The 144,179-nt window shown below is 34.1% G+C and overlaps 3 protein-coding genes across 5 annotated transcripts; 2 read left to right on the top strand and 1 right to left on the bottom strand.

Moving 5' to 3' along the window:
* Window positions 1-11,082: 11,082 nt before the first annotated feature.
* Window positions 11,083-19,507, top strand: LOC123545717 (E3 ubiquitin-protein ligase TRIM33-like). Of its 2 annotated transcripts, none has more exons than XM_053536531.1 (2): window positions 11,083-11,592; window positions 15,353-19,507. In XM_053536531.1, the coding sequence occupies exon 2, from the start codon at window positions 15,617-15,619 to the stop codon at window positions 16,367-16,369; it is 753 nt and encodes a 250-aa protein (XP_053392506.1). In that variant the 5' UTR covers window positions 11,083-11,592; window positions 15,353-15,616; the 3' UTR covers window positions 16,370-19,507. Both variants share the same exon structure in this region, with proteins under 2 accessions (XP_053392506.1, XP_045187962.2).
* A 60,504-nt stretch (window positions 19,508-80,011) lies between these two features.
* Window positions 80,012-137,348, top strand: LOC123543598 (uncharacterized). The gene is made up of 5 exons (XM_053542513.1): window positions 80,012-80,244; window positions 81,847-87,315; window positions 134,475-134,728; window positions 134,968-135,092; window positions 135,696-137,348. Exons 1-2 carry the CDS (start codon window positions 80,242-80,244, stop codon window positions 83,143-83,145), a joined length of 1,302 nt encoding a protein of 433 aa, XP_053398488.1. The 5' UTR covers window positions 80,012-80,241; the 3' UTR covers window positions 83,146-87,315; window positions 134,475-134,728; window positions 134,968-135,092; window positions 135,696-137,348.
* Window positions 99,693-133,433, bottom strand: LOC123543609 (serine/threonine/tyrosine-interacting protein-like). Of its 2 annotated transcripts, none has more exons than XM_045329682.2 (10): window positions 133,275-133,433; window positions 124,229-124,261; window positions 121,067-121,120; window positions 119,847-119,944; window positions 118,733-118,793; window positions 117,431-117,507; window positions 115,240-115,290; window positions 107,811-107,883; window positions 105,016-105,079; window positions 99,693-100,115 (listed from the first exon to the last, which is right to left on the bottom strand). In XM_045329682.2, the coding sequence occupies exons 1-10, from the start codon at window positions 133,329-133,331 to the stop codon at window positions 100,045-100,047; spliced, it is 639 nt and encodes a 212-aa protein (XP_045185617.2). In that variant the 5' UTR covers window positions 133,332-133,433; the 3' UTR covers window positions 99,693-100,044. The 2 variants fall into 2 exon arrangements, with proteins under 2 accessions (XP_045185617.2, XP_045185621.2); XM_045329686.2 differs by lacking the exon at window positions 133,275-133,433 and adding an exon at window positions 124,582-125,646.
* Window positions 137,349-144,179: the final 6,831 nt, after the last annotated feature.

Below are 144,179 nucleotides of genomic sequence, written 5' to 3'. Positions count from 1 at the left end.
TATGTTGAAGTTCCCGTAAGACGATGTATTTTAATCAACAACATACGAGTCCTTTCGCATAGATGCTCAGCCAATATACTTAATATGGATAACCCATTTCTTGCTCAATTTATGGATACTATTTATCCCCAGGAGCTGCAGTTAGAACTCGGATACTACTGCTTCATTTCTAGATTTACATCTCTCTTTACGACAGTTTTATACATACCAAAATTTATGAAAAGAGGGATGATTTTAATTTTAGTATTGTAAATTTTCCCCATTTGGTTGAGGACGTACCAACATCTTATGGGATATATATTTCTCAGTTAATTCGGTTTGCAAGAGCGTGTAGTCATGTTGAGGATTTCAATGAACGTAATCAATATATTACAAATAAGTTTCTTCAACAGGGCTACTGTTATTATAAAGTACGTAAATACGTCGCTACATTTTACTATCGTAATTCAGATTTCGTTTTAAAATACAGCAGTAATTTAAAGACACTTCTGCGAGAAGATATTTCAAACTCCGTTTTTATGGAGATGTGGTTTACAAGATTTTGGGTCATGGCAATTTTCCAATTGTATTTAGAAAAGTGATAAAACGTTTTATTAAAAGAGGTTATGACCAAAATGTTTTGAGACACACCGCATGTTTGGTGTTCAGCCTTTTTACAGTTGGACGCTACGCTTTTCTCATTCTTAAATCCGACCGGGACTGAGCTGTTTTGATTTATGTCTTCTGGACCGTTGTTTCCCATGTTGCTCTGTCTTCTGCAAAGGCATTGAGTACATGCGTTTTAGGTTCATAAGAATCGCTTTTCATATTGCTTTTTATATAAATACTAGTATACAAAAATATTTTTGTTCTGTTTTTTGCCGGTCCTAGGGGACGTGAGAGGTGTTGCATATTTCATTGGCTCAGTCAAACCGAGTCTGCTATTATTTTGCTTGGTTGCATTCTTTGCTTTCAAAGGATCGTTTTACAGAAAAAATTACATAACATGTATTCTGATGGCATTGCGTATGTTAGGGTAATTATAGGATAAATATAATAGAAATCTAGAAATAACAGACATGAGTTTTTTCGACATATATACTGTGACGTTATGACGCAATGCATGTGACGTTACACGGTTAAACTGGAAATAATTGGTTAAAAGAAAAGGCAAGGGTTGTTTTCCTTGAAGCACAGACCACCCCAAACAGCCATTGAGCAATGCATCGCAAAGTAAACCCATAACAAAAAGAAGCTGTTACTGAAAAATATTGTAGACGGGTCGGTTCAAAAATCCATCATGTACATTTTACTTATATGCAAAATACAGTAACAATAAAGGAGGGGGTCGAGTAGGGGTATGGAGTAGATGAAAGGATCGGGGGTAAAGTGGAAAAACGAATAAATATTCAACACATGGAACCTTCAATGATGCACAGAGTGCAATTCCATGAAAAGCGGCTTTGCCCTGTACGAGAAAACAGTGGGCAGAACTTAATGAACTGGAATTTAGAGGAGCTATGTGGTTATGGAGCCTGTATATCACAGAAACTGCCAAAAGACAAAATTAAAAAGCAGGCACCATATCCAAGGGGTGGTTAAACAATAGCAAAATAGCTGTTACATGTGTTAAAGCGGCAGTACTGGAACCACCAAAGCCGAAATGTTCAAGCTGAAAAATTAAAACAGTGCACAACATAAATGTCGTGCTGAACGATCTGAAGAGATTAAAATATAACAGCTCTGTAAACCTCATCAGCGCAGACATGCACACATGTGTTGGGGTGGGGGTAGGCGGTGTGGTAAGAATTGGGGAAATGATGTGATATGACAATATCAAATATGAAATGCTTTTGTTAAGTTTCCACTACATACATAAGGGGTAAAGTGACCACACCTCCAAGTGGCAATGCTTTTTGATGAAACAGAATAATTTCTATAGACTTCGTAAACGGTCACCCGAGAAATATTTGTGCTTATTTTTTTTTTTAAATTTTGACCTGCTATTTCTGACAAGAATAATGTATACGTTTCAAATATATACATATAGAGAAAAAATTCAAAAAATGGACACAGCACCTGGCGGCCATGTTTTTGACGAATGAAAATAATTTGAACAATCTTGATAGCGGGTCACACAAGGACCATTTGTGTGAAATTATTTCAAAACCGGGAAAGCAGTTTCTTACAAGATTTTTAAAGTTTCTACCATATACATATAGGGAAACATGACAACACCCCCTGGTGGCCATGTTTTTTGAGAAATCAGAATAGTTTGAACAATCTTGGTAGATGACCATGGAATTTCCATTTGTGTGAATTTATTTCAAAATCGGACCAGCAGTTTCATACAAGAAGATTTTTAAATTTTCCACTATATACATGTAGTGATCAAACCCCCTGGCGGCCATGTTTTTTGACGAATCGGAATAATCTTTAAAACTTGGTAGAAGATCACACAAGGACCATTTCTGTGAAATAATTTCAAAATCGGACCGGCGTTTTAAGAGGAAATGTCGTTGAAAGATTTTTCTATTTTTAGCCCTGGCGGCCCCTTAACATGTGCAACCAAGCGGAACCATTGAATAATTTTGGAAGAGGACCACCCAAGGAACATCTAGGCCAAGTGTCTTCAACTTCCACCAATTGGTTTCAGAGGAGATGTTGTTTAAAGGAAAGTGTGGATGGATGGACAGACGGACGGATTTTCTTACATATGGGTATTTATGTGGCTACTCCTTTGTTCTCTCTATTGTTCTTTTAGCCACATAAAAGAAAAATAGCCACATAAAAGCCTTACGGAATGAATGACATCAAAAAAAGTACAGTTACCTATTGTTCCTATCGCCACCTAAGAATGCAAATGTAAGCTCGGACGGACGGACGCAGGACGGTGAGCGATCATAATAGCTCACCCTCGAGCACGTTGTGCTCAGGTGACTAAAAATTTTACAAGTAGCTTCCTCGCTTGGCGCTCAGCATTAAGAAGATAGTTCTAGGACTGATCAGCCTGTAGTCAGTATAATGTGACTGGATGGGGTATAATATCACATGTCTACAGTGTGATATTGCAGACAGCACAATTGTTTTTGCATTTTACACGCTGCTACAGGTAGACACTGTCGTTTATATGACAGTAAGATTGTTGAAATGACCCCAAACCCAAACACATATCAACGCATTAAGATCAGGTAGTTTTCTTTTATTTACCTAGTGACCTCGTTTTTGACTAAAGATGGCCCAGTATCAAATACTGAGGCAAACAATCTTACTAAGTTCCATTGAGCGAAAGTAGTGTCTTGAAAGGAATAGATGACCGACAAAAGTGATTGAATTTTATTATTTAATAATAGCTCACTTTCAGCATTTTTAGCTCAAAAGAGCTTTAATGATACCTAATGACTCACCACAACCTTGTGACCCACTTTTTTCTCTCACATTAATTTCGCGAAAATCACGAGTGATAGACCTTTTCGGCGTAAATGTACTTGTGAAATATATATTTAAACCATTCTATCAAGCTGAAGCTCATTTTGCAAATATTTCTTTACTTCAAGTTTGTAAATACATGTATACATAAACTTGATATTAATATTTATAGTGAGCATAATCTTAAAGTCTCGTGCATTTAATAATACATGTATATAGAATCACATGTTTTGACATTGAGGGAGTGAAATAAAGCCATTACATAATTTTGCATTGCACTAGTGTAATAAAGCTTTAACGTCATTTTAAGTATAGGATACGTTGGTCTGTAATAAGTAAAGAAAGTAGAAATGTTGATGATTCCACAGGAAAAAGCTTAGAAATACATGATAAAAAATTTACATTTGTGTCATTCCAAACATAATTTATTAAACTCGACAGAGCATTTTATTCAACTCGTTTAATAAATTCAATATTATAGAGAAGCTTATGTTATATCCTCTATATGTAAAGAATAATGATTTGTCCCAGTGTATACCTTGGCATGTTAACAATCATAAAGCATGTCCTTGAAATTTATATTTATGAAAGTTATTGTCTTTAATATCGATCAAACATTCTGAAATCAGTTAGGATATACCAGGACAACTATAACAAAGATCATTTTACACAAACTAAAGTCTAACTCTCTATTAAACGTTTTTCATAGAAAAGGAAGTGAAACTGATAGTATGAAAATATGTATAACAGTTTTTGAGAAACAAGAATTTTAAACTGACGTAAAGTTGATAACTGAATACTGCCAATTTCAGAAAAGCTCGCCGAATGGGCGTTTACATCAAACGCATGTAGTAAATGACGTAGCTGTCACTATAGTTATCAGTGAGAGGATCATGCGTGTAGTTTGCTCCGCCCAAAAGTGTATTTCTATCGATCGCAGTGGTTTAAAATGTACAACAAAAACGATGTAAAGGGTTAGGTACAAAAGTAAAATATTGCGGGAATTTATTTCAAGATAATCCTGCATAATGCGTACATACATGTGCATGACACGTCCGCAGCATATACACATAAAATTATTTAGATTAAAGATTTGAACTGTCTGAGGATTGACACTGATGAACTCTAAACGAAATACAACAAAACTTATTATTTCTTAGTTCGATTCTTTCAAACCAAATCATTCGGAGGAGTAACAACAAACACTGTGATGTATTGAGTAGGTACAGTCTCGTATTGTGTATTATACTTTAACAATATTTCTTTACAATTATACCTGTAGCAGTGTCACTATATCGTTAAAAAACAAAGTTTTGTGTAAAAAGTTTTCAGTCTGTTAAAAACTATATCTATGTGTCTTTCAATCTAATCATGTGTCAACATTTTCAATGTTCATTCCAAATGTATTACATAATGATAAGCACATTTCAAGTATCGAAATTGTAGAATGACAACTCTCCTTATATAGTCCAACATAAACAATTCATCATTTGTTTTCCTAGTTCTTGTAAAGGATCACTTCAATCATTTGTAAAAATGACTATAAATAAACTTTGATAATGTAGCAGTTGACCTCTTTATAATCGACACCGTTTACTTTCAAATACAGGTTGCAATATAGCCCTAAGGTAATTTTATGACTGATATCTTTCAACACACCTGGACTTATCAAGAATACATACAATACTCCAACACCACTCAATGAGTACACTCAAATAAATTGCCTAACGGTCACGTCTTTACTCAGGAAAGATTCCATTTGTATTCATAAAGGAGAGTGACAGTCGAGCCAACTCGCAAGAGTGAGTGACTGTTGAGGGAGGTCCTGGGGACCCTTGAGTGTTTCTCAAGGTCTCATAATGTTAGTTTAGATGATAAATTTTCAATATCTAATTAATTTGAACGTAAGATAACAGTGTCATGTTAAAGCGGAAGTTCATATCTGTGCAAGGTATTTTGGAAAAATATAATATGTTCTTTTTTAATACATGTTGTTGAGAACGATGAAAACACAAAAAGGCCCAGCAAATCAAAAGACTGTTTGAATATACAATTACGAAACCTAGCCTAACGGGGCTCATCAGTCGCTCCCAGAAACACACGACGTAGTAATAAATATTTACATTTCACTAGCTTAGACATCCGTTAATTTATATTGAAATATATACAATCCGTCAAATTAAATGTCATGAAGAACCTATCATTATTAAATCTCATTGTTAAAAATGACAACGGAAACATTTACTTATACAAAAAAAATATGAGCCGCGACATGAGAAAACCAACACAGTGCGTCTGTAGTCTGGTCAGGATCTATGCTGTTCGCTTTCAACGCCAATTGCAATTAGAGTAACTATTAGCGAACAGTAAGAATCATGAGCAGAGTGCACCGATGCGCAGGTTGATCTGGATTCATGCTGGTCGCAAACGCACTATTTTGGTTTTCTCATGGTGCGGCTCAATTATGTTTTTAACTAATACGTATTTCCTTTCCTACATGGTAAAAAGCTACATATGATGAGATGTAATCCGAATGTCGGTAAAATACAATGTGATGAGGTCACTACTAGTATAATTATGCGTCTATCTGGGTCTGGTGTCTAAATGCTACATGTATGTCGGTTTTTCAAAGTTCGACGCCAAGAATTGTCGAAGTTGGACAAGATATGATAGGAAAACTATAGTTATGATTTTAAACTTTCAAAAGCACATGTGACTCTGATTAACTGCATATTGTCAAATGGTACGGTCGTTAAATTCTGGTATTTGTGACAGGCAATTTAACGGTGAATAAAGTCTATGCAAGATCGCCTTTTACAATTCAAATTCTACTATCACAATTTTAAATGAAATTAAAGATAGAATACTTTTACCGATATTTTTTCTCAAACGAGTCCACTTTTGAGACACTGAAGTTCTGTATATATACGCGTGATGTGTAAAATATTAAAACAAAGGATTGTCATCGATTGAAATTTCGTTGGAAAAGTCTTCCATATCAAAAATTATACAGTTTTCATAGAAATCCGTCAAATTATTACTGCATACAGAAACCATGTAGTATGTGATGTCATGAACATTTTAGTCAAACGGAAAAAATAGATGTAAAAATAAGCTGTTAGTCTAACTCGTCGCCCTAAGTCAATGCTGACTTCTGCTTTATTGCAATAATGTGCCCGTGTGATTTCTAAACTAGGAATTGAAGTATCCATCCATCATGTGACTATCCCCGTAGTCAAGTGGTTAGTCGCTAACTTGAAATCATTGTAATCTCCGATTTGGTCAATTGGGTGGGTGGGGAGGGCATGGGTTCGAGCCTTGCTACCGATCATATCTCTTTATCTGAGAAATTTGGACGTTTCTTTGTAGCGTACACAAACACAACACGACACGAGTCTATACATTTTGATGTTTATTTGCACAGTAGAATATTTCGTACATAACTTTCATTATTCATTTTGTAACTTCTTAAGTCTTAACAATTGTCATATCTAAAGCCTAACTTAATATCCGCTAGACCCATTCCTAGGTCTCAAGCACCTGGTCTCTTCTAGACCCTTCTCCAAGACCCTTCTCCAACGAGATATCTAAAAACATCATTATATATAGTATATTTCTAACCATCATACATATGTACTGTCTGACAATTTGACGTATAAAACGTGTGGGTTTGATATAATAAACAATTACAAACATGCATCATATATCAACTTGACAGGTGTGTAGCTAGTGTACTGTCTAACCCAACTGATTATTTTACACTCGTTACCCACCGAAAGAAAAAAAAATTGAATTGCAAATTTAAATTTTTCAGACTTGAAGTACTATCTCTTTCCTTACAATATGACATGTAGAATGATAATTTAATATGATCAAGAACATTAGAATACAATCTGAAGAATGATATTAAAGAACAGTGTTAAAGAAAAAATCTTAAGTCATTTATGCAATTAATGTAAACAAGAACAAAGGAGAATAGAATTTTAAATTAAACAATTTTCACAATTCATAGAAAGTCTTTTTTTTATATTTTATATCGGCCTTTGTAGTGGCACTTCTCCTTTCTTCCTCCAAGACTTTTTCTTTAACCCGTGTAACATTCATATTTCACAAAACCAACATCTGTAAAATAAAGCAAAACACAGGTGAGTATCTTTTTAGAATATATGCTCTATAAGAGTTAGGAAAAAGATGACAATTTCGTTTAATAACATTGATAAATTGTCTGTAATTATAGTCGCGTGTATAGAAATTTATCATTATATTTAAATTTCACTTATTTATACAAAGATTTTATTCAGCATATTTATCTTACTTTCGAAATATTTTGATATTTGACTACAGATCTTAAATAAATAGTAAAATCGATATGTAATGACCAAAGTGTATGAATTATGTATTGATAAGTAGAAAGAGAGAGAGTTTTTTTAGTGTTCTGTAATTTCCCAACTGGACCATTTTCTTTGCCAAACTTCACAGGCTCACAGCTTGCAGTCCACTTTCGCCATTGTCGCTTGGTTTCGCCATCTTTCTACACATTTGTCCTTTGGTTCCGACATTCTTATACAGCGTAACGCATCACCATCAGTCTCAGTAGCAAAAAATCTCCCGTCATAGGCCGTAACGTTGTTTATGATGTTCATCCATCTAATTTCATTTGCTAACTTCTGAAATTATCTAGAGTTCTCCAAGTTATAATATTATTGTTTCATTAACGTAATGTTCAATATTTCAGATGCATTTTCTAGAGTTCTCCAAGTTATAATATTACTGTTTTATTAACGTCATGTCCAATATTCCGATGACCTCCGAAAATACTTTGGTTATTCATTGTTTCCCATTTGTCATAAATGACAGTTTATGACAGATAGAATCATGTCTGCATGTTTACAAATTGTCATAATACACAAATGTAAATTGTCATCATTTTGCTTTGACAGTACTTCTCGATATGTAACCGTTAGGTATAATAGTTTCCTTTGGCTATTACAAAATGACAGTCCACAATACGACAAGACTTATAATGTTGACTTGGAATACTCTTTTTCCCATGTTAATTTGACAGTTTGTTGGTATTTTATTTCGGACAGTTCGTAATTTATTCAAGGCAGTTCGTTCGTACTTTCTTTTCATAAGTGGTATATGTACTTCGAATAAACCGTTATGTTACCGAAAACCTTACTTCTTTGTACTTTGTTTTGCAAGCTATGTCCTACGTTTTTCATAATTCGAAAAATAAAGATATCAGCCAAAATATGTTCTTAACAAAAAGCAAAACATGTTCTCAAAATAAAAATATACTTTTTTTAAAAAGAATAAGAAAGCTATAAAAATTCTACAAAATAAAGCATTTAGTCATTTCAAAATACAAACAGACATACATACAAAACCAACACCAATATATAACAGAATAACTGGTCATGATTTCTTCCATGATTATATTTACACAATGTAACCTTTCTAGATGATTCAACAGAAATATTATGTCGTCCGCGAGAAAAATAAATTTTCCGACAAAATTCTCTGCATGAAATCATGAAGGGTAACATGAAAAAGTAACAGCACGTTCGACTGTTTTTGCAACTCTTTGACAAAAAATACTACATCAGGTCTCATAAAACAAAAGCTATTGCGCTTAAAATATCCGGTACACACATGTACCTCATAATGCAATATATGCATCGATTTCACGCTATGATAGTAAGACTCCGATTTAAGATTTCGGAAGACAGTATCTGTGTCTGTATAATAGTATACATCTTACAAACAACTGGGATTACAACTTCCAGTCTCACAAAGACAGAATCAAGTAACTCTAAGTATCTCACAATATATATAAATTCAACCTTACTGGAATCCACATGTTCCAGCGACAATATCAAGTCATTTTTGCATAATAAACATATTCTTGTGCCATATCAGGCTTCAAATATTCCAGCGCAACAGACCAGACCAACCTTTTATTTACTGAGACCTGAAGTAACCATATGGTTAGAAAGATAACCATGTACAAATTTATTCAGCAATGACAATTTAACCCAGCAACGCATTCTTATGCATAAAACATCTTAAACACGAATCCCACGTATTTAACTAGTTTTCAGCCGTTCCTTGTATTTTCACATATATTCGTGATGAAATATTACCCATAACCTCAACAGAAACTTTTTACAACTCATTTGGCGCATATCTATGACTATACACAAGTTTCATAAGACAATCCATCTTCCTTCATTTAAACAATTTGTCAATGCAGGAATGCTCAAACTGTTTAAATGTGGGCCCTAAGGGAACAAATATCATATGGAACAAGTAAAATAAACATAATATGACAAGTAAAATTTTCGAAAAACAAATATTTTCACATTTGCATTTCTTAATTCAGTCTCTTGAGTATTTTCCTCAGTGCATTGTTTCTTATTGTTTTACGTTTTTTTTCTATTTATTTTACTCTTTTTTTAAGAATTTTGTATATTATGAGTTAGGTTTTATCATTTTATAAATTTGAATTTCTTTTCATGTCTAACAATTGATCAAAATAAATTTACCTTGAAATTTTGTTCAAAAATAGAAACAAAAATTTAATAAAAGAAAAGACTAGCTTGCAAAATTATACAAGAAGATAGGTAAGATGGTAACTTACAGTTTCTCTTCATTCGTCTTGGCAGCGTGTCGTCGTTGGCAGTAGTACTTCGCTTGGTAATGTCGCAACAACCCATCTTGAAATTCGACATCCTGGTCACGGCACCAAAAATTGAATAAAGGTTGTGTAGCGTACACAAACACAACACGACACGAGTCTATACATTTTGATGTTTATTTGCACAGTACAATATTTCGTACATAACTTTCATTATTCATTTTGTAACTTCTTAAGTCTTAACAATTGTCATATCTAAAGCCTAACTTAATATCCGCTAGACCCATTCCTAGGTCTCAAGCACCTGGTCTCTTCTAGACCCTTCTCCAAGACCCTTCTCCAACGAGATATCTAAAAACATCATTATATATAGTATATTTCTAACCATCATACATATGTACTGTCTGACAATTTGACGTATAAAACGTGTGGGTTTGATATAATAAACAATTACAAACATGCATCATATATCAACTTGACAGGTGTGTAGCTAGTGTACTGTCTAACCCAACTGATTATTTTACATCTTGCAGAGGTTCTTCCCATGTACCACGGCTATATTTCAGTTAATTCAAGCCAATATTTGGTAGAATCTCAAACTCACAGAACTGTTTATTGCCTTTATAGCTTGAGTAACGTACTTAAACAGGGAGTTTATGTTTAAATTAAATATTTTACTTTTTTGACATGAAAAGTGATGCCAATCGGGCTATGATTTACTATTGTAAATTTAGATCTCTGACCAAGTGGTAAAAACACATGTGTAATTTTACATGTATAAACTTTATGCGCTGACCTAATTTGCATTTTGTAGTGAGGCTATAATGGATTAATGATTGTTATCATCGGTGACAGAAAAATTAAGTACTTTTAGATAATGCGACACTAATCGGGACAGTTTTACGTAATTGTAATCAGTCACAGATAGTAAAAAATGTTTGATTTGAAACTGATTCTGAGATACGGCTTAAACTGTAATATCATCAAGTTTTAAAAAACATAAATACATTATATGACTGACAATTTATGTGTTGTTAAGACAAATTAATGGGAAAACCCACATAACTTGACTCGCGACTTGGGCGGAGTTAATGTAAATGACGGTTACAAAATTAGCCACTCACGATAAGAAAATCGATATCAGTCAGTGACTACATGTGTATGATGCAAACACTGAAACGGCAAGCTATTCTGAAATTGGCAGTAAAAATGGCAGCTAAGGATAGTGACAATGCCTCAGATGAAATAATAGACACGAAATGTTGTGTATGTGCGGGGAAAAATATTATTCGACAAGCTGAAAAATACTGTGTAGAATGTCAGGACTATTACTGTATACCATGTACAGACATGCACAAAACTTTTCCGTTACTGGGAGGACACAAATTGCTGGATAAAGCTGAATTCAGTACACATGGTTTACAGACATCTTTACCGTCTTTCCCAACAGAGAGGTGCCAGATTCATAAAGCGAAACTTTTGGACATGTTTTGTAAGAACCATGATGAGGTTGTCTGCGCTACTTGTGTAGCTATAAATCACAGGTAATTACTTTTAGATTTAGCTATAACCCACGGGTAAATATTTCTAAATTTAGCTATAAATCACAGTTAAATATTTTTAGATTTAGCTACAAATCACAGATAAATACTTTTAGATTTAGCTAGCTACCTTTGGAGGCAGCGTACTGCAAGATCGGAGTTATAACAAAAAGATAAATATTTGGATGTAATCTGGAAAGAAACAAATGTTTGCCTAATATGAACCTTTTAAAAAATAAATATGGTGTAATTTGCAAAACATGTATGAAGACACATGGATAGACAAAAGGTTGATACAACATTTTAATCAACACAACAAAACATCAACCTGATTTATAAGTATCAGAAGACAATTGATGGAAATACTGTCGTCTAACTTTCCTAGTCTGATGATTATCCAACAGCATTAATATTACATAAACTTGAAAATTTTCCGTGACAAAAATAAATTATCTTAAGAAAAAAGAACACTTAGAAACAAATATGTAAAAAATACTGTTCAAAATTTTGAGGAGAGGTTTTTGTCAGTTTGCTGAAATTAATTATAATTATGGCAATCCTAACAAGAGTGCCGAACACTCAAAAAATAATCATGCCTATCAAAGCAAATTAATTTTGAGTTTTAAAGTACTGTCTTTATTGAGCAGACTAGTTGTCAGTTCTCTCAAGACAAGTTCAATGGACATGACTCCGGAGTGACAAAGTCTATCCAACTGTTTATCAAACCTGGCCAAGATATTTTTCCCATTATCATTCTGACTAAATTCTGTCAACTTTGCAATTTCAAATAACATGACTCTAACGTGACAGGGATTATCTGGCTGTTTATCGAACTTATCCAAGATATAATAACCATGTTTGGTGAAGGAACTTATACTAGATATATATTGATTCTACGTTAACTTGTCACCTTACTTTTTGGCCTGTCCTAAGCTTATATATTGAAAGGTAAGTCATTGGTATTAGTGCTTATATATTTATAATGTAGAACAATAATGAGGCGACACCAGGACACCACGTTTTGCGCGATATGTTTAGTCATCCATTAACAGCAGCTCCATATATAACCCAGTTTTGACCATTTTTGCCTGTCCCTAGCATTGGTGTGTATAATGCAAGCTATTTTGGAAAGTCAGTGCGTACTGTACACTTGCGCACGAAGCCTGAACTAAAAGAACTAGGGTAAGTGTGGATTTTAAAACACAAAATCTTACTGTATTGAGTGATATCTTTTTGCATTTTCCAATAGTCCTTTGTCCCGATTTTCAAGTAAGATACGTTAGGCGAATTTAACTGACAAAATAACAAATGATTTAAGTTTTATGGAACCTCATATTAGTTTTAAATAGAACACACAGCATAGCTGTATACATTTTGCAAGTTATTTCATAGTAGAATAAATACGTTTTAGACCAAAGCAAGTTGATCAACCGCGACTGGAATTCTTAAGTAAAATCATAAGATACGTTATACAGATTTTGCAAGAAAATGAAAATATCTCTTGGAAAGGGTGGCCACAAACCGTATTATTATTAAGTCAGCTATGCCTACTTTATGTATATGAAGGAATTGTAGTAAAAAAGATGACCATTTTTATGTGGGGTTTGATTTCATAAAATGCAAGTAAGATACGTTAAAATAAGATATGTTATGCTGATAAAACAATTGATTAATTCACAACGACTAATCACGTAAATCGATGTATGTGCAATTAGATACTTTAACAACATATGGTGGAAGCAAAATACATCGTGAACATGTCTGTTTACTCATAATGCGTACTTAGTGGGAGTGTTAGAAAAATGAATGAAGTATAGCCTAGAAAAAGTGAGTAGTTATTAAATATGTATTGTACTGGGACATGATATTTGTCAATATTATTACAGGATATACATTTAGGTTTGATGTGGAATTAACTTTGACGGTTTATTTAGCCAAAGGTGGTCAGTTAGGAAGCTGAAAATATTCGTCAGATATGTAACGTATCTTATGCATTATAACGTATATTATGAAAGAATAACACATTATTTATGCATGTAAGTTAAATTTCAAATTAAGAAAATGTAGGTCTAGTGTAGATCTAGACAAAACATAAGCTAATAAGACGTGTTTCCCTCTGTTGAGTATGCTGAACAAGGCCAGTTATGTAGATTATCCTCTCATAGATTGGCTGTTGAAACGGGCAGGTGGAGAAAGCCAGTAAGCATCCCTTTTTAGGAACGTAAATATACATCTTGCAACGTCCTGGAGGACGAATTTCATTTTGTCATCGAGTGCTCAGTTTTTTTCTCATTTACGTCGGCAATATATAAGAAAATACTATTGGCAAAGTCCGAGTAATTTTAAGTTTTTGCAATTATTAAAAAGTGAAAACGCAACAGAAATCCGAAATCTCTCAATATACATCTATAAAGTTTTTCAGTTGAGAAATAGGTAGTCGTTAGAAACAACATGGATACTTACATCTAAAAATTTTTATTAAAAACCCATGTCGTTGTCAAAATATAATCTCTTCTGTTTTTGTCATATTGTATTGTATTGTGAAAGGCAAAACATTTTCATGTTATTTTGTCTCTCCCACAAAAAGAAATTTCTGCATTTTTGAAACTAAATGATTTTGGAGTTTGTATTTACAGGGTATTAAATAGGAAATGTCTTGCCGTCTTGCTACGATTTTTGATTTTTAGATAAACTGGATCTATCTATCTATCTACCTGCAGAGTGTTTATTCTTATATTCTGGTACAAAATCTAGGGCCTGTTTGGGTCCACTGACTTCAGATGTTGACTGTTGAAACATTGTAAATAAAAACACTCAAAAACCATTTGAAGATTGGTGTTTTTCAACTATTTTTATTTCTGAATTTAACGAGTTAACGTAGAATCGATGTATAATGACCATGTCTGGTGAACACTGAATAACAACTACTCAAGTTATGGAGATGACACTGTCAATTTACACAATGTTTAATAATTCAAGGGCCATAACTCCAGAGCCACTGGGCCAATCCAGGTTATCAAACTTGGCCAAAATAATATGCCTGTAAACATTGTGACCTAGTTTGTTGAACAATGGATAATACTTCTCAAGTTAGACAGTTGAAACTTTTGTTAACACCGCCTGCCAGCTGTGATCATGTAATTCATTCCATTTTACTGACACATAAATATCAAATAAAAATACTGAGGAAATAAGAGACTAATGATTTTGACCATTCTGAATCTTCCTTGACATGGCATTTTTAAACAATCCAGACACTGTTTATGTTTGTTGATATTTTTCATTATTCTGTGGAAGTTTTTTCAATGTTTGTTCTTGTCAGCTTTGAGTCATGCCAGTCTTTTGTTAATCTGTTCGTTTTGTCATGTTCCCAAAAACATCGTTCTGTCCTCTAGAACTGTGTTAATCTTTGCAGATAAGTTCTATTTTTGCAGGAATAGTATAAATCACTGATTATTATGACCTGTTACATTTCCAAGGTGTAATTCATTTAATTGCAATTCTCATCTTGTGTTAATTTTATATCAAAACTTAAAACTTGTCGAGATTTACCATTGCTATGTTAAATGAATGATAACTTATACGCGCTGAAAAATATCTGATTATCGAACCCCTAAAGATTTCTGGATAACAAATAAGGTACAAAAAGATATAAGAAAATTATTTAAAATGTAGGTAAATATGGAACACCTGTAAAATATTGGAAATCTTTCATATAAGAATATACTTGGTAGACAGCCTGTGATACACCTCTTATTTTTAGAACCTGTCAGGATATACACTCCATTCCTGATGAAGTTGACAATCTGTACAAACAATCAGCTTCTAATCAAACCAAGAAACAACTCTTAACAGCAAAGAAAGATGCAGATGATAAGAAGAAAGCCAGACAACAACTTCTCTGTGACCTAAAGATACAAGCGCAAACAGCGACTGATTCTATCACAAACTACAGAAAAGAACTGGAGCCGAGCTCAAGACACTAGAATCTGAATCAACTGATGAAGTTAATGCACAGTATAACAGTATGGAAAGATATCTACAAAGTGAGATCAAGGAAGCAGAGCAAAATATTGATGACTTGGAACAATCTGTTTACAAGCTGCAAAAGTCTACTGGAAATAAAGCCCAAGAATTTGTATGTGTCAAAACTTCCCAGAAAATAATCGCTTCAACTAAAAGTTTTGTAAGCACCATTCAAACAAAAACAGAAGCGAAAGTAAGTTTTTCTGCCGATATGAAAATCAAAAACTACCTAAAACAGCAGAAAGTATTAGGACAAGTGTCTACAGCAAAAGCAACTTACACGCCAAGAACCACAGCATACAAAGTAAAACAGAAGAGGGATATTGATATTAAGCTTAAAGAAGACAAAACTACGTGTAATATATATGGATCCTGTTTTACTGAGGATGGTTCCTTGCTGTTAGCTGATTTGAATAATGACAAATTGAAACGTCTGGATGTTTCTACAGATACCATCATAGACCATCTAGATCTGGAGGACAGACCTATTGATGTATGTCTAACCAGAAAACAAGAAGCTGCAGTAAGTCTGAACAACAAAACCATACAGTTTGTTTCACTAGGAAACAAGATGGCAACAACAAGGAAGCTAAAGATGGATCATCACTGTTATGGTTTGGCCTTCAATGATGGAAAAGTTTTCATATCTAATGAATTCAAAACGGTTTATATTCATGATATAAGTGGAGCTATGTTACATAAAATTACCAATGACAAGTTTGGCAAGCCGGTTTTTACTTACAGTAGACATTAAGTGTGAGTACAAACAGAAACTTTGTGTATGTGGCTGATAATGAAAAAGGTGTGATAACTCTAGACATACGGGGGAATTATCTATCAACTTTTACTGATCCTGATTTAGTTAAGCCTTGCGGAGTATGTACAGATCAGAAAGGAAACATACTGGTCTGTGGGAATGGATCATTAAATATTGTCCAGATAAGTGAAGATTCAAAAACAAAATTAGGCAGCATCAAAACAGAAGAGGATCCATTATCAGCCTGTTTTGATCCTTACCAGAACAAACTAGTTGTAACTCATCATAGCAACAATACCGTTAAAGTCTATGAGCTGGAGTAAGGTACATTTACTGTTGCTGACACCACAACTAGAAACACTGAATGATCCCATACTTAATTTTGTTTTAAATCATACTGACACAATTCAGGCCAAATGACGACATTCCAGCTTTGATGATGGATGAAAATCCAAACTGGGCTCTAGGTATTATTTCAGACACAAGCATGCGCCTGGTTAGAACCACTGACCTTCCACAAGCCAGCTGAATGGCTTCCTTTTATGACACCCAAAGCAGGAAGTGAGCCCAGAGAGATGAGGGGCAAATAGTTCTAACTCAAAAACTTTAATTAGCTGATCACAAAATTATAAGCTTTGATTTACATAACAAACATTAACAAGAGCTCTTAGAACACGAAATGTTCCCCTTGATGCATTCAGTAATTGCACAAGGAACAAAAATTATATGGTCACTGTACACAAAAGTTCTACTGTTCTGGGTAAATGTGACCTTGACCTTCGACCAACTGACCTTTAAATATACAGAGGTCATGTGTTGGTCATGATCAACCTCCCTATTACTTTTCGTGATTCTAGGCCCAAGCGTTCTCAGGTTATCGTCCATAAATGGTTTAAATTTGACAGTCCCGGGTCACTGTGACATTGACTTTTAGCTTACTGACCTCAAAATCAAGAAGGGTCATCTGCTGGTCATGACCAACCTCCATATCAACTTTCATGACCATAGGCCCAAGCGTTCTTGAGTTATCATCTGGAGACCGTTTAACTGTTCCGGGTAACTGTGACCTTGACCTTTGACCTCAATATAAATAGGGGTCATCTGCTAATCATGATCAACCTCCCTATCAAGTTTCGTCATCCTAGGCCCAAGCGTTCTCAAGTTATCGTCCGGAAACCGTTTCACTGTTCCGGGTCACTGTGACCTTGACTTTTGACCTACTGATCTCAAAATCAATAGAGTCATTTGCTGGTCATGACCAACTTCCCTGTCAACTTTCACGATCCTAGGCATAAGCATTCTTGAGTTATCATCCGGAAACCGTTTAACTGTTCCGTGTCACTGTGCCCTTGATCTTTGACCTATTGATCTCAAATCTAATAGAAGTCATCTGCTGGTCATGACCAACCACCCTGTCATTTTTCATGATCCTAGGCCTAAGTGTTCTTGAGTTATCATTCGGAAACCGTTTAACTGTTCCAGGTCACTGTGACATTGACCTTTGGCCTACTGACCTCAAAATCAATAGAGGTCATCATGACCCTAGGCCCAAGCGTCCTTGAATTATCATCTGGAAACCGTTTAATTGTTCCGGGTCACTGTGACCTTGACCTTTGCCCTACTGACCTAAACATAAATAGGGGTAATCTACTGATCATGATCAACCTCCCTATTAAGTTTTGTTATCCTAGGTCCAAGCATTCTTGAGTTATCGTCCGGAAACCGTTTCTGTGTTCCAGGTCACTGTGACGTTGACCTTTGATCTACTGACCTCAAAATCAATAGGCGTCATTTGCTGGTCATGACCAACCTCCCTATCAACTTTCATGATCATAGGCCCAAGCATTCCTGATTTATCATTCAGAAACCGTTTAACTGTTCAGGGTCACTTTGACTTTGACCTACTGACCTTAAAATCAGTAGGGGTCATCTGCTGGTCATGACCAACCTCCCTGTCATCTTTCATGATCCTAGGCTAAAGCATTCTTGAGTTATCATCCGGAAACCGTTTAACTATTCTGTGTCAGTGTGCCCTTGACCTTTGACCTATTGATCTCAAAATCAATAGGAGTCATTTGCTGGTCATATCCAACCATCCTGTCATTTTTCATGATCCTAGGCCCAAGTGTTCTTGAGTTATCATCCGGAAACCGTTTAACTGTTCAAGGTCACTGTGAAATTGGACTTTGACCTACTAACCTCAAAATTAATAGAGGTCATCTGCTGATCATGATCAACCTCCATATCAACTTTCACGACACTAGGCCCAAGCGTCCTTGAGTTATTATCTGGAAACCGTTTAACTGTTCCGGGTCACTGTGACCTTGACCTTTGACCTTAGGAGTCATCTGCTGGTCATGAACAACCTTCCTGTCAACTTTCCTGATCCTAGGCCAAAGCGTTCTTTTTCAACAGGATTTTAGTTATGTAACGGCGGGCAGTTAACCTAACAAGTGTTCCTGGATTCTGTACCAGCACAAACCTGTTCTCCGCAAGTAACTACCAACTTCCTCACATGAAACAAAGGTGGAGGACGAATTATGTCAGACACAATGTCTTTTATCAAATCGAACTCATGACCCCGCGATCTGCGCTCTCCCAATTGAGCTAAGCGAACGGATAGTTTTTATGCCCCCCTTCTTTCTCCACCACCAAAGCTGGAAAGTTGTCATATGCCCTATAACCTGAAAACAATCCTGTTATGTCACTGAAAAATCATGGTATTTTACCTGATGTATAGTATTACACAGTTTATTTTGGGTTTAACGCCTTTTTTCAACAGTATTTCAGTTATGTAACTTCGGGCAGTTAACCTAACCAGTGTGCCAGTACAAATCTGTTCTCCGCACGTTACTGCCAACTTCTCCGCATGAATCAGAGGTGAGGAACACAATGTCTTTTATCAATTCGTCACGGAGAACATACGGCCCGCCCGAGGATCGAACTCACGATCCGGGCGGCTTATGAGTGAAAGATTATAATAGATGAGTGAAAGATTATAATAGATTTATAAACTGGATTTTTCTAGTGTGTTCAATTCTTATAATCAAAGTTAGATTTATGAAAAGATCCTTTGGAAACATAGAATGCAACTAAGCAGAATGATAGCAGACTCGGTTTGATCGAGTCTGTTCATGAGAGGTAATGATATGTGCAACACATCTCACGCTCCCTAAACCCGGCTTAAGCGGAACTCTATTACATATCCACGATCTCAAAGGATCAGAAAATATTTACGAGGAATCTTTCAAAATATGTGCGACACTTAATTTACCCACCATACAAAACTTTTTTAATATGATAAAACAATTAAGTAAAATAAGAATTGATTTTTAAGATCGGTCGTAGAAATATGGCGGTGTACCGTAACAATGGAAACGGCTACAGAAGCTGGTAATCGCGGAAACTCAAACAACTTTCCTGTATCGTATTTCAAAAAGTATTAGTATTAGAAACTTGATTTTTTCATACTTTTATTAAGTTATGAATACCAATTGTTTGCAGTGATTATATTCTAAATATCTTATTAAATTTCTTATTTGTCAACAGCACGTGCAGTTTTAGTAATTCGCACGTGCATTCAATTGTGAACCAACAAGTGCCTTTTTTAATCAGAAAATATTTTTTGGACTTTATTACAACTATGGCTGATTTTTGGCTTGAAAATGTTGTATAATACGCATGCAATCAAAATTCTAAAAAATTTGGTACGTCAGTCATTTCATATATTAATGCAGCGGATTGCATGCCATATAGGCTATTAATTCGCTTCCTTTCTCAATACATATGGACAATGAAGTTAATTAATAACTCGTTAAATATCAGCTTGAATATTTCGTTGATTTTACTATAACTGTCACGAAATCAAATATTTTAGATTTGATACTTCTATCACTTTAATAATTAATCATATTACCGGACTTCTCTCCATAATTCAGTGGAACCTTAATAGGAGTAAACTAGGCCTAGAGTAAAAGCTTCCGGTGTGTGTAGAGCGGTTTTACCAAAGTGATTCTAATGTTCATGTGGAATGAATGTACGATAACATTTGCGAAATAATAATAATGCTTTGCGTATTTCTTATTTTGGGGTTTGATCACTTATTGTTACTCTGTTGAAATCTCGTATTATGCAATAAACTTTCCAAAGATATCATCACCATTGGTATGTTATCAAGTACACTTCATATTTTGTATATAGCTTGGATGGAAAAATCAAAGAAAATACGTTGTTTTTGAAAGAGTACGGTATGTCTGTATTTCTTTCATGATCATAAATGTCATAAAAACTCTACATGCAGCCACAGGAAAACACTGCAGCATTTACAAGGCAGAAACTGAAGCACTCTTGAAGGTCGTCTCAATGGCTGAAGACTCGGCAGAAGAAAGCTCCTCAGTCGTCTGTCTCACAGATGCACTGTCTGTTATGGAAGTTCTGATCAAACAATAAAGCTCCGCAGCTAGCCAGAAGAATGCAGAGCCTGAGTATAACCTGCAAAGTAGCACTTTAGTGGATTCCATCCCATTGTGGACTTGCAGGCAATGAATAGGCAGACAAACTGGCTAAGCTAGAAGCTCAGGCAAAACAACCAACAAAACCTGTGAGTAACAAGGAGAAAGTCACCATCATCAAGGCACTAACGAGACCAAGGATAGAGGAAGATGCTTTTCATCTCCTTGATAGGTCTGAACAAGTGATGCTGGTCAGCTTCGCTCAGGGCACAACAAGCTCAATGCCCACATGTACAAGAAATACAGACTGGCACCATCGCCAACTTGTTCATATGATGAGGAAGATCAGACTGCGGACAGTGTGGAGCATATACTTCACAGATGTAAAAGGCATGACCATAAGCGAGCTGCGACTTGGCCGATAGATACCTCAGTATGGAGGCATTGAGGATCTGCGGCAAACCACAGGTTTCATCGAGGCTACTGGCCTGACAGTGTAGTTGCGAACGAGATGAAGAAGATAAAAAGAAATTCTTTTTGTCAAATGATAAATGGTAATTCTCAAATTATCAATCTTTATGATCTTTATCTCTTCAACTAATTAATGTAACTTTTACTCATTTGAAAAGAAAATTAAATGTTCTGCCTTTCCAGTTTAAAGCAATAACGTTGCAGATGGTACGGGGACATGGAACCGAAACAGTTTGCTGTAAAATGTTTATTATATAATAGACTAAGATATGTAACACAGGCAAAGTTATGTAACGAAGGGCAATGATTATATAACTGATATATTCTGCGTTTTATTTCGATGAAAACTTAGCAATGAGCATTTTGACATTTATTATTTTAACAAAAAAAGCATTTATCATTGACAATTGCCGTTCGAAAGCCAATATTTGAAATTAAGCAGTTCGTAAATAGCATTTTTTATTTTGCATTAACATTTTTGCAGTTACAATTGCGCATTGGCCTTCCATAGGCATATAGCATTTGGTATGTTGCATTTTATGTAAAGTACTAGTGGCATTTTGCATGAAGTAATTGGCATTTAGCATTAAGTATTTGGCGTTTAGCATTCAGTTATTGGTATTTAGCATTAAATATTTGTCATTTAACATTTGACTATGTTCATGGCGCACCGGCCTTCAATATCAAATGCCATATGCCATATCCTTTGTGCTAAATGCCTATAATTATTGCCAAGTGACAAATGCTACTCGTCAAATTCTTTAACTTTGTGAGTTAATGATCTGTATCCCTAACACTTACTGCCAATTTCAGAAAAGCTCGCCGAATGGGCGTATACATCAAACGCTGGTAGTAAATGACGTAGGTTCGCTCTAGTTATCGGTGAGAGGTTAATTTGAACACGTTTGTAGTTTGCTCCGCCCTAGAGTATGTTTCTATTGATCGTTACGGGTTAGTTACAAAAGCAAAATATCACAGGTGTTTATTTCAAGATAGCTCTGACTCTGCATAATAAATACATTCATATGCAGCATATAGACTTAAATTTATGTAGATTATAGATTTGAACATTGATGTGTATACATGTATTTATATAGCAACTCTCCACGAAATAAAACAAAACTGCTACCGCAGATTTTGTCTCGTAGGTTTCATGTATTTATTTTAAATTGAATGTACATGTATCCAGTCTTCGTAAAATGTCCACGGATGTCGGTCATGGAAAATATCGCATACTCGATGTTGTCTTTACACATTGAACTATAAGTTTGCTTTTAATTATGAGAAAACAAACTCGATAATATTCATCCATTTATTTATTTAAAACTGCATGCAGTATCTTGTCGAAATTTAACTGGAAGTTTTGTCCCTAGACTTGTGAACGGTTGGTAATACCTAGTATTAGTCAAAATAATTCGACGTTCAGATTGTTTTATATTTGTGACGGCCAATCTATGCGTCAAACTTTGAAGGACCAAAAAAAATTGGAGGACACAGTCATGTAAAGTGATTGGTCTTGTCGTTTGTGCATATTAGCGTGTCAGCACGGTAAACGTTAAATCGTGTACAATACATACATAGGTTTAAATCACCAGAAAATTCGTAATGTTGGATATTCTTTGATAATTTTTACATAAATCAATGAGGAATTGAATCCCCTTTCGATGCATGTAAGTTTTATTTAATTTATGGCCAGTTCGTGAAATAATCGGCATTTAAACAAGCGTCGGCAGCGATGAAAATTTCATCGGAAATTGTTCAATTATTTTGGTCTTTTGAGTGTTTGAAGCGAGTGGGGATATTGCCCATATGAAAAAGTTATCTCAGTATTTCCTATGATCGCTTCAGATTAGTTGGACTATATCTAGTATGTGTAGTGCCTTTCTGTTTTAAAAGGCACATAGTTCTGTTGCAGCTTGTTGCAAATAATAGAACATTTGGGTCTTGTTACATAGAGAAATGGAAACCTATGACCATGCACGGCACGATTTTGTAATAAAAAGTTTATTGCGCAGGCGCCACTCGATGCATTGCTATCTTAACTGATATTACTTTACTGAATATGCTTTCAGGTTACTATAAAATATCACTAAGTCTAGTTCAGTAAAACAGAGAAAAGTAGAAACTTCACAGTTCGCTCAACACGACAAAGTCATTTCTTCCACACTTGTGTATTGGACCACAACGCACGCTGAGTGCAAACGTGTAAATCGCGTGCAGTCTTAGCACTTTTTATTTTTAGACTGCTTCAAAAATTGCTAATTGGTGCAGATAAACACGCAGCCAATTTTCATTAAACATATACGCATTTCTTTTCCTGGGTATGAATTTACGTAACAATTGCCGGTAAAAAATACAAAGTGATGCGGTCATTATAACTATACGTCCACCTGAGTCTGATTACTACTTCCAGTCTTTCATTTTTACCGATATTTTCTCTCAAACTGTAGAATACCAAACCAAAGAATTAACTTCGATAAGAAAAGATTCAACATGAAAAGATATACATTATTTCATAGAAATCCGTCAAATAATTACTGCATACTGAAGACATTTGGTATGCGATCTCATGAAACATGATGAAACCTTTAGTCAAACAAAAAAAGTAGAGATAAAAATAAGCTGTTAGTCGAACCCATCGACATAAATCTACTTGGAAGTTCTAGGTCGACTTCAGTCTGGCATTACTGCAACAATGTACTCATGTGGTTTCTAGATTCCGAATTGTAGTAACCATCCATCGTGTGATTGCCCCTGTACTCGAGTGGTTAGTCGCTGACTTGAAATCACTGTAACCTGGGATGGGTTCGAGCCTTGCTACCGGCCATATCTCTTTATGTGAGAACGGTTGGCAGATTCTTACGGAGGACGGGAGCCTTGTACTGGTTCTTCCCAGGAGTGATGGTTAGGTAAACTGCCCACCCGACATACAGGAAGAACTGTTGAAAACGGGCGTGACAACCCAAAAAAAAAAGATTTTTACGTCGTGAGCAAGTTTCTTGACAAGGAAACTAAGTCATGAATCACGAATCAAGTTTTAATTCCCTATTATATAACGTTAAATGAAGGAGTCCAGCACTTATTTTTGTTTGGGTTTAACGTTGCATCGACACATTTATATACATTTATCGACACATATTCATAATCATGGCGACTTTCCAGCTTTGATGGTGGAGGAAGACCCTAGGAGCCCCGCCATGCATTATTTCGTCACGAGCGGACACCTGGGTAGAACCACTGACTTTCCGTCCGTAAGCCAGCTGAATGGCTTCCTCACATGAAGATATGAGACTCAAACCCACTTCGATAAGGCGGATGTGATTTGAAGTTGGCGACCTTGACCACTCGATGAGTCCAGCACTGAAGGCGTTTGATTTCATGTACAACGGCCACAGGACCGACAGTTGAATCAATGATTAGGTGTAAATACATGTTCAATGTACGAAAAGAGATGATTCCAGTTGATTCAATCGCATGCTTACTAGATTCTCAAACACATATAACTTTATTAACTTAATAACTTGCGTTACTATGTTTAAATCAACACATGTTGTTTAGGATATGTGTAATTTTACATGTATAAACACATCTTTTGATCTTAAACTTATATGCACTCGCTGACTAAATTTGCATTCTGTAGTGAGTGATTTTTTTTATCAATTCGTCACAAGGAAATTTATCCATGTTCATCGCCGTTTGAATACATCTGCGGATGTCTGTACATTGTTTTTTTTTTGTAATTTTAGCATGTTTAAATGTTGAGTTCTGCTCAACCCGGGGCTAGAGGGCGTTGACGGTAGCCTGCATTTTCACTACCGTCCATGAACAGGCTCAATTAAACCGAGCCTGCAACATTTTCGTTTTTGTCGTGTTGAGCGACCTGTGAAGTTTCCACTTTTCTCTATATTATTTTATCAATTAAAGAAAAAAAAATAACCGAAATAAATTGAGATAATACGACCTTAATCAACAGCTATCGAATGGGACAGTTTTACACACATAATGTAATCTGGCCGAGTGGTTGATGTCTATTCTGTACCGTTCTGGATAGAGATTGTAAATATGTAATGTTTGACTTAAAACTGATTCTGAGACACCGCTAAAAACTGCAATATCATCAGTTTTTAAAAACCGTAAATACATTGCATGACTGACTTTTCAGTTTATGTGTTGTTTAGACAATTCACGGGAAAACCCCACATAATATTAAATGTACATAACTTGTCTCGCGTCTTGGGCGGAGTTTATGTAAATGACTGTTACAAAATTAACCACTCATGATAAGAAAATCGATATCAGTCAGTCACTCCATGTGTATGGTGCAAACATTGAATCGGCGCACTATTCTGAAATTGGCAGTATGACTGTTACTTTTAATCACGTGGAAACATATGAAGTTCTATCAGCCTGATTTGAAGCAATAACATGTTCTAAAGGTTATGAGATGACATGATCGAAACTTTTCACTCAAAAATGTTAAGAAATATTTTTAATAGAGACAAAGTTATGTTACAAGACCAATGACTATTTACAGGATGCATTTATACACTGATGTATTCAGGGTGGTACCTCCGTGGCCGAGTGGTTAAGGTCGCTGACTTCAAATCACTTGCCCCTTATCGATGTGGGCTCGAGCCTCACTCGGGGCGTTGAATTCATCATGTGAGGAAGCCATCCAGCTGGCTTACGGAAGGGCGGTGGTTCTACTCAGGTGCCCTCTCGTGATGAAATAATGCACGGAGAGGCACCTGGGGTCTTCCTCCACCACGAAAGCTGGAACGTCGCCATATGACCCATCATGTGTCGGTGCGACGTTAAATCCAACAAAATAAAATAAATAAATTATCTGAATTATTCCAAGCCGAGATTCAACGAGTTATTCCTTAACTTCATTGTCCATGTGTACTGAAAAAGGAAGCGAGTGAATAATGTATATGGCATGTAATCCGCTGCATTAATACATGAAATGGTGTAAAACTAACGTATCAAAATTTTTAGAATTTTAATTGCATGCTTATTATATTATTAACATTTTCAAGCCAAAAATCAGCCATAGTTGTAATTAAGTCCAAAAAATATTTTCTGATTAAAAAAAGGGCACCTTGTTGATTCACAACTAAATGCACGTGCTAATTACTAAAATTGCACGTGTTGACGACAATTAAGAAATTTAATAAGATATTTAGAATATAATCACTGCAAACAATAGGTATTCATAACTTAATTAAAATATGAAAAAATCAAGTTTCTAATACCATTACTTTTTGAAATATGACTAAAGAAAAATGTTTAGTTTCCGCGATTACCAGCTTCAGAAGCCGTTTCGATGGTAACGGCACACCGCTAAATTTCTACGACCTCATTTAAAACCTTCATTTCTTGCCGTAACGTATTTTATGTAGGTGAAAAAGTTTTGTATGTTGGGTAAATTAAAATCCTTACGGAGGGCCCGTACACTAGAAAGCTTCTTCAGTTAATATAACAACACTGAATCAAGATTCAACTCACTCACTCCCCTTTCGCCAGAGAATACTGAAAGTTTAGCGCCAGAGAGTACAGATCCTTCGCCAGAGAATACTGATTCAGTGTCAGATAGTACAGATGCTCCGCCAGAGAATACTGAAAGTTCAGCGCCAGAGAGTACAGATTCTTTGAGAGAGAATACTGAAAGTTTAGCGCCAGAGAGTACAGATTCTTTGAGGAGAATACTGAAAGTTTAGCGCCAGAGAGTACAGAAGAGAAAGCTAGCGAAATTGTTAATACACCATGCATTCTTTTGTAAAATAAATTTATGTGTGTACATAATTGACATCTTGTCAGTGGAAGTATAAAATTGGGATGTTTCGCGCAGCCGGAAGTGTGCCTGATATGGCGGGAAGTGTGCCTGATATCGATATCAGACACACCAGCTCACACGAACAAAAAATATCGGCCTCACGCTGCTCATATACATTTAAATTTAGTGCAAATTTTTTACTATATTTAGTAACATATGCAATAACTTACTATAAACTGTTACAAAAAAAGCCGTTAAAAACGCACTGACGTATCCATAATGGCACATTATGCCTCACGTACCATAATCATAACGGCATAATGATATGAAATAAGGCTCCACAGAATTCGTGTATTTTTATCATTACTACAAACATTTCTTCTTTTCCAGCCATGACCCAAGAAAGGTCACGTGATCATTTTTTGTATCAGTCATCTAATCAGAACACAGATTTCATGAACTGTTTAACGATTGTCACGTGATATCAACATTTTCGAGAAATGCAGGAAATATATGAGAAATATTATTATTATCATACCAGATTTATATAGCGCCCTTTTCATGATAAACACGTTCAAAGGCGCTTTACATATAGCAAACGCAGCCACACAGGGCGCGAAATTCATCCTGTACTAGTACAGACACAGAGTGATCTGACGAGAGGGACAGAGTGAGATAAAGCCCCCAGAACAGATAGATTGAACTTTTTAGATACAGACTTGTCCGGCTAACTTAGCCTAGCTCTTTGACAGTCTGGTTCTTTAACGTGCCCGATGTATAGCACCGATACACGCGAAGCCGTCTTTCCTGGGAAGAACCAGTACAGGCCTCTAAGCTAGGTGGGAGACACTCAAGAGCATCTCAGAAATTTCCAGTGTCTGGACCGGGATTCGAACCCCGGACCTCTGGATCCCCGGTGGTCTAGTGGTAACACGATTATTTATCAGGAAATACTACCGATTATTTATCAGGAAATAATCTTGTTTATCATTTTTTTGTGTGAACTTAAAAGATCTAGCACTCCGAATTCCTTATTGAGCTTTATTTGAGTGCATTTTATTTTTATTAATATCGTGTTAGATGAAAACTGCGATATATAAATACGTTAGGTATTATTTCATTAATAGGAATTGTATATTCCTTTTTGAAAGGAACGCCTCCCTTTGCATGATAACTTAATTGTATACTTAGCCTCACGGGTAATGCATTACGTACCTGTCAATATTGTGCCTCATAGCATTTGTATTATAAAATGAAAGTAATAATTTAAAAGAATTGAACTGCATTTAATATAATCTTTTAGACTGACATCTAATATTAGGACTAAGCCATTTTCACAATGTGAGTTCGGATCGTTGAAATAACACGAGCTATAAAATAAAGTGACATTCCTCTAAGTAAATTATGAAGAATTAATGGAACACAAAAACAAGTCCTGGTAGTGTGCTACAGGAACATGCAGGAATCTTTTCGAATCATACGTTTCTCAACTCTATACAACAAACATATTCATCATGGTTAATCGAGGATATATCTGTGTCAATGAGCTGAAGCATCATTAACCCTTAGCATGCTGGACATGAGTGATTCTGCCTTTGGGACCAGTGTAGATCATGATCAGTCTGCTCATCTGTGCAGTCCGATCATGATCTGCACTGTTCGCCAGTCAGTCAGTATCTTTTTGGTTAGCACCACTTTTAACAGTTAATGGTACTGTCCAAACTGAAAGATAGACAAGTTCATTGTAGAAATTTAGCAGGGTAAGGGTTAAACTGCCAAGCACGAATCACACGTTCGCCGTATTAAAAATTCTATGTCTACGGTTTCTTAGCCGCCAAAGAAATTAAAGTTTTATTTACCTCTTAGTACAAATAAAGTGTCCCATTCATACAATTTTGCACTCACGGTCCGACATTATTGACCAATTAACCATTTCTCTCAACTGGAAAATAAAATCGATGCGTCATCAAAATTATGCACTTTACACTGCTCACTGAACATCACAGCGAATGATGAAATATCGAGACTTTTTCAAATGTTTTATTCTCTTTCTTTTTCACTGTGAACTTTACACAACACAACCATTTGCAAAGAAATAATGAAGAACTGGACCTATATCTTTTCCAGTCTAACAATATACCACCATGTGTCATACTCATAGAACACGACTTGCCACTGAAATTAGTGTCAAATGCTACTGGTATCTAAACAGTTGCTTACAATGTTCCGCTGTCCCTAAACATCTAGATTTGAAATTTAAAAATTGGCATTTATTCCGGTGCGGAATTCCAATGTTAAAGCATTTGATGGAATAATTAACTTTGGAAGAAAGTGTACATATTTACTTTATTAAATGCAACGGCTCATTGTAAAAGGCTGAAGAAATTCTTTTTGACATTAAAAAAGTGGTGAATGTATTTATTTGTTCCTACTCGATGATACAGAATGTGGCATTTTGCAAAGTAAAAAAAAACAAGAGTAAATAAAGCAGTGATCAAAAGATAGATTATGTTAAGTTTCTTTTAATGGTTTTCATACTACACATTAGCATTTAAATTCGTCATTATTGACATATAGGTGAAAATAACAAGTATACTGCTACAAATCCTGGCGGATATGATTTGTCATTATTGAACACCTAATATTTTTGAGTGCTTTATATTGAGCTCTGAAGAGGGTATTCAGTATTGAAGAAACAAGGGCAGACAAGAATTTGAACTTTTGTTCAACACGTAGTTTTAGTCACAGTATATTTATAATCTTATGGTAACAAACTGGTCAGAAAGTACCTGAAGAAAAACAACATATTCTGTTAAATGAAAACTTATTTATTCTGTACAAATTAATAACATTATCGTAATGCAGTATGCCATGATAACCAAAAAAACTTTTACAAATATAAGTATCCAAGTGTGTATTTGTGCGTGCGTGCGTGTGTGCGTGAGAGAGAGAGAGAGAGAGAGAGAGAGAGAGAGAGAGAGAGCGCTAAAAGTAAAAAATACTTTTAAAACAACTTCTTCTCATAATCCGCTCTGTGGATCTTCGTTAAACTTTGTCGGTTATAAGTATCATTACAAGGTCCTCTTTCAAAGGCCTGAGACTACGAAGACTTGAAATTGGCCAAAGAAAATTGTCATTTCTAACATTGAAGATATTTGAATAAAATCCTCATTTTTCATAAGGTCTTCGTTTGGTCTTTCATTTACTAGATATACTGACAAAATCTGTTGAGTTGTTGTACGAAAAATACGAAGCGTATTTTGGTACTGAAAGGCGAATATTTTCACTGTTTTCCCCTCCTCTCACCAAAACCTTCGAAAAGAGCTCAAGGCTTAGACCACAAAATAACAAATACCTTGAAATCAACAACTATCCGTCGTCCATACTGGTGGTAGAGGCACGTGTCCTAGGTGAAAAAAAAAACTTTTCCTTTCCCTGGCGTCATATGAAAACTGCCTGAATGTATTGGTATCTCAAGCGTTACGTAGAATATTGCCAAGTTTCACGTGAGAATCCTCTGTAAACTAAGGGGCTTACCAAAAATTAAAAAAAGATCTAACTTCTTTTAAACTTCATCTTGATAATGAAATTAAGTTTTTGCAATGTTTTCTTATTCTTTGGTAAAGTTAGTCACACTCACAGTAACATAAATTTCCAGACAATAGAATCTAATTATTTCGTGTAATTTCAGGCGAAATTTGTAACATAGCAGTTAATGAAACCTATCGTATGTTTCATTAACACGAAACGCTTAAGCTCTGAATACACACATTTTAAATTCTATATTTTCAGAATTAATAAAGATATATGGAGGATATTACACGAGTGTCTTTTCATATTGAATTTATAAAAAAAAAAAAAGTTGAATAAAATGATAGAATGCGAGGCTCTGTCGAGCATTTTATCAATTTTATTCAACGAATAAATTCAATGTGGAAAGTCACAAATGTAATATTCTTTTTATCACATGTTAACTTTTTCCTACCAAAACTTAAAAAAAAACATCTACTTTCTTTTACGATTATGAACAAGTCAGTTTGAGCAACGTCTCCTATAATGTAAACGACGTCGACGTCAAAGCTTTATTACACTTAGTGTAGTAGTAGTATCAAATTTATGTAATGGCTTTATTTCATTCCAGCGACGTCAAACATTTGATTAAAAGAGATATATAACTTAATTTTTGTAGATATCGCCGATTAAAATTTAAAACAGGGATGATTAGAAACTTTGTTTTTGAGGAGAGTCGCCTTAGTTCTATACTAATAATTACATCTTCTATGAGAATCCGTCAATAAAACTTCACGAAGAAAAGTTATCGAGTAAAGAAAAAAGTTCATTCATGAACGTCTCTCTTTCTTTGTTTTTTACTTCTAACTCACATTTACGTCTTAGATTGTCATTTGCTGCGTAATAATTTACCACGGGACTGCATTAGTCAAGAATAATGAAAGGATTTATGAGGGTGCTAGAAGACTTTTACGAGAAAGAAGGGGGAATTAATTACCATCAAATCATAATGGATGCACAGTTATGTTCTTAAATAATACAAGGCAAGTTTTCTCACGACCAGCCTTAAACCGAGGATGTTTTTATTTTGGTGGCTTCCAAAGGAGTATCTCTTGTACTAGCTTTCATTTATCTTATTAAATAACCTGACAAACTGGCAGAAAAGCTCCAGATTCTGTCGTGAGCAGATACCATTTTACAAACAATATAAGAAAGTATTGTGACTGATAATCTTCGCAGATGGCTCGGAAACAAACTATATGTCTTTTGATATAAAAAAAAGTCTTAAAAATTGGCCTTAGATATTAAAATTATTTATGAAATGGTTCAATTTTATAGCCGAAATCTAAGACTATAGAGAACTAATTAGAATTGTTTTTATTATGTATATATAGTCTGGAAAGATTTACAATTGAATACAATACGATTACCAAAATTTTACTTAAAAACGTTGAATCTTAATTCTGTCAATTTAAATCATTATTTCTTTCACCTAGTTTTATAACTCCGATGACACATGTGAAGTTTCAAATCAATATCTGGATTAGTTTTAGAGATAGAAACTTGCTCGCAAAACTTTATCCAGGATGTTCTAAGTCCAAAAGGGGGCACAATTTGCCCCAGATATATGTCTTGATCCTGTGAGGTTGGTTATTGACTTAAAAAAGTTTCAATGCTATATAGTTTTAAATAATAGCTATATGTACCAGCATATATTAAGTTAAACCAGGATTTTCTAATTCCAAAGGGGGACATAATTTGACCAATAAGCATGTCAGAGTTATGGGACTTGATGCTGTCACCTAGTTTATAACCCGAAGACACTTGTAAAGTTTTAATTCAATATCTGCGTTAGGTTTGGAGATAGTTATTTGCATGTAAAACTTATCAGTCCAAAACGGGGTATAATTTGGACAAAATACATGTCATAGTTGACACAGTGGACCTAGAAAAAGAAACAGTAAGTTTCAAAGCTATGTGCCTTTAAACGATCGCTATACGAACTTGCATTCAAAATTATAACCAAGGTGTGACGCCGACGCCAAGGTGTGTAGAATAGCTCGGACAACTGTTTAACGTGGGTAGTCGACGAAAGTCCGCACCTGGAATGGACGGAACAACTTATTTCCAGCCGAGCCCATGGCAGGGCGTCATATTTACCTCCCGAGTATCCAGTCTAGGCCGATACTGCTGAAAACAGTACCAATTTAAGTAAATCACCCAGCACTGAACACTAGTCGGGATATCAGCCACGACTGGGAATCGAACCCGGACCGCTGGCGTTGCAGTCCGACCTGCTAACCACTGCGCCACGGACTCCCTGTGGATGTATGGCCTACGTACAATACTACATTTTGTACCTAGTTTCAAACTTTACCGAAATTCATCTAGGCAAACCTTCTGATAAAATTTTATGTAGATCAGTGCTGGAGTGCACGCCAGGTTTGGTTTGACTTATTTTTCGATCCAAAATAAGTTTAAATAACCCAGATTCCAACTTGAACTAAATTTTGTGAAGGCAAACATTCTACTTTTCATGTAGATCAGACTGAAAAAGTTGGATTACCAGATAAAATAATTGTAAGAAACAACTCGTCCTGCAGGACTAGCGACTTGCAATTGTTACTCGTCCGACAACACACTTCGCTAGTCCTGCAATTTTCGAATGATCGACGACATTTATACAAACAGTGAATCGATGTACCGGTACAATATGTTTTAAATCGGCATAGGCACCTGCAAGTACCCACTCGCTTCTTGTTTCATTTTAGATGCGTCGGGAATAAACGGCCAATAATTATGACTTTGCGGCAGCGTTACACGATTTTTTCAGTCCAGATGGTCTGATCAAATAGTTCTTTCACTGAATTGCTGGTTTCTACGGGAAAATGCACTCGTCCTGAAGGACGTTATAACAGAAAATTCCGATTGCCCTCGGGCCTTTTCTACTCGTCAATACGGCCCTACGAGTGGAATTTTTGTCTTCTGACTACATTTCATCTGACCAATTATCATGTTAATCGGATAAATGTAACCTCTAGGGTGTTTGAAGATTTGACCTAGTGACCTTGTTTTTGAACAAAAATTATTTCAAATTGATTTCGTAAAAACAAGTATTCTTATCTAGTTTAATATAATTGGGTAGAAAATGTTGCCTTCAGAAAGTTAATGTTTTCTAAGATTTTGCTTAGTGACCTAGTTTTTTCCTTATATGGCCCAGTATCTTGTACTGAAGCGAAGATTTTGATTACTGCAGTAGTTTCATTTAAACTAAGCCAAAATTGTGCCATCAAAAGTGTTTACAGTAAAGGTGTGAGCGAAGGAAAATAGACGTCAAACAATCAACGCCTGTTGGTTCATCTATACTAACAGCTCATCCAGAATCACTATTTAATATGACCTAATTATGCAGATCTAGGTTGGTTTTCTATGCTGTTTGTAACTCTTTTAAAGTAGTTACTACATATAAACTCGTGCTCATCGAGATCATATGGATATAAAATATCAAAACTTTGTGACATGGTTTTGTTAAGACAAGACTTATGTTCTAAAATACCAAAACTGGGTTGGATTCAGTTTCTCTGACGGCCTTCATGAATGTGTTTATATCTTAATTACAATGCTAACATAAAAATGTGAGCGAGGATTACAGACATCTTCTTTTCTTCTGGCATCTATTTCATCTTCACATAAATACTATATTAAGTATAGATGTCAAGACTGTCATCAAATTGAATTTGTAAAGACAACCACCTGTATAAAAGACAGCAAAGAACTAATGAATCTAAACTTTATTTAATAATATTTCATTAATAAAAAATACAAAACAATCATTAACAATACAACGTTGATAGTAAAAAAACTAATTAGCATACAACTGTAAAAAAAAATTATTTTGATTGAGACGTTTCACTACTTGCAGGCTTGTGCTACTGATGAAAACTGTCATCATTTAACTGCTATGAAGGAAGTTTTATACTACTTTATTAGAAATAAGGTGGGCTGTATACAGTAATCTTTTTTCCTTGTCTGAAAATAAGTCTAACCTCTTTAAGATGATGTGATATATGGAGAAACATTTTCTACTCGTATGGTATAAGGAGAAACAGCAGACATGCAGCATAGAGTGAAACATGTTCAAATGTAATCTTCAATAATGTGGCACAGGGAAAGACATTTCCAGTGTAACCAGCAAACATGTGGTTTATTTATTTTATTTATTTGGGTTTTACAGCGCACAAATACATGTGGTATATGGAGAAACATGTTCCAGTGTAAACATCAATAATCAGTCATAGGGAAAACATGTTCTAGTGTAAGCATCAATGATAAGACATAGGGAAAATATGTTCCAGTGTAACCAGCAAACATGTACTATAGGGAGAAACATGTTCCAGTGTAACCAGCAAATATGTGGTATAGGGAGAAACATGTTCCTGTGTAACAAGCAAATATGTGACATATGGAGAAACATGTTCCCACGTAACAAGCTAACATGTACAATAGGGAGAAACATGTTCCAGTGTAACCAGCAAATATGTGGTATAGAGAGGAACATGTTCCTGTATAACAGGCAAATATGTAGTATAGGGCAAAACATGTTCCAATGTAACCAGCAAACATGTGACATACTAGTATGGAGAAACATGTTCCCGTGTAACCAGCAAATATGTTGTATAGGGAGAAACATGTTCCAGTGTAACCAGCAAATATGTGACATATGGAGAAACATGTTCCCACGTAACAACGTAACAAGCTAACATGTACAATAGGGAGAAACATGTTCCAGTGTAACCAGCAAATATGTGGTATAGGGAGAAACATGTGCCTGTATAACAGGCAAATATGTAGTATAGGGCAAAACATGTTCCAATGTAACCAGCAAACATGTGACATATGGAGAAACATGTTTCCACGTAACAAGCTAACATGTACAATAGGGAGTAACATGTTCCAGTGTAACCAGCAAATATGTGGTATAGGGAGAAACATGTTCCTGTATAACAGGCAAATATGTAGTATAGGGCAGAACATATTCCAATGTAACCAGCAAACATGTGACATATGGAGAAACATGTTCCAGTGTAACCAGCAAATATGTGACATATGGAGAAACATGTTCCAGTATAACCTGCAAATATGTGGTATAGGGAGAAACATGTTCCAGTGTAACCTGCAAATATGTGATATATGGAGAAACATGTTCCAGTGTAACCTGCAAATATGTGACATATGGAGAAACATGTTCCAGTGTAACCAGCAAATATGTGGTATAGGGAGAAACATGTTTCAGTGTAAGCAGCAAATATGTGATATATGGAGAAACATGTTCCTTTGTAACAAGCTAACATGTACTATAGGGAGAAACATGTTCCAGTGTAACCAGCAAATATATTGTATAGGGAGAAACATGTTTCTGTATAACAGGCAAATTTGTAGTATAGGGCAAAACATGTTCCAGTGTAACCAGCAAACATATGACATATGGAGAAACATGTTCCAGTGTAACCAGCAAAGATGTGACATATGGAGAAACATGTTCCAGTGTAACCTGCAAACATGTGACATATGGAGAAAGATGTTCCAGTGTAACCAGCAAAGATGTGACATATGGAGAAACGTGTTCCAGTGTAACCAGCAAACATGTGACATTCAGAGAAATATGTTCCAGTGTAACCAGCAAATATGTGACATTTGGAGAAACATGTTCCAGTGTAACCAGCAAACATGTGACATTTGGAGAAACATGTTCCAGTGTAACCAGCAAAGATGTGACATAGGGAGAAACATGTTCCCATGTAACAAGCTAACATGTACTATAGGAAGAAACATGTTCCAGTGTACCCAGCAAATATGTGGTATAGGGAGAAACATATTCCTGTATAACAGGCAAATATGTGGTATAGGGCGAAACATGTTCCATTGTAACCAGCAAACATGAGACATATGGAGAAACATGTTCAGTGTAACAAGCAAATATGTGGTATAGGGAGAAACATGTTCCAGTGTAACCAGCGAATATGTGACATTTGGAGAAACATGTTCCAGTGTAACCAGCAAACATATGATACAAATAGAAGCATGTTCCTCTGAAAAGGTTCAAGTGTATCAACCAACTATGAAGTATAAGGAGAAGCGTGTTCCACTGTAACCAACAACCATGCCGTATATGAAACTTATATCAGGACAACAATTATGTATGTGGTATATAAAAGAAACATGTGAAAGTGTTAGCATTAAACATGTAGTACAGAGGAAATACTTTACAATTTAACCATCAAATATGTGGGGGGACATGTTCCAGTGTAACAAATAAATGAAAAATGGAGAAACATGTTGTTCATGGGAGACATATATCAAATAGACCAGCACAAAATGGGATACTGGGTACATGTTACAGCATTACAGACAAACAGAATATGTTACAATGTAACCAGCAAACATGTGGTAATTAAGGAGCATGTTACAATTTAACTAGCAAATATGTAGTATATGGGGAACATGTTACAATGTAACAAACAGATATGTTGTATATGGATCATTTAACTGTTTATTATTGTACAATGCTGCTGAATATGTTTTTATATGTAGAAGTAGGCGTTTAAGTAAATAAACAAGTTTCAAGACCCTAATGGAGGACATATTACAATGTAGCCAGCTAGCATACATGTACTGAATGGGGAAAAATCTAATAATGTATCCAGCCCACATGAGACACAAGCCAGCATGTTACAATCAAACCAGCAAACATGTGGTACATCTGGGAACATAGCAGCAAGCATGTGGTACATTGTGTTATGTTACATTGTAGCCTGCAAGTACGGGGTTTCTTGGGGAACATGTTACATGTAACAATGAATTCAACAAACATGTGTTTTAAGGAAAACATGTGAAAATGCAGCAGCATACATCATAATATCAAATGGGAACAGATTACAATGTAACCTGCAACACACAGTTTATGCTGGTAACAAAATACAGTCTAAAGCACCAATGTAATCTGCCTGAAAAGCAGAGCATCAGTTGACCTTACATCACACAGATAATACCATGCCTCAAATTTAAGGACATGAAAATACTGAAATAAATTCCTTCATCTATTCACTCAAACATCAATTGTGAGACAACTGGAGTTCAATTGTGACCTTGACCTTTATACAGGGGTCTGTGTCTTCCTCATAAGAAGTATTCTTGAAGAAATATACCTAATAAAATCAAAATCCCTTGATGGATGGCAGAGATGACATGACACAAAATAGGCCTTGTGATCTTTTGACCCCCAAATGTGACTCTGACCATGGGTTATGGGTCTGGGTATTGTGTGTGGTACATCTTTCTATTATGGAGAACAAATCTGTATGAAATTAAATCAAAATCCATTGACCTTGACCTCTGACCCAGTAACCCTGAAATCAATAGGAGTCATGTACATATCAAGACCAATACACCTATGAAGTTTCAAGGTCCTAGGTGAAATACTTGACCAGACATTTATCAGAAACTATTTTCAATTTTCGGGTAGCTGTGACCTTGACTTTTGATTCAGTGACCCTGAAATCAATAGGGTTCATGTTCACATCAAGACCAACCTAGGTATGAAGTTTCAAGGTCCTATGTGAAATACTTGTCCAGATATTGAGTGAACAAAAACGTTTATCATGTTCAGACTACTGTGACCTTGGCCTTTGACCCAGTAAATCAATAGGTTTCATGTAAACATCAAAACCAACATATCTACGAAGTTTCAAGGTCCTATGTGAAAAAAGTGTCCAGATATCGTGCAGAAACCATTTTAAAATGTTCAGGTCCCTGTGATCATGATCTTTAGACCAGTGACCCTGAAATCAATAGGGGTCATGTACCCATCAAGACCAACATATAATGATGATTCAAGGTCCTAAGTGAAATACTTGTCCAGATATTGAGTGAACGAAAAGGTTAACATATTCAGGTCCCTGTGATCTTGACCTTTGACTCAGTGATTATGAAATCAATAGGGTTCATGTACACATCAAGATCAACACACCTATGACGTTTCAGAGTTCCAGGTGAAAAACTTGTCCAGATTTTGTGCAGAAACCATTTTCAAACATTCAGGTCACTGTGACCTTGACCTTTGACCAAGTGACCCTGAAATGTTCATGGTCATGTACATATCAAGCCCAATAGAGCTGTGAAATTTCAAGGTGCTATATGAAACACTTGTCCAGATATTGAAACAAAAAAGTTAACATGAGACTCATTATTCCAGTCATCCGCCTTCCTTCGAAAAAGACGGGTGACAAAAAGAAATATACAAATAGTTCTTGACACAAGTAGTGATAAATTTTTTGTGGTTAGGTGTTCCGTCGGACTGTACACTTCTAGCATGTTCCTAATATAGAATTTGAGTTGAACATGAAGAGCCTAAAAGGTGTGGGTCAGAATTTGTAATGCACTTTGTATTTCACGGGTAGCCAGTTGAGCTCTATTAGTACGGATGTTACATGACTGATAGGACGACCTAGTGTTGATGCGTGATGCGGTATGTAGTATATGGACTACTACACAACAATGCCTTTCAGAAGTCGAATCTAAGTAACCACGCAATTAGGTTTCTTTTTAGCATCACATAGTTGATTTGCTGTTTCATATCCAGTTTTGGGTCTAATACGTCTGAAAGAATCCATAGAACGTTTACTGATGTTATAACAGAAAAATCGTATTTTACCGATCCGTCAGCAATATGTCATGAAATTATTTTTAAACCAAAGTACTCTGACTCATATGAGGAAAAACCAAAACAAATCAAACCGTTTGGAGTCCGCATAAAATCTTCTATGAATGAAACTGACTTTGAATCCGGTAGTATTAAAGAAAATTCAATTCCAGATACACCACCATGGACCCTTCATACTCCAACAGTTCTTTTCGATTTGAAAACTGCCTTTAGAAAGTCTGAAACAAACCCTGAAATATTCAAGTCCAAATATCATGAAATCAAATCAACTTACAAGGACTATTTTGCAATTTACACAGACGGTTCAAAAGATGAATCAAAGGTTGGCTGTGCTGCTGTCAGCCTCCTTCATCAATCAAAATTACGTTTGCCAAATAATACAACAATATTTTCAGCCGAGGCCAAAGCTATTGATTTAGCTCTAAACTTTATATAAAAAGATAGTGAAGAAAAATTTATTATCTTTTCCGACTCGCTTTCTGTTTTACAGTCAATTCATAACCGAAATATGGAAAATCCATTCATTCAAAATATTCTTCTCAGGTTTCATGAACTATCTTTTAAAAAGTTTATTATATTTTGTTGGATACCTAGTCATGTTGGTATTCATGGAAACGAGGATGCTGATATTGCAGCAAAGAAATCCCTTTTATTATCTCAATCTAATTTGAAATTACCACATACTGATTTTAGGCCCAATATAAACAAATACATTTTATCTAAATGGCAGTCGTCATGGAACAGTGCTTCATTCAATAAACTTCATGATATCAAACCTACTCTAGGGGAATGGCACCAAGGGAACAGATCTGTTCGCAGGGAGGAAGTTGTTCTTTCTCGCTGTCGAATAGGTCATACCCGTTTGACTCATTCTTATCTTTTGAATAAAGAAGATCAACCCGAATGTGTACCATGTCAAACACCGCTAACTATTAAACATGTTTTAATCGACCGTGTGGACTTTGCTACACAACGCGGTGCATATTATGACGTTCAATCTTTGAAAGAGTTATTGAAAACGTTTCAGTCGGAAATATTTTATCGTTTTTAAAGCAGATAGGAATATATCAAAACAACTAACATTTCATATTTTTGTTTGCTTCTTGCAATATTATTATGTTTGTAGCTGATATTTTAACACACACGTATATACATTTTTACATAACCGTTTTTAGATATGCTTTACATTTTTACATGGATGTTTTTAGATATGTTTTACATTACTCTTAGTGTTCTTTACATTTTTACATGGATGTTTTTGGGTATGCTTTACATTTTTACATCAATGTTTATGCTTTACAGTTGGCGTTTGCAATATGACTTCTTCTCGGCGATATATGACCGTTTTTTGTCGATTCGCCGTAAAACCCAACTCACTCACTCATGTCTGAACTGCTCCTATTCCTGTAACAACATGACTTTTGTTTATTATATAATAATCGAAATTGAGTTTCAGGATGTTGTAAAGTTTCGATGTGCATATAACCTTACTTCTTACCACAGCTGGTATTGGCTTAAAGGACTGATATATCTGGTAGTCATCAGCGTCAATAAAATTATGTTTAAGTGGCTTGAAAGATAACACATAGGGTTTGGTAGCTGTAACTGTCTCCTAGTAGATGCTTTGTTATCTTGAGCAACCTTAACGGTCCCGACCAGTGTACATTACATTTCATATCAGTTCGAGGTTGTATAGTTTATATCTGATTTCATTCTTGATTATTAAACTGAAACTGAGTAATGTGATTAAACGCCTATTTTTATACAATGATAAATTCAATGGTGTTGTACATAATAATATTATTATATCAATATTAATAATGACAGTAATAATAATAATAACAGCCTTATTGAAACAAACAGTCATGACCGCACCCCTCCCCTTGAGGTAATTTTACCCATATTGCGAACACCAGTGCTTAAAGCATCTCATGGTATGCCCAGACGAGTTACTTAATGAGAGTCACCCCACCCCCCACCCTCCCCCCTCCCCACCACACACACTTTAATGGTGCCATCATATACTATTTGAGAAAGAAATACTACACACTACCCTACCCTACCCATAGAGCCTTACCAACAAGTTCGTTTAATTAAACAAATCTTGGAAATATAAATGTTAAAATGTAAAACCTTTTACAGAAATTTAAGAACTATCTCCTGCTGTTTTTGCATAATAAACAGTTATCAAAAAAGTTGAAACAATGCCGCAAAATCTCTGAAATACAGTGTCTTAAGATGTTTTTGAATGTGTCAAGTGATTTACTTTTGCGTAGTTCTAACGGCAGTTCGTTCCAAACATTTGGACCAATAGTACAGAAACTTCTACCATTGAATGTTTGCACTTGTTGTATGGAAAAACATAACGACATTTAGAATTTTCAGACGATCTCAAACCTTGTCTACCAGGAATATACTGTGTAAGCAATTCTGTTAAATACAGAGGTTCTCAGCCAGTGAGACAGCTATACATGAATGAAAGTATCTTGAACTCAATTCTTGCTTTCATCGGCAACTAATGTTAAGTGATACAATGCTTGTTTAGAACTGTCAAATTTCTTCCTGTTAAGGACAAGTTTTGCGCACATGTTTTGAATACGTTCAATTATTCAAGTTCGTGCGTTTCTTTAACTTTTTCACCTAAAATGCCTTACCCGTGCCAAACACTATTAAGCGAAACTCAAAATATTGAAAGCGTATATTTCAACGAAACATACGCAAGAAACTTGAAAAATCGATTAAAGGATTGCACACTCGAGATTGAAATAAAGAAAAACATATGAAAAGATTTGTAAAACCTTTGTTACGTCTAATGTATAGTATCTTAATAAGGACATTAAGCTTCTATTTTTTGCTCAAGTTCATGTAGAACGGGAGATTCGTTTACAATGTTCGACTTTCGGCAGAAAAATCATACGGGGAAGTTCTACAAGTAGAGAACAAGAGGCTGTATTAAACACGACATTCGTATATTGAAATCATGCTATTATTTCAGTGAAACATTTTCATGATAGAATTTAACTCATTGTAAGTGGACGCATCCTTAAGTTCTTAATAGTTGTCATGACCAAGCATGAAATTTAATAACATAAACACTTATCATAAAATAACCAAATAAAACATACATGTAGACAACTAAATTGCATGACATCTCATTTAAAGAATACTTAAAAGTCTCCTTCAAAGTTACTGTTTATAAAGTGCAGTGCTTTTACGCTAATTACATTTATCAGAAAAGCTGTCGAAATCTGTATGTAAAAGTTAAAAGTCTCTACAAAGAAGAGATATTGAGGATGATAATTCTTCAGCTGTGTCTCTTCCTAGCCTTTATGTTCTGTGTTCATGGAAGTTCAAGCTGTTGGCCAAATTCGGAGAAAACAGCAAAATTTTCTTGCACAGAGATTCCGTTTGACGATACCATAACTAAAGCAGAGTATTTAGTAAGGTAGGTAGAATAAACAGTACTTTTGTATTTGTATTTAAATGCACATTAACATGGTGTTTCTTACTCATTTACTGATTTATTGTCAAATGTTTGAAACCGTCCGTTCATTCTGTTATCTGGACATATAAAAGTAACGTTGGCTTAAACAAAAACAAATAAATGAATAGTCCATGCAGTTTCATTCACTTCCTGATAATACTTTTTTCACGGTAGGAAATAATACGCTTCGATAGATGTTCACTGATAATAAGGCATGTACTTTTCACCGTGTGAGCAGTGTGAAACTAAGCTTTTAAAATCCTATTTAATTTGTGCCAACATAGTAATATATGCAAATATAGCAAATATTTAGCAACTACGGACAATTGTGAAAACAATCATTGTCTTTTAATATGCTATAAACGAAAATAACGCAACTTGAATATTTGTCATGTTGCAAGCTTGGTTTGACAGGACCTGTTCTGTTCATGGAAGGTAACAGAATGTAGGCTACTGTCCACGCCTTCTAGCCCCAAGTTGAGCAGAACTCAACAGTTGACATGTTAGAAGTACCAAAAGAAAAATAAATAATTTGCAGACATCCGCAGAAACTTCAAGAGAAGTTGATATACCGCTGAAATGAATCTTTGCATATGACAACAAAAATATATCTTTCGTTCACTCGAATTCGAAAAAGTCGAACAACATCCTTTTCCAGAACTCGTCGTCAGGTCCCGGCAAGGCAATATTCCTATGTATGTTGTTCGATGGTATAAACGACCGATAACTCGAACAAATTTTGGTTGTCCCGTCCAGTTCAATCGAATGAAGAACGACTGTATACGGAAAATGCAGTGTAATGTGCAAATTATGAAAAAAAAAGCTTTGTAAGGAATGTTTTCTCCAAAGTCATTAGGTATCTGGTTAACTTGTAGGTTAAGGCAACAAGAGATAAAAGAAGCAGACGAACATAAACCATAGCAGACGAACATAAACCATAGCAGACGAACAGAACATAAACCATAGCAGACGAACATAAACCATAGCAGACGAACATAAACCATAGTAGACGAAGACTGCATTTATATCAAACAAACTTTTATTCATGAATTACATTCTGTAAATGATGCATGTCAAATGTCAACTGATTTGAATAATGCAAAAAATAATATTCACTTTCAAAGGGGTCTGTTCAAAAGACGCAAAAGAGGCGAAGGGTACAATCTCGACACGTGCTATACGTGTCATAAAAAAGAAATGGTTTTTGGTTGCTGGAGAAGGGTTAAATGCTATCCATTTAAGTGTAACAGTCCAGAGAAAACAAATCAAGCAAAATCGTGCAAGTGGCAACAACGAACCAGGAAGGTCGTGGTAGTTCTTGATTGTTAAATAAAAAATTTTGTTTGAAAACATTTAATTTTTTAAATTCACGCACAGAAAAGAAAGAAATGGTTTTTTTTCAGGCAGAGAAGGATGTTTTTCGCACGAAAAGGGCTGTAAATTTTGTTTCAAACTTTAGTTAACATTTTATCAAGTTAAATTCATTTGACAAAGATTTCTAGCAATTTAAATTAAAAAATTTTTTTAACAAAAGTGCGATTGGATATCATGTAGAAAATAATTTTTTGGCAAAGTCAATTTTACCTCTTTGCCCTTTGCCCCTTGGCCCAAACCCGCCAAATCCCGGCCATTTAAAATCCAGGTTTTAAAACCCCAATTAAAATTTTTTAAGTTAAATTTAAATACATTGATATAGTGAGTTTAAAGAAAAAAAATATATTTTTTGAAAGAAAAAAAATTTACTGATAATAAATCCTTTTTTATGTTAAAACAAAAAACGGGGAAAAATTAAAAAGCTTCCTGTTCATCTGGGGAAAGATGAAATCAAAGTTTGTTAAAAGTAAGGAGGTAATTTAGATATTAAAAAAAAGAAATTTCCCTTTTTTCCCAAAAAGGTTTAAACTTCCCGGATATAATTTTGGGGCCCGGAAAACCCCCTAGATAATGGCCCCCCTGTCAATGAATGGATGCAGTATGTTGGACCATGTTTTTTTGCTATGACGCGATGAAAAAGGGTACATGTGTAAGCAAATGTTTTAAATTTAAAATTAAAAACCAAAACCAAAAACATTAAAGAAAAGATTGAAAAACATTTTTTGTAAAACCTATAATTAAACGAAATCCCAACTTGGGGGGACAAAACAAAAGTCAAAAAAAAGGGAAAAGGGGGGTAGAGTATACCCCGGAATCCTGGAGCGTGAATTAGCAGAAGAATTACACAAACCAATTAAAGGAAAAATTTTGGAAACAAGAGTGATATTAATGATATTGATGATATTGGTCAGCTTTTTTAGTTGACATGCAAGCTTTCAAAAATTTTTAAAAGGAGTAAAACTTGTTAAACTGTTTTGATATATTTAGTAAATTGTTTGGGGTTACCCCTTTTAAAAAAAAAGGGAGTTGTTATAAACTTTTGAAAAAAAAATTTTAGAAGGACGATTCCCAGTAAATTAGGGGTAGTAAAAGGAAAAATTTTTTATAAAAAAGTTTGAATCATTTTGAAAAAAAAAAAATTAATATGTCCTACTTTTAATGAAGGAAAAGGCTGTAGTTTTTGAAAGATTTAATAGAAGTTTTAAAAAAAATATGTAATTTTTTACAGCAAAAATACTTTACTTTTTTAAATAATTTGCGGTATGGTTTGTTAAATAAAAAACAAAACATTCTGTATAAAAATAACCAAACCGAAGTAGAAAAAAATTAAAAAAAAGGTATTTTTATTTAATTTTATTGGGTTTTAAAAAGACCGAGCAAGCAAAATTTAAATTGGTGATGGGTTCGTTTAAGAAAAATTAAAGACATTTGAAAAAGGAAACCCCAAAGGACAGAGGAAATATTTATAATTTATAAATTAATAATAAAACCGAAAACATATTAAAGTTTTAAATGATAAAATATTAAAGGTTCATTTTATGAACAAAAAATTTTTACCTATCCAGAATTTTTTAAAATAGAAAAATTTATTGACGAATATAAAAAAAAACAATTTTAGTAATAAAAGGGTTTATAGTAAAAAAAATTTAATATTGGGTCCCTTTTAGCGATCTTAAACAATTTAATTTTAGAAAAAAAAAATTTTAAATTAAATTTAATGAGCAATAAAAATCAAATTTTTCTAATAATAAGGGAAATAAAAACAATAGTCATTAATTTTCCTTAATAAACTAGCTGCTGTTACAGAAAATTATAATTTTGGGGGAGAGAAATATGGATTATATATTCAGCGGGTTTTTTTGGTTTTTCAGCGCTTATATTGCCCCAGCTTTTCCTATTTTTGTAGAGTTGCTGGCGCTTTTCCATCGAAATTACCTATTTACTAAAGACTAAAACTTGACGACAAGAAATTTTTTTAAAAATACATCTATAAAATAAAACAACTTTAACAAAAACACGGTTTGGGAAAAAAGAAAATAAAGAGACCCAAATTTAAGTTATTCGGATATTTTTAAAATATATAGAAATGCAAAAAAGAAAAAAATTTTTTAACACCTCTTAAAAATGCATTAAAGGGAATTTAACTTAAGGATATAAAGAAAAAAAGAAGAAGACTGTATTAAAGTTATTAAGTTTTTTCTAAAGCATTTTATATAAATGAGAAAATTATATCATTTGAAGGCAATTTGCATCGGAAAAAGTAGTTTTAGTATTTTAAAAGAATAAACCCCAATTTTAAATAAAACCCAGAACCAATTCCAAATGGAAAAGTTATAAACCCAAGCGAAATTATAAAACCTTTTGAACTTGCTGCTCAAGACCTTAAAAATTTTTTTTCCTTTTAGCAAAACAATTTAAAACAGTCTATAAAAATGTTATCTTTGTAAACGTTTGATGGGTTTTGCCCTTAAAACGTTTTTTTTTTAACAACAGTAAGTTTTTACAAAAAAAAATCACGAAGGTGTTATAATGCCCCCGAGGGGGGGATACAATTTTGTAATGATCATTTTATAAAACCATATGGAAAAAACCCAATTGATGGTTTTTGTTTATTTTTAAACCGCCCCAGAAATTTTTTTAAAAGACTTCAAAAAAGAAAAAAAAGGGAAGAAAAAAAATTGGTTTTTGTTTATTTAAAAAAACTCCCAAAAATTACATGAGAATGGTTAAACAGAATTTTAAAGAAGGTATTAAATTTTTTAACTTTGTAAACATTTGAAAAAATGATTTTTTTTAAAATCTTTTCAAAAGATATGATAATATAAACAATTTTTCTAAAATCAAATTTTTTATTAGGTCGTTTTTAAAAGATTTTTTCAAAAAAAGATTTTATATTAGAGGGTTAAAGAAAGGTAGTAGAAGTTATGCCAAAATTATCTGCATTTTAGGGGAAATTTTGAACCCGATGAAAACATATAAAAAATTTCTTAAAAAAGAAATTTTATTAATCAAAACTGTCAAATAGTTAGCGATAATATAAAAATAGTTTTTGATAAATTACAAAATGTTATGATCCTTATCTTTTAAAAGAACTTATTTGATGGGAGGGTTTTTGTTAAAACTGAAGGAAAAGATAAAAGATTTGTGATTGCCCGACCAAATAATTATCAACAATCCAAAAAAGTTTTTTGAAAACCGACGTGATAAAATAAAGGAAAAAATATATGAAGCCTTACAAAGATTAAAAATTTGGTATTTTGGGGGTTTAATAAAAATGGTTTTTGGAAGGGGACCCCCGAGTAAAATGGGAATATAAAAAGTTTGGAAAAAGTTTTAAAAATTTAAATTTTTATTTCTTCTTAAATTTTTTTAAAAAACTTTATTTTTTTATTATTTTTTAATTTTTTTTTTTTAATTTTTTTTTAATTTTTTGCTTAAAGTTTTTTTTTTAAAATTTTAATTAATAGTGGAATCGAGAGATTACAAAAAAAATTTTTTTAGAAATTTAAAATTTAAATTACTATGACAAGTCCAAAGAATCATTATTTTTTTAAATAAAGACTCTTATGAATCTTAAATTGAATTAAATTTTAAAAAAGGTATAAAAAAAATGTTTTTTTAAAAAAAACTTTTGAAAAAATGGATAAAACTGAACAATTTTTAAATCAGCTTATTTCAATAAAAGGTTTAAAAAATTTTAAAACCAAACGAAATAAAAAAAACTTTACATAAAAGTTTTTGTGAAAAAAATTAAATAGAATTGGTAATTGGGATTTCTAAAGGAAAGTGGTGAAATGAGTTTTGTGTAAATTTTTAAAAATAGATATAAGTATAGTCATTGGCTGTTTAAAGTTTTTTGAATTACCAAAAACCTTTTACAAAATTTTCAAGAAAGGGATTAATAAAAAAAGAATGATGAAAATGAATTTTTAATGGTGTCATTGTTTAAAAATTTTCCCTGTAACAAAAATTCTGAAAGATTTTAAAAAATTAAAAAAAACATAAAAACGATCTTTTTTTAACTGGAAATTAAATTTTCCCTGTTACATTAAATCAAACAAAAATGAATTTTTTAAATGAAAATTTTTTAATATTTTTGGATATGAAAAAAATTTTTTTTTCCCTTTTGTACATATAAAAAATTTAAATACGAAAAACACTGTGACAGTTGCTAATTATAATGATAAAAAAAATGATAAAAAAATGATAAAAATAACTGATTGACTGTAAGCCCTCAAGAAGTGCCCAACATTATTTTTGGATAAAAGATTTTAATGATAATAAATACAAAAACAAAAAATAAAAACAAAAACATTTTTGTAGATCTTCCCTGCCCCTTTTACTCAGAAAGTATTAAAAAAAAACATTTTCCCAAAATTTTTTAATTAATGGTCCCCAAGGTGTAAAAATCCCCAAAAAGGGGAAGAAAGTAAAATTAAAAATTTCTAAATTTTTTCAGTCCCTTTTTGTAATTTATGCTGATTTGATCAAAAACAAAAAAAGTTTTAACTGCTTCCCATCAAGAATTTCTTACTGCCCTTCAAAACATTGTTTGGGGTTTAGGCTTAAATTTGTTTGTTGTTAGGACATAAATATACAAAAAACCCCAGATTTTAGGGACCTAATGGTTAAAAGTTATTGAAAAAAATTTGGGGAATTTTAAATTGTAAAGAAAATTTAAAGAACTTTTTTAAAAAGTTTTTGGAATGTCTAAAAAAGATGAAAGTGTTTTTAAAAAAAAAAAAAATTTTGTCAATTGGAAAAGAATTTTTAAAAGGGAAGTCCAGTAGTGATCATTGTCATAAAAAAGGAAAATTGGGGAAAGGTCACTTCAGAATGTAATATTTTTTTTAAACTAACACAAAAAATTCCGGGTTTTTCATTTTAAGAGGTTATGAGGGTCTTTTATTAGAAAAAGGGAAATTTAAAAAAAAAATTTAAATGTTTTTCCTAAAAATAGGAAAGATTTTGGCTTTTATGTTTTGATTTGGTCTTTTGATTATTCCAGTTTATGTCTCAATCATTGGTAACCTAGTAAAAAAATTTTCCCAGTTTTAAATTTTATGTCAGTTTTTGATGTGAAGCATTAATTTTTAAAAAACAAAAGGTGTTTATCCAATGTTTACATGGTTCATTTAAAAAATTAAAAGAAAAAAAAATTACCTTCAAAAGAAGGGGTTTTTTAAATTTTTTAAAATGAAAAATTTTTTGTAATGAATTGAACTTGTAAAATTTGTTTGGAATAAATTTAAAATAAAACAATGGAAAATATATTTATATTTAAAACGACGTATTTTTTTGTGATGTATTCGAAATTTTTAGAAAACTTGTTTAGAGTACTCAAATTGATCCTTGTCTTTTTTTTATTTTGTTTTTAGTTTGGGGAGCAATTTTAAAAAGACGGGAAATTAATTTAGATTTAATAAGTATTGTTATGTTTTTTTATTAAAAAAGGGATGAGGGAGGATAAGTTTATTTAAAACAGTACAGTAAAGCAAACAATAAATTAAAAGGATTATAATCAAAAGAAGAAAGCAAAAAAAATTAGTCCCCCTCGACGCCATAATTTTTGGTTTGGGCTATGTGTCAACCTTTGCCCTTGGAATTTAAATTTTACCCGAAAAAAAAATTAAAAAAAATTTTTGCAAAAAGGTAAACAATTTATTTTAAATGTGATCTTGAATATCCAAAGAATTAAAAAAAACCCACAATGTTTCCCTTAGCTCCTGAAAAATTAAAATACCGATCAGGTTTTTGTATAGTAAAAATATTAAAACAGAATTTGAAATGGGAAAAAGAAATTTAAAAAAAATTAGCCCCCAAATTTTTAATGAAAAAAAAAAATTATGTAGTTCATTAAAAAAATCTTGAACTATTACAAAAATTAGGGTTAAAAGAAAACAAAATACATAAAATTTTAATTTTTGACGAAACCCTTGGTTTAAAAAAGTTTTTGTTTTTAATACTCAAAAAAGTCAAAAGAAAAAAAATTTTTTAAAAAGGACTTTTTATTTAATAAACAACTCGTATTCGGTGGGGACGATGGGAAATTACGAAAAAGGGTAATTTTAAAAATTTAAAACTTGATAAAAATTTTTTTATTAAAATACAACCCAAAACCTTCATTTGTTAGTTAAAAATGTTTAACTCTACCTTTTTGGTTTTCATAAAAATAAAAAAAAGTTTGTTTTTAAACGACCTTTTTTATTTTGGAAAGGCTTTTAGATTTACAAAAATATTTTGTTGATTTTCATTTTAAACTTTAAAAAAAGAACGAGAGTAAGTAAATTATTATTCACGACATGTTCATTATGTTATAAAAATTAAACCAAAGATGCGTAAAAAAGACTTTTTAAGGAAAAAAGTTATTTGTAATGTCATTACGATAACAATCAAAATTTTTTTTCGAAAATAATAAAAAAGAAATTGGGAAAAATTTTAAAGGGGAAAAGTGGGCTTCCCTTGTGATTTGTGGGATTAAGGTAAATTTTTCTTTTTATTAAAAAAATGAATTAACTTTAAAAAAAATGAAAAAAAAATTAAAAAATTTTGGGTTAAGAAAACAATAGTTCATAAAAATTAAAAAGTACTTTTTAATTTAAACCCAAAACAATCAACCCCTTTAAAGTTATTCTTTCGTAAGCTAACTTTCCAGTTAGGGTTATAATAAAACCTCTTATCATTTTATGCGAAAAAAAGATTTTTTCTTGATAATGGTTTTTGATACATTGCCTCTTAAATTATAAAACCTAATTGTTACTGAATATTGTAACGTTTAAAAATTAATAAAAAAAAACATTTCCATTTTAAATTTATTTCCCAAAATTTATAGAAATAGTTTTCATTTTTTCTATTATTTTTACATGATAAGGGGAAGAAACACTTTTTTATTTTTTTTTTGAAATTTTGTTCTCTTTATCAAATTTAATTGCATAAAAAGAATAATTAAGATGCAATTTTTTTTAAATTGCCAAATTTTACCCCCTGAACTAAACCGGATGCATTTACATTTTTTCCATTGAAAAATCCACCATCAGTATTTGGTATAACGTTAAAAAATGGGGGTTTTTTATAATTCCCTTTTTCTTTTTATTTATTTTTTCATTTAATTATTGAATTTCCCTTTTATTTTAAATTTATTCCAGTTAAAATAAATGTTTTTTTTATTAAATAATTTTAATATTTTGTTTTTATCTTTGATTATGAATTTTTAGTTTTATACAAAAAATAAAACGGTACTTTATCGGGTAACTTTTAATGAAAAATAAACAATAATACCGCAAGCTACTTGTTTGTTTGATATAAACATTGTTGTATTTTAATTTGGTTTATATGAATACTTTTTTGGGGTGGAGGAAGTCCAATGGATCGAAAATATTATTTAAGAAAAAACCCAATTGTTCCGGGAAACCAATAGAGTCGTCCAAATTTAAAATTTCCCCCGTCCTTTTCTTTTAATTTTAAAAAAATTTTTCTACTAAAACACCCAAAAGTTTTTTTTTTTTAATTTTTTCCCCATTTTTAAATTTTCAAGTTAAAAATAGGTTTGTTTATAAATTTTTTTTTTTTTTACTAAGGGAAATTCGTCTGTAAGGGTCTCCTTTTGAAAATAAATTGTAGTCCTTTTCCCATTAAAACAAAGTGTAATAAGGTATTCTAGATAGCCAACATACCTAAAAGCCCGTCTTGTTTTTTTTTTTTGTGTTTTTTTAAATCACCCCAGATCTACTAGTTGCTTTCTTTGATTAGGTGTAAATATGGTGTTATCATTTTTCTCTTTCTTTGCTACTGAAATCATACCTTTTCCCAAGTTTTTTACAACACAGGGGGCTAGCCAGATAAAGCCCCAACCCTAAGGGGGGCTAATTTTTTGGGAGCTTTTTGTCCCTTTGGAAAGAATTGTTTTCCTAACAACAGCTAAAGCTCTAAAAATCCACCTTTTGCTTGAGGGACTTTTTTTTTTTAAAATTTGAAATTTCTAATCCCTTCTTTTTTAAACGCTTTTTTATTGTTAATTTGTTTTTTGTTAAAAAGAAAAGGGAAAGTTTCCATGTAATTGTTATTTTTTAATTAAAAAGTAGCGGATTCTTTATTAAAAGCTTGTGCTAATTTTTTTTTGTCCATCTGAAAGGTTAAATTTTTATTCAAAAAATTTTGATGTCATTATATAAATTTATTTTTATTTTTTTTTAAAAAAATAAAAATTTCTTTCCAATAGTTTTTATTTCAATTTTTCCCTCATTAATCAAATTTGGTAAACCGATATTAGTGTGGTGGAAAATTTAATTTAGCTGTTAAAGTAATGTTTTTAGGGTTCGGGAGTTATTCCTTTTTTTATTCAAAATTAAAATGAATAAATCCAAAATATTCATAAAAATTTGATCTATTTTAAAAGCTTATTTGTTTTTTTATTTTGTTTATATAAAAATTAATTAAAAATTTTTTATATTCTTGATAAACTTGTGTATTCTGTTTCTGGATAAAAAAACCCAATTACCCCTTAAGAGCAGGTTCAAAATGCAATTTTTTTGGCATTAACTTTAAATGTTCTAATAAATGCGGGTTATTTTTTGTGAAAAAAATTTTGTCCGGTGTTGTAAATAAAAAAAATACATGGGGGTTTGTTAACCGCTGTTTTCTAAAGGTTTATTATTTTGGTGACACTTGTTGCTTTCATTCCTAAGGGAGACCTTTTGCTTTTTTAATCTTTCGTGTAATTTTAAACAAACCCAAAATTTATTGAAAAAATTAAAGTGGAACCCATGATTAATTTTGTTCAATTACTCTACCCGCATCGTAGATTTTTCTAAAAATTAAATTCTATCATCGCAGCGCAGTTTTTATTGAATTTTACTTTGGGGGTAAAATATTTGTTTTTAAACCCTGAAAAAGAAAAATTATTAATGGAAACTTTGATTTACCTTTTTTATTTGGATTAAGTCTTTTTAATGCGAAACCATATTATATCCCGTTTTGGGATTCCCACTTTTCAGCAACGCATAGATCTAAATTAAAATATTTATTTGTTCCGTTGATTTTTTAATCCCCAGTAGTTCAACCCTCTTTCTTTATTACTTTGTAAAATTATTTCAATATAAAATTTTTTTCCCTTTGTTTTAACCCCTAACTGATCATTAAAGAAGTGCTTATTAATTAAAACAATTTGTTTTATCTCCACCGCACCCCTAAAAATTCCATTTTGCAAGTTTTTTTTATTTAAAACTTACTTCAAAAAAAGCATTAAACCAACAAATAGAATTCTTCATTATTTTTAAAATGATATCCGTTTTTTTTTTGTTTAACATTATTTTCCCCGGAAGATATTAAAGCTGTACTAATTTAATAGGGGTTAAATTTATATCTTTACAAAATTTTTTTTGTTCTAAAATGTATATTTTATATATTATTTTTTTTTTTATTAAGTTAAACTTTATTTTTTATAAATTAATCTGTTAAAAGTTTTTGTTGAGCTGAAGTTCCCGCCGGCTTTAAAATCCCCGATCTGACAATATTCTATTTTTTTCTCATATGAATATCCTCCTCATTATTTTTTTTATTATTATTTTTTCTTTTATTCTTGGCAATTAATTTTCCCAACTGGGGAAGGGGTTTTTTTAAGTTTTTCAAAAATTTTTGCTGCAGCCAAATTTTTAATTTTTTCCAACCCTTTTTTTTTCCACTTTCAAGGTGCTTTTCCTGCGTTCAAAGCTTTTTTTCCGCGGGGCTAATTTAAGAGGGCTGAATTGAAAGCAATTTTGTTAAAGTGTCAAAGATACCTGTTCCGGTTGATTTTTTCTCCTGTGTGAGCTCAAAAAATTTTTAAATTTCTTTATTTTTTTCAAAATTTTTGTACATTTATAAAACTAAAAATTTTAAATTTTTAAATTAAAAATTTTAAAACTTTTTTTTTAATATTTCTTTTAAAATTGTTAAAATTGTTTCAACCCCATTAAAATTTTTTTTTCTACCAAATAATCTGTAATATATTTCTAAATTTAATTTTTAAAAATTTTTTAATTTCAGATACCAACTCTTTTTGGGTTTTTTGAAATGGGTAAGTCTTTTAAATCTGCAGTACTTAAAGCTAGATAAATCCCCGAAATTACATCAACAGGGAATTTCAATAAAATCCCCAAAATGAAGTAAATTTTTTCCACAGAGTTTGTTTTTTTGGTTTTTTGTTCCCATTTAGTTTTGTCTAATTTTTTTTTCTCAAATCCAAACAAAGTATGAAAATTGGGGATTTCCAAAAACAAATAAAATTTTTGTAATTTAAATCAAAATCTTAAAACTCTTAATCAAATTCCAATTATTGGGCAATTTGTTTTTCAAATTCATAATCCATTATTTATTAATGTTTCCCCAATTAATTATTAATATCTGTGACTGTAAAAAACCCTTGTAAATTTTTATTCTTTCCCTTTTTTACCTTTTTTGATAAGAAATTTTTTATTGTCAATTATCAAATTTATGCCAAGAGTTGGCTAGGTTTTTTTTCTATCCAAACCAAAACAAAAGTTTTTTTTTATCTAAAATTAAAGAACGACTAAAACTGATGTAAAATACTCGGTTATTTTTATTTCTTTTAATGTTTTTTGAACTTTAAAACTATTTTTTTTTCCCTTATATAATTTTCAAAAAAAATTTTTTAATTAAATCTAAATTTAAAAAAAATAATTTTTATTAACATTTTGTTGTTTGGTTTAAAAGAGAATTTTTTTTAAAGTTATCAAATTTTTCAAAACCTTCTTTTTTTGTTCTTTATTATTTTTCCCGCATAATTTTTAAACCCCAAAAAATTTAAATCCCAAATAAACCATTTTTTTGGTTAATGGCAAACGTCATAAATTTCCCTAATTCTTTTTTTTAAATTTTATAGATTTTTATTGATAGGTAATCGCTTTCTGTTTTTCTTAAAAAAAATTTTATTAATGAATTTATGCTTTTTTTTATTTTTTTATATTTTATTTAAAAAAATCAATTAAATCTTCAACTTTAGTGTTAAAGACTTTTTTTCGTTTTTCTATCCCTTGCAAAAAATTATTTTTGGCCAAAAGTTTATTAAGTTAAAAATTAAATTCCCCATTTTCCCTTTGGTGATGAAACTTTTAGGGGGTTTTGATGTTTTACCGGGCCCCTAAAATTTAGGGCTAAATTAAAGTTTATAAAACCGTTTTTTGTACTTTTCCAGTTCGTTTTGTTTTGTTTTTTTCTTTTGTATTTCTGTTTTTAGGATCTTTTGATCTTGATTGCAGCATGACCGTTTGTTCCAATATTTGTTTTTAAATACCTATTTTTTTTGGACTGGTCTTCATTATTTTTTAGGTTTTGATTCTCCAGTAAAAAAGTCAAAAATTTCAGGGTTGGAATATCCATTTTTTTTAAAACTCGTATCCAAACCAGCATTCAAATCTTTTTCTGTTTTTTTTCCCATTTTTTAATTCCCTCAACAGGCTTTTTTCGGGGATCTGTAATTTGGGATTGGTTCTTTGGGAATAGCTGTGGTACACCCCCGGATGTTGTTGTCTTTTATTTATCCCAAAAAACGCTAATGGTTTATTCGGTAAGGGTTTTAATGACTTGATAATTTTTTTTTTGTTTTTTATTTTTCGTTTTGGTTTTTTTTCGTTTTTTCCCGTTGTGTTTTTTATTTTTTCCAAATTTTTTTTCTAATTTCTCCTTTTGCCAATAATTTTTTTTTTTCTTTTTGTTTTGGATTTTAAATATGAAGTAAGTAAAAAATTGTTTTTTGTAAAATAAAGTAAGATTTTTAAAATAATGTAATATTTTTAAATGGAAATTCCAAAAATTTTGATACAAAAAAAAGATAATCCAATAACTTTTTAAAAAATTTTTCCTTTTTGCCGTTCAGTTTTTGAATGTAAATGGGATCGTTGGATTGAAAAAAAAAAAATTAATGTTTTTCTTCGAAAACCTCTTATTTTTATGATAAATTATACTTTATGCTAAAAATAGAACAATCTAAATATAAGATTTAATTTAAAAATTAAACCAAATTGAAAAAAAAAATTTTAAATTAGATCCCAAATGAAATATTGAATATTAGCTATCCCGACCAAATTAAACCCTTTTGGAACCTTTTAATCGAAAAAAAAAAAAGTAATATTTGATGATTTTTTTAGTGAAGATAAAAAGGTTCAAAATGAAATAACAAATATTTTTCAAGGACGCCACAAAACTGTTGTTTTTTTTTTAAGTCGTTTTCTATAAAAAAACCAAAAAGGAAATTTGGATTAACTGTTTTACATTTTATTTTTTTGAAAATCGGGGGAAAAAGGAAAATAATGGATTTTTGATGAAAAAAAATTTTGATGTGTACTTTTTTAAGAAAAAAATCAAAAATATGATTTTTTATATATTGACAAAACCCCGGGGGTTTTTTAAAAAAAAACTTTTTGGAATTATAATTTAAATTTTTATTGGGTTTTTTAAAGTGTAAAAAAAATAAGTGAAACCTGAAGTATAAGAAAGTTAAATTTGAAATTTATTTAAGTGATTATGTACTTAAAAACAATAAGAAAATTGAAAGGAATGGAACTTTTCACAGAAATAAGGAACTTTATAACAAATGAACAGAGCAATTGATATTTGGGAGGAATAAAAATCAACCCGGAAAACCCGTAAATCCCCCGTGTAGTTTCAAGAGTTATGTTTAAAAAGTTCAAATGAAAGGACTTAAATTTTAAGACATCAAACTATAAAAAAGAATTAGAAGAGAAGTAAAGAATATTGAAGAATTAAAAAAAGATTTAAAAAAAAAATTCATTATTAAAAGTTTAATTTCAAGTAAAATGAAGAAGAAAAGAAAGTTGTTGTTTTTAAAGAACTTTAAAAAGAAATCGATTTTAAGTGACCATAAAGAAGTTTTTTGAGTTTAAATTTAAAATTTTATTCACCCAAATTCAAGAATTAAAGATATTGATTAAAAAATGAAGAACTAAAGACAAAATTATTTAAGCTGAGAAAAAGTTACAAAATATGTTCGTTAGAAATCAGAAAAAGAAATAAAAAACTAAAAACTGAAATGAAAAAAGCATAAGGATTTTTTGAATTTTTTTCAATAAACTTGCAGAATTAAATTGAATTGGGGAAAAAACAGCTTCAAAGAGGTGTGATAAAGACAAGCATTAGTAACCTTAAAAAAAAAAAATTTAATTCTAAAATAGTGACTTTAAAAAAAAAATTCGAAATTTTGGATTATTGTTGACAACCCCTATAAAATTAAATAGCAGACTTAAGTAAAATTACAAAAAAATTACAAGATGATATTAATGAATTTTTGCTAAAAATTGAAAGAAAATTAAAAAAAGAAAAGGGCTTTGTAGTTGAAAAAAAAAGTTAAAAAAAGGAGAGTTAAATTTTTTTGTAATATGAAGCAATTAACTTAAATTTTAAAAACGCAAAAAATTTTTGGGGGGAAAAAAAAAACTTTTAAAATGATTAAAAATGTCGTTGCCCCTCAAAATTAAAGTACGAAGGTTTAAATAACTTAAAGGGTTTTTTCAAAAAAATTAATGAATTTAAAAAATCTTTTAAAGAAAATTTAATGTAAAATTTTAAAAAATATAAATGTTTGGTCTGTAGTTGAAAAATCAGCTAAAAAAGGGAATCATCATGCTAATATCAAAATAATTTTGCAAAACTAAAGCAATAACCCCTAAGCGGAGAAATTTCCCCTAAAAACCCCAAAAAAATTACAAAAGTAAAAAAATTTTTTTAAAACAAGAAAACAATTTGCTAGAACAAAGAAAGTTGACTCTATCGTTTGAATTGCCACAACAAAACGACTTGATGGGTTTGCTGAAATAAATTTTTTCAACTTAAAAAAAAAAGAAAGGAAAATGAAGAAAGGCTAGAGGGGAAAGGGGGAAAGAAGTGTTTCTTTTAAATTCTATAAATACATTTTTGTTTTTGTAAAATGAAAAAATATTTTAACCCTGTGGGCCGGAAAATTAAAAATTTGAAAAAAATGACGGTTGAACTATTTAATGCATTTTTAAATTTAAACCCGGATTATTGAGTTTGAAAATTTTTAAAAACAAACCAAGAAAATTTAAATTTTTTTGACAAGATGGTTTTTGGGGGTGGTTTAAATTAAAAAATACGGAAGTATATAAAGATATTAAAAATTTTTTAACGGGGGCCAGGCCCCCAGGTGAACCAAAAAAACCCATTAAAAGCCAATTCCTTTAAATTTAAAGTGGAAAAGTGATATATACCATTCTTGGTTATTGAGTATTTTATAATGTAATATAAAGCTGAGGACTTTTTACATGTCAGTTAATTCTTTTATAAGAAAAAATTAAAATTTTTCTTAAAAAAAAGGGCAGTGATTGATTTATCCCCATGACGATTTGGCATTACAGGTAACTTTTCGCTTTTTGGGGTTGTTACATCAAATTTTATATATCGGATGAACCAAAAGGGGGTGATTGATAAATTTTCCTGGGGGTTTTAAATTAAAAACTACAAAATCCCCGACAAAACAAACAAATTTTTTGGTTATATTTTTTTTTCATTAAAAAGTTTCAAAAAGGTTAAAAATTATGATTTTTTGTATAAAACATGGAGAAAAAAAGTAAAAAATAATAAATAATTTAATCTGCAATTTCTATGGTATACTCAAAAGGTTGAGTAATTTTGTTGTTTGTACTTAAATCTGTAATATTTGTTTTAAAAGTTGTTAAAAAATGCAAAAAGCCGGTTCTGTACATTTATTTTAACCCGACGCCAGGTAGAATTTATTCGGCACACCGAGCCCGGGGGGAAACCTTAGTCTTTTTAGGCCTCTTTTTGTGGCTCCTATCAGCTGGTTTTTCCCAAATCAAAACCTGCCGGTTTTTCAGCCAGAACACCTTTTACCCCCTTGTTCTTGCCTCCCGAAACCCCTTTGAAACAGAGACAAGAACGAAGTAAGGCAATCGTGCTTTAAACATGACGGAAGAATTCTTTTGTGCCAACCAGTCATGTATAACGCGGGGTAAACCTTAACAGCAGGCATCCGTACACAAACCAAAATTTCAAGCTACCCTTTAAAAAGAAGGAAAAGTAGTTGACTTCCGGAACTAAGAATAACGAATGTCTCAATGATTAAAAATTTTAAACCCGGTTTTTTATAGTGTAATTTTTATTTTAAAAGGGGGGGTTTTGAAATTATTTAATTTTTTTTTTATGGTTTAATTTTTCAAAAACTTTTTTTTTTAAATAAAACAAACTCCCAAAAAATTTTTTTTTTCCAATTTATTAAAATTTTGTATGAATTTCAATTATCAAAGGGAGATTTTTTTTTTTTTTAAAAAAAGCGGATAATTTGTAAATAACGACCTTAATTTTTTTTGTTTATTTAGATTTGGGTTTCCGGGCTGTGTTATTTTTTGCGTTATATTTTAAATTTTGGTTTCCCGCGTGTTATTTTTTGTTTGAAATTTTTTTGTTTCTGGATAAATTTTAATGTTTTTTTTGGTTTTGACTTTTTTTGTTTTTTAAAGTTTAAAGTTTTTTTATTTTGTGAAAGGGTTAACAAAACAAGGAGAAAGGTTTTTTTAAACAGAAAATAAATGTGGGCTAAAATTTTCCAAAATTATTTTTTCTTCCGTATGTTATATTAGGCCAAACTTTTTTACATTTGTATCCGGTGTAGTGTTAAAGTTTTTAAGTGGAAATATTTTTTAAATAAAAACATATGTTTCTTTATTTTAAATCATCTTTAAATTAAAACATTTTTTTAACGAGGTTTTTTGGGTTTTTTAAACCGTGGATTTTTTTTGCGGGATTGGTGGTTGGGGCCAAAAAGGTCAAAGGTCAAAGGGGGTAGATGACTTCCACAAAAAATTACTTTTTTACAATTCATTTTTTTTAAACTTAAATTGCTGCAGAACGTTTTGGGAATAAGTAAAAATTAAAAGAAACTTTTTAAAATAATACCAAAATTTCTGAAGTTTTTTTGTGGAAAATACCTCTGAAAAAATTTTGTAGAGGTACTTGTTTTTGTTTTTTTTCGATACATATTTTTTATAAGTCTTCTTTTTGTAAAAAAACAATTTTAATAAAAACTTTACATTACAAAATCACTCTTTTTTTTTTAAGAATTTAAGGAATTAAATAAGTTTTTTAACTTTTCTGTAAATATGCGGTATCCAATATGTTTTCCAGTGGGTCGAGTCCAATTTTTTCTCGTAGTACATTTCAATGTTAAATTTTTATTTTAATTTAAATCTATTTTTTTAGTTTAAATCAAAAAGTTATGTTGGTTTATTTCAGACGCTAATCTAACCTGTACATAGAAAGCCCCACTTCAACCCATTTACTTTGGAACATTTTTACGCGTTTCGGGCTAATCATGTTTTCAGGGACTTTTCGAACCGTCCCAAACGGAAAATTTAAGGTTTTTGTACGCAGGCGTCCAAAAATAATATATTTTCGGTCACGTGTTGCAAATGAACGTTTAGGATTGGATATCGTTTAAAATAGTTTAGAAAAAAAATGTACTTAAATTTTTTTCGTCTACAAATACTTTTTAAAATATTTGCCCATTATTCATTTTGTGTGTTATTTTTTATTGGCTAAATATCAAATATTTAATAAAAACCCCAGCAAAAATTTAAAGCTATTCCTAAGAGTGTGTTTTCATTTAAAATTTTTAAGATGTTGAACAATTTAAAAATTATTTTGGTTTTTTTAAAGCTGGTAAGGGGTTTAAAATTTTCCCAATTTTTTTTGGGAGTCATTAAAAATTTTTTAAAAAAAAAAATTAAATTTTAAACGGCTAAATATTTCAAAGTTTTCTATGTATATGTCTCACTTGGGGAATATTTCCACGAACGCCAACGCGAGCAAAAATGTGAAAACTTTTTCACTTAAAGATGGCTAATCTTTTTGTTCCGATGATCACAACATTTTCTTTTTTAGTTTTACATTTTTTAAACTTTGAAATTTTTTTCGTATTTGTAGCTTTCTTAATCGAAAGGCGGGGGGAAACGGCCCGGTAAGTGAGCATTATTTCAGGAGCCTTGTGACGTTACAAAGAAGCACACAAAATTTAAATTTTCATTTCAGCCCTATTTTTTGCTACGAAATTGTTATAAAATTTTCGGTTACGAAAGTTTTTTAAAAATCGAAAAATATACTTGAAGAAAAAATTTGGAGATTGATTTTTTTTCCAGTTTTACGGGGAAAAAAATTAAAAATTTAAATTCGCAAAAGTATAAGTAGACCGTCGAAGGGTAGCCGCTGTTAGGATTATTTTTAAAGCCCCTTTTTCCGAAATTTTGCATTAAATAAAATTTTTTTTTAATGCATAGATTTTTAATTTGTGGGCTTTTTAAAAAATATTAAAAAATGTTTGATACATATTAAAAAACGTAATTAAAATTTTTTGAACGAAAATTTAAAAAATTTCCCTTTTGAAAAATTTTTGGGAAAACCCGTATTTTCCATATATATTGGTTAGGAAAAAACACTAGAAAGGGGACACTTCTCCCTTTCATATTTGACATTATCTTACTAAATTTGTTCCAGGGGACAAGGTAGTGTTATGGCAGAGTTTTGGGATTTAACGATTTTTTCATATGATTTGGCGACTTCACAATTAAATTTGAGGGATTTCCACAGCAAAATTTTTCCCATCAAACACCGCTCTCTGTTTCTTTTGATATACTAGCGATAAAAAGGGAAATAAATAAAAAAAATAGTAGATTTATTTCTTGAAGAACTCCCCGTGTTTTGCCTTAAAAAAATTTAGAGTCTTTTTAAAGCATATTTTTTCGTTATTTAAGCTTTATCAACTGGCAACAATATATTTTAAATATAAAAGTTTTAAAAAAGGGGCAATGTATGGGCACCCCAAAAACGGACGTCGGAAATTCATATTTTAAAAAAACGGGCGTTAAACATATGTACTCAAAAAACATATCATCTTTGAATGTTCAGATTTATATATACATGTAATTAAACAATAATTTTATTATTATTGTGCAATGTGTAAAATTGCAGATTGTGCAACGTGAAAAAATGCAGACGTTTGTATTTTAGATCAGTAATACACATTTATCTATTATTAATAAGCTGGATCAAATAATGCATAAACTCCCAAAGAGACTGTTCCAGAAAAATGATATTAAAAAAATTTGAAAAAAATAGTTTTTTATAAAATAGTTGAATATTTTGCGCCCTTTTCAGAGGAAACTTTCTGTATGGAGGGAGTGGTTTACTGTCAAATTCTGTCAAAATTTGCGTGTATCATTAAAAAAGGCTACCCCCATCTTCTATAGCCGATTTTTCCAAACTGCCCCCATGTGCTTTGGGTGGAAAGTGCGCGGGACAAATGTCGTTTTAAAGGGGGTCTTATGGCCATTTTTTGTGTCTTCCCTCATGTTTTTCATGAAGCAGAGGGGAATTAACTGAAAATTGGTGTTTGTGTTTCCGACATTGTTTTCAGGAAATTTACATTTTTTTAAACTAACTTTTGAACAGAACCCCTTACTTTCGTTTTGCTTTTAAAAGAAATTGTTTTTTACTAGTTTTTTCAAAAAAGCTGGAAACATGTTTTTTTATCAAAAAGGGAGGTAGTTTTTGGGTTTAGTATTAGATGTTTTACAAGGGGTTTAATTTTTAAAATATGGGAAACGTAAAAGTACCCATAAACTTGGATTTAAAAAAAGTTATAATAAAATAATTTATAAAAAAGAGCATTTGTGGTTAAACCCCCAATTAGATCGAACAAGTGTTTTCAGACAGTCAATAGACAATTTATCGCAACGTATTGAGGCTGATGATTGGATAATGCGTTTATAGAAAATAGATACAATTGGCTCGACGTGTTTGACAGATCTATATTTAATATAGAGCATGGGTTTGTTTTAAAAATAGTTGCGCGATGAATATCACTTTTAATGGCCCTCCATCTGCCCAATGATCGCCCAAATTTAGTTTGCGGGATTTACGAGTAAATTTAAATTTCAGTCTTTTTTCCTTTCTTTTATTATACTTACTTTGTGACATCTTTTGGGGGCACACTTTTTAGGCTTTTATAAAATTTAAATTGATAAAAAGTAGTAATAAAAAAAAATTTTTTGCATTAAATCCCTTTTTTTTCATGGAAATTTTAAAAAACGTTTAGTTTTTTTCGAAAAAAATAAAAACACAGACATTCGGGTCAGGCCCCCCCCCAAATCCTACTTCCCCCGGGCCCCTGCCAAAGGTTAGCGATATGTTTAGCTTTTTAAAACATGTTTTGAGCATAGGTTTGTTTTTTTAAAAACGCTTTTCAAACAATTTCGGGTTTTTTTAAAAATGAAATTTTTACCATAAATGCTCTTAAAAAAAGGGGGAAAACTGCAACTGTGAACGCTTGCGCTTTTTACCCCGCTTTGTAGGTGTGTAAAAAAAAAATTTAAATACGTTTAGGCTTTTATAAAACCGGATAATTTTTTTTTCCCCGGGGCAGGGGTCAGTTACGCTTTGGGCCCCCGGGTAGTTTTTTTTAAATAAAATAGATAGATGTATTTTAAAAAGGATTATTTTAAAACGGGGTTTTTTATGAGTTTATAGAACAAAGGGGATTCCTGTTTTTACGAGTGATTATTGGGGTAAAAAAATATGTGCTTGTTTTCAAATTTTGGTCTTTTTAGACGGGGGGTTTCAAAAATCTTCCCGGGAGGAAACGGAAGTCAGAGGGAAATGGAAACTGTTTTCCCCCATCGAGTTTCCCAGCTAAAATTTGGGGAAAAAGGTAAAACGGTTATGAGCCCACTTTTCTTCCCCCATTTTTTTTCGTTGGTCACAGTTTTAAAAATTACTTTGTTTTTTTGGTCAGCCCATTTGCGTAATCGGTCAGGTCGGAAAGGGGTATGCATTTGGGCCCCTTTTCTCCCTAAAAATTTTTAGTTTTAGATTTTTATTTCGTTTTTATCACAAAAACTACAGAATCGGCAGGCGGGAAAATGTCACAGAAAAAAGTGTATGCAATACATCCGTTTAACTTTTTCCCTGGAATGTCTAAAAAATTGAATTTTTTATTTTTTTTTTTTTGCATGGTATCAGCGCGGGTTTTTGGGGGGAAATTTTTTCAAATTACTTCCCTTCCCCCCATAACTACGAAAAAAAATCTACCTTGGTACCCCCCGGGCAAAGAAAGGAAAAGTGGGTATACAATTTAAAGTTTGATCGATTTATGATAGTTATTGACATTTTTTTGAAACCCGAATGTCAGTTTTTTCCCCGGGAAACCGCTGTCATTTGACGAATGGTTAAGAATCGTGGGATTTGGAAGCTGTTACACGGGATTCATAGGTATTTGTGATGGGCAAATCGGTTAGATTTCCCAAAACCGTTTTAATGGGCTTTAAATGGGAAACAAGTCAACCGATTCGTTTAAATTCGGTTTTAAATCGGATAATGGGTTTTACTCTAGCTGCATATCTGTAATTTTCACCTCCCCGTGTTGTTTTTGTCATTACTTAAGAAAAAAAACCCACACAGACATAAAATTATCCTTTTTTATTGTTCCCTTCAAAACACGAGAAATTTTAATAAATAAAAGTAAAAAATATTTGTGAAATTAGAAAAACTTAAAAATCGGTACTCGTTTTTAATTTCCCCAGGGACTTTCCGGGTGATTTGTGTTTTTAAAATTGAAATTATTTGGAGCAAAAAAAGTGTTAACGTTTTTAATTTTTTCTTAGAAAAAAACAACTGAAATTTTCAACCCCACAAAATAAAAAATAAAAAATTCCCTTGTATTTATGTTTGCCTAAAGGCTTCGGCATGCTATGCATCTGCCATAAAAATGTAAAGGGTTTTGGGTTTTGAGGGTTTTCCCCCGGGCCCTTAAATTTTGTAAAAGCCATGATATTTTCCCAAAAAATTCTGGGTGATCACAGATGATCTTTTTCTGTCGAGATTTTGGAGGAACCCCATTTTTAGTAGAGTATTTTCCCCTTTGGCGCATTTCCCCAAAGAACCGTAAATCCCGAAGAAAAGGTCAAAAAAAAACCCAAAAATTATCCGTTTAGGATCCCAAAGTAATTAATCGGTCAGGGAAAGGGGAAAGTCGGCGATCGCGCTCATTGGAAGGGAAAACCCCGGGACGTTTATTCGTTGTCGCGATTGTCGGCCCATCATTTAATAGGTAGATGCTTTTTTAAAAAGCTAATCGACTTTAGTTTTTTTAATGTAATTTACATGAACATTTTATCATGATGCAGAAAATTTTTTGGGGCATTTTTTTTTCACCCATTCTGATACAAAATTTTGAAAATATGAAAATTTTTATAATTTTAAAGTAAAAAAAAAAAAATAAAAAATTTTTCGCGAAATTTCCCAATTTTTTCGTAAAAAAACAGAAGTTGTCTTTTTAGGAAATTCTTTTGCACTATTTTGACATATAGTCTCGTTTAACCATATAAAAATTTTTTACAAAATTTTCTCAAAGGGGTTATTTGTTTTTCCCCAAAAAGTATTGGTTTTTTTTTGTCTCAAAAGTGTTTTTTGATAATCTAGACAAGCTATAGACTGGAAAATAACTATATTTCTATTTTTTTCCCCTTTTTTGAGAATTAAATTTCATAAAAGCAAAACCCGTCTTTTTTAGAGTTTTTCCCCAAGGTCTGATGTTAAAATTTTGAATTGGATATTTTAGGGTGCAGTTCACTACATTCAAAAATTTAAAAAATGAAAAAAGATTTACCCTTAGTTAGGAGCTAGTTAATGATAATCGTATGCAGAAATATTCCACCATAGAATCGAAATAATACATTTCAGTTGTTTGCTCTTGAATAAAACCATTGTTTGTGTGTCAGATGCATTTTAGGGTTTGGGTTTCCCATGCTTCGAGGGTTTCTTCTCAAGACTTCTGCCCGATTAAAAGGGGTTACGGGCTTGGCCCAAGCACATTCACGACTTTGAAACAAGGAACTGTGAACAAATCTGTACATTACAGAACAAATATCCAAAAATAAGACTTTGAATACCATACCTACCTCTATAGGACTATCTTCAGCGAACCTATGCTATGGAGGAAAGATTTTTAATGTCACATTTACTTTTAAAACGGATATGTTTTAAAATGATTACCAAAGAATATTGGGACGGAACAGGTCAACATTTTTAAAAAACAAATCCATAAAAGAAAAATTACTTTGTTTAAAAAAGGGCCCTGACGTGGGTTTGTAAATTATGCAAAATGTACAGAAATTCATTCTTCCTTAAAACAAAAAAACCCCCAATCGTTTCCCAGATTTTTTACGGAATCCTTTTGGGGGCCATTTATAAGTCGCCGTGGTTTTGTCGACACACGACAACGCGAAGTGAATGCGACTTTACGAAGTGACACCCGAAATCGCAAAGGGACGGCGAAATTTCCCAAACGACAAGGGTCGCGTATCCACTTTGAAATGTGGGCTTTAAAAAGCAGATATTTTCGCGATGTCACTTGGGCGTGGGCAAAGCGTCATATCGCATTGTCGCTATTTTACTTCGAAATGTCGCGATGTCATTTTGGGCGTTATCGTGTGGACCCTGCAAACGCGACGGCGCCCTTATAAAAACGACATGCGAAAAAATCTCAAACGACGCTCGAAAACACGAAGCGACTTTTCCCCTAATGGGGATGTATGTCGGTTTTCGGGTTTGGGTGAGGGTGGAGCCCCGAAAATTTCCAAAAACGATTACACGAAAACGCGAAGGGGCCCACTCGACAGTACGAAGCGACTTTTTTAAATAAGGGTTTTTTCGCTTGTCGCCCGTCTCCCGGTTTTAAAAAGGTAAAATTTTTCCGTACTTTTCCGTATGGAAATTGTCCGTGTTTTCATTAAATTCAAAAAAATGTAGAATGTTCCAAACACAAAATTTTTTAAAATAGAAAAACTTTTAAAAAATTAAATTAAAAATTTTCCCAAAACGGATATGTAAGTTGTTTTAATTTTACCCCGACGGTTTCGTCGGGGCCCGTCTCAAAATGTATCAGTTTTCGTAAAATATGCATACTATGTACATATTTTAAAATAGAGGGGGGGTTCCTTTTTTGAAAAAGCTTTTCTTTTAATTGATGCCCGTTTTTTAATAAAAAACACCTTGTTGCAAAGCAAAGGGCCAGTACCTAATCCCAAAAAGGGCCACGTCAGGTTCGAACCGGTCGGCTAGGGTCCCAAAGGGCATAGGTTTAAATTCCGGGTTTAAAAGGGCTCAAAAAATGGATTGTCAGAGCAGTCAAAACGGGCCCGAAAAACCCCGATACATTTCCCCTGAGTCCAGTGACACCTTTAAAACAATTCTCAAAGTCTCCCCGGGTCGTTTGGGTTTGTTTTTGGCCAGCACCCTACAGCTTTTAAAAAGTTTGATCATTTTTTTGATCCCGTCCTTTTTTTTTAATTTTTATTATTGTAATTTTTTCTGAATTTCAGTTGATAATTGGGCCTTTGTTGATTTTTTCCCTTGTTTGAGTTTACACCCAGGTACCTCCCCTTTCTTAATTTAATAACCTTTTTTTTTACTACGCATCTACACGAAAAAATATTCTGGGAAATTTTTTAAATTTGTTCAATAGCCTGAATTTGGTTTAACAATAGAAATTAAAAAAGAAAAAACAGTGCAACAACACACATGAAATTTCCGGGCACGCACCCGTTGGCATTTTAGGGGTTGTGTATGGTAAAATATTTTTCGTTTCCGGTACCAGTGTAAATTAACGGGGAATAGAAACAAAATGTTAAAAACTGTTTAAATTTTGTAATTTTCCCTTTTAAAAAGAGGGTAATAATTTAAAAAAATTGAACTGCAGTCAATAAAATTTTTAATGGCCCCCCCTTTGAATTTAAAAAGTGGGACGGGCCCGAAATTTAATGATGGGGCCAGTCCATTTTAGAAAAATTTGCAGGGGGAAAGGTTAAACTGTCAAGCACGAATCCCCAAATTTGCCCAAAATTTAAAAATTCTATGTTAAAGGCTTCTTTAAAGCCCAAAAAAAATTTTAAAATTTTATTTACCCCTTAGTACAAATAAAGTGTCCCCTTTATACAAAATTTTTCACTGTTTCCCACATTATTGATTAATTTACATCTTCACAAATGGAAAAATTTTGATCGACGCGTCATCAAAATTATGCACTTTACACTGCTCCCTGAACATCACAGCGAATGATGAAAAATCGAGACTTTTTTTTCAAATGTTTTATTCTTTTTCTTTTTCACTCTGAACTTTACACAACATAACCATTTCAAAGAAATACTGAAGAATTTGGACCTATATCTTTTCCAGTCTAACAATATACACCATGTGTTTGTACTCATGGAACACGACTTGCCACTGATATTGTGTTTAAACGCCCACTGTAAACTAAAAGTTTTTTCAAAAGTCCCCTGTCCCCCCAAAACAAAAAATCTAGATTTGAAAAATTTTAAAAATTTGGGTTTTTTCCGGTGCGGGAATTCCCTGTTTAAAAAATTTGATGGAAAAATAAAATTTGTAAGAAAAAATGTACATAATTATTTACTTTATTAAAAAACAACCCGGGTCATTGTAAAAGGCCCGAAGGGAAAAACTTTTTTAATTGAAAAAAATGGGGAATGTATTCATTTGTTCCTTCTCGAGATACAATGTGGCCTTTTTTTTTCCAAAAATAAAAAAAAAAAAAAAAAAAAACAAAAAGGTAAATTTAAAACAAATGATCAAAATAGATTATGTTAAATTTCTTTTAAAGGTTTTCATATACATATTTGGCCTTTTTAAATTTGTCTTACTGGGTTTTAGGTGAAAAATAAAAAGTTTATTTCTACAAATTCTGGGGATTTTGATTTTATTATTTTTTAAAAATATTTTTTAGTGCTTTTTATTGAGCTCTGGGAAAAGGGGGATTCATTATTGAAAAAACAAGGGGCAGGGCAAAAATTTGAAAAGTTCTTCAAAAACGTGTTTTAGTCACAGTCTATTTATAAAATTTTATGGAAAAAACGGTCCAAAAAAACCCGAAGAAAACAAAATATTTGTTAAATGAAAAAAATTTTTTAATTTTGTAAAACTAAAAAACTTATCGTTTTTGCAGTATGCCAGGAAAAACCAAAAAAAAATTTTACAAATATAAATATTCCCCAAGGGGTGTATTTTTGCGGCGTGCGTTTTGTGCTGAGAGAGAGAGAGAGAGGGGAGAGAGAGAGAGAGAGGGGGAAGGGGCGCTAAAAGTTTAAAAAATTTCTTTTAAAAAAACTTTTCTCATAATCCGCTCTGTGGATTTTTCGTTTTTTAAAATTTGTGGTTATTAAAATTTCATTACAAAGGTCCTCTTTCAAAAGGGTTTGGGGCTCGAAAAAACTTGAAATTGGCCAAAGAAAATTGTCATTTCTAAAATTGAAAATATTTGAATAAAAACCTCATTTTTTTTAAGGCCCTTTGTTTGGGCTTCTTTTAAATAGATATAGACAAAATTTTGAGGGTTTTTGTACGGGGAAAAAAAACGAAACGATTTTGGTACTGAAAGGGGGAATATTTTTAATGTTTTTCCCCCCTCTCACCAAAAAACCCTTTGAAAAGACTCAAGGGTTAGACACAAAATAACAAATACCCTTTAAAAACAACAAAAATAAACCGGGTCCATTTCTGGTGGTAGAGGCACGGGTCCCAGGTTTTAAAAAAAAAAAATTTTCCTTTTCCCCGGCGTTTTTATGAAAAATGCCCGAATGTATGGTATCTCAAGCGTTACGTAGAATATTGCCCAAATTTCACGTGAGAAACCCCTGAAATAAGGGGGTTACCCAAAAAATTAAAAAAAAAAAACTAACTTTTTTTAAAATTATTTTTGATAATGAAAATTTTAAATTTTTGCAATGTTTTTAATTTTTGGGGAAAGTTAGTCACCCCTCACAGTAACAAAATTTCCCGACATTAACCTTAAATTTTTTGTGTAAATTTTAGGCGAAATTTTTTAACATAGCGGGAAAAGAAAACCCATCGTATGTTTTATTAACACCCAAACGCTTTAAACTTGAATAACACATTTTAAAATTTTATATTTTCAGAAAATTTAAAAAGAATATGGGGATATTACACGAGGGTCTTTTATATTGAATTTTTAAAAAAAAAAAAAAAATTGGAAATTTAAAAAAATAAAATTCGAGGGGTCTGTCGAGCAGTTTATCAATTTTATTCAACCCAGTTGGGTTAAAAATTTAAGTGGAAAGTACAATGTAATATTTTTTTTATCACTTTTTAAAATTTTCCACCAAAACTTAAAAAAAAAAAAAATTTTTTTTCTTTTACCCATTATGAACAAGTCAGTTTGGCAAAAACTCCTAAATTTAAACCCCACGTCGACGTCAAAGCTTTATTACACTTAGTGTAGTAGTAGTATCAAATTTATGTAATGGCTTTATTTCACTCCAGCGACGTCAAACATGTGATAAAAATGGTATATAACTTATTTTTTGTAGATACATCTCCTATGAGAATCCGGCCATAAAACTTCACGAAGATAAGGTATGCAAAATTTTTATTTCCCTACCTCGTGTTTTTTTTTTCGTGTAAAAGAAAATGTGGAACCAAAAAATTTTTGTCCCGTTTTGGGGACTATAACCCATTCTGTGTTGGTTTCGCGTAAAACCTAAAAAAAATAAATAAAAATTGTTTTTAAATGGTCGATGGCCCAAATCATTTTTTAGGGTAAAGTTACCCTCCCTTTGGGTTTTCCATTTTCAGACGATTGTCTGTAAACATCTATTCTTAGTGGGGGTGCAATTTTCTATATAATTTTCTTTCAATGATGCTTGTAAATGGACCTTGGGCTCTAGAGATCTGGGGTTTTCGGGGCCCCCTAGGTGCACTGGGGCCCCAAAGTAAACATCCCGTACTATTGAAAAAAGGTATCCCTTTTGGAAAGCATTGAAAATCCGCTGTCGGTATAATTTGAGATAGAAGCTCGCTCCTTTCCCCCCTGAAATTTTCTTTTATTAGGAAAAAGTCCATGGGTACTGTTATACTTTGGGGGGAAGCTTCTTGAATTGGGGTATCTTCTGTATTTGAAATATCCCCCAATAGGGGAAAATTTGTAACTGGAGGGGGTCTTTAGCTGTGAATTTCCCATGGTGAAAATAAAAAAAATTCAAACAAACAGAAAATTTTTTTCGAGGGATTTCTTCAAAGGGGAAGCATCAGTAGAAAAACTTTCATAATCAGAAGTCTGAAAAACTGGAAATTTTTTCATGTCTTTGACAAAAGGAAAATTTTTGCGGGAAACTACTAAAACCATTAAATTTAAGTTAGCATTTATGAAAACCCGGGACTTTAGTCATGTTGCTAATAAAACCCCCTTTTGAAAAAATGTTTTAAATACTTATTTGGATTTATGTTTTCCCGACAGTCTAACATAAAAAGAAAAATTTTTGAAAAAAGATTTAAAATTATCTTTCAAAAACACCCTTTTCGCAAAATTTTAGCATTTCCTGATCATCCCGATATAAAGAAGGCACCATTTTCATTGAGTTAACAGTAACAAACTTTAATAGTGATCTATATGGGCGGTGGTTACCGCCAAAATTAGTAAATATACAATCCATTCATAAACAAGCAGTCAGTGCAGTGCAATTTCAACGCCGTCTAGTCTAAACTTCCTTTCCCCTCCAATATTTTTGCATTCAAGATTGTATTTTGAAAACCTTTTTCCATCCAAACTAAAAAATGGAACGATGCATTGAAAAAATTGTTGCGGGTGCAACGTATAGGAAAAACCCCCCAAAAAAACAAAGATCCAGGCTGGTGTACGTGCAGTGTAAAATGAAATGATTTTTTTACAAAATTTACGCCCCTCTAAGGTATTGAAACGCTTAAAATTTTTGTTAATATAAAAAAAATAATATGTTCTGAGAAAACATCCCCTCTTAAAAAGCTTTCCCTTAAAACGCCGGTTTTTGCAAATTTCGGAAAGTAGACATCAAAAAAATAAAAATGTCCCTTTTATGATCATTATACCCGAAATTTCCCTCCTTGCATGAACTACATTTTGGGAAATTCACTTGGTGTTTAAACCCTCCCAATTAAGGTAGCAGGGGGACACTTCGGAAAATTTTTGGCCCCCTCAAATTTTTTTGTAATAAAATTTGAAAATTCTTGATTTTGGGGGTCGTTTAAAAAAAGGAGAGATAATGATTGTTAATTTTTAGAAAAAATTTTAAAAAGCTGATAATGTAAAATTCTGATGGCAGTTGTTTAAAAATAACTGCTGCTAGCTTTAATTGAGGAATAGATGAGTCAATTTTTTTTAAACCAAACATAGAAGGGTTCCCTGCTTGTTGTTGATACTCAGTAACATTGTTTTTTTTGTGAAAAAAAACGAGGGGATGGGCCCCCCTTCCCTTAATTTTCCTGTTTGTTTAGTAAGGGGCTATTAAATTGAGAAAAGCAAAAAAATTGGACATTTTTCCCGCAACGGGAAAAAAATTGGGGTTCAAAAAGTGGGAAAAAATTGATGATTTTGGGATGTTATTTTTAAAAGGATGGCGTAAAAAATTTCGTTTTTTTAACTTCTGTATTTTGTTGAGAGTCCCGTCTGTAAATTAAATTAAAAAAACAAAAAAATGCAACAAATTTATAAAGTGGCCAAACCCGATTCTGTCTTAGGGAAGTGCAATATTACGGGCTTTGCTACTGTAAAACCCCGGCCCTGAAAAATTTTTCGAATTTTAAGTTTGGGCCAGCCCAAACTTAAAATTCAAAGTAGTTCTTTCTGACCTAAAATTTTGGGAGTTTGGTTCCTACTAAAAATTTTTCCCCTAGAAAATAATCACGGTTCACCGTTCTGTGATTTCAGGGCAGAAACCCCAATATCAAGCGTTTTGGGGGGAAAACCCAAAAAAAACAAAATTTTTCCCAAAACAAGAAAATTTATTTGTTTTAAATAAAAATGGGCTACTTCAACTGCAATTTAATTCTGGGTTCTGTCAGGCTTTTTAGCAAAGGTGTCAAGGGAAATTTACTCAAGTCTGCCCCCCCCTTTGGTTCCCGTCAAAAGTCCCCTTCATTGCCATTTTATGGTCGGGGGCCCCCAAACCGGGGCACTGTTTGAGGGTTTTTTTGCCAATTTTTTCTTTTTATTTTTAAATTTATTAACAAATGTGAAATTTCACTTGAACAAGTTAGGGCACCCCCGGGACCCTTTTTTGTTTACCCCTAAAGAATGATTAATGCCCCTTTTCCCGGGCCCCAATGTAGGGTTTAATAAACTACTTACTTTTTCCCGCTTTGGGAAATTTCCCTATTCCCGGACGTTTTTTTCAACTTATGGGAACCCCTTTTATTTAAGACTTTTGCTATGTAAAAGTGAAAACGAGTTAAAAATATTCATTATTGGCCTGAAAAATTTAAATTTTTTTTAGATTTTTTTTTGTGGAAAACTTTCATAGGGGTAGTAAGAAATGCGTGGGGGGGGGTTTCCAAAAACCCCCCCCTGATAGTTTCATGTTCAGTATGAATGACAAAATCAAAAATGAAAAATTTTCCCCCCAAAAGTTTTTTTTGGAGGGTTTTAATTCCCCATCATTGTTAAAAATTTAAATGTGTGTTTGATTAAAAAAAGGGTTGCTAAAACTACAGCAAAATTTTTGCAGCTACGAAAAATGTCGGTTTGGTTTGGGCGTCCCGGGTTTTGGGGGTCCTCAAACCGTAGTTAGTCAAAACACCCAAAGGGGGGGTTTTTTTTTTTTTGGTCATTTTAAAACACCGGGAAAAGGGGCCCGGAAAAAAGAAGCTTCATATTCTTTAATTTTCATGAAAAAAAACGATTTTCAAAAATTTATAAACAATATTAGGTATCCCTATTCGAAAAAATTTTGTCCCAAAAGGGAGTGGCTAGAGAAACCCGGGAAACATTTCCCCAGACAGCGAACTTATTCGTCCGGGAAAAGGGGTTTTCTAGCCAAAGTACAGTACATAGGCTAGGGAAGGGGAAATTTTTTTTTATGCAAAAAAATGTCGAAATTTTTACCCTTTTTTTTTTTGGGTTTTTTTTGGGAAGTATTAAAGCGAGTTTTTAAAACTTTTATTTTTTCCATTTTAGCAAGCCATTTTTCCCTTTCCCTTTTTTTTTTTTTCGTTTACTGTCGCTGTCTCAGGAGAGTACCCCCCCACATACTATCCGCCCTATTTTGGGAAGATGCCCCCCTTTTTGGAGCAAACCTATGTAATGAGGGATACTTGAAATTTAAACTTAAAAAGGGGTTTAAATTTATTAAAAAAAAAAAATCAGGGTTTTTTTCCCCCATTAAAAATTTCCTTCCTGTAAAAGGAGGTAATCCCAATGCAAAAAAGTATGTTTTTTTTTCCCAAAGTTGAATTCAAAATTCCCAAATGATTACACCTTTTAGGGTTTTTGCTGTTTTAAGATAGTTTTGCTAATTTTTATGTACATTTAGTTACATTATAATACTGTTCAACAATTACTGAAATGCAATTCATTAATATTTCACACAAAAATACATTTATGTAGATTTTGATAATTTGCAAATTGTCCCAATTAAGACAAATTCTGAGAGCATTTTCCCAATTCCACCGGTGTCGGTGGCATTCCCAAATTGATGAAAAAAAGGCCTGACAATCAAAACAAATTAAGTAATTTTCTTTTGATCACATTTTTTTCAATTTGCTAATCACTTGCAAACTTTAATTCAATAAAAAAAAAACTGATGCATGTGAAATGCAGAGGTGTTACAAACCAGTATTTAAAGTGATCAAAGAATCTGCTGGAAGCTTTGAAAAATTAAATGGCAATTAAATTATTTTGTACATCCATAAACATCTAATGATAAATAATAAATATTACAAAACAATACAATTTTACAATTAAATAATTTAATCATAGCACATGTTTAAAGCAAATATCATTCAAAAACGGCAAGGTAGTTTTCACGTATTCATTCGTACTAGTTTATATTATTCCAATATGGTGGACAATATGCGGCGAGTGCACTTTTGGAGACACACTCACTGTAAACGCAGATAAATGCAAGGGCACGGAAAAATTAATTAAGATATAATAATATGTATGATACTTACCACAAGAAACATTTTGGCTAGAAAACCGGTTCCAGATGAATTAGTTGGCTGTCTAGGGAACCGATTCCGGTTCTCTAGCCACTGCCTTTATCAAATTCTAGTTTTGGCTACTATAACTTAACTGGTGTGCAATCTTTTTATTTTCTGATGGTCGCGTCCCATTGAGTTTTGGCGTAACCACGTTTGGTTACCTAACCCGTGTCGAACCGCAACATCTTGCACCTACTCTCGTGAAGAACTGATGACATCATGCAAAGTTATAATTGTAGGTGGTTATTTTTGAAAATCAGGATCAACATTTTGTATATTGTGAATTTTATTGAATTAAAAATATAACCATTTTCAAGAAATTACATGAAAAAATACCTTAGAAGGTTTTATTCACCGAAAATGTTAATAAATAATGATTCCATACTGCCTATTTGTTTACAAACTGAAGAGTACACAACTGCAATGGCGGCCAAAATATTGCAGACAGCGATACCCATTTGAAACTTGCTTGTGTAATTTGTGTTCAGAATTTGTTGCATGTTTTTTTTTTATGACAAATCAAATTTCAAAAGAAAAATGGATAAGAAATATTTTAAAGTAAAAAGTGAGCCCATGGCATTTCATTTGAGGAAATTATAGCATGACAGACTTCTGGCACGATATCTGGTTAGATTTTGATACAGGGTTCATTTCAACTCAGAGATCCATGACGGCATATAAACATCTCTGAGCTGAAATTTTTGAGCTAATCAAATTTTTGTTTTTCTCGTGAAATAATAAACTGAATGTTTTCTTTAGTATTTAAGACATGGTTTGTGCTCATGAATTGTTGAATTCATTTTACTGCTCGAGTAAATAAATAACAGTGACTACTGGAAATTGTTGTTAAAATTTCATATTCAGTATGCCTTTAACCCAAGTGAGAGCTAAGGCGTTAAAAGAAAAACTGTTTGTTTCCGGTATCCCAACCTATCTTAAATTTTTGGCCCGACCCTATTAAAATGTTTTTAATGCCTTGGAGATTTTTTTTTCAACTTTTAAACAAAAAGTTGCAAAACTACACTTTTTATGCTTTAAACATAGTCAGAGATGTTAGAAATCAACTTACTGATGCTCTAAATGCCTTACCCCCTTATTAGTCCCCTACTGGTTGAAAACCAGTTTCGGGGACTATAGCAATGCGCTTTTCCATCCGTCTGTCATTCCATCCTTCCATCTGTCTGCAAATTTGTGTCCGGTCCATAACTCTGTCATACATGATTTTAATATTACTTGGGACAAATGTTCCTTATGATGAGATGACGTGTCATGCACAAAACCCAACACCTAGCTTAAAGGTCAAGGTCACAATTGGAGGTCAAAAGTCAACAGGGCTTTTTTCCTGTCCGGTCCATAACTCTGCCATCCATAAAGGTATTTTAATATTACTTGGCACAAATGTACCTCATAATAAGACGATGTGTCATGCACAACTTTCAGACCCCTAGCTCAAAGGTCAAGGTCACACTTGGCAGTCAGGTGTTAACAAGGCATGAACAGGGTCTGTTTCGTGTCCGGTCCATAACTCTGTCATTCATGAAGGGATTTTAATATCACTTGGCACAAATGTTCCCCATGATGAGACGATATGTCGTGCGGAAATCACAGACCCCTGGCTAAAAGGTCGAGGTCACAATTGGAGGTCAAAGGGCAACATGCTTTTTTCCTGTCCGGTCCATAACTCTGCTATCTATGAAGGTATTTTAATATTACCTAGCACACCTGTTCCCCATCATGAGTTGACTTGTCTTTCGCAAAAAACCTGGACCCCTAGCTCAAAGATCAAGGTCACAATTGGAGGTCAAAGGTCAATAGGGTTTTTTTCCTGTCCGGTCCTGAACTCTGTCATCCATCAAGGGATTTTAAAGTTACTTGGCATAAATGTTCCCCATGATAAGACGACATGTCATGCGCAAAACCCAGAACCCTAGCTTAAAGGTCAAGGTCACACTGGGGGATCAAAAGTCAGTTGGACATTTTTCTTGTCCGGTGTATAACTTTGACATGCAAAACAGGATTTGAATATTACTTGGCACAACTGTTCACCACTATGAGACGGAGTGTCATGCGCAAGAACCTGGTCCCTAGGTCGATGGTCAAGGTCACACACAGAAGCCAAAGGTCAGATAAAAGAATGACTTTGTATGGAACATTTCTTCTTCATGCATGGAGGGATTTTGATGTAACTTGGCATAAATGTTCACTACCATGAGACGGATCGTTGTGCGCAAGAACCAGGTCCCTAGGTCTAAGGTCAAGGTCACAGTTAGAGGTCTAATACCAAATTCTAGAATGGCATATTCCGGAGCATTTCTTCTTCATTCATGGAGGGATTCTGATGTTACTTGGCACAAATGTTCACCACCATGAGGCACCCATGTTTTTAGAATTATGTACCTTTGTTTTTACTATAAATAGCTTATTTTGTAATTTATTTATTACAGGCAGTAGGGAAAAATCTAGACCAGTTTTCTGTGGTACAACATGCATGTTACATCCAATTTTAATCTCTACCTGGTAAAGAGTTTTATATGGACTTATATAGATTTCTTTTTTTTTTTACTGTAAATAACTTATATGATACCTTTTTGATAACTGGCCAAAAAATGCTATATGAAAACAACTATGGGTTTTTATATATACAAATTTTAATTCAAGTGTTTTGTTATAACATATTGTATATATATAGTACAATATTGTTTATACATTATTGACAGATATCAGTTCATTATGTTATACTACAGTAGAGAAAATTAGGTGCCTTGCAGTAGGGGACTTTGTATTTCATGGCAATACTTCGTTCACTTGTTTGTATTCATTTTTTGACACAGAAATAATTTCTGAAAAGTCCTACTTCTGAACCAGAGGTGCTACACCAAGTCTGTTGTATCTTGTCTGTACTCTGTGGTTGGTTGTATTATAGTCTCTGTTTGTTTTATCATGGCGAACTGTGCATGAAAATATATTTTTTAAGTTACCACAATGCTCAAGACCTGGACCCCTAACTCAAAGGTCAAGGGCACACCTGGAGGTAAAGGTCATTAAGGCTTTTTTCCTGTCCAGTCTTTAACTCAACATCCCATCAAGGGGTTTTGATATTACTTGGCACAAATGTTCCCCATAATGAGACATCACTTTTGTGCGCAAATCCAGACCCCTAGCTGAAAGGTCAAGATCACACTTGGAGGGCAAAGGTCAGTAATGTTCTTTTCCTCACCAGTTGATTACACTGATTTTCTTGAAGGGATTTTGAAATTACTTGGCACAAATGTATCGGATAATGAGGTGACATGTCATGCACAACACCCAGACCCCAGTCCAAAGGTCAAGGTCACACCTAGAGGTCAAAGGTCAATAGTGTTGTTTTCCTGTCCGGTTCATAAATTTGTCAGTGTTGAAAAAATTTGTTATGTCTTGGCACAAATTTATCTGATAATGAGACGACATGTCATGCAAAACACCCAGACCTCTAGCTCAAAGGTCAAGGTCACACTTGGAAATCAAACAACAGTAGTGTTTTTATACAGACTGTTCCATAATACTGTCATCTTTGAAGGGATTCTAATATTACATGCCACAAATGTATCCCATGAGAGTATGTGTGACATACATGAAGAAAAATTAATTCTTTATGAAAACTTGACTGTATGAAAAAAGATGAATTTGGCCAAAATGATATACTTTTCATTGTCTGTTGTCTACTTTTATACGCCCGTTTGAAAAACGGGACGTATTATGGGAACGCCCCTGGCGGGCGGGCAGGTGGGCGGGCGGCGTCCACAGACTTTGTCTGGAGCATATCTTCTACATGCATGAAGGGATTTTGATGAAACTTGGCACAGTTGTTCACCATCATGAGACGGAGTGTCATGCGCAAAAACCAGGTCCCTAGGTCTAAGGTCAAGGTCACACTTAAAGGTCAAAGGTCAAATTCAAGAATGACTTTGTCCGAAGCATATCTTCTTCATGCATGGAGGGATTTTGATATAACTTGGCACAAATGTTCACCTCCACGAGGCGGAGTGTCATGCGCAAGAACCAGGTCCCTAGGTCTAAGGTCAAGGTCACACTTAGAGGTCAAAGGATACAAGAATGAAAACCTTGTCCGCAGCATTTCTTTTTCATGTATAGAGGGATTTTGATAAAACTTTGCACAAATGTTCACCACCACGAGGGGGAGTGTCATGCGCAAGAACCAGGTCCCTAGGTCAAAGGTCAAGGTCACACTTAGAGGCCAAAGGTCAGATACAAGAATGACTTTGTCCGAAGCATTTCTTCTTCATGCATGGAGGGATTTTGATGTAACTTGGCACAATTATACACCATCATGAGACGAAGTGTCATACGCAGTTCCCTTCTTTAGAATTACTTCCCATTGTTGTTACTATAAATAGCTTATATTGTAACTTTTTCATTACTAGTCATAGGGAAAAATCGAGACCACTTTTCTGTAGTACAACATGCATGCTACATCCAATTATGAGGTGTTTTTTGACCAATCTCTACCTGGTAAAGATTTTTGTGTGGACTTGAAAAAAATTTTTGGATTTTTTTTTTTTTTTTTTTGTAAGATTATCTTCCCTTAGTTGTAACTATAAATAACTTATATTGTAACTTTTTTATAATTGACCGTAGGGAAAAAACAAGACCACTTTTCTGTGGTACAACATAGATGTTACTTTCAAATTTTAGGTGTATTTTAAGGTATCTCTACCTGGTAAGGAGTTTTTTTGTGGACTTAGAAAAACAAATGGCTTACAATGATTACTAAACAACCACAAAATTAAAATTCCATTTGCAAATACAGGTGCTAGAGTAAAGAAATTTGCTGTGACGGGCGTATATTGTGACATTCTGGCACTCTTGTTACGTATTAATTTTCAGTTGTTATTTTTAGATGTTAGATGGACTTGGATTGAAGGCTCTGAAGGATCAAGTGTTAGTGCAACTAAATCCAACCCAGGAGGAAGAAGTGGTGCAGCATATTGGGAACAGGAAAACCAAATGGTATGTTATAAACCCTTACCCTGCTAAATTTCTATAATGAACTTGTCCATCTTTCAATTTGGACAGTACCATTAACTGTTAAAAGGGGTGCATACCAAAATGTTACTGTCTGAATGGCGAATCAATCATGTTTATCATGATAAGGGTTAAGTGCTTGTGAAACAAGTTAACAGAAAAGATCGGGAAGATAGAAATTACCAGGTGGCCAATTGTTACTGGACAAATTGGGTCCCGCTATATAATTGCTCACAAGATACAAAAAGAGGGAAAGTATGAAAACACAGTTTGGTTAGAACTGTTAAAAACCTAGATCAAGACTCTACAAAATGTTTTCTAATTTTTTCTGATATATAATAAATGAGTCTTATAGGGTGTTATACAGCTCTTGGTTTTTAGCTTGACTATACGAAGTATATGGAGAGTTGTCCTACACACCCCAGCGTCGGCGTCTTTCCGCATCCCCACCTTGGTAAAAGATTTTTTTACACTTTCACTTTTTTGTCATCTCTATAATTACTTAATAGATTTGTTTCAAACTTCAAATAGTTATTCCTCATTTTCACCCACATCATATGGCAGGAGGGCCATAACGCCCATGCCAATATTTCATGAATTATCCCCCCTTTTTACTTAGAATTTCAGGTTAAAGTTTTGGTGCACTTTCACTCTATCTCAGTTATTACTACTTGGATTTGATCCAAATTTAAAGTAGTTGTTCCACCTCATCACACATATCATATGTCACAAGGCCCATAACTCTGACACCAATTTTTCATGAATTATGCCCCCTTTTTACTTAGAACTTCAGGTTAAAGTTTTGGTGTACTTTCACTCTATCTCTGTTATTACTAAATGGACTTGGTTCAAACTTAAGACGATTGTTTGACATCATCACTCACATCGTATGGCACAAGGTCCATAACTCTTGCACCAATTTTTCATGAAATATGCCTCCCTTTTACTTAGAATTTAAAGCTAATTTTGATGTATTTTCACTGTCTATATCTCAGTTACTACTAAATGGATTTGATTCAAACTTAAAATAGTTGTTCCACATCATATGACACAAGGTGCATCACTTTTGCACCAATATTTCATGAATCACCAAAGTACGAATTATGCCCCCTTTTGCTTAGATTTATACTTACTTAATGTTTTGATACACTTTATCTTTATTTCTCTTATCACTTACTACTTTCGACACAGATTCTAGCTATTGTCCAATATCTTCATCCACATTGGAGTCATTAAATACTCCAGTGACAGCTCTAGCCTCCTCAGATGTGCCCAGTTTCACTATCCAGCATCGAAATAGTCGAGTGCACTGTCTCCTTTGACAGCTCTTATTACGTTTGCTTTTCACATTTATTTTTGATAAGTCACTTTATTTTTGTGTTTGAAAGAGACATTTTAAAGCAATTATTTGAATAATTACGCTGTCTGAAAAGCATATCATAGTTTCAATATGACTTTATGTAGTGCAGGAATGTGAATAAGGAACAAAGTTATACTTCATTTTATATCAGAAACCATTATTACCTATAGTTAAGTGCAGTCAGTTTTATGATTCTGATATAGTAAACAGATATTTTTTTGTTTCAGGCTATCTGGATGTTTGGGGGAGAATTTCATGTTGAAAATAGCCAGCCAGGTTTGAGGAATGACCTCTGGAAATACAGTATGTCTAAAATGTCTTGGAGTTTGGTTCATAATGGTTCAGCAGAGAATAGGCAAGATGTTCCAGGTCCTCGCCAGCTGGCTGCTGGGTGTGGGGTGACTGAAACTTACTTTGTATTGTTTGGAGGGCTTGGTCCTGAAGAGAAAGTTCTTGGTGATTCCTGGATTTTCTATATTCCAGATAGTAAATGGTATACGTTGTCAGATTTTCGTAACAGAGTTTCTGCAAGTAACTCCACCCAGACAGAGGGGCCATCACCTAGAGGAGACATGGCAGTATGGTGTACTGGTGGGGACATGTTTATTTTTGGTGGTTTTGATGAAAACAGTGGACTACATCATGCTTTATGGAAATTTAGTTTATCAACATTGTCATGGACTCAGTCAGAATCATCAGCAGAGCTTCCTGCTGATCATGAGTTTGTAAAGCATCTAAATTACCCCAGTGGAAGATCAGGAGCCACAACTTGGGTATCAGATGATAGGCTCTTTATGTTCGGTGGTAACATATTAGCAAATAACTTGCGATCCAAGCATATGATGATAGGGAATGTAGGAGATCTCTGGGAGTATGATAAACTGCAGGATTTATGGTTGTATTATACAGGCCCCCAGAAAGTCTGCAATACTGCCACTCAGTTTGGTGACCTGGGTTCGGCATCCACCAGATCTAATCCAGGTTGCAGACGACGGGCTTCATCATGGACTGACACTCATGGAAACCTTTGGATGTTTGGGGGAGATGGTATCGACAACTCTCAAGCGTCTTTATCAGTGTTTGCACACTCAAAGTTGTTGTCAGATATTTGGTTTTACAACCTTAACACAAACATGTGGACTTGGAAAGGAGGTGAAAAAGCTGGTGACCAGAAAGGAAAATTTGGAAAAAAAGGTCAAAGTTCAAAGAACAATCTTCCAGGATCAAGATGTGAGAGTGTGGTTTGGCAGCAAGAAAATAATTTCTACCTGTTTGGGGGAGTTGGACATGATGCAAATGGTAAAGATGGCTATTTGGATGATGTCTGGATGTTGGACGTCCATCTTGACCAGTCTGTAGAGCTCAACGCTCCCACTGCCTTACCTGTGTTTGGTATGATTTTCTTCAGCCTTGGACTTGTCATCTTAATATCAGTGCTGTATCTCTTCAGTCGCAGATACTTCCAGGTTACATCTGGTACAAACAAGGGAAAATACAGCAGAATTCCTCTAGATCCTGAACAGTAAAATTTAACTTTTCAGTTTTTCATTACATTCCATGCTGGGCAGAAATATTTTTAGCTCGACTATTCATAGAATAGTGAGCTATTGCACTCGCCCATGCGTCGGCGTCGGCGTCCGCGTCCCGATTTTGGTTAAGGTTTTGTATGTAAGCTGGTATCTCAGTAACCACTTGTGGGAATGGATTGAAACTTCACACACTTATTCACTGTGACAAACTGACTTACATTGCACAGGTTCCATAACTCGATTTTGCTTTTTTACAAAATTATGCCCCTTTTTCGACTTAGAAATTTTTGGTTAAGGTTTTGTATGTAAGCTGGTAACTCAGTAACCACTTGTGGGAATGGATTGAAACTTCACACACTTATTCACTGTGATGAACTGATCTACATTGCACAGGTTCCATAACTCTATTTTGCTTTTTTACAAAATTATGCCCCTTTTCGACTTAGAAATTTTTGGTTAAGGTTTTGTATGTAAGCTGGTATCTCAGTACTTACTAATGGGAATGGATTGAAACTTCACATACTTGTTCACTATCATGATCTGACATGCACTAAGCAAGTCCCATAACTCTACTCTCTTTTTTTTCAAAATTATGCCCCTTTTTCGACTTAGCAGTTTTTGGTTAAATTTTTGTATGTAATCTGATATCTCAGTATCCACTAATTGGAATGGATTGAAACTTCACACACTTGTTTACTGTCATGATCTAACATGCACTGGGAAGGTCCCATAACTCTACTTGGCATTTTTACAAAATTATGCCCCTTTGACTTAGCAGTTTTTTGTTAAGTTTTTGTATGTAAGCTGGTATCTCAGTATCCACAAATTGGAAAGGATTGAAACTTCACACACTTGTTCACTGTCATGATATGACATGCAGTACAGAGGTTCAATACCTCTACTTTGCATTTTACAAAATTATGCCCCTTTTTCAACTTTTGTTTTCATTCAATTGACAAGGCTGTTGAATAGTCGAGCGTTGCTGTCCTCCGACAGCTCTTGTTTATATGGTTGTTAGAGAGTTGATTATTTTGCTATGTTGAAACAAAGACTCAGGGTAGCTGCTGTTCAGTACAAGTCATGTAAATTGATATTTTGATTGATAGCCAGGTACTTACTTTCATATTGTAGCTGAATCTTACATGCATATCTGGACGTTAAATCATTGATTATATTCTGTTGATGGCCTCATAATATCAGGTATCAAGTAAGCTAAAAAAAGAACAGATACAGTAATATTAAAATAGAACAAGAGAATTGACAGCAGGTGATAAATAAATAAATACTGCAAAGTCTGTCAGTTCACTTACATATGGTTTATTAATTACAAAGTCATATAAAAATATTCTATGAATTTTGACCTTAAAGTTGTCATTTCTTGTATTTTTTTTTTACAAAAATTGACAGTTTAAAACCTTTTAAAAAAATAGGATATAATCAGGGTTTCAGAAATCCCATGTCCGGAGCCCGGGGGCTACCAGAAAATTCTGCTGGGCTAATAAATTTTTTCAGAGCGTGCCCGCCGGGCTACCTTGAAACTTCGTATCGAGTAGCCCGGAAATCAATAATTTAGTCTTCAAATATAATTTTGATAGTTGTCTATAATCCCCTTGTTTATCAAGAGATACACACCCAAGGCTTTAATTATTATCACCTATTCTGTCATAATCGGCAAACAATTAACCGTTAAATCGTACCCGCAAGCATTTACAAAAACGTGCACGAGTGATTTTAGACTGATCCAGTAACACCAAAGTTGCTGATCGGTATTGTTTAAAACAATATGCAAACCAGTCTTAAAATTACGTCATTTTAGCGCCACCTGCCAAAGTGAACTTTCGGTTTCGCTGACCTCAATATTTATCAAGCGATCAGAAAGAACAGATGTTTGATTTTGAGGCAGTTTAGTGCCTACACTGATTGTTTATGCTTTTCGATTTAAATACTTGCTTAACATGCAAAAAAATCGACCATGATTTAGCAAAATATCAGAAAGTATACAGAATTTTGGACAAACATAAATTCGGATAAGTGAATACACAGTGCCAAGAATCTGAGTGACGTTATATACGCGGTTCTAGTCCGTTTATTAAACCAGACAGATGTTTAGAATCAGACAGAATTATTATGTCAACTTTAAAAATTTTTCAGATAAATTACAATTCATACAGCTCTAAGGAATTTGCAAGTTTATAAAAATTGATTTGCGTTCTCTATTTATTGCCATGTTGCAATAACTATCAGGAGTACTCCTGATAATATTTCTCAGTTTAAATACATGTACCGGTTTTATCTTTTAAAAGGAGAAAAAGGAGTAATGATAATTGCTATTTAAGAGAACAAAATTTATAACAATGTGCATATGGCTAAAATTGTGAAACCTCTAATAATTTAATCAGTCCATCCACTGTAGTATAGAAGCACATAGTAAATAAACCGAAATGGCCATTGCCCAATAAACTTAAATGTCCAGGCTACCAGATTAAAATTTTGGTAGCCCAATGAGCTACCAATAAATTTGCAGATTTCTGAAACCCTGATATAATGTAAAAGAATTTTGAGGCTTTCGTTTTTGGTTTTTGAATTTTTGTCCATTAGCTAACAACCGTTGCCATTAGCTTTCAGCAAGTGAAACATTTCTTACGAGAGCTTTTTTGCCCACCGGAAAAGGTAGTACAATATGGTTTTTCTTGTGAATTTAATATAACTTAAAGAGAAACGTGTTGTTTCTATGTTCCTGACACTCAGTAAATATGTGCATTGTTTGGCTTTTAATAGGATTGTCAGTGTTGTATGTTTACTTGAATGAAATTTCTGTTGTCACAGTTGAGATTTTTTTTAAATAATTGAAAACACTACAAAGTTATCAATGCAAACTTGGTTAAACTTTTCAAATTGGTTAAAAACTGCTATCAAAGATTTTTGTTAAAAGGAAATGTCTGTGTACATAGGCAGTAGTAAGAACTCATAGAGCAAAAACTTCTGAAATGTTTATATTTTAAAGATGTTAATTTGTATAAATATGTTTATTGTTTTTTTGCCAGGTTTCACCTAAGTGGCTTAGTAAAACAGTCAGGGCTTGAGCTAGGGGGCAAATGAGCAAAATATTCACTTCAGAGTGTCTAAGTCCAACCCAAACATCAAAAATTCAGTTCGCACAGTTTTTTTATCCACTAAATTTTGACCATTGGCCTTTTGACAGTTTGCAAGCATGTCAACATTTTAGGTCAATCCACTTCGCTAAATAAACTTGATGAAGAAATCTCCCTAAGATTTGAACCAAACTTGAGCCCTGTATATCTTCGGAAAAACAGGTTGGGTTATCAACAGAATCTGATATAGATAACATTATTACCATTTTTATCAGGGAAATTTAGGAGTGACATAAATTGATATTGTACACTTGTTTTACAAGATTTTTTTTTGGACAAAACACACTTTCTTAGTCACAATGTCTGATAGAAAGTTTTTGTGATATTTTACATTTACTTGTTTGTGTTAAATTTGATGTTCTTTGTTAATCAGTTGTTATACTTTTATAGACAAAGAGAAATTTTCTGAATGCAATAAATTAAAAGATCCATCAGCATACTTTAAGTTATTATAAATACAAAATATTGCTCATAAAGTAGTATGACAAGATGGCAGAATGATGCGAAATTTTATTAATCTGTGTTCATTTAGATAACATTGAATAATTGTTTGGGAGAGACACTTTTTGCAAGAATATTTAAGCATACACATACCGTATAACCCCGTTTAAACGCCCCCGGGGGCGATGCATTTTACGAAAAATTTGATCCAAACAATGTCAGTAACTCGTATAAACGCCCCCCTGTTCATCCCAATTCATGCACTGACATATTAACCCGATACGTCATCGTACTGGGAATCTGTGTAAAGTCGCGCGCTGAGTGACGTGATCCGAGTTAAATTCGATCAATACTGTAGTGTTTATAGCCCAGATGTTTATGTGGATTTACCTGCACGTAGCATACTCAGTACTTACACACAGTAGATTTATTTGGTTTATTTGTGCCATGCCTGTTGACGTGTTTAAAAGTTTGTGTTAATAAAGTGTGTTTTTTTTTTGAAATTCATTTGTATTGTTATGGAATTGTTATTATCTGGATATTATTGTGTTGGATCTAGGACCAATTTTTGAAGGTAAGATTTTTTTATTTTCCCCAAAAAACGTGGGGGGGGGGTTAATTAGAGGGGGGGGGGGGGGCGTTAATACGGGGTTATACGGTAATTGCAACAACATGTATAGTAGTCGCAACTTGACCGCGATGGTTGACCTTAGGCTGATTATTCATATCGATTATTTCATTATAGAAATCAAGGGTGCTTAGGGTGGCCGTGTATAATTTTATGGAATTAGTTTGTATACAGTGCAGTATCAAAGTATATACACTTACATTTGATCAGTTAAAACTTTCCAATACACTAATTTATATTTACACAAATTTATATTTCCTTTTTCTCGTGCAGCTCGTGTTTTACGTACACTCCTTTTCAATAATAGGTTGTGCCTCATTGTGTATTATAATGCAAAGGTCAACCATCGGGGTCAAGTTGCGTCCACTATAATCTGTTGGATACTTTTTTTCGAAGAAGAAGTAGAGCTATCCTATACACCTTGGCGTTGGCGTCAGGGTCAGCGTCACACCTTGGTTAAGTTTTTCGTACCAGTCCACCTTTTGACAGCCTTTAAAGATAATTAGCTTTGAAACTTTCAACACTTCTATAACATTCACCATGTCCAGTTTTAGGCAAGTGGAAATAACTCCATCAAGGATTTTGGCTTAATTATGGCCCCTTTTAACTTAGAAATCTTAGTTAATTTTTAGCTCGACTATTCGAAGAATAAGTAGAGCTATCCTACTCACCACGGCGTTGGCGTCACACCTTGGTTAAGTTTTTCGTACCAGTCCACATTTTGACAAAGTCTTTTGAGATAAAGCAAGAGTACAAAACTCCATCAAGGATTTTGGCTGAATTATGGCCCCTTTTGACTTAGAAATCTTGGTTAAGTTTTTCGTACCACTTCATATTTAGACAAAGTCTTTTGAGATAAAGCTTTGAAACTTTCAACACTTATTTATCATCACCATGTCCAGTTATAGGCAAGAGTACATAACTCCATCAAGGATTTTGGCTGAATTATGGCCCCTTTTGACTTAGAAATCTTGGTTAAGTTTTTCGTACCAGTTCATATTTTTTGTAAAGTGTTTGACATATGGCTTTGAAACTTTTATCACTTGTTTAGTTTAATAGTCTCTATCTGTAGGAAAGAGAACATAACTCTGTCATGTATCTTGGCTGAATTATGGCCCTTTTTGGACTTTGAAATTGGTTCTGTTTTCATACAAGTCCATGTTTTGTCAAAACTATTTGACATATGGCTTTTAAACTTTGAACACTTGTTTATCATTATGATTTCCATCTGTAGGCAAGAGTACATAACTATTTTGACTGAATTATGGCCCTTTTTGGACTTTGAAATTGGCTCATATATTGCCATTTAGTGCAAGACTTATCGAAATCAAAATAATACAGGAACATTGTTTGTCTGATCTATTTATTTCTTTTGTCTGAATATCCGTGGAAATATTTTGACCCCATTCTTCAATCAATTCTTCGAATAGTCGAGCGCGCTGTCATCAGACAGCTCTTGTTTTCGTACCAGTTCACATTTTGTGTAAAGTGTTAGACAGTCTCTATCTGTTATCATGTTTTGTCAAATCTATTTGACTAGTGGCTTTAAAAGTTTGAACAGTTGTTTGTCATCATGATTTCTATCTGTAGGAAAGAGTACATAACTCTGTCAAGGGTTTTGGCTGAATTATGGCCCTTTTTGGACTTGGAAAATGGTTCAGATTTCATACAAGTCCATGTTCTGTCAAAACTATTTGACATGTGGCTTTAAAACTTTGAACACGTGTTATCATCATGACTCCCATCTGTAGGCAAGAGTACATAACTCTGTCAACTATTTTGGCTGTATTATGGCCCTTTTTGGACTTGGAAATCAATTAAGTTTTTCAGTCCATATTTTTTCTAACCTATTTGTCATATGGCTTTGAAACTTTGACCATTTTGCCATCATAGCCTACATATTAAGGCAAGACTACATTACTAGGACAAGAACTTATGCTCAGTTATGACCCTTTTTTGACATAGAAAACAGTTAAGTTTCGCATACCATTCCATATTTTGTCTGAACTATTTTGTATATGGCTTTGAAACTTTGAACACTTGCTTAACATCATGGTCACACATTGCCATATAGAGCAAGACAAAATTATCCAAATCCACAAATGCAGGTATATTGTTTGTCTTATCTTTTTTTTTGCCTGAAAATCTCTGGTAATATTTTGACCCTTTACGTCTATCAATGCTTCGAGTAGTCAATCAACAGACAGCTCTTGTTAACCCTTGCCCTGCTAAATTTCTATAACAAACTTGTCCATCTTTCAATTTGGACAGTACCATTAACTGTTAAAAGGGATGCTTACCAAAACGATACTGACTGAATGGCGAACAGTGCCGACCATGATCAGACCGCACAGAAGTCCAGACTGATCTTGGTCGGCATTTGTTGCATAGGCAGAATCACTTGCCGCCGGCAGGCAAAGGGTTAAAGCTTATATAATTATATAAAGAAACATTTCAATAAAATGTGCAGACATACTGTGTACAAAAATTGAAATATGCCCCATATTTATTTTATTTTAATTAGCATAATTCATTATTCAGTATAATGTCTGTTTTGTGTATATGACAAGTTTTTGATATTTTTATAGAATTTGAAGTTAAGGTAGTTCTGCATGTCTGATAAACCGGAAGTGATGGCGTATCATCATTTATCTGGAAAAAGTAGAAAAGCCTGGATTTGGCGTACGGAAATGAAATGATTTTATGAATTGATGGCAAACAGTGAGTAAATTTATTACAATGGCACTGGTATCTTTCTTAATTTAAAATATAAAATTAAAACATCTGATTTGTTAGATAATTTATTACAAGATAATATCTTAAAATTAGCTTGAAATGTGTGGGTTCACTTTAATCATGGTCAAAAATCTCAAATAAAAACACAATGACCTGAACATTTTATTTCATCACATTGTAGACCATATGTTGATTTAAGACTGTGAGAAGTTTCATTTAAAGCTTTGTCGTAGAAAAATTTCTATTTGCGAAAATGTTATAATAGTTGTGATTTTCCCATGGACTCCCATTAAAAAAAATTGTGAGGTCCAAGTTTTTCAAATCAGTTTAGCAAAAAACAAAGCAACCTTCCTATCTTTTTTATTTGTCTAATTTTCTCAGTATATTCTGAATTAAGTTTTGAAAAATCAGCATTCATTCAATTTCTGCGTTGTAGGGGCAGAACTACCGTAATGGTTTTATTATAGAAAATAGACTTTTTGAAATATTTCCTTTTAAATGATGTGATTGTTTTCATTAATATCAATGTGCCTTGAAATATAGATAAAAACCATCCTCTAGTCTCATCTTACTGGCCACCCTGATGATGTCATTTCAAAATGTATGTAAACTGATTTACCAAACAGTTTGCTAGGCCCTAGTTATTATTTTATCTTAACATTGTGCAGCTACTGTTTGACAGTTTTATACATAAAGAAAAGCATGTGTGTCAATACATATTAGCCATTACTGATACTTATTCCAGGGCTTTATTAACATGAAAATGCAGGATACAGTTTATTTTTAAAATTATGAAATGACTAAGTTGGAGCATTTTTGCTATCGAGACTTGGAAATTTTTGTGAGAATCTATCAACAAATACTTTAAACCACATATTTGCCAGTTAAATTGTAACATGCTCCTTATTTACCACATGTTTGCTGGTTACGTTGTAACATGTTGTTTGTCTGTTATGCTGTAACATAGCACAAATATCCCATTTTGTGCTGGTTTATTTGATATTATGTCTCCCATGAACAATATTTCCTCCATTTACCATTTGTTTATTTGTTACACTAGAACATGTTCCCCAACATATTTGATGGTTAAGTTGTAAAGTATTTCCTCTGTACAACATGTTTAATGCTAACACTTTCACATGTTTCTTTTATATACCACATACATAATTGTTGCCCTGATATAAGTTTCATATAGGGCATGATTGCTGGTTACAGTGGAACATGCTTCTCCTTATACTTCATAGTTGATAGATAGACTTGAACCTGTCTCCTTTTACCACTTGTAAGACTCTTTTAGAGGAACATGCTTCTATATTTATCATAGGTTTGCTTGTTACATAGGAACATATTTCTCCCTATACCACATATTTGCTGGTTACACTGGAACATGTTTCTCCCTATACAACCTATTTGCTGGTTACACAGGAACATGTTCCTCCCAATACCACATATTTGCTGGTTACACTGGAACATGTTTCTCCCTATATAACATATTTGCTGGTTACACTGGAACATGTTTCTCCCTATATAACATATTTGCTGGTTACACTGGAACATGTTTCTTCCTATACAACATATTTGCTGGTTACACTGGAACATGTTTCTTCCTATACAACATATTTACTGGTTACACTGGAACATGTTTCTTCCTATACAACATATTTGCTGGTTACACTGGGACAAGTTTCTCCCTAGACTACATATTTGCTGGTGACACTGGAACATGTTTCTCCCTATACCACCTATTTGCTGGTTACACAGGAACATGTTTCTTCCTATACAACATATTTGCTGGTTTCTTCCTATACAGCATATTTGCTGGTTTCTTCCTATACAACATATTTGCTGGTTACACTGGAACGTGTTTCTCCCTATACAACATATTTGCTGGTTACACTGGAACATGTTTCTTCCTATACAACATATTTGCTGGTTACACTGGAACATGTTTCTCCCTATACCACATATTTTCTGGTTACACTGGAACATGTTTCTTCCTATACAACATATTTGCTGGTTACACTGGGACAAGTTTCTCCCTAGACTCTGGTGACACTGGAACATGCTTCTCCCTATACCACCTATTTGCTGGTTACACAGGAGCATGTTCCTCCCAATACCACATATTTGCTGGTTACACTGGAACATGTTTCTCCCTATATAACATATTTGCTGGTTACACTGGAAATGTTTCTTCCTATACCACATATTTGCTGGTTACACTGGAACATGTTTCTCCCTATACCACCTATTTGCTGGTTACACTGGAACATGTTCCTCCCAATACCACATATTTGCTGGTTACACTGGAACATGTTTCTCCCTATATAACATATTTGCTAGTTACACTGGAACATGTTTCTTCCTATACAACATATTTACTGGTTACACTGAAACGTGTTTCTCCCTATATAACATATTTGCTGGTTACACTGGAAATGTTTCTTCCTATACCACATATTTGCTGGTTACACTGGAACATGTTTCTCCCTATACCACCTATTTGCTGGTTACACTGGAACATGTTCCTCCCAATACCACATATTTGCTGGTTACACTGGAACATGTTTCATACTATACAACATATTTGCTAGTTACACTGGAACATGTTTCTTCCTATACAACATATTAACTGGTTACACTGAAACATGTTTCTCCTTATACAACATATTTGCTGGTTACACTGGAACATGTTTCTCCCTATACAACATATTTGCTGGTTACACTGGAACATGTTTCTTCCTATACAACATATTTGCTGGTTACACTGGAACATGTTTCTCTAAATGTCATATTTGCTAGTTACACTGGAACATGTTTCTCCCTATACAACATATTTGCTGGTTACACTGGAACATGTTCCTCCCAATACCACATATTTGCTGGTTACACTGGAACATGTTTCTCCCTATACAACATATTTGCTGGTTACACTGGAACATGTTTCTTCCTATACAACATATTTGCTGGTTACACTGGAACATGTTTCTCTAAATCTCATATTTGCTGGTTACACTGGAACATGTTTCTCCCTATACAACATATTTGCTGGTTACACTGGAACATGTTTCTCCCTATACAACATATTTGCTGGTTACACTTTTGCTGGTTACACTGGAACATGTTTCTCCCTATACAACATATTTGCTGATTACACTGGAACATGTTTCTCCCTATACAACATATTTGCTGGTTACACTGGAACATGTTTCTCCCTATACAACATATTTGCTGGTTACACTGGAACATGTTTCTTCCTATACAACATATTTGCTGGTTACACTGGAACATGTTTCTCTAAATGTCATATTTGCTGGTTACACTGGAACATGTTTCTCCCTATATAACATATTTGTTGGTTGCACTGGAACTTTTTTCTTCCTATACAACATATTTGCTGGTTACACTGGAACATGTTTCTCTAAATGTCACATTTGCTGGTTAGACTGGAACATGTTTCTCCCTAGACTACATATTTGCTGTTTACACTGGAACATGTTCCTTCCTATACAACATATTTGCTGTTTACACTGGAACATGTTTCTCTAAATGTCATATTTCTTGTTACACTGGAACATGTTTCTCCTTAGACTACATATTTGCTGTTTACACTTGAACATGTTTCAACAAATGTCACCTTTTTGCTGGTTACACGGGAACATGTTTTTCCCTAGACTACATATTTTCTGGTTACACTGGAACATGTTTCTCCATTTCAAACAAGAAGAAAAGCTTACTTTGCACAGCCCACCTTACTTCTAATAAAGTAGTATAAAACTTTCTTCATAGCAGTAAAATGATGACAGTTTTCATCAGTAGCACAAGCCTGCAAGTAGTGTAATGTCTCAATCAAAATAAAACAAATTTACAGTTGTATGCTAATCAGACTTTTACTATCAAAAGTTGTATTGTTGATAATTGTTTTGTATTTTTATTAATGAAATGTTATTAAATAAAGTTTAGTTTCATTAGCTCTTTGTTGTCTTTTTAGCTCACCTGAGCCAAAGGCTCATGGTGAACTTTTGTGACTGCTTGATGTCTTATTCTTAAAAACACCTGGGCAGATTTACACCAAACTTCACAGGAATGATCCTTGGGTGGCCCCCTTTCAAATCATTCAAAGAATTGAATTCCACACAGAACTTTGGTTGCCATCCAGAGGAAAAACTTAAAAATTCTTCTTGTCTGAAACTGGAAGGCATAGAGCCTTGATATTTGGCATATGGCATCATCTAATGGTCTTCTATGAAGATTGTTCAAATTATGCCCATAGGGTGAAAAGAGGCCCCTCCCCGGTGATCCTAAGTTTTACATAGACTTCTATAGAAAAAAAACTAAAATTCTTCTTGTCCAAAACTGCAAGGCATAGAGCCTTGATATTTGGCGTGTGACATCATCTAATGGTCTTCTATGAAAATTGTTCAAATTATGCCCCTAGGGTGAAAAGACGCCCCTCCTCGGGGGTCCCAAGTTTTACATAGACTTGTATCGAAAAAGACTTTAAAAATCTTCTTGTTATAAACCACAAGACCTAGGCCTTTGATATGTGGTATGCCTTTGATATGTGGTATGTAGCATTGCCTTGTGCATTGTTGGAATTGTTACCCCGGGGTTAAAAGAGGCCCAGCCCCAGGGGTTCTAAGTTTTACATAGACTTATATAGGAAGAAACTTTAAAAATCTTCTTGCCTGAAATTGCAAGGCCTTTGATATTTGGTCTGTTGCATTTCCTAGTGGTTCTCTACCGAAAATATTCAAATTATTCCCCTGGGACGAAAAGAGGCCCAGCCCTGGGGGTCCCAAGTTTTACATAGACTTCTATAGGAAAAGTTTTTTAAAAGTCTTCATGTCTGAAAGTTCAAGACCTATGCCTTTTATATTTGGTATGTAGCATTGCCTAGTGAATCTCTAACAAGATTGTTCAAATTATGCCCCTGGGATGAAAAGAGGCCCCGCCCCAGAGGTCACTTGTTATATTAGTTATATAGGAAAAAACACTTAAAATATTACCAGATCATATTTCCTAGACTGTTTAATTATAATTACCTGATGACCCCAAATGATAAGGGTCACCTAACTATGACCTTGACCTACTTACCTACTTTCTTGTGTTTTAAGATACAGCCTTGAAATTTGGATGACATGTACAGTTTTGCACACCGATCTCAAAACTGACTTTCAATGACCGTCAATGTGACCTACTGACCTACTTTCTTAATATTTTAGCATCATTTTGACTTTTGAAACATGTAGCTCATATAACTCAGGTGAGCGATCCAGGGTCATCATGGCCCTCTTGTATATAGGTGGTTGTCTTTACAAATTCAATTTGATGACAGTCTTGATACATTAGTGATGATTTAGTATTTATATGAAGATGAAATAGATGCCAGCAGAAAAATTTGTTTTTACGAAAATCAATTTGAAGTAATTTTGGTTCAAAAACAAGGTCACAAGGTCAAATCTTCAAACAGTCACTAGGCTAGAGGTTACATTTATCCGATTAACATGATAATTGGTCAGATGAAATGTAATCAGAAAACAAAATTCCACTCGTAGGGCCGTATTGACGAGTAGAAAAGGCCCGATGACAAATGGAATTTTCTGTTATTATAACGTCCTTCAGGACGAGTGCATTTTCCCGTAGAAACCAGCAATTCAGTGAAAGAATTATTTGATCAGACCATCTGGACTGAAAAAATCATGTAACGCTGCCGCAAAGTCATAATTGGCCAATTCGTTTCGCTTTTGCGGCGTACGCCGTTTCGCCGCGTGCAACCGGCTATGCGTTCGTTTGGCTACCGGCACTGCCCGGATCTATCCGGCGTACGCCGATGTGCGCCGGTCTTGCAAGATATGCAAAGCGGCAAATCATATATTTTCGCGATATAAAATCGGGTACCAGTAGGTGTAGAAACATACCGCAAGAACTATTTGCTAACTTATTTGGAACATGCCACAAGAGAAAATCATAAATTTCCATTTTTTTTTGTATTTGCAGCTCACGTGGCCGGCGTACGCCGAAACGTTCGTTTATTAATAAACCGGCGAGATTTTTTTCTTGCCGGCCACGTGACCGGCGTGCCCCGGGTTGAGTGAAACGAACTGGCCCAATTATTGGCCGTTTATTCCCGACGCATCTAAAATGAAACAGGAAGCGAATGGGTACTTGCAGGTGCATGTGCCGATTTAAAACATATTGTACCGGTACATCGATTCACAGTTTGTATAAATGTCGTCGAACATTCGACAATTGCAAGACTAGCGAAGTGTGCTGCCGGACGACTAACAATTGCAAGTCGCTAGTCCTGCAGGACGAGTTATTTCTTACAATTATTTTATCTGGTAATCCAACTTTTTAAGTCTGGTCTACATGAAAAGTAGAATGTTTGCCTTCACAAAATTTAGCTCAAGTTGAATTCTGGGTTATTTAAACTTATTTTGGATCGAGAAATAAGTCAAACCTGGCGTGCACTCCAGCACTGATCTACATAAAATTTTATCAGAAAGTTTGCCTAGATGAATTTCGGTAAAGTTTGAAACTAGGTAGTATTGTACGTAGGCCATACATCCACAGGGAGTCAGTGGCGCAATGGTTATCAGGTCGGACTGCAACGTCAGCGGTTCGGGTTCGATTCCCAGTCGTGGCTGATATCCCGACTAGTGTTCAGTGCTGGGTGATTTACTTAAATTTGTACTGTTTTCAGCTATATCGGCCTAGACTGGATGCTGGGGAGGTAAATATGACGCCTGCCATGGGCTCGGCTGGAAATAAGTTGTTCCGTCCATTCCAGGTGCGGACTTTCGTCAACTACCCACGTTAAACAGTAGTCCGAGCTATTCTACACAACTTGGCGTCGGCGTCACACCTTGCATGCAAGTTCGTATATCGATCGTTTAAAGGCATATAGCTTTGAAACTTGTTTCTTTTTCTAGGTCCACTGGGTCAACTATGACATGTATTTTGTCCAAATTATGCCACGTTTTGGACTGGTAAGTTTTACATGCAAGTTACTATCTCCAAACCTAACGCAGATATTGATCTAAAACTTCACACGTGTCTTCGGTTTATAAACTAGGTGATAGCATCAAGTCCCATAACTCTGACATGCTTATTGGTCAAATTATGTCCCCCTTTGGAATTAGAAAATCCTGGCTTAACTTAATATGTATACTGGTACATATAGCTATTATCTAAAACTATACTAGTATAGCATTGAAACTTTTTTAGGTCAATAACCAACCTCACAGTATCAAGACATATATCTGGGGCAAATTATGTCCCCTTTTGGACTTAAAAACTCCTGGATAAAGTTTTGCGAGCAAGTTTCTATCTCGAAAACTAATCCAGATATTGATTTGAAACTTCACATGTGTCATCGGAGTTATAAAACTAGGTGAAAGAAATAATTTAAATTGACAGAATTAAGGTTCAACTATTTAAAGTAAAATTTTGGTAATCGTGTTGTATTCAATTGTAAATCTTTCCAGACTATATATACATAATAAAAACAATTCTAATTAGTTCTCTATAAGTGTTAGATTTTGGCTATAAAATTCAACCATTTCATAAATAATTTTAATATCTAAGGTCAATTTAAAAAAAAAAAAATTATATCAAAAGACATATAGTTTGTTTCCGAGACATCTGCGAAGATTATCAGTCACAATACTTTCTTATGTTGTTTGTAAAATGGTATCTGCTCACGACAGAATCTGGAGCTTTGCTGCCAGTTTGTCAGGTTATTTAATAAGATAAATCAAAGCTAGTATAAGAGATACTCATTTGGAAGCCACCAAAATAAAAGCATCCTCGGTTTAAGGCTGGTGTTGAGAAAACTTGCCTTGTATTATTTAAGAACATAACTGTGCATCCATTATGATTTGATGGTAATTAATTCCCACTTCTTTCTCGTAAAAGTCTTCTAGCACCCTCATAAATCCTTTCATTATTCTTGACAAATGCAGTCCCGTGGTAAATTATTACGCAGCAAATGACAATCTAAGACATAAATGTGAGTTAGAAGTAAAAAAGAAAGGAAGAGAGACGTTCGTGAATGAACTTTTTTCTTTACTCGATAACTTCACGTAGGGCCTGTTGGAATCACAGTTACTGCAAAACCAAGTGTTAAGACCCTATTAGTCGCCTCTTAGGATCATGTAAGGGTAAGGCAGTGGTTCCAATTCATTTCATACGCAGATCGTCCCAGAACCACATGGGGCCAATTCAGGTGAAAGTCTGTCCTAATATTGTTAGAATTCAGAATAAAGTATGGAGTAACTCTAAAATAAATCGGTAGTTAAACCAACTCACAACACGTCTTAACATCAACTGAGAAATTCCGACATGCTTTTCCTTATCTTGTATGTCTAGCCAAAGATTTATGCAACCGGCACATTTTGAACTTCTGGCTCATTTTTGCAAATGTGTTGTATTGTGAATGATACCTCATAAACAGTAGTGTTGGTTTTGTTTTGAGGGTTTTTACAGATAGAAATTTAAGTACTGAATGTGATTTTTAAACCAGTGTCATTCATATTTATTTAACTTATACACGAATAAGCAATTTTCAGACTGAAATTCTTTTCTAATTTAAATGTAGCCAATTAACAATTTACTTATATTCTATCCGGTTTCAGCTACTGGTCTTCTCCTGAGAAAATAGTAATAAACAACGGAAATAACGGCAAAGTAGGTTACATTAAATTGTGGAAAATACAAAGTTGGGGGAGAATACTGGCGTGCAATAGTGTCCTGCTTTCTAATCTTATTCATTCTTTCTTTTTACAGGATAAAACGGTCACTGTTTGCTGATTTCATACTGCATGACACCTATGGAGGCCCTGGAGGGGCTCCTAGTTTCAATATTACAAAATTGCTATGTTCAAACGGGCATAACTGTTTAAAAATTCAAGAGTTATGAAACCTGTGCATTGCACGTCATATCATCATAGTGTCCTGCTTTCTAATCTTATTCATTCTTTCTTTTTACAGAATAAAAAAGGTCACTGTTTGCTGATTTCATATTGCATGACGCCTATGGAGGCCCTGGAGAGGCTTCTAGTTTCAATACTGCAAAATTGCTATGTTCAAAACGGGCACGACTGTTTAAAAATTCAAGAGTTATGAAACCTGTGCATTGCGCATCATACCATCACAGCAAACATGTGCGTGCAGTTTCAGTTAAGTTGTTTCACAGATACCAGCTTACATACAGAAACTTAACCATCAGGATGCAGACGTCGATTAATGGGCGGTGCTTCCTATTCGTCACATACTGGAGATAAAAATGCTGACCATAGATATAAAGAAGGCAAATCATCAAATACGATGAAAATTCCGTAGTCATGATAAGTATAGGAAGCATACTTACGGTATCTCTGGTATCTTAACTGTTTATAATTTTTGTAGTATAAAAAATCTGTTTAAGTTTTCATCAAGTGTGATAATATATTATGTAAGTGATATTTATTTGCTCTACACCAAGTTAGCTTCAATAGCTTTATACTTTATATATTTGAAATCTAATGTACATTGTAATAAACAGACAATGTCACTGCAGGCAGCTGGATATATCACAAGAGAAATTTCATCAATATAAAAAACGATTTATTCTTATTATCAACACACAGGATTAACAATTAAGTCAACTAGTCAACTGTGACTAGAAGCAATACATATACAGCTATATCAAAATGTGTTCCAAGATGCAGATTTCCAAACCTCTTCTCACTCAATAATCTATTTCTGATATTGCTCCATCCCATGTTTCACTGTTGTCCATTTTTTGTATTCTGTAATCCAGGGACACATTTACTTTTTTTCACATATCTATAAGAACTATACGTTTGTTTTAAAATGTCAAAACAGGTGTTTGCTTTCAGTTAAACTACCTGTAAGTTGTCATATATCACAGAGAGATAAGTTAATCCACATATATCAAGTTATCATGGAAGAATCTGAATGTTTATTATCATCTGTGTCAAACTGGCACTTTCTTTTCATCGAACCTGAAAAAGAAGACATTTTATTGATTACTACAGCACACTTCCTTGATTACAACATGACTCTTCCTCTTGTTACTGATGTTTTAACCTTTAGCTTGCTAAATTTCTAAAATGGACTAGTCCATCATTCAATTTGAGCAATACCATTTATTATTCGAAGGGGTGGTCATTGAAATTTTACTGACTGAATAGCAAACAGTGTGCAGACCATGATCAGCCTGCACGGATGTGAAGGCTAAACCTGGTTAGCACTGGTCGCAAAGGTAGAATCTATTGCCACCAGCAGGCTAAAGGTTAAAGCAGCAGATGTTTACATCAACAATGTTGTTCATGTAGCACATGTTCCATCAAAGTTGGTAATATGGCCATCAAAAATGTGTGCCAAATTATGTGTTACATTAAAATTTAGGTTAACCATATCATCGTCCACAGGATTACTAACCTCAGTGTGTAACAACACGAGACACTGTACATTAAGTATAGATTTTGCAGCAAAGTACAAGTTCTAATTACTAGGAAGTTAACAAGAGCTGTCACAGGTGACAGCGCGCTCGACTATTTCCATGCTGGATAGTGAAACTGGGCACATCTGACGAAGCTGGACCTGTCACTTGGGTGTTTAATGACTCCAACATGGATGAAATATTGGATAATAGCTTCAGTCTGTGTCAAAAGTATTAAGTAATAAGAGCGATGTAAGAGTTATGGACCATGTGTCATATCATTTGGGTGATAGGGTGGAACAACTATTTTAAGTTTGAATGAAATCCATTCGGTAATAACTCAGTTAGAGAGAAAGTACATCAAAACATTAACCTGAAATTGTAAGTAAAAAGGGGGATAATTCATGAAATACTGGTGCAAAAGTTACGGCCCTTGTGTCATATGATGTGAGTGACATATGATGTGAGTGATGATGTTGAACAACTATTTTAAGTTTGAATCAAATCCATACAGTTATAACTGAGATAGAGTAAAAGTGCACCAAAACCTTAACCTGAAATTGTAAGTAAAAAGAGGGGATAATTCATGAATACTGGTGCAAGAGTTATGGCCCTTGTGTCGAATGATGTGAGTGAAGCTGTTGAACACTATTTAATGTTTGAATCAAATCCACTTAGTAATAATTGAGATAAAGTGAAAGTTCACCAAAACTTTAACCTGAAATTCTAAGTAAAAAGGGGGTATAAATCATGAAATATTGGTGCCAGAGTTATGACCCTTAAGCCATATGATGTGAGTGATGATGTTAAACAACTATTTTAAGTTTGAATCAAATCCATTTAGTAATAACTGAAATAAAGTGCACTGTAACCTGGAATTCTAAGTACAAGACCTCACCTGTAAATCATTGCACTTGAGGACAAGAAGGTCCTCAGAAAACATATCTAAGTCCAAAGGACAGGAACAACAAAGGGAAGAAATTTAACCAAAAAGAAAAAAAAATTCTTACAAGGTACAGATATGTCAAAAAACACCTAAAATTGGAGGTACCATCCATATTGTACCACAGAAAAGTGGTCTCAGTTTTTCCCTATGGCCAATAATAAAAAAGTTACTAAAAATAAGCTATTTATAGTAACGTAAAAGGGAAGTAATTAAAAAAAAATATTGTAAGTGAACAAAAGAAGGATCTGCCAAATAAATCTGTTGACATAAATGGAATTTCAGATCAGTATCTTCATTAGTTACGGAGATATAACCCATTTTAATTTGAAATAAAGGGAGGTGATTTGACATAAAATCAGTCCATAGTTATCTACCCTGATTAACTCAGTCCAACTAATGACAATAATGAAATTTCAAATAAGTCCTATAAGTACTTACTGATATAAATCCATTTTTATTACAATCAGGGGAGGTAATCAGATATAAAATAACTCTGGAACCTACGATTGGATCTGATTTGTCATGGAATCCAAGATTTATTGTTGTTGAAGATATTTTTGAAAGTTTGTATCAAATAAAACCATATATGAAGTATCTATATGGCTGCAAAAGCCAAATTAGCCGATTTTGGACCTTTAAGGGGCCATATCTCTGGAACCCATGATGGAATTTGGCCATTTTAACAAAGCAACCAAGATCTTGTGGTAATACAAGTTGTGTGCAAGTTTGGTTAAAATCAAATCATAAATGAAGCTGCTATTGTGCAGACAAGGTCAAAATAGCTAATTTTGGACCTTTCAGGGGCCATAACTCTGGAACCCATTAAGGGATATGGCCGGTTCAAGAAAGGAACCGAGATCTTATGGTGACACAAGTTTTGTGCAAGTTTGATTAAATTCAAATCATAAATGAAGCTGCTATTGTGCAGACAAGGTCAAAATAGCTAATTTTGGCCCTTTCAGGGGCCATAACTCTGGAACCCATAATGGGATCTGGCCAGTTTAAGAAAGGAACCGTGATCTTATGGTGATACGAGTTGTGTGCAAGTTTGGTTAAAATAAAATCATAAATGAAACCACTATCGTGCAGACAAGAAATTGTTGACGGACGGACGCATGGACACACGACGGACGAAGGGTGATCACAAAAGCTCACCTTGTCACTATGTGAGAGGTGAGCTAAAAAAGGGGGATAATTCATGACATATTGGTGCCAGAGTTATGACCCTTGTGCCATATGATGTGGGTGATGATGAGGAACAACTATTTTTAAGTTTGAAGTAAATCCATCAAGTAATAACAAAGATAAAGAGAAAGTGCATCAAAACTTTAACCAAAGTGCAGACGGGGAAGGGCGCCGACGCCAGGTCGACTAGGATAGTTCTCCATACTTCGTATAGTCGAGCTAAAAACCTATATCCTATGATGTTGTGATTGATGATGATATACCAAAACAAGGGTTTAGTGGACAATGTTTTTCATATATAGCTCAAAAAGAGGAGCTACTGCCAAAATAAAATTGATGTATACCCTATCACCCCCTCCCCCACTCTTTACCATACTGTGTGTTACAAAACGTTTTGAAGAAAGTATGTTTACCCATTAATTACTTGTTTGAAACATGTTTTCTGTTATAATGTTATAAGATTTTTTTCAATGGAGAAGGTGCAGATTGAAATATCCGGCTCGAGGGTAATTGTTTATGCGGTAATGAGGCTCTGTCTAGCAACATAGTAGTTCCAGTACTGTTTTATCATCTGCAATGAAACGTTATGCTTTTTGTGTAAAATAATGTTTTTTGTTTTTTTTTTAATTTGAGAAATATATTATAAGGAACAGACAGGAACTATACCTGCCCATGACATGCTGTCTGTTACAATATTTATATGTGTATGTTACATGCTGTCTGTTGCTATAATATCTATATTGCATGTTACATGTTGTCTGTTAGAATACTTATACTTGTATGTTACACTTGTGTTTTAAAATTTATACTTGCCTGTTACATGTTGTTTGTTATAATATCTATACATGCTGTCTGTTATAACTATACTTGCCAGTTACATGTTTTCTGTTTTAATATTTACACTTGTCTGTTACACTTTGCTATGCTATATACAACATAAATGCCTATTTTTATTTATAACCTTTTTGAATGTTTATTTTGTATGGTTTAACATTGCACTGACACAATTATAGGTCATAATTATGGTTTGATGGCAGAGGAAGGGACCTAGAAGCCCCTTTCGGCATTATTTCAGGCGCAAGCAGGCAAGCTAGGAAGAACTGACTTTCCATAATCCAGCTAAGAATTTCCTCATATGAAAATATTCATACAATATTCTACAAATAATAGAAGAAACACGAGGAGGTTGTAAAATTTGTATCACTATGGCCTCGACCTTTGACTTACCCCAAAAACAATTACGGTCATCTACTTTATATGCCCAATCATGCTATGAAGTTTGAAGGTACTGGGTCAAGCAGTTCTCAAGTGATTGAGCAGACTGTTTTCAAGGTTCAGGCCTCTGTGACTTACTGACCCCAAAACCAATAGCGGTCCAAATTGCAAGGTTCTTGTTATAGTAGTTGTCAAGATACCACGTAGAAATAGTTTAGCCTGTTGACCCCTAAAACAATAGGGTCACCTACTTCATAAGTATAACTATACTACCAAGTCTGAAGGTTCTTGGTCAAGTGGTTCTCAAGTTACTGGGCAGAAACCGTTTTCAAGGTTCAGGCCCCAACAAAAAATCAGATGAGCTAAAAAGACAAGCATTCTGACTAAATCTGGTTAAGATCAGGTAGAAAATGTGACCTTGCTTTTAGAGTGTTAACAACGTTTTTCCATGGTCTGACGTAGTGACCTAGTTTTTGGTATCAGGTAATCCGATTTCAAACTTGTTCCATATTTCATAGAGTCAAACATTCTGACAAAAAATGATGATAATCAAGCAGCAAACCTGACCTCAAGAGTGTTAACAAGGTTTTCCTATGATTTGACCTAGTTACCTAGTTTAAGACCTCAGGTAACTCAGTTTCAGAGCTGACCTAGATTTCATAAAGTCAAACATTCTCACAAAGTTTTATGAAGATGAGGTAGAAAATGTGGTCTCTAGAGTGCTAACAAAGTTTTAATATTAGCTGACCTAGTGGCCTACTTTTTGATCCCATATGACCAAGTAACGAAGTTGTGTAAAATTTTATTGAGGGTAACATTCTGACCAAATTTCATTAAGATCTGGGTAAAATTGTGAGCTCTAGAGTGTTAACAGTCACCCTGCTGACAACAGACGACAGAAAGAGGGTGATCACAATAGCTCACCTTGAGCGCTTTGTGCTCAGGAGCTAACGAAAAATGCTTTTCCTTTAAGCACTTTTTATAGTAGCTTATGACTTTATGCATTCATTACTGCAGGAGAGTCATCTTACACCCCCAGACCCCCAGGGTGTATGACTTTTTCCAGCACCAGTACAAACACATGAAAATCATGTCCAACATGCACAGTATATACCTGTTGTGTGAGTTGTGTCTGTTATGTCTAAACACTGCCTTGCTCTGTATATTGGTTCATATTCCTGATAATAGAATAACATGAGAGACATGATAGAAAATAACATTTATGAAAGGAAAATGTAAAACAAAATTTATCAGGAAAATATATATACAAGAAAAGCGCCAATGCCACAACACTAGGTTTTCAATTTTTCACATCTGACACTGTGATCTAAATACAAAATTGATGTATACACACCTAGTTTCATGACAATAGTCACACCAAAACTAAAGATATTGAGTGGAAACCATTTTCCTACTTTTATTAACAGTGACCTTGACCCCATCAGTCTCAAATGTAATCCCAGTTGGCGTCTCCACCTACATTCCCTACAAAACAAGTTTCATCGCTGTACTACATTCATAATTAAAGTTCCTGAGTGGAAAAGTTTCTCTATTAAGAGACAGTGATCTTGACCTTGACATGAGTGACCCCAAATGCTATCTTAACTGTCATCTCCACCTAAGCTACCTTCAAATCAACTTTCACCATTATATTTCATTCATAACTAAAGTTACTGTGTGGAAACACTTTTTGTATTTCTACTAACAGAGACCTAAACCTGATTGACTCCAGATAAAATCTAAACTTTTGTGTCAACAAAAGCTACCTACATGTATACACCAAGTTTGGTGACAATGGGTTTACCAAACTTTAGTTACTGAGCAGAAACCATCTGTTTGATATGCCAAACCTTCCCTTCCCAGCAAGGACATATGATATTCCATTGTAATAACCAGATTTTTTTTAAAGCCTGTTGTTTTAAAGCTGAAATGATGTTTTATGAAAAAAAAAAGAGATCTGTTTCTAGTCAAATCTGGGAAGTTCAAGAGAAGTTTTTAAGCCATATAACAAATTGCCTTTTACTGACCAACAGAGAAGTTTTAAAACCTTCACAGGTAAAATGGTTGTGTCCATACTTCCAGCTTCCAGCAAAATTTAGTGCTATAAAGTCATACAGGAGAACAAATGGACAAAAAAAAAAACAAGTTTTTGTTGGAATTAAAGTCAAACAGACAGAGTTTAGTACTATATGGGATTTTTCCAGTTTTTGATGGTGAAGGAATATCCAAAGTACTCATCTGAGTATTATTTCATGCACAATTTGGCAAATGGGTAGAATTGTTGACTTTCTGTTAGCCAGCTGGACGGCTTCCTCATGAAAATTCTATGCCCAAAGGGTGTTGAACACACACAGCTACATGTCAAGAGATTCTAAATCAATGAACTTCACAAACTGGCTTCAGAGGCCCAACAGCAGAACATAGCTTATCTTCGTACTAAAAACATTTTGACATATCATTACCAGGGCTTCGGAAATTTGCCGGTTTGCCGGTTTTGGACCGATTTTTGACTTTTCAGACCGATTCGTGAAGTGAAAAAACGAAAAAAATCGGTCCCGTAAAAATGGAGAAAAGTATAAATTTCGGTCTGATATCTCAATACACGATCACCTGCCAAGCAGGAAATTGTTGGTCGCACCCTCAGATAATCAAAGAGCTATAAATGTATTTTATAGTTCTTTGAGATAATCAATAAACGTGTCAATCGGTCTGATTGTCACTTTGATAATCGGTCCGTAATTAGCACGTGACGCAATCAGCGCTCGCGCGGCACATCCTTTAATGTTAGCAGACAGCCGACTGCCATGTATTAAACATTTTTGACTGGTTTCCAAATGTTTCTGACTGGATCCAAATCATTTCGACGGGGATCCACTTCTTTTATTTAGAATCCGCCGGACGGTTTATTTAAAAAGGTTATGTTTGATCACGGGTAAAAAACAAATGGTCACTGCATTTAATCATGTACATTGTACATAGGTCTTTGATTTAAAAAGACATCACACGGAAAACCGATGAAAATATTTTTTATAATTACTTGATTTGAAGAAATTACATGATTCATTTGTTGGGGCTCCAGTTGAAACAAGTGCAGAAAATCGTCTTTGAAACCCGACTGTACAAAAAAGAAAAAGAAAAAGATGGACCGGCAAACATGAATGATAAAGAAAACCGAAGTGGCGCTGTTTATCAAATTGGTCTTTTAAAAAACGTTTCAGAATGAAATTTTGTTTACATCAGAAGAGAACATATAACTTTATATAATGGAGTTGCTTATTGAAGTACAACGTAAGTGAAATGAAATATGCGTGGCCAACCCGCGTGACCTTTTGGTACTATACATGCGGGGAAATTCGATCTCAGCATTCACATAACATACACATTCGGTCCGCGGCAGAGTATTCTTAAAATACTGAGGCTGTTTAGCAGAGAATATATGTCGTGTAATTCACTTTGACGCATTGTATTTTATAGAATTCCGTCAAAGAATGAGGAAACATCACAAAGTATCTGCCGTGTATACGGTACCGAAGTCACGTGCGTTGGCTTTTAGACTAGTTACGTACACGTTGTCAATGCCGGCAATTTTATCCTTGCAGGAAAGCAGGAAAAACATCGAAATTCAAACAAAGTAACGATCACACATAACACTGAAACACTGTCTTCATTGTATGGTAACTCGCGGTGACCGTTAACTTAGTTTTAAAGCATGACATGCTTATTTCTTTCACGTTTTACAAAATATGTAATTATTTGGAATGCTGTGGGTGGGGTAGCGCCGATGTCACGATTTTCGTTTCGGACCGATTGAGTTATCAAAATTTCCGGAGCCCTGAATTCATTACCAGTTTATTTACCTTTCAAATCGGCAATGAAAAAGAAGAGTCAAAATGAAATTGAAACACTTACAATGAGTTGCTGTGAAAAGCCTTCATTAGGGTTTATACAGAATCTTCTCTGCTGTACATACACATAAGCATTTCTGAAACATTAAAAAGTTGTTTACTGTATAAAACAGCTGATATTAGTTAAGAAATCAAAATCATTTAAATCATGTAGTGTAAACTTAATGTATTTAACATTAAGCCCACTGGTGGCAAGTAATTCTGCCTTTGCCAACAGTGACAAGCAACTGACAACTTCATCATATGAATCTGAAGTGGAGGTAAGTTGACCTTAGATATATTGTCCTCAGTCATTCATCACAGATAAATGACATCTCCAATGGGATTCATGTCCAAAAATCTGAATGAAAGCATGACCTAATGAGCTTACCAGGCTGATAAATAAATCTAATTTCTAGTGTATTCATCTTATACACTGATATATTAACCATAATTCAGATACTCTGATATACAGAAAAGCAAGAACACTGCAATGCAGAGCAATATATGCCCAATGTATGACTCTTGACCCCTAGGTGTGACCGAAGAGTTATATCAGATGATGGGAGCAAAACTGTTGAAGCCCAAAGTGCAGGAACAACAAAGGGAAGATATTCCAAAAAAAATCTAAGTCCACAGATGTCCATAACAAAACATCCTTACCAGGTACAGATATGTCAAAATACACCTGAAAATTGGAGATAACATCCATGTTGTACCACAGAAAAGTGGTCTCTGTTTTTCCCTGTATGGTCAATAATAAAACAAGAGGGCCATGATGGCCCTATATAGCCATACATGTGATCTCCCGCGCGGGAGGGTCAAAATCCCGATTTTTTCACCTTGCCTCCCGTCTCCCGACAAAAACCATGTTTCTCCCGCTTTTCAAAAAAAAACAAAAAAAACAAGCAAATTCGATGAATTGGTATCCCCCGCCGAAAGGGTTTGTGGTGAGGAATGGCAAAAAGATATATCCAGCAAAAAGTTAAGGATGTTAATAAGAAGCAAATAATTTCATTAGTCAAAATCAATTTAACAGAAAACAAATGTTTAATTAAAGAGTACATAATAAATGTATGATACTTTGATCCTGACTTAAGAATTTATTTTGAATGGGATATGCTTACTGTAATAAGCTTAGCTTTTACAATTAAATGCAGTTAATTGAAATGTGAGCTTGAAGTTAAACGGGAATGAAATATTGTCTTTGAGTGGTTTGGCACCAGGTGTTGCTGTTTTACATGTACATTAAAAGATCAGATGTCCTTAAGAGAACACAGGTAAGATATCTTGAAACGGCTGAGGGCAAGGTTTGTGCAGTCACAACATAACATGTTGAAGGTTTGAACATTTAAAAAAAAAAAAAAAAAGGAATGGAAATATATATATCTATATTAGATATATGTATATATTTATTTTTTTAGGGGGTGGGGGTGCAGGGGAATGGGAGAGGAAACAAAATTTCACATGTTGATTATAAATATTGACTGAAAATTAAAAATTAAAAAAAAAAAAAAGGTAAAAGGGTGAAGTTGGAGTGGGGGGGGGGGGGGGGGGGGGGGGGCAGAGGATGCATGATCAGTGGTGGGCATGACTGGATGGGGAAGTGAGGTGGGGGGAATGGTACAACTTGGAAGGTTTGAAAAAAATCTAAATAAGAAATGAAAAAAAAAAAAAAAAAAAATTTTTGGGGGGAGGGGGGGGGGGGGGGGGGGGGAGGGGGGTGTGACCAAGGCAAGTGGGTGACCAGGTGTGGGTGCGCAACTTCACATGTTTATAATAAATGTTCACAGAAAAGAATGAAAGAAATTTAATAAAATTCTGCCAAATGGTAAGTTTGTAATGTACAAATATGTGGATTTTTAGACAATTAAAGGGCAATAACTCTGAAGTTACAAAAGAAATCCTTACAAAATTGTCTGTGCACAACCACATTATAGTGCTCTAAATTCTGTTAAAGTTTCATAGTTCTAGGTCAAATATGTCAAAAGTTATGATGCAGAAATTGGCATATCTATAGATCTATAGTACCCTATATAGTTAACACTAGAAACTTCTAAGGGCCATAACTCTGGTGTAACTTGGGCAATCTGTCTGAAACTTGATGGGCCCATAACCTCATAGTGGTGAACATGTATATGAAGTTTGTTTGAAAAAAATCTAAAATAAGGAATGAATTTTTTTTTTTTGTGTGTGGTGGGGGGTGGGGGGGGGGGGGGGGGGGGGTCAGGGGATAAGGGGGGAGGTGTGTGATCAAGGTAAGGGGGTGACCAGGTGTGGGTACACAACTTCACATGTTTACAATAAATGTTCATGGAAAAGAATGAAAGAAATTTAATGAAATTGTACCAAATGGTAAGTTTGTTATGTACAAATATGTGGATTTTTATACAATTAAAGGGCAATAACTCTTAATTTACAAATAAATCCAAATGAAATTGTGTGTACACAACCACATTATGGTGATCTAAATTCTGTTTAAGTTTCATAGTTCTAGGTCAAATATATCAAAAGTTATGATGCAGAAATTGCCATATTTATAGTACCCTATATAGTTAACACTAGAAACTTCTAAGGGCCATAACTCTGGTGTTACTTGGGCAATCTGACTGAAACTTGACGGGCCGCAAGAACTCATTGTGGTGAACATGTATATGAAGTTTTAAATAAATATTCCCAACCATTTCCTAGATATGGCTCCGGACGGACGGACGGACGGAAAGACGGAAGGACGGACGGACGGACGGAAAGACGGACGGAAGGACGGACGGACGGACGACGCCAAAACTATATCCCTCCGACTTTCGTCGGGGGATAAAAAAAGTATTATGACTGGGTTGATAAATACCGAGGAGTGCCAAACATGTTTGCACAGTAAATCAAAGTGTCACCGAGTGTTGTGTATTATACATGTTTGACACACATGTAGCTGGAGGAAAGAGTTGTTTTTCACAGGTGAATTATTAATTGTTTGTTTTGATAAGGGATTAGACAAGCAGGGCATTTTCCACCTGTCTCACGGGGCCGAATATCTGCCCGTTTTCATTGCCAATTAAGCTCCATCTTTTACCAATTTGAAGCAAAAAACTCCCAGTCATAAGAATTAATTCCCAACTGAAATGAATTTTGATTATTCAAAGAAAAATTCTGCTCGGTAGATCTAATAAAATCACATAAATAATTGTTGGAAAAACCAACCCATTACTATTTTTAGAACAGGAGTGTTATTTCCCCTTATGGAGTTACGCCATTTTCTTCCAATGTTTACCAAATTAATTTGCTATTTCATTGAAAATTGGATGAAAACACACACTCATTTATTTGATAACATCAATCTACATTATTTTGGTATTAAGGGTAAATACATGTTGATGCATTTCTGTCTTCTATTTTTCATGTCAAAATCATCAGTATTTTTATACGAAAGTGGGTGGGGTAAGGAATTTACATAATTTATGAGTTGTGTTCAGACCAATTTAGAGCTTCGTTTTTTTTTTTAAGTCCTCGAGTAGAATACATGTTCACCTTCATTTCAGACCTAAATTGAGACTTTGTTTCTACAAATAATCTGTTAAGAAAGTTTAAAGTTAGAACAAGAGGGAGCTTCTGTAAGATACTTAGATAGCATGCTCGACTTCTCTCAGTGATTGACTCTGAATTAAAGCTTTGCAGTAAAAGAGGCAATTAAAGCTTTGCCAGTAAAAGGGGCATAATAGTAAATAGCTTTGAATGTAACAGAGATATTAGACATTATATAAAACTTTAACAAACAAAAAATGAAGTTAAAAAGTGGCATAACTCTGTCAAAATTCAAATCAAGAGTTATGAGGATTGTTTCTTCTGGTGTAGACTTATATACATTATTTTGTGGCCAAAAATGTTGGATTTTGTCTCTACGTTATGTGTCCGCGCGCTTAATTTATGTCGATAAAAAACCTCCAGTTTTGAGACCCCAACTCCAGCTGAAAAATGGCAAACCTCCAGTTTTGGGATTCTGAACTTATCACATGTATGATATAGCTCACCTGGTTAAATGGTTGCTATGAAGATTTGCACTTAAGCTTGACCCCGGGGTCATGATTTGAACAAACTTGGTAGAGATCCACTAGGCAATGCTACACACCAAATTTATAAGCTCTAGGCCTTTAAGTTTATTTCTAGACATTTTTTGGAAGATTTTCCTATGTACAATCAAGTAACCCCTGGGGCGGGGCCAATTTGACGCCGGGGGGTCATGATTTGAACAAATTTTGTAGAGGTCCATTAGGCAATGCTACATGTCAAATATCTAAGCTCTAGGCCTTCTGGTTTATTTTTAGAAATTTTTTGAAGATTTTCTGATGTACAATTAAGTTACCGCTGGGGCGGGGTCAATTTTACCCCGGGGTCATGATTTGAACAAAGGTTGTAGAAGTCTACTAGGCAATGTAACCTATCAAATATCTAAGATCTAGGCCCTCTGGTTTATTTTTAGTAAATTTATGAAGATTCCCCTATGTACAATCAAGTAACCCCTGGGGCTGGGTCAATTTGACCCTGGCGGGGGTCAAGATTTGAACAAATTTTGTAGAGGTCCACTAGGCAATGCTACATGTCAAATATCTAAGCTCTAGGCCTTCTGGTTTATTTTTAGAAAATTTTGAAGATTTTTCTATGTACAATCAAGTAACCCCATGGGGCGGGGTCAGTTTGACCCCGGGTGCAGGGGGGGTCATGATTTGAACAAAATTTGTAGAAGTCTACTAGGCAATGCTACATGTCAAATATCTAAGATCTAGGCCTTCTGGTTTATTTTTAGAAAATTTTCCTTTGTAAAATCAAGTGACCCCTAGGGCGGGGTCAATTTTGACCCCGGGGGTCATGAGTTGAACAAATTTTGTAGAGGTCCACTAGGCAATGCTACATGTTAAATATCTAAGCTCTAGGCCTTCTGGTTTATTTTTAGAAATTTTTTCAAGATTTTCCTATGTAAAATCAAGTGACCCCTGGGGCGGGGTCAATTTTGACCCCGAGGGTAATGATTTGCACAAATTTTTACAGAGGTCCACTAGGCAATAATACATGTCAAATATCTAAGCTCTAGGCCTTCTGGTTTATTTTTTAAATAATTTTGAAGATTTTCCTATAGAAATCAATGTAAAATCAAGTGACCCCTGGGGCGGGGTCAATTTTGACCCCGGGGGTCATGATTTGAACAATTTTAGTAGAGGTCCACTAGGCAATGCTACATGTCAAATATCTAAGCTCTAGGGCTTCTGGTTTTTGAGAAGAAGATTTTTTAAGATTTTCCTATGTAAAATCATATGACCCCTCGGGCGGGGTCAATTCTGACCTCGGGGTCATGATTTGAACAAACTTGGTAGAGGTCCACTAGGGAATGCTTCACACCAAATATCTAAGCTCTAGGGCTTCCGGTTTTTGAGAAGATTTTTAAAGTTTTTCCTTTCGGTTACCATGGCAACCAGAGTTCTGCATGGAATTCAATTCTTTGAACAATTTTTGTAGAGCTTCACCCAAGGAACATTCCTGTGAAGTTTGGATGAAATTGGCCTAGCGATTTATGAGGAGATGTCGTTTAAAGTAAAAGGTGCACAACTGCACATGCTGACCAACATTCCTGTAAACTTTGGTGACTCTACGTCAAATACTTTTGGAGCTACACGCAACACAAAATTAAAATGACCAATTTTTAACTAAGTCAGGGGCCATAACTCCTACAAGACTGAATTTATCTGGACGTGAAACCCCAGGTGCACAACTGTACATGCTGACCAACACTCCTGTAAACTTTGGTGACTCCAGGTCAAATACTTTTGGAGCTATGCGCGACACAACATTAAAATGACCAAATTTTTACTAAGTCAAGGGCCATAACTCCTACACTACTGAATGAATCCGGACGCGAAACCCCAGGTGCACAACTGTACATGCTGACCAACATTCCTGTAAACTTTGGTGACTCTAGGTCAAATACTTTTGGAGCTATGCACGACGCAACATTAAAATGACCATTTTTTTTTACTAAGTCGGGGGCCATAACTCCTACAGGACTGGATGAATCCAAACGCAAAACCCCAGGTGCACAACTACACATGCTGACCAACATTCCTGTAAAGTTTTGTGACTCTACGTCAAATTCTTTTGGAGCTAGGCATGACCCAACATTCTCGGAAGGACGGATGGACAAGGGCAAATCTATATGCCCCTTCCCAAAGTGGGGGCATAAAAAGTTACAAAATATTTATAGTAGCATAAAAGGGAAGTAATTGAAAAAACAATAATTTTTATTATGTTAATTAAGTGAACAAAAAAGTCATCTGCCAAATAAAAACAGGAGCACTGCAATGTAGAGCAATATACAAACGAAACACAAAGTCGTATGACTTTTGACCCCTAAGTGTGACCTTGATCTTGAAGCAAGCCATCCGAAACATGTGCTCTGCAGGTCGTCTTGATGTGGTGAACATTTGTACCTTGACGTGGTGAACATTTGTGCCGAGTTTTTTTGAAATCCTTCAAGCAGCTCCAGAGTTACAGAGCAGACAAGAAACAATGTTGACCTTTGACCCATAAGATTAGTGTGAAATTGACCTTGAAGCGAGCCATCCAGAACATGCGCTCTGCACATCATCTCCATGTGGTGAACATTTGTGTCAAGTTTCTTCGAAATCCTTTAGTGGGTTCAAGTTAAAGAGCGGACACAAAATTGCTAACGGACGGACGGACTTCGGAGGTATATCATAATATGTCCCTTCAGGTGTATATAAACTTGTACATAAGAGCCTATATTTCTCAACTATAAACATCCTAAACAAGACTATATTTCTTCAAGATATATCCAGCAAAAGAGGTCACTTACTTGATTGACAAGCCATAGTTCTCTGCCAAGGCTATCGTTCTTCAAGGCATATCGTGCACAGGAGGTTACTTACTTGAATGACAGGCCATAGTTCTCTGTCAAGGCTATCGTTCTTCAAGGCATACCGTGCACAGGAGGTTACTTACTTGAATGACAGGCATAGTTCTCTGTCAAGGCTATCGTTCTTCAAGGCATACCATGCACAGGAGGTTACTTACTTGAATGACAGGCCAAAGTTCTCAATGATACATATAGTAACCAAGAGGGCATTTACTGAATTGACAGACCATAGTTCTCCATGACATATCATACCACAACAGGTCACTTACTTGTATGTCAAGTTGCAGTGTAGTCTTTCATGATTTATCCCATCACAAGAGGTCAATTATTTGTAAGACAGCCCATGGTCCATCGTAATATATCCTACCACAGACTGTTTCTTACTTGTAGGACAAAACGTAGTTCTCCACACAGAAGGTTACTAATTTTAAGAGAGTTGGTATTTCTCCATGATATATCCTACCATAAGAAGTCACTTACTTGTATGACAAGCCATATTTTTCCATTTTATATCCTAACACAGCAAGTAACTTACTTGTAAGAGAGTCCATATTTCTCCATGATATATCCTATCACAAGTGTAGCACTGAAAATATAGTATTAAAAATAAGTAATCTTCTCTGAAACAAAGGATGGTACAACACATCCCATCTATGACAAATTTAAAAATATAGGCTGAGGATATTTATTTGTTTCTGTGTAAAATCTAAGTATCTTTCGAGTGAACTCAGATGCAATATAATCTCAAATGGCACAATGCTGCCACAAGAGAAAATTTAAAATCTAGTGTTCCCTAGTGAAAGATATTTCAATATTTCACCGAAACAAACAATTTTTATTTATTTCATCCATGTATCTTTCAAACAGGTTTAATCAAATTTTACCTGCACAACTTCAAGTGTACTAGGCAATTTCATCATGTTGCAAGGTTAACATTGTATTTGAAATCTTAGATAATTTTTTGAGAATTTTAGACTTCTTTTATATTTTGATACAGTAGAGTGCGTATCTTTATGTTTTTTGTAGGTATTTATATACTTCTATTTCTTAATCGATGTATATTCTAAACAAGAGCTGTCTCCATAGGATGACACATGCCCCCAATGGCACTTTGAATGAATAGTTAGAGGACGATGTTAGAGTTTAGGACTTTTGACCTATGGAGCTGGGTCTTGCGCGCGACACGTCGTCTTACTGTGTCACACATTCATGCGTAGTTATTTTAAAATCCATGCATGAATGACAAAGATATGGACCGGACACGCCCATCAATGCACTATCATGAAAAATGACCTTTAACATCAACAAGTGTGACCTTGACCTTTGAGCTACGGACCTGGGTCTTGCGCGCGACACGTCGTCTTACTGTGGTACACATTCATGCCAAGTTATTTGAAAATCCATCCATGGATGACAAAGATATGGACCGGACACGAAAATTGCGGACAGACCGACAGACGGTTCAAAAACTATATGCCTCCCTTTGGGGGCATAAAAAATCCGATCATTTATATAAATAATTCTTAGTCTTTCAAGTTTAAAGTGAAAGTTCAACTATTTAAAGCAGTGAGAGTTTTAAATATAATCCACTCTTATAATTCAATAACCTAGTAAAAAAAACATGACATAAAAGAGACATTTTAAAACAAATCCCCCATCAAACATCAGTTTCAGAACCACTTAATATGACAAGAGTAACTCTGTCAATATTTGGCACTTCAGGCGACCCTCCAGACATTAATTCATACACATCTGTTTACCCATGGAGCACCAGAAACTTACATTAAGCATAACTAATACTAAATTTTTAACCACAAGAAAGATGACTGAAAGTCAATCATGTTTAATTGAAATGTAATAAATATATAATTTATGTAAGTTAGATATGTTCAATAAAATAACAAATTACCCCTAAATATAAATACATTTATACCTAAACAAGTTTTATTTCTGTGCAGCAGCACCTGTAACAAGAACACCTCTGTGCAGAGCAATATCGCCAAAAGACGGCTCTGAAGCCAATGATGATAACCTTTAGCCTGCTGGAGGCAAGTGATTCTGTCTTTGCAACTAGTGAAAACCAAGATAAGCCTACACATCCGTACAGCCTCATCTTGGTCTGCATTGTTCGCTATTCAGTCAGTACATTTTCAGTGAACACCTCTTAGAATAATAAGTGGTACAGCATGGACCAGTCCATTTTAAAAATTTAGCAAGGTAATGGTTAAATGAAACCTTTGAGGGACTCGGCAGATACAGACTGAATGACTATCTATCTAACCACTTAACAAAACAGTGACCACTGCCTTTGACAAGGGTATCAAAGTTATAAAGGTTCCATGGTGATTTTGTACTAGCAATATCTGACTTTGACCTTTGACCCAGTGACCTTAAAATCAAAAGGGGTCATTTACTGCCAAGTTTGAGGATCCTAAGTTTAGATATTTTCAAGAACTGAATGGGAATAGTTTTTATACTAACAGTCAAAGTGACCTTGCCATTTCACCCACTAATTTAAAGTAGGTTCATCAACTGCCCCACAAACAATCTGCCTAACAAATTTGTAAGTCATAGGACAAAACATTTTTTAAGTTATTATGTGGAAACTTAATTGCAAACAGACATCTTATAAACAACAGACCACCAGGCCACCACATAATGTCCTTTACAGCATATAAAAATGACTCTATTATAATTGACAACTTATATCATTCATAACAACTCACCTCCGAGAGATTCCAGCATTACCATGGACAAGGACTTTACCACCGCAGTCATAACAACTATCTATAAAGTCTCTAACCTGTAAAAAGATAAAATTTTAGTTGTATTTCATCAACAGAATTGAGTCTCTTAAATACTGAGAAAATTAATAACCTTTGTCAAAACAATATTCTCACATCTCAAGTATCTGCAACAGGAAGTGAAATGTCCATTGATTGTAACAGAAGTTCATTATGTGAAATGATAATATTATGAGGCAAACAAATGCAGTGCATAGCATTGGTGCTCTTGCAGTACCAACGTACACATACCCTATAAACCTATTTAGAAATATAATTTTTATAACCTTCTAAACTTCATAACTTTGTATAAATATCTGCAGTTTAATCAATCAGTTCTTACCCCAGGTAACCTACTATACAAGCTGATCTTCATTACATTACAACATTCTGTCCATAATTTTCTTAAATCAGGTAGAACATTTCACAAGTTTTTCAACAATTTGACCTAGTAACACTGTCCTGTACTGTACCAGTGAGACACTATGACAGTGTACTGTACTACATCAGTGAGACACTAGGACACTGTACTGTACTGCACCAGTGGGACACTAGGACACTGTACTGTACTGCACCAGTGATACACTAGGACACTGTACTGTACTGCACCAGTGAGACACTAGGACATTGTACTGTACTGCACCAGTGAGACACTAGGACAATGTACTGTACTGTACCAGTGTGACACTAGGACACTGTACTGTACTGCACCAGTGAGACACTAGGACAAATACTGTACTGCACCATGTGTGGACTTACTACTAGGACACTGATACTGTACTGCACACCTAGGTGAGACTACTAGTAGGACATTGTACTGTACTGCACCAGTGAGACACTAGGACAATGTACTGTACTGTACCAGTGTGACACTAGGACACTGTACTGTACTGCACCAGTGAGACACTATGACACTGTACTGTACTGCACCAGTGAGACACTATGACACTGTACTGTACTGCACCAGTGAGACACTAGGACAATGTACTGTACTGCACCAGTGAGACACTAGGACACTGTACTGTACTGCACCAGTAAGACACTCGGACACTGTACTGTACTGCACCAGTGATACACTAGGACACTGTACTGTACTGCACCAGTGAGACACTATGACACTGTACTGTACTGCACCAGTCATTTCAACTGACATAACAAAGAGACTATGTTCATCAAACGGTATGTACAAAGGGTGCTGCCAGAGAATCCTAAGTAACAAATGGACCAAGGAATAAGAAATCTTACCTGAGGTATATATTGAATAATATTTTCTGTTGAAACATCTGCAATATCCAACACTAAATACCTGAAATGTTAAGATTTATTTGACAAAAAAAAATTAGATAAATATGACAATTAAATTATCTTTCATATGATAACTGATACAATAATTGTAATTTTCAAGTTTTTAACATAATATAATCAAGTAATAATCTAAGTACAGTAATTTAAGTTTGAGACAACAAGGCTCTACAAATTCTTTAAAAGTAACTTGTCCAGCAAGATGAGCTGCCTAGAATTTTCACATGTCCTACAATTTGTACTCATCCTGCAATTCACTTATAGAATGATATTTTCACAGAAGCATCTATTTTAAAGTTGGTTAAAAATGGTAAATACAAGAATCTTGCTCTTGACTACGGAGCGTCTAGCTAGTGTGATCATAATGCGGTGTAGTAACAGAGTTGGGCTGACATTGGAGTTGAGAACAACTAATTAATTTTCCTTTTAGACGTTTTAGCTATCCGGCTTCTTCACGGCTCCATTTTAATCAGATTTATTGTATTTGTGGTCAAACATCATACTTGTCTTGCAAGATGAGCACTACAGCAAGTTCCACTCACCCTGATCTGATTTCTACTCATATTTACAAGCAGACAAGCAGATCTGTCCAGCCACGGACAAATCTATCAAATACATGTAACAACAGAGATAAAGTGAAATTGAACCAAATAAGTTTGAAGTTCTGGACACAAGCGCTGACACTTGGGTGAGTAGGATAGCTCTCCATATCATTTGTACAGCAGTTAAAACTTGGAAAACAGTTTATGATGAGATAAGTTTGAACAATTTTCTATTTTTAGCTCTGGTGTCAAAATCTTTTGATGAATCAGAATAATTTGAAAGCCTTGATAATAGGCCATACATGCAACAAATCCACTTATCCAAGTATGATCAAATTACCTAGACATCCTATAGTTCATGACAAGCTTCCATTATATAACATTGTCACCAGACTCATTTTACCTTAGTGCTTACAGAACAAGTACAAATTGCAGCACTGTATACATGTAAAGGAAAAGCAACCATGCCCATTGACTGCCATGTTTTTTGACAAGAGTAGTTTGAACAGCAGTACCTGAATAAATCTGGGAAGTTCGGTCTGATGAAGTTGGCCTCGATGGATTGTCTTATACAAACGATGTGAGTGATGTTGTGTTGTTGGAGACATGCCTTCTACAATAACAAATATATCAGATCTTATGTGTACTAAACGATCTGAAATGCATAGATTTTATTCATTAATACATGTACACTGTATTGACTGATATTAGGTTATTTAACATTGTTCTGTACAATACGAAGATATATTTGGACTCGTACTCAGCTGCGAAAACCATATTGGATGAGTCGCTAGGCGAGTCCAATATGGCTTTCCCAGCTGGGTACGAATCCAAATATATCTCGTAAATTTGTACAGTACAATGTTAAATAACCTTTTTATTCTATATCTATTTTATTTTAGTTTAAATTAAAAATGAATAACTGAATACTGTTTTTCTGATTTCAAGATGCATAATAAAACTCTGTACACAGAGCGCCTACTTTATCCGATTTCTATTCAGAACATTTTCACGCGTTTCGGGCTTTATCGTATGTTTAACATGGGACTGTTGAACCATTCAATTAGGAAAAAATACAGGTTTTTGTACACATGTCCATCAAATATGGTAATATATTGTAAGGTCACGTGTTGCAAATAAACATTCACGATTGGATAAATAAAACAGATATAGAATAATACTTCAAATTCACTTCAACAAAACCAGTTGCATTTTGTCATATCTAACTTACACAGAGTAAAAATACATCTAGAAGGAATTCAGGCAGGACTTAAAAACGTCTTTGATATTGCCGGAATTCTGAGTTCAGAGTGCTCAAGATACTGAGTTTCAACTGTATTAATTCCGCACTCAAATACACATAAATACAAACTAATTAAGCATATGAAAGTACTAATATAACATATTTTCATATTGTAGGAATAGAGTAAAATGTATTATATAAGTCCTGTGGAAAAATATCACTAGATCCTCTCAAATAAGAAATAAATTAAATGCATTGGCCTAAACAGCCAACTTCCCAAAACATAGGTAGGTATTATGCTTGAAAAATACATAATATATAGGAATGCAATTTAATCTGTGATTATTAAAAATAACACATAATGTATGTTAATTATGGATTTAAGTCAGATTTCAAATGCAATGAAGAAACAACACACATATTCCCAAGAAAAAAAAAAAAACTGAGCATTTCTCCCAAGTTCAGAAAGAGAGCTGAGCCAACTGATTTTACCTTCGACTTCATTGCAGCAGCATAAGGGCCAAGAAATAATCCTGGGATGATCTCCTGAAATTATATTTGTTAATATACTTCATCAGTTTCATAACAGAAAACCATGCAATATGAATAGTACAGACAGGTACTTGTATATTTTCAAACTTTTTATTAAATTTTAGAGTCAGAGCATACTGAATATTAGACTTATTATTTATCCATTCCTTCAAAGAAGTAAAGAAGTGGTTGGGGGAGGAGGGGTTACTGTTTTGCTCATTGCTGGTCTGTCTGTCTGTCTGTTGTTGGTAGGTCAATAACTACAAAATGCTTGTCTTACAACAGTCAAACTTCCTAAGATAATTCCTTGTGGTCAGTAAAGGATCCCTATAGCTTTATGGGTCAGTAGGTCAAAGGTTACAGTGACCATGAGACTGAAAATTGTTTCCATTCAATAACTAAAGAACGGTTTGGTCTACAGACTCAGTAAAGAGTCAGTTGCCAAACTTCAGTTGATGCTTGGCCTCACACTAGTCAAACTTCCTAGGATAATTTTCTATAGTCAGCAAATGAACTCAATTTATTTGGAAGTCAGTAGGTCAAAGGTCAAGGTCACAGTGACTTCAAGACTGAAAACAATTTCTGCCTAATGACTTTACAATCCTTTGGCCTACAACTGACAAATCTCATAGAATGATTGCCTGTGGTCATTAGATGACCAGTATCATTTTGGGGGTCAAAAGGTCAAAGGTCATGATGACCTTTTGACTGTAAATGCTTTGGCCTACAGCCGGTGTCTATGGTCAGTTGGGGTCAGTATTATGTTGGGGGTAAAAAATCACAGGACAAGGTCACAGTGATCTCAGGACTGAAAATGGGATAGGCCATCATGAAGAACATAATTTATTACATATTCTACAGAGAGCTCTTGTTCTTAATAGCTTTCCATTCACTTGTATTAGAAATATTGGTTAAATGTATATAAATCTACTTTTATTTGGCAAGTGCTTAAAAGTTGAAAAAACCAGATGTGTGTCCATAGGACACAGTTGCCCCCCACACCTGTCACTGTACACGGTTTCATGACTCTGGGTGTAATATTTTTAAGACATATGCAACACAAACTTTTAAGAACTTTATGTGTATTTTTCACAATGTGAAGGACCATAACTTGGCCTAGATGAGTGAAATCCCAAAGAGAACACCAGGTGCACAACTTCACATACAATAATCCTCTAATTGTTTATGATTCTAGGTCAAGCACATTTTAAGATACATACTTAGGACACAAAACTCTTTTTTTTTTTTTTTAACTAAGTCAGGAATCATAACTCTGGTCTTGCAAAGTGAAATAAAAACAAAAAACTCAGGTGCATAAATTCACATGCTGGATACTGGTCCAGTGCCTAAATTCGAACAGTGCTTAACAATTCAGACACCATTAAAAATCGCTTTATGATCGTGATTTTTTACTGAAATGAACAGGATCTACGCAAACGAATGCCTCGATGACCAGTTGTCAACAACAGTGTATGAATGTAAGTATTTACAGAATAAATTACCTTCAAATATTGGCACCGCTAAAAGTAAACATAGTGTGTCGCGAGGGATGACGTCGTACAGCGTGCGCCAGTTATCTAAGGTACTGATTTAATTAGAAACATATTCTGCCTACTGCAGATGACTCTTCTTCTTAATTGATCAAAACTGATGTAAAAACATGTTTTAGAAGACTATACAACCCTCAGTATTTATTTAAGAAACTTAACAGATTTCTGTTATATAATAATTAATTCAATAGAGAAGAAAATGCCAGCATTTTGCAGACAAGGGAAGCAATTCATTAGATAAAATTGGCGCGGCGTCATTATAGTGATCAGTATAACGGCAGCAACAGAATCTGCATGTAGGTAAGAATAGTTGTAAACATTAATTTTCCCTCAGATATATTTTATTGCATATTATATTATTGTTATATTTGGCAGTTACATATTAAAGTAGAAACTAGTCCACATGAACATGTGGTAATAGGTAATAAAACTTCAATCAAATGGAGATGTCTGTATATACTTACAGGACTGAATTTGACTGTTTTGCTTCAAACAAAATCGAGTTTATTATTTTTGCGTGCACTGATTTGTTGCATTTCATACCAAAATAGTGTCTGAATATTTAAGCACTCTGAAGGTCGATTTTGACAGCTTTTACTGGCCCACTTCGGATGACTTTTTTTATGATGAACTCAGCAATATACCATTTTCTTGTTTTGCAAAGAAATTTATAAAGAACCTAAAATTACACGTTTGAAATGTTATGTACGTATGGTTTCAGAATATAAATTTATTGTCAAAAAAACACAAAGTGTCCGGATTTAGGCACTTGACCAGTAATATTCTTACATGATTTCATGACTCTAACTGAAATATTTTTTAAGATAATAATCATGCAACTCAAACTTTTAAGCACAGTAAGTCAAGGATCAGAATTCCAGTCTGGTTATGTGTCAGTCCAAACAGAACACCAGGTGCACAACTTCACATGCTATATAACAATCCCCTAATGTTTTTTTTACTCTAAGCCAATACATCTTGAGATACATGCGACACAATTTTGTATCCCATTCATGCACATTTCAAGGGTCATAACTCTGGTCTGACTCAAAAAAATCCGGAAAAAAATTACAGGACTGGTGCACAACTTTACATCCTGAACAATATTCCTATTATGTTTCATGACCCTAGGTCAAATACTTTTTGAGATATGTGCGGCACAATTTTTATGCTTTTTTATGCATATTTTTTACTTCTAAGTCAAGGGCCATCACGCTGGTCCGACTGAGTGATATCTCTAACAAAATCCCAGATGCACAACTTCACATGTTGAATAATATTCCTGTAATGTTTCATAAATCATAATACTGGGTCAAATGCTTTTTGAGATACATGCAACAAAAACTTAGACCTTCTTTATACATATTTTTGACTATGTCAAGGGCTATTATAACTCTAGTGTGGCTGTATGAGATCTGGTGCACAACTTCCCATGCTGAATAACAACCATGTGAGGTTTAATGTTTTGAGATATGAATGATACAAGTTCAAACGGATAAATGGACAGATGGACAAGCTAGGGAAGCCTTTTTTGTGGTTGGGTGGGGGGCACAAAATAATATTTCATATTTACCTGCATATCACGTCTCATTACATAACTCCAGTCCTATAAATAAAAAAAGTAAAATATTAATCATTCTAACTTCAGTGGATTACGATACCGTAATCGTAGCCACTAGCTGCCTATAATTTAAATCAAAACTGCAGTTTAAAATTAGATGGTTTACAGACTGCATGCAAAAATGAAGTTGATTTGTGATTTTCAGCTAATATGGATGACATAGAATATTTTGAAAATGTGAAAAAATTAAAATGATTAAAACTGTCTGAAATTCTCCTCTTAGTTTAATCTATGCATAAAGTGAAACATATTTCATTTTAAGCGACGGTTTTGAGTTAAACTGCAATTTCAACATACAGTCTAACCTGTACTAAAGGTCACCTCTGATCAGCAGTCACCTCCATTCAGCGGTCACCTCCGTTCAGCAGTCATTTTATGACACCTCCGACTGATTTTCCTCTATTTCATCACTTTATTCAGCGGTCACCTCCCATCCGTGGTCAGCAGCCACCGGAATTGCCTCCCGACCACCGTATTTGACCCCTTTCAGCGGCCATGTTTCTTCCAAAACCAACTTTTAGCCAAGAATCGCCAAGATACCCGATTTTTGAGTAACATGTGATTGCTAAGTTTCGAGTGACTACATCATAATTTTTGATCAATGAAAAGTTAAAATGTTGACACCTACAAAAACATGCCCACTTAGCTGTCATTGAAGAAGTTAATTATTTATTACAAAATGATCGACACAAGTCAAACTGAAAACAAAAGGTGTGATCGTCTTTTTGTTATGATGATCAAATGGCCAGTAATTATCGGCAATTAGCGTGTCACCTCATGTCAATTTTGTTGTTCACAGTTTGATCTCGGTTAAAGATAATACTCAATCTTTAATTAGTATAAAAATATTTGTGATTTTTTTCTTATTTCTTTCATCAAAATACTATTAAATTTTCATGAAACCGCTCGATCTTTTACTGAACGTAACGGCAATCGTAGATTTTAGCATAGAAAGTAAGCGCGGAGAGTAATTTCCCTTTACCTAAATGGCAAAAAAGACAATTTTTGTTGTTTACTATAAACACATGTTGGAGTTGTTGATTGCTAAGAAAACCATTAGTATTGTGAAGGTAAATGCATGCCACTGTATCTGGTAAAATGATAAGAGTAAAATGAAACAAGAGCACCGCCTTGCGGGTGCTGACGCTCATCTGATTTTTTTTTTGTGTAATAGAAATATTGTCCTACCCACGATTTTCTAAGTATAAAATGGGCCATCATTCTTGCAAAAAGCAGGATAGAGTTATGTTTCTTGATGTACAGTGTCCACTTATGATGGTGAAAAACTGTTGCAAGTTTTAAAGCAATAGCTTTGATAGTTTATGAGAAAAGTCAACTTAAACATAATACTCAACCAAGACAATGATTTTCAAAGTCCAAAAGGGGCAATAATTATTGCAAAAAGCAGGATGGAGTTATGTTGCTTGCTATACAGGGTCAGCTTATGATGGTGAACAAGTGTTGCAAGTTTCAAAGCAATAGCTTTGATAGTTTAAGAGAAAAAGTTGACCTAAACATAAAACTTAACCAAGAAATCTGATATTTTCTAAGTCCAAAAGGGGCCATAAATCTTGCAAAAAGCAGGATGGAGTTATGTTTCTTGCTGTACAGGGTCAGCTTATGATGGTGAACAAGTGTTGCAAGTTTTAAAGCAATAGCTTTGATAGTTTAGGATAAAAGCTGACCTAAACATAAAACTTAACCAAGAAAACTGATTTTCTAAGTCCAAAAGGGGCAATAATTCTTGCAAAAAGCAAGATGGAGTTATGTTTCTTGATGTACAGGGTCTGCTTATGATGGTGAACAAGTATTCCAAGTTTTAAAGCAATAGCTTTGATAGTTTAAGAGAAAAGTTGACCTAAACATAAAACTTAACCAAGAAATCTGATATTTTCTAAGTACAAAAGGGGCCATAAATCTTGCAAAAAGCAAGATGGAGTTATGTTTCTTGCTATACAGAGTCAGCTTATGATGGTAAACAAGTATTCCAAGTTTCAAAGCAATAGCTTTGATAGTTTAGGAGAAAAGCTGACCTAAACATAAAACTTAACCAGGCAACGCCGACGCAGACGCCGACGCCGACAACCGCTCAAGTGATGACAATAACTCATCATTTTTTTTCAAAAAATCAGATGAGCTAAAAAGAAATGGGCCTTCAGTTATGACTGAACACTGGTCAGAAGTCTGAAATATATATCATCTACTGGCTGCTCCTCTGATCAGCGGTCACCTGGCTTAAGCAGCCAAATCAGGTTTTTTTTCCCTTCATAATAGGGGCCGTTTATAGGCCCCTTCCCAGGGGCCGTTTATAGGCCCCTTCCCAGGGGCCGTTTATAGGCCCCTTCCCCTCAGAAAATTTCTTTTAAATCATGCAGTTTTCCCCAAAAATTGACTTTACATCAGGTTTTTTATTCCCCTTTGCCCAAATACCAAACTACTTTTTCCCCAAATCACAGGCCTGGGCCCCTTCCCCTCCTGGTAAAAAAACCCCCTGCAAATTGATTGTTTCCCCTGGCTGGCTGCTTAAGACAGGTTAGACTGTATTTCAAACACCAAGTCTGTAAATTTACAGACTGAAAATTTTTTTAAATTTATGGACTGTGACTGTCCGTTTATTTACTGTAAAAACAACGAAATCCTAGACCTGCTAGTGTTCCAATAACCGTACCCACATCCGGTTAATGGCTTGGGTTACTGTTACATATTCAAATGTTTTAAAGGGACACTACTCCAGCATCCTTATGATTATGTTCTTCATACTAGATTCCTTTTACTCCATATATATAATTTGCATGCGTCTACGATTCAAGATCATTCTATTGTTAAGCTTACTTTAATAAACTATTAGTAACATACTTGGTGTTCATCTCTTTATACCAACAAAATATAACAGTTACAGAATTTTGTACTATGAAATTATGATACTTTTTAGAGTAATGTATATAATATAGTCTAATAGATACCAGAAGTGCTCTTCAACACAAACAAACTGATATAGAACAAAGTCCATGATAGAGTGGCAGTCAGTCCAAATAATCAACATTTAATATTCTGATATTTTACACATTTACTTTCAAAGCCTTTTTCGACGTCTAAACAGATACTATGAAAGAAGTGTAGCATAAATTCGATTTCTCAAACATTATGAAGTCGGGAAACTTTGTACCTAGATGAAAAAAAATACCTTTGCTTCAATTCTGCAAGGTTAAAATGATTTACAATCCATTATTATCCTGAATTGTTGCTTCATTTTTTGAGATTGACTGTTTACATTTGCCATGCCATGATCTTCTTTAGAAATTGAAAGTACCAATTAAATTTGATCGGCGGTAGACGAAAAAATATTTCCTGCCAAATATTTCCATGTAATTTTAATTTTCATCATAAATGTATATTTTCGATTTGTATCCTTATAAATTTTAAATGTCTGTTCTGAAAACTGAAAGATTTTTGACATCTGTATGGGATTAGAAAAAAGGTAATACTAAGTTTAAAACAAAAAGGGGTTCAAAGGCTTTCTAATGCTCTAAATTATTGCGCCAGTACATGAATGTATACATTTTACTGTGCTTTCACTTACAACATTATAGAATCAAAGCCTTGAGATGTCTGGTGGTTGCAGGTTTTGCTAGAGTTATTTTCATTTTAAATGCCAATCTATAAATATACATGTATATGAAACAATTTAAATACTAAATGTGCCTCATATCTAAGATAAACTCTGCCTGACCTTACATGAACAGCTGGAAGTCAGTGATGTAACCATGGACTGGAATACCTAATCATTGACAGATCTTATATAATCTAAATGGCCAGTGTGAATGGATAGAGGATGAATAAGAACTGCTTGATCATTGATAATTCATCCGCATTGTTCATGAATGGGACTACTTTGTGTAGCACATGAACAAATTCCTCTGGATGTGATTTGGAATCAAATAAAGATGCTACATGATTGTCAGAAATACATTTAACTTTGGTAGCGTGATAAACCCGCAACCAAAAATATTAGTTGTAAAAAGAATTGTTCATACATTTGCACTAGAAACAAAGTATTAATGCTAAATATATAGAATAAAGGTATTGTCGCACAAGTTTGTAGCAATAGAAAGCCATTGAACCCTTTTCTGTTTTAAACATTGCATTAAAACATAATTATTTTGGACTTCAAAAATTATGCATCATAAAAATCTGAAAAAGGGAAGCAATTCTAACAAAACTGAAAGCAACAAAGTTATTTCTATCTTAATATGCATCATATGTTATGCTAAATAAAAGGACCAAGTTTGAAAGAAATATCTTCATTATTTTTCAAGAAAAATTAGTTTTTATGCCCGATCGGGCAATGTTACCAGCCTGTTAGTAACATATGTATTTAGAAGACAAATTTAAGTTAAATATGTATTTTACACTTATGATAAATTCATTGTACTAAAATTGTTTGTTTATGATGTAACAAGTGGAAGTAATACAAGAGGACCATGATGGTCCTGAATCGCTCACCTCTTCCCACATGACCCAGTTTTGAGTATGACGTCGTTTTTTCTATTATTTGACATGGTGACCTAGTTTTTGAGCTCATGTGACCCAGTTTTGAACTTGACCTAGATATTATCAAGATAAAAATTCTGACCAATTTTCATGAAGATCCATTGAAAAATATGGTCTCTAGAGAGGACACAAGGTTTTTCTGTTATTTGACCTATTGACCTAGTTTTCGAAGGTACGTGACCCTGTTTTAAACTTTATCTAGATATCATTAAGGTGAACATTCTCACTAATTTTCATAAAGATCTCATGAAAAATATGGCCTCTAGAGAGGTCACAAGGTTTTTCTATTTTTATACCTACTGGCCTAGTTTTTGACCGCACATGACCCAGTTTCGAAACTGATCTAGATATCATCAAGGTGAACATTCAGATCCATTGAATAATATGGCCTCTAGAGAGGTCAAAAGATTGTTCTAATTTTAGACCTACTGACCTAGTTTTTGACTGAAGTTGACCCAGTTTCAAACTTGACCTAGATATCATCAAGATGAACATTCAGACCAACTTTCATACAGATCCCATGAAAAGTATGGCCTCTAGAGAGGTCACAAGGTTTTATTATTTGACCTACTGACCTAGTTTTTTAAGGCACGTGACCCAGTTTCAAACTTGACCTAGATATCAAGGTGAACATTCTGACCAATTTTCATGATGATCTTGTGAAATATATGGCCTCTAGAGAGGTCACAAGGTTTTTCTATTTTTAGACCTACTGACCTAGTTTTTGAGGGCACGTGACCCAGTTTCGAACTTGACCTAGATATCATCAAGATGAACATTCTGACCAACTTTCATAAAGTTCCCATAAAAAATGTGACCTCTAGAGTGGTCACAAGCAAAAGTTTACGGACGCACGGACGCACTGACGCACGACGGACACCGCGCGATCACAAAAGCTCACCTTGTCACTTTGTGACAGGTGAGCTAAAAATGCATTGTAGTAGGGGAAATCACTTCCCGTTTTTTGTCTTCACTGGATGTGCAGTGTGCGACATTAACTTTTTAACACCGTCAATGGGGCTACGGACTTCCAATTTTTTGTAGCCCAACAGAATTTTTCATAGCCCCACTAATTTTTCGCTCAAGAATGAACAAGACTTTCATTCTAGTAATATTTCAGCATTCCCATTCAAGCAAAAATCCGCATAATTCACGCATAAAAAGTCACTTGCATGCAAGCTTTAAAATTCCACGGGTACAATGCACGCGTAAAAAATCTGAAAGAAAATACATTGTTCGTCGATAAAAAGCCAAAATTCAAGTAACCAGACATTATTTTTGATCCGTACACGCAAATTATCGCTTTACACACTGTTGACAATTTGCTATACATGTCAAGACGAGTTGAATTTCCATGCCGATAGCATAATTTAAGCTCCGCCTACTCCAGGTACTTGTGAGATTTTCGCAAGAACTGTGACAGCAAATCAAATAATTTGTAAAACCAGACGTGATAGTATTCAGCCAATCAACGACGCAGTTACATCTTTGACACTTTCAGATAATTGTCAACATGTGCAAGTGTAAAAACAACGATTTTGGACGTTTTTTTCAACAAGTTGTTGAATAATTAAGCGGTCAGCTGGCATCCACTACACAATTATTTAGTCTCTATTGTAAAAGAAAGACTCGTAAGCTGCTTGTTTATTAATATTTACAAAATGACTGGTTGCAGACTGACTTTCATCTGGCAATTTTTCATTTTTATTCGAGTCCGATACTGTTCATGCTAAATAAGTATTACCCGCCGAGTTTGTTGCTATAATGTTGCAGCAAGATAAAGCACCAAAAAAATGTAATAAAAACTCGGCGGGTGATACCTATCAGCGTATGCTTGAATTTTTGAAAACGGGTTTTTTTCCTCAGAATTATGGAATAAAGAACAAGAGCTGTCTCCATAGGATGACACATGCCCCCGATGGCACTTTAAATGAATAGTTATGGCCGATGTTAGAGTTTAGGACCTTAGACCTATGGAGCTGGGTCTTGCGCGCGACACGTCGTCTTACTGTGTCACACATTCATGCGTAGTTATTTTAAAATCCATGCATGAATGACAAAGATATGGACCGGACACGCCCATCAATGCACTATCATGAAAAATGACCTTTAACGTCTAAGTGTGACCTTGACCTTTGAGCTATGGACCTGGGTCTTGCACGAGTGACACGTCGTCTTACTGTGGTACACATTCATGCCAAGTTATTTGAAAATCCATCCATCAATGACAAAGATATGGACCGGACACGCCCATTAATGCACTATCCTTTAATGTCTAAGTGTGACCTTGACCTTTGAGCTACGGACCTTGGTCTTCCGCAGGACACGTCGTCTTACTGTGGTACACATTCATGCCAAGTTATTTGAAAATCCATCCATCGATGACAAAGATATGGACCGGACACGAAAAATGCGGACAGACGGACAGACAGACAGACTGACAGACAGACGGTTCAAAAACTATATGCCTCCCTTCGGGGGCATAAAAATTCTTTGCATGGAAAATGATGTATCTAAGAAAATGAATGGTCACATCAATAGTTTTTATCTATATGGTGAGGGTATACTGAGTTAGAAATGATGTTCATACATTTCTATTTTTCAACTAGAAGTCTCTCCACTTTTCTATAAGGAGAAGTGACTTTTAGCTGTATCCCTGTGGTGCATATGTAACACAGGCTGAATAAAAGTGTCAGTTCCCATATACTTCTTTATAATTTTGTTTCAGTTGGAACATTTTTTTCAATTTGTATGGTTTGTACCCAACTTTTTTATCATGTACCCACATTTTCTAAAGTATGTGGGTACATGTACCCACTTTTCAAAAAGTCATTGGGAATACTGTATTTTATTTAATTTCTTTAAATATACTGCTGTAGGATGGTGAATATTGATATATTTCAGAAATTTGTATGAGTTTTTCAGAATTGATTTCGAAATCTGAAACAGTGTTCACAAAATTGTGCAGAAAGTCAAAGACACAGAGTCATGAAACGAGATCTAAACAGCTTTGTAGACAAGAAATAGCTTGGCAGTAGACTGACCAGGGGTCTTGCTAGGCCCATTGTTTTTTTTGGGAGAAGTCAATTCTCCCTCAAACTGATTTAGGGAGAAGTGGGGAGACTTTAGGGAGAAGTTGGAAGACTCCGTTAAGTTTTATATTTCTACCTCGACGCTGTGAATTGATTCAATGACCATTCATTTTCTTAGTTACATCATTTTACCATACACAGTGATTATTGTTTCAATACAAAATTCTGAAAAAAAAAAGTTTTCTGTTCAAGACGGTGCTGAATCTAACAAGCCAATTTTTTTGTTGCTATATCGTGTAATATATGAATGCAGGATGAAAAGGGATTTATTATTAATACCGAGTCACCACTGGTGAGAACAGTTTCTCAAATGTTCAAATAAAACTGAAAGTAAACTGTGTCAAACCTAGAAATACATATTCAAATCAATTCATCCATCAGTCAGTTTTACAAAGTTTATACTTTACATGTCGTTCTTTTACCATGGATACCAAATAATTGTGTCTATAATTCCAATTAATCGCATATGTAATTGACAATTTGTTTAGAAAACGACTCGCACGTGTTGACAATTCAATACTAAGTGTCAAAGACGTAACCGCAGCGCTGATTGGCCTATTACAATTGCCTCTGGTGAAACCGATAATTTGATTTGCTTTCACACTTCTTGGAAAATCTCACAAGTACCTGAAGTAGGCGGAGCTTGAATTATGCTAACAGCGTGTGTGTATGTGTATTCAATGCACATTATGACATGGTGCAAGTTGTCAAAAGATTAGCGAGTGCGCATCCAAAAAAAATTCGGGCGACTTGAATTCGCTTTGAGATTAGATTTGAGCGAAGTTTGAAGCTTCAAAGCAACTATTTTGCTCCCATGTTTGCAATGACCTTTTTGGTAAATTTATTCCTCTGAATTTTTCATAGTCCGACGGGCTAGGGTCTGCCGATTTTCTGTCGCCCAGGCCGATTTTTCGTAGCCATTGGCGATCGGGCTACCGTTAATGTCGCACACTGGATGTGCAACTGAAAAGTAAAGAAATTGCGTGAAATATCAGTCGAATTAATTCAGTACAATGTGTAACACAAAACTGCAGTACGAATAACCTCCTGTGAGCTTTTCACTAATCGTATGGGAGAGCCGTATGAACAGCCTGCTAGGACCCCATAAATTGCCACTTCCTTTGGTGAAATTATAGCCTGACAGACTTCTGGCACGTTTCCTGGTTAGGTTTCCGTATGGGATTTGTTTCAGCTTTAGATCCGTAACAGCATATAAACATTTTTAAGCTAAATTATTTAGGACTAGAGTGGCAGTCAGAAAAATGCCTGTCCGAATATATAGCAACAAATATCTGAAAAATAGTTCTGGCACAGTAAGTCTACCGAAGTAGGTAATCATAACCATTCTTTATTACCGTTGAATCTGTTGTGTTTGGTGGACCACATTGTAATGAGCTGTTGTCAGAATACATGCTGCATGTTTTGGATTTTTTTCGGCGTTTTGGATTTACTTCATTGAAATTTTGAACAGTTCCTTAATTAATCGAGTGCGACTGGTGAGGGTCAGTTAGTCTGTTACACTGATCTGTCTTATCGAATACAGAGTCAGTTACAAGCCGATTTAAAACGTACAGATTTCTGTACGAATACCATAATCCACCGCGCGAATGCTAATCTAAAAATAGCCTGGCTTTCCCAAAGAGAAATGTGTAGCTCAGGTTAAATCTTAGTATTGAATGCATATAGTACATTGTCTTATTAATTCTGAAAGGATTGTTCAATATCACATAACACAAAAAGTTAAACCTACAACCATGAAGGTTTAAACAATACACATTGCAATAAGCGCTTCCAGTCAGCTATATTGTCCATGTTGTAGAATAGGTATAGAAATCTAGATCTACTGGTAACTTACTATAAATCATTCTCTTTGTACGCAGGTATCTAGTATTGATAATAGAATTGTAATTAGGTGTAACTAATTGAAATCTTCTGCTGCAAAACTTCATGAATTAATGACTTTCCATATCCAGTTGTCAAATTACTAATGTATATCCATCATTTATTTTTTCTAACACATTCAACTTTTTGGGTTTAAGGATACTGAATTGTGTGTTACTTTCTTAATTTTTATTTATTTTTTAAAGGAATATCTAATGTTTTTGTAAATTCCATCTAGCAGCCGACAAAAAAAAAGAGATCTAAAATAAAAGAAGAAGAAGAAGAAGAATATTTTATTGACTTAAACTGTACACAGTTTCTCGTCATACATATATACATATTACAATAAACATAGCTTAACAATAAGGTCATAGTTACTGTAAAATAAATCAATAATTAACAGATCTATAGATCTATAATTATACCAGTAGTTTGTTCACAAGTTATATACTGAGCTGTGAGGGTGGTTTTCTTCAAATTATAGCAATAATATTAACACATTTTGTCAATCATGGTACTCTTACTTTTATAACGACTATATCTAACTATTTATCTAGCAAAATGTTACCAAAGTAGATGCTCGATTTCCAGTCTACAGTAGACAGGCTGCTCGAAAAAACAATATATACTGGTTTTCTCATGGCGCGGCTCATATAAAACATTTTTTTTTTCAGAATAAACCCGTAGTAAATTTTACCATATTTGGAACAGTCTACATCGCCAGTCAATACACTATATCGTAAATCGAGTCATTCAATTTGATAACGGTTACATAGTGACACCTCCAAATAAGGAAATCCGATATCACGGTTCATACATATTCGGGCATGCGTAGTCAGTGTGTAAACCAAGCTTGCAACAGCTGAAAAACTGGGACATGTGTTTTGGATATATTAACCTCAAATATCCGGCTGTATAATTGTAACAGGTAAATGATTTGAGTTTAATTCTTTTGACTGATAAATGTAGTATATGTTTACTAGGGTGTTATAAGCTGACATTTGCTTGACATATAAAAAATGCAGTTTTATAAACTGGTCATACCACGTCACGTGTTTCAGTGCTTTCACAATGTTTCTGCCAGATTTAATGAATTGAGGTATCAAATTGTACTTAAATTGCGTATTCTATATCCAGAAATGATAATTTCATGATTCTTTGTTGCAGCATCATTGTTAAAGGTATAACTGACACAGTGGCACGCACGGGGATTGTAGGAATATGTGATATTGCACAGCATCGAAAAACAGCAACAACAACAACAACAAGTCTTGATATGCAGAGAAAATAAGGTACTGCAGTACACATATTTTGTCGTAGTTAGATATGATCAAGTATGCGTATTTACTGATACAAAGTGATTGACTTTTTACTATACTGTACTTGATATAGACATGATCAATGTTTTATATTGACAATAAGTGAACAAATTTTAACTTAAGATCAGCATTCTACAATACAACTAGGCTAGCTCTTAAGCTTCCTATGTAACTCTATAGGTAGTGAATTCACCAAAGTATTTTACATATATACATGTATACAAATATTTTACAAATAGCTCATAAGCCCAATAGGTAGTAGAATCTACCTTAGAAGTTTACAGATATAAAAGTAGTTTAATAAACTAATTTAAATTTGTACAAGATGGAACACAATGCAATATATACAGCTAACCATAATTGTTTAATCTAGCATTTCGCATAGCGAAGGCTTCATACACATACCGACTAAGATTTGTAAGGGTTTTATGGTTTTTTGTTTCCATTAACATATTGAATTTATAAACACTAGGGTGTCTGTAAAAGTATGGTTTGATATAGAGTCTTCTCAATTGGTGATATGCCTCACAGATTAATACAAAATGAAATTCATCTTCAATGTCTATTTTATTACAGATTCTGCAATGGCGCTGTTGTCTGTCGTTTCTATTCTGAGAATATCTGTCAGTTTCAACACGAAGTTTATGAGATGCAAGCCTTAATCGCGCCAAAGCAACACAATATTTGGGAGCTCTGCGTGACGTTTACATCGATATATACACTCAGCCAATCAGCGATTGCTATCTTTCACTAATTTTATACCTGGTGCGTCATAGTTCTTGGGTTGTAACAGTCGTTAATATGTAGTATCTAACACGTGGAAGAGTCTAGAGGGTCAGTCAGCTAACCAACCGACATAATACCAACCAATGAAAAGTATTGTAAAGAAGAACTCGTATGAACTTGATATTTTTTAAGATAATTTCCCTATATGTTTATATTGTCTGCGTTATTCGTCTGCGTTTTAATCCGTGCCCATTTCAACCCAGGACATTTCGGCCCCTCAGAAATATTTTTTTTTATGTTTTGATCCAATATTACTTTGACTTAGTTTCTGAGGACAATTAAGACTTTAAAACACAATTTAGAGTCTTTTTATCAGGTATAATGATTATGAAATCTTTTTTAGGAAATGCTGTTGCTGAGTTAGACCATTTAGTGTTAATAATTTTATACCTGTAAATGATGTAAGAATATATAGTTTGTGTGTGTGTAATTTGTTAGTATTGTACACAAATATTCGTAACTACGGATTTAATCTAAAATATAGTTTATTCAATTAAACAATCAACAGACATTTTTTCACCTGGTTAGCTAGGTGTTCGGGGTTTGAAACATAGCATAGTTACTCCTTTAACACCTCATTAATCAATCAAAGGCACGTGTTAACTCTCGTTAATATTGTTTATTGTGTGGACATTAAAGTCTTAATCTTTCGACATCAAAGTGGTCTCATTAGGACAGTCCGGAAAACGCAGATATATTAATAACTTTACTATTTCATGTGTAACTATCTTCATACCAAAGTATTAATAAAAAAAACGTACATTCTTCGAAATATTGATTTAATGGCATAATGACATTAAATAAAACCGATCCATTGATATCTACGTTGTTTATCAGTTCACGAACTCTACTCTGAACATGTTAAATATATAGTTTCAAGTTTATTGGCATAATCAGCAAAAACAATTTGCCTAATATAGGCCATTTACAAATAATAAGCAAGAAATATGACAAAGACAATCAGCACAGCAATAGATTTCACATAGAAAATATATATGAATAGTTCAGTTTAAGAAACAGTCATAATTCAAGAGTATTTTTAGGAACTTCAAAATATGTTATACATAGTATCTTTAATAGTTATCTTTAAAAGGTATTAATAAATACACCACTTTTCAAATAAACTAACATCTTTTAACCTACTATGAATATCATGGAAAGGGGTCAAAATGTCCAAGGAGTTGGGGTTGAAATGTCTTGGGGTCGAATTGTCTCTGGGGGTTGAAATGTCTTGGGGTCGAAATGTCTTGCTAACCAAAGAAGTATAGATTTATACATTTTTATTTTTACCAGTATAGCTCTTTGCTTAAACTCACCCTGTGCCTGCACAGTTGATAAGTAGAAAATTTTCCAGGTAATAATTTTAATAACAAAAATGTGTTGATATTCATAACGATGATACTAGGCTATTGAAGGATACTAAATATAAGGGATATTACATTAGTTGTTGTGTTTTTTTTTCTTACTGAAAAAAAAGTTGCCCATGAACAGACTCAATCAAACCGAGTCTGCAATTTTCACTGTTTGCCTTGTTCTCGATGCTTCCGAGGGATCTAATTTCCAGATTTTATTGAGTAAAATTAAAATCAATTTTATTCAACGAGTTTAATAAATTCAGTGTGGAAAGACGCAAATGTAACACTCATTTCATCACAAAAGCCTTTCCTGCTGTAACATCAAACTATCTTCTTTCTTTATACCTATTATAGACCAAGTCAATTCAACCAGACGTAAACGCCAAAGCTTCATTACACATAGTATGATACCAAATTAAAGTAATGGCTTCATTCCACTACCACAACGTGAAACGTGTGATAAACTGATATGTATCAACAATCTGTAAATATTTTTCATATAGTGACGGTTGATTATGAACTATAAATCTTTGTTAAGCACTAGGAAGCGTAACTCAAAATGGACGAATTCACAGTTTGATGTGTAATATAAGGTGATATGAACTCCTGGAAATTCACTTAAACCAATATAAGTTCCATCCCAGGTAATCAATTAAACAGGAACGAGATTCTATAAGGAACAAGTTTCTAAATAAGCTTAGCTTTCTACTCAATCCTTGATTTGTGTAAATGTATGTTTGCTGTATATCTGCTGAAAATAAATATTGTTTAAACCAAAAAGTTAATGGCACAGTAACTCGGTCACACATACCTTGTACTATTTTACTGAGCTAGCTGTCTATCTTTTTACCAAGTTTCAAGTTTAGTTTATTTACAAATAATTAATCACGAGCCCCACTTAATGTGGGCAGCATCAGCATATACAATTCTATAATACATACATTCAGTAATATATCTACTGACCCTGCTCGACTCCCCATTCCGGTATGACTAGCAGCCATTGATCAGTGTTAGGAAAAGTTAAAAATGATCGACAAGAGTTGTCAAAAATGATACTCGTAGTTCTAAGTTAAAAGGTGACAACAGCCGACATGCAGGTGAGTTTAAAGGTTTTAAATCTCTTTCAGTTATGTAGAGATTGTGGCAATAGTGCAGGGCCTGCTTAATTGAAGCTATCAAGATCAGGTTTTTTCCTTTTTTTCAGATGAAAAACATGTGTAAAATTTTTATGTTATGATATGCCAGGAAATGTATGGACTTTAATTACAAGAGCATGATTTGCGAAACCTAAAATTATTGCATATGTCAACTTTGATTTGGTCGGATATTAGTTTCTTGGCTATGCCCTGGAGTGTGGAGATATGTTGGGTCTCGCAAGATCTCTTGGGGAGAAAGCCATGCTGACTGGAAGTAAAAATGTTATGGAAGATGAGGTATGAGGTGTTTCATTGTTGGGCAACATATATATAGTGAGTTCTAGAGGCTTGCTGTCAACGGAGATTACAGACACAAGTTTGTTTTCGAAAGCAGTGTTACAGGCGTCCTTCTTGTAGATGGGTGTAATGAAATTTGGTTTCCACTCTATACAAGTTGAAGTGCCAGTACAGGCATGAGATGATTGAGCATATCTTTAGAACGCAAACGTTACTTGTCATAATTTAGGAAACGGGTAAGCTCGTTTGTGAACGTAGCTTAATGGTATTCTTAATATGGATAATCCGTTTTTTGGTCAATTGGTGGGTACTATTTATCCTAGGGAGCTTCAGTTAATTAAAACTAACAATTCGGATACTGATGCTTCATTTTTAGATTTACATCTCTTTATTTATGACAATTTTATACATACCAAAATTTATGACAAGAAGGATGGTTTTAATTTTAGTATTGTAAATTTTCCCCATTTGGATGGGGATGTACCTCAGGCTACATCTTATGGGGTATATATTTCTCAATTAATTCGGTTTGCCAGAGCGTGTAGTCATGTCAAGCATTTCAATGAACGTAATCAATGTATTACAGGTAAACTTCTTCAGCAAGGCTACCGTTATTACAAATTGCGTAAATATTTTGCTAAATTTTATTATCGTAATTCTGATTTAGTTTTAAAATTCAATAGTAATTTAAAGACACTTCTGCGAGAAGGCATTTTTAAACCCGTTTTTATGGGGATGTGGTTTACAAACTTCGTAAGATCTTGGGTCACGGTAATTTTCCAAATGTATTTGGAAAGATTATCAAACGTTTTTTTAAAACAGGTTACGACCCAACTGTTTTGAGACATACCGCATGTTTAGTGTTCAACCCGTTTACAGTTGGACACTACGCTTCCCTCTTTGATTGCGTCTGACGGAAGAGGGGGAGGACTCTATGATAACCAGTTTTAAAACCTACCAGGACTGAACTGTTTTGATATTTGTCTTCTGGCCTGTTTCGTCGGGCCCTTAAGGGTGTTTCTCTTATTGCTCTGTCTTCTGAAAAGGCATTGAGTACATACGTTTTTGGTTCTTAAGGTTTGTTTTTTATATATTTATACACGAGCATTTTTGTGTTTTACATGCCATGCCTTTTTGTTTCCATTACGTGTGTAAGAGAATCACCTGGAGGGGATTACTTTTATTTACACTGTCCCTTGTCTTTGGAACATGGTGGGGGTAAGAGTGAGGTTAGGTGCACCATAAACCGGTTTAAGCTCCCCAGTGGTGTTTTTGCCACTGACCGTTCCAAGGCGGTGCCCCACTGTGTTCCTTTGTCTGTTCGTTTCGTCTTATATGTTGGCTTTGTGTGCGTGTGTGTTGTTCGTTTTGTCTTTATGTGTTGGCTTTGGGTGTGTGTGTGTGTGTGTGTGTGTGTGTGTGTGTGTGTATGTGTGTGTGGTGCACGCGTCTGCGTGCTGGGGGTTTCGTTTTGAGGAGGCTACGTTTTTGGTGCGTGGCATTCCCTGTTTGATATTTTTCTTTGTTTTTTATGCGCACAACTGTGTTGTTTGTGCCGTGTGGCGGCCGTAAAAAGTCTCCCCGTACATTCAATCAATGTTGTCATATTTTCATCCATCAGGGATTGTTATTCGCTCTAAACTCTTGGCCTCTGTCAAGATGAGAAGTATCTTATACTGCGTTGAAGGTTCTGTGTTCACTGACATTCCGGTCCATGCTAGTTATCCCGTCCTCTTGTATTCTGGGACCTCCAGCGCTTTTTTACTGGCGCTTAACATTTTCACTTAACGAATTGAAACTGATGACTGATCTACCCGAACGCCACTTTTTACAGAATGGTATTACAATTATTACATTTCATGAGTATATATAATAGAGTACCGAAATTAATTCTTTCACCTCTTCGGTTACATTCTACATCTTCTGTTTATCTGCCTAAAGATAACAGTACATTTTTAAGACATACACCATCGATTAGCCTTTCTCCACTTAAGCTACATTAATTCTGTTCAATCAGTTTATATTCCACGTACTAGTTTAAATTCTCCAGCTATTTTTCATAATAATCTGCGTATTTGTCTATCACCTTTAACTTCTACTATACTGAAGAAATATAAAATCAAACATACAAATTTTCCACAGAGATGTAGAGAGTACCGTTCTATTAACAAATGCAATTCTAAGAGGTGCGGTTGTTGCAATCATTTATCGCACAGGTCTACAATTACCTCAAACGTTAACGGCAGAACTTTTAATGTGGTACTTAATTCTGACGTTGATTGAAATACGTCCCACATGATATATGTACTGACTTGAAACGCACCCAATTGTGGTATTCAATATGTTGGCCAAACAGGACGTTCTTTAAAAATTCGTTTCCGTGAACATTCATACAAAATACGTAGTCGGAACAAGTTTACTACATTTTTATACCAACACTTTCGTAAATTTGGCCATACATTCAGGTAACAATGCAACCAGTAGAGCAAATCGTATATGATACTAATTCCACATCTAGTTTTAAAATTAAAGCCAGGCATGTAGCAGAATTCAAATGGATTAAAAATTTACAGTCACCGTTTCCGTTGGGCTTAAATGATAATATTTATCAGGAAGGTAATACCTCTAAAAACCCTGATATCGATATCTTTTCTATTTTAAATATTAGGAAACGTAAATCCAGGTCTCATGGAATTAGACGAAATGGTAATGCTAAACGCAAATCTAAAGTCAATATATCTGTTGCTGACCTCGATTTAATTCTTTCAAACTCTGGTAGACATTCAATGCTTTCTCGTCTTACATCTTTATCTGTACAGTCTCTTAAAAAGCTAGACGAAGAAGCGGACCAGTATGTTATTCAAACAGATCCGTTTTACACTGTATCATATCTTATTCAAAGTTACACACAACATGTTCTCCGTCCACATATTGACACCCAGTCTGACCATGAGAGACATTTTCTTAAAATTTATTTCATGAACAAAGGTATTGACTTCATCGATGTACCTAGTATATTTCGTGATAAACGTGTCATTGATTCTGTGCCTAAATATTTCAGAAACTCCGAAGTTCCTATTATCTGTTATAAATATAAAACAACTGTAAGAAATGTTATTTTTAATTACAATAAAATTGTTTCCGACTTAGATGTCCAAACAAATACTCCTTCTTACTGCGAATGTAAAAACTCAAAATTTTGCTATTCAGATGCAGGTCATGTCATCATTGGTAATTTTGATATTGTTAAGGACAAGCGTATTCGTAATTTATTCTTTAAAGGACCTAAATATAGAATTTCTTCAACTATTGATTTTAATGCTTGTCGTGGTCAGATTGCAGAATCCATCGAAACCTTCTGTGTTAAATGGTGTCGTCGTGAGAACGCTGATCCCAATGCATTAACGTCTTGGAAACGAAATATTTTTAACATTGTTGATTCTGGAATAAAATTTTATCAAACTAATGAACACCTACTTCCACCAAAACCCAAGTTTACTTTAAGACATTTGAAAAAGGAAATCCAAGAATTTCATTCTAAGTATGTCTTAGTTCCAGCAGACAAGGCGGCCAACAATATTATCATCATTTGACGCCTACATTATATTAATGTTTTACAAAACGAACTAAATAGCACTAACGCTTACATATTGAGTCCTTCTGTTGAAAATAAGTTGATTACTGATCACATCACTGAAGTTTCTAATTTAAAAGTTCGTATAGACGATCACCAAATTAAACTACCGACCATGTATTGGATTTCTAAATTGCATAAACAGCCATATAAAGCTCGCTTCATCGCTAATTCAAGCTCTTGTACAACTACAAATATTTCAGAACTATTAACATCATGTCTAACTGCTGTGAAAGCCCACGTGGATAGATACTGCGATAACGTATACGAGAACTCTGGTAAACACTTATTTTGGTCGATTAAAAATTCTGGTGAAATCCTGGATAAGTTGAAAATTAATAATTACAAGGTATCTACAGTCAGTACATACGATTTTTCTACTTTGTATACCACATTACCACATAACTTAATAAATGACAAATTAACTGCCCTAATTCAAAAGACTTTTGCCAGAGAGAATGCTACATTTATTGCTTGCAATTTTGATAAAGCTTTTTTTACTAACAATATTATTAAACATTATACATTGTGGACGTGTGACGAAGTTTATAAAGCCCTTTCCTTTTTATTGAACAACATTTACATCAGGTTTGGGAATGCAGTTTTTAGACAAGTTGTTGGTATTCCCATGAGAACAAATTGTGCACCCTTTGTCGCAGATTTGTTTTTATATTGTTATGAAAGAGACTTTATGTTGAGCCTCTCTCCAGATACGCAGGCAGATATTATAACGGCATTTAATAATACATCACGCTATCTAGATGATATTCTTAATATGGATAAGCCGTTTTTTTGGTCAATTGGTGGGTACTATTTATCCTAGGGAGCTTCAGTTAATTAAAACTAACAATTCGGATACTGATGCTTCATTTTTAGATTTACATCTCTCTATTTATGACAATTTTATACATACCAAAATTTATGACAAGAGGGATGATTTTAATTTTAGTATTGTAAATTTTCCCCATTTGGATGGGGATGTACCTCAGGCTACATCTTATGGGGTATATATTTCTCAATTAATTCGGTTTGCCAGAGCGTGTAGTCATGTCAAGCATTTCAATGAACGTAATCAATGTATTACAGGTAAACTTCTTCAGCAAGGCTACCGTTATTACAAATTGCGTAAATATTTTGCTAAATTTTATTATCGTAATTCTGATTTAGTTTTAAAATTCAATAGTAATTTAAAGACACTTCTGCGAGAAGGCATTTTTAAACCCGTTTTTTTTATGGGGATGTGGTTTACAAACTTCGTAAGATCTTGGGTCACGGTAATTTTCCAAATGTATTTGGAAAGATTATCAAACGTTTTTTTAAAACAGGTTACGACCCAACTGTTTTGAGACATACCGCATGTTTAGTGTTCAACCCGTTTACAGTTGGACACTACCCTTCCCTCTTTGATTGCGTCTGACGGAAGAGGGGGAGGACTCTATGATAACCAGTTAAATCCTACCAGGACTGAACTGTTTTGATATTTGTCTTCTGGCATGTTTCGTCGGGCCCTTAAGGGTGTTTCTCTTGTTGCTCTGTCTTCTGAAAAGGCATTGAGTACATACGTTTTTGGTTCTTAAGGTTTGTTTTTTATATATTTATACACGAGCATTTTTGTGTTTTACATGCCATGCCTTTTTGTTTCCATTACGTGTGTAAGAGATTCACCTGGAGGGGATTACTTTTATTTACACTGTCCCTTGTCTTTGGAACATGGTGGGGGTAAGAGTGAGGTTAGGTGCACCATAAACCGGTTTAAGCTCCCCAGTGGTGTTTTTGCCACTGACCGTTCCAAGGCGGTGCCCCACTGTGTTCCTTTGTTTGTTCGTTTCGCCTTATGTGTTGGCTTTGTGTG

Source organism: Mercenaria mercenaria, chromosome 1 (genome assembly GCF_021730395.1).
Source record: "Mercenaria mercenaria strain notata chromosome 1, MADL_Memer_1, whole genome shotgun sequence".
In the NCBI taxonomy this organism is placed as follows: Eukaryota; Metazoa; Mollusca; class Bivalvia; order Venerida; family Veneridae; genus Mercenaria; species Mercenaria mercenaria.
The sequence above is the reverse complement of the archived record's forward strand: the minus strand, read 5'-3'. Positions and strand labels throughout refer to the sequence as shown.

What these genes read in the sequence shown, in the direction of transcription:
- LOC123545717 (XM_053536531.1), top strand. Translation starts at nt 15,617, where the DNA reads ATGGAAAGATATCTACAAAGTGAGATCAAGGAAGCAGAGCAAAATATT.
- LOC123543609 (XM_045329682.2), bottom strand. Translation starts at nt 133,331, where the DNA reads ATGTATTCTGACAACAGCTCATTACAATGTGGTCCACCAAACACAACA. An exon ending in AACTTCCCAGATTTATTCAG is followed by an intron (nt 118,794 to 119,846) that starts GTACTGCTGTTC and finishes TTAACATTTCAG; the next exon opens with GTATTTAGTGTTGGATATTG. An exon ending in AGACACAACTCACACAACAG is followed by an intron (nt 100,116 to 105,015) that starts GTATATACTGTG and finishes CTTCTTTTTCAG; the next exon opens with GTTCGATGAAAAGAAAGTGC.